This window comes from Podarcis cretensis (genome assembly GCF_951804945.1).
Source record: "Podarcis cretensis genome assembly, chromosome: 1".
Lineage (NCBI taxonomy): Eukaryota > Metazoa > Chordata > Lepidosauria > Squamata > Lacertidae > Podarcis > Podarcis cretensis.
This window is the reverse complement of record NC_137170.1, coordinates 135,551,944-135,696,122: the sequence shown is the minus strand read 5'-3', so window position 1 is coordinate 135,696,122 and position 144,179 is coordinate 135,551,944. Positions and strand designations below refer to the sequence as shown.

The 144,179-nt window shown below is 43.6% G+C and overlaps 1 protein-coding gene and 1 long non-coding RNA gene across 13 annotated transcripts; one reads left to right on the top strand and one right to left on the bottom strand.

Annotated features, from left to right (window-relative positions):
• The first annotated feature begins 28,294 nt into the window (after positions 1 to 28,294).
• COL6A3 (collagen type VI alpha 3 chain) lies at positions 28,295 to 137,353 on the top strand. Of its 12 annotated transcripts, none has more exons than XM_079974945.1 (45): positions 28,295 to 28,430; positions 51,837 to 51,977; positions 54,305 to 54,922; positions 59,741 to 60,343; positions 67,285 to 67,896; positions 75,085 to 75,648; positions 77,413 to 78,018; positions 79,523 to 80,125; positions 81,766 to 82,365; positions 84,185 to 84,787; positions 86,507 to 86,853; positions 89,178 to 89,256; positions 90,319 to 90,464; positions 91,436 to 91,528; positions 92,630 to 92,683; positions 93,542 to 93,613; positions 95,614 to 95,640; positions 95,773 to 95,817; positions 95,935 to 95,988; positions 96,373 to 96,435; positions 97,010 to 97,075; positions 97,198 to 97,251; positions 99,346 to 99,381; positions 101,014 to 101,076; positions 102,010 to 102,072; positions 103,154 to 103,216; positions 104,765 to 104,827; positions 105,150 to 105,200; positions 106,067 to 106,102; positions 106,201 to 106,263; positions 107,351 to 107,413; positions 109,422 to 109,454; positions 109,551 to 109,587; positions 109,694 to 110,364; positions 110,746 to 110,842; positions 112,648 to 113,340; positions 115,218 to 115,311; positions 115,912 to 115,967; positions 119,559 to 119,825; positions 120,445 to 120,528; positions 125,523 to 125,693; positions 125,812 to 125,859; positions 130,765 to 130,848; positions 135,217 to 135,387; positions 136,548 to 137,353. In XM_079974945.1, the coding sequence occupies exons 2-45, from the start codon at positions 51,887 to 51,889 to the stop codon at positions 136,586 to 136,588; spliced, it is 9,048 nt and encodes a 3,015-aa protein (XP_079831071.1). In that variant the 5' UTR covers positions 28,295 to 28,430; positions 51,837 to 51,886; the 3' UTR covers positions 136,589 to 137,353. The 12 variants fall into 12 exon arrangements, with proteins under 12 accessions (XP_079831071.1, XP_079831067.1, XP_079831069.1 ...); XM_079974941.1 differs by having other exon boundaries at positions 125,809 to 125,859; XM_079974943.1 differs by lacking the exon at positions 54,305 to 54,922 and having other exon boundaries at positions 125,809 to 125,859.
• LOC307220654 lies at positions 51,984 to 65,714 on the bottom strand. The gene is made up of 3 exons (XR_013841021.1): positions 65,255 to 65,714; positions 58,612 to 58,743; positions 51,984 to 53,454 (listed from the first exon to the last, which is right to left on the bottom strand). It is a non-coding gene; the product is annotated as an uncharacterized lncRNA (long non-coding RNA).
• Positions 137,354 to 144,179: the final 6,826 nt, after the last annotated feature.

The window sequence follows — 144,179 nt, the reverse complement described above, 5'->3', positions numbered from 1 at the left end:
CAACCGTATGATCAGTCCCCCTTGGATACTTCTTCCTCCTTGCTCCCCACATTCAGTCGCTTGCCATGTTGCTTTTCTCAGTACAGAGCAACACGGCAAAACCCGACCCATTGCCCTCTCTCTCCCTGCAGCCAAAATGGTGCTCCATGCTGGACTTGAGTATGGCAAGTTCCCTCCTTCTGTGCTTCCTATTTCACACCTTAGTCTTCTCTCCAAATCTGTCCCTGCATTTTTTAATAAAAGCATCCTTTAGAAAATTAATATTTGGTGTCACAAATATAGGCATTACACATGCCATACAAACTCTAAGGCCAATATCAGCATTAGTAAGGATAGTGTATGATGCAACACCTCTTACTATATAAACCTACGGCATATTTCTATGATACTTTAATAATAAACCTTTAATATCACTGTTGTATATTAAAGATTTGATGAAATATATACAGGCAGCAACCATTTTAGGCATGATTAATTGATGTGTGTCCACCAACGCATGGTCCTTTTGGCCCCAGAAGTAGGCAGAAGAGGGGCAGAGTGGGGCAGAACAAGGGGAGGCACTCTTTGACACACACAGGGGCAAGAAAAGGAATCCCCATGCGAAAGGGTTGTCACCTGTATATTAAATATTTATTTCCCTTGCGCATAATATACCTGTTGTTTTTGTCCATTGAGTTTTCTTGGCAGGGATACGGGAGTGGCTTGCCAGTTCCTGCTCCAGGTGGATCACGTTTAGTCAAAACTTTCTACTATGACCTGTCAGCCTTGGGTGGCCCTGCATGGCATTGCTCATAGCTTCTCTGAGTTATTCAAGCCCCTTCGCCACGAGAAGGCAGTCCGTATAGTTAAAGCTATGGTTTTCCCAGTAGTGATGTATGGAAGTGAGAGCTGGACCATCAAGAAGGCTGATCACCAAAGAATGGATGCTTTTGAATTATGGTGCTGGAGGAGACTCTTGAGGAGGAGGAGGAGGAGGAGGAGGAGGAGGAGGAGGAGGAGAAGAAGAAGAAGAAGAAGAAGAAGAAGAAGAAGAAGAAGAAGAAGAAGAGTTTAGATTTGATATCCCGCCTTTCACTCCCCTTCAGGAGTCTCAAAGCGGCTAACATTCTCCTTTCCCTTCCTCCCCCACAACAAACACTCTGTGAGGTGAGTGGGGCTGAGAGACTTCAAAGAAGTGTGACTGGCCCAAGGTCACCCAGCAGCTGCATGAGGAGGAGCGGAGACGCGAACCCGGTTCCCCAGATTACGAGACTACTGCTCTTAACCACTACACCACACTGGCTCTCCCATGGACTGCAAGAAGATCAAACCTATCCATTCTGAGGGAAATCAGCCCTGAGTGATCTGTGAGGTGAGTGGGGCTGAGAGACTTCAAAGAAGTGTGACTGGCCCAAGGTCACCCAGCAGCTGCATGAGGAGGAGCGGAGACGCGAACCCGGTTCCCCAGATTACGAGACTACTGCTCTTAACCACTACACCACACTGGATCTTCCATGGACTGCAAGAAGATCAAACCTATCCATTCTGAGGGAAATCAGCCCTGAGTGATCACTGGAAGGACAGATCCTGAAGCTGAGGCTCCAATACTCTGGCCATCTCATGAGAAGAGAAGACTCCCTGGAAAAGACTGATGTTGGGAAATGTTGAGGGCACAAGGAGAAGGGGATGACAGAGGACAAGATGATTGTACAGTGTTCTCAAAGCTACCAACATGAGTTTGACCAAACTGCGGGAGGCAGTGGAAGACAGGAGTGCCTGGCATGCTCTGGTATATATATATATATATGCATGAACACACGCACACAAATTTATCTCCAGCATCTTAGTATCAAATATTTGAATATTTTAATGCTAGCTTATAAAAATGTGTGACTATGCAGGAATTAATTTCCTTTATAGTAGCAAGCCATCTGACCTTAAATCTGTTACACATGTGTGTCTGTGTGAATGTGTGAATGACAAGGAAGGAAGTGGATAAATGGAATCCAAAAATCATATGCCTACTGTATATGATGTTGGATTCCATTTATTCATTCCCCCCCCCCTGTAATTTTATATGATTGTATCATCCCTGCTAATTTCAAACTTCCCCTCTGTTTCCTTATCTTTCTAATTAATTATTAATTTCTTGGAACCTGGCTCTGCTTCCAAGATTTGGCAAATGATATCCTTGCTATAGTATACACAGTGACTGTGTTTGAAGCTTCCTGATATTTGCCTTGCCTGGGGGGGGGGGCAGTCAGAGGGGGGGGGCTTCGTCTGCCTTTCTCCCCATTGTTTCTTCATGGGGCTCCCCATTTCCCACCACTAGTTTCCTAGCTTGGGTTCTCACAGAGAAAACTGCTTGGGCCGAGAGGGGGCAGAGAAGATAGGGCACTATTATTAATTAATTTTACAACTCAGATACATCCCCGTCCTGCCACACCCATGAGTGTGATTGCCTTAAAACATTTTTTTTGTGGAACAACGCAAGGGAAAGCCACACATGGTGTGAAAGCATCATTAAAACCCAGTAACGAAAGAACCCGGAAACTTTGTATTTAAAAGCTAAGCAAGTCATACACTTATGGCTTGTTTAGAAAACATAGTAGTAGTAGTAGTAGTAGTAGACGAGGGGGTTTTTTTAAATATAAAATAATGTTTAAAATTGGGGCTCATCTTATACACAGATAGTGCAGAGGGGGGACGGGCAATTGGTTGCAGCTGTGAGCAGGAGGTTGTCAGCGGTGATTGGGTGGGTGAATAGTGGCTGCTGTGGATTGGCTTCCGCTGCATCAGTTGTGCTTGCACTTACTGGCTGCTTGTGACTATCGGGCAGACGCTTTGTGGCTTTTGTGACGTATGCGATTGGCGATTTGTCAGTCTGGTGAGTGATTTTTGCCAACCTCCCCAAAAGCTCAACAGCTCTGGGCCATCTGCCCCCATTTTCTCAAATTGGAGTCCCCAAAAATACCTCTTGAAAAAAACACCTCTTGACCTCTCTTTGGTGCCATAATTGGCTATTGGGCCCATAATTTGTTTTGACCATTGGGCCATGCAAATCTCTCTCCTCTCTCCGCAAATCTATTGACTGGCTCCCCATCTGCGTCATGAATTCAGTACGGTACTTTCAAGCAGACATACTGTACAGGGAAAGTTCAGAGAGGTCCGTTCCCCTGAGGTTCTTACATCTAAAATATACAACAGAGAGAGGGAAGGGAGAAATTGCCTCCTCTTCCAATGGAGCCTTGCTTAAGCAACAAGATCCCCCTGACTTTAGGCATGTCTCTGCAGCCTTGGCTATCCTTTGGTGCTGACTGATGGATTGCGCCTTGACTCTGCCTCTGTCTTTGAGTACTGGCAGGTCCCCATGGTCCCCTGGTTCTGGCTCACTGGACACCTTCAGAAAGTTAAGGGTTTTGAGGAGAGGAGGTCACCAGGGGGCATCTAATGAGGACTGAGGCATGGATAGGGCAGAACCATGGACAAGGTTGGGATATGTAAGGAAAAGAGTCATAAGAGTGAACAGCATGGGGGTGGTATTTATTTTGTCTCCAGTAGAGTTTAGCTTGAAGCCAAAGAGATGGACATGCTGAACCCCCACAATAGCAGCAGCTCATGTGAAGGAATCTGTGGTCACCATGTCCTGCCAGCATAGGAAGGGAGGGCAGAATAAAATTTCCCAATCTGTTTATGGTGGGGGAAATGTCCTTTGCTTAAAACTTTTCTGTTCTGGGGTGACCCCCTCCAGATTATTCACCGGTGACACACCATTCCAGTAGGAAAAGAGCAGTAGCCAAAATGGGCCCAGCCAGTTATTTATAGTCCCTGGGAGTGTTGCCTGAATTCTTCAGAGAGTCATCCTTGCCATTTGGGATATGGGTGGGTAGTTCTTGAAATGCATGTAATGACGGCAAGGGCACAAATGCACAGTGTTATAATTCGGGTGGGTGGGTGCCACACCTTCAAGTGTTTCCTTTGCTGCATAATGAATTAAATGTTTGACAGCACACTAGCAGGCCTCACAAAATTTGATTTCTCCGTGTTTTATAAGGAAAGCTGAAGTCCTTTTTCCACTGCTTTCGCCATAGTCTGTTGGAAAGGTTGGAAAACAGTAACAGTAACTATGTAAGGCTGCCCCACCTCTTCCTCTTTCAGAACAGGTCGATCTTGCATGTCGGAGTACACCTCAAAAAACAAACCAACACCCTTCATATAAAGTGGTTAACTGGAGCCTGGCTGACTCCACCTAGAATGTTCCCAAAAATCTGGATGTTCATTGTGGGCAATGGTCACATTCCTGTGCGGGAGGCCAGCAGAATGTGCCAGGCCATCTCATTTGCTCCGATGTTCCTTCGTCACCAGACATTAAACTGAGCTCACAATTAATTGGGTTGTGCTGTTTCCTGGTGAAAGGCTCAGGATTCTTCAGCACTATTTTCCCCTGCCCAAGTTATAAGGTATGTGCTTATTCACCTAGTGCTCAGCAAGACCCTCCCATTCTAGCTAAAAACCTTAAAAACCAGGGGTATGTATGTGTTGACCAAAACAAAAAACAAAAAAACACCACTACCACCCCCCATCCATAACTGGGGATGAACTGTCATGTGCAAAAGGAAGCTAGGTGTCAATACTTCAAACAGCAAAACCCAATTATTATTACATTAACATTGAATGACAAACATATCTCAAAGAACTTGGCGCTAAAAATCAAAACCCAAAGTTTATTACAATAATACAATATACGGTAAATTTTGTGGTGATCACATCTGAAATCCCACCACATGCAGCATAAAAATAACACCTATACAATCAATACCAAATAAAAAAAAGGAAAACTGTATTTGTGGTTATTTTTAATCAATATCACTACTTCTAATAGAGAGCTCAGTTAGTGAGTGCTGACAGGTGTGTAGTGGGGAAGCAGAGAAACAAGAGGCAGGCATCCATTTCCTTGGTGAAACCCTGTGGTTTGCAGAAATACACAAAAAACACAAAAAACCCAGCAACTTATTTTAAGAACCATCAGCCTAAGACTGGTTCTGCTTGGTGGCCATAGACATAATCAGAGGAGACCAATTGAAATCAACAAGTTTAATTCATTTTTACTCACTGGCTTCAATGAGTGTACTCTCAGGGCAGTTCAGTAGCGCTTGTTCAGCAGAATCAAAGGAGTGTTCACAAAGTTCAGGGAAGCCTGTTCTGGCAGCGTTGATTCGGGGCCACACTTTCTGCTTTGTGCTATAGGCCCTCTTTGGCTGCAGATAGATCTTGCTCACCACCAGAGAGTGGCACTGTGGTAGCTCCGCAGTAGCGCCTGGTGACAATCAAGTATTCTGCTCTGGTCAGACCTCACCTGGAGTACTGTGTCCAGTTCTGGGCACCACAGTTCAAGAAGGACACTGACAAACTGGAACGTGTCCAGAGGAGGGCAACCAAAATGGTCAAAGGCCTGGAAACGATGCCTTATGAGGAACGGCTAAGGGAGCTGGGCATGTTTAGCCTGGAGAAGAGGAGGTTAAGGGGTGATATGATAGCCATGTTCAAATAGATAAAAGGATGTCACATAGAGGAGGGAGAAAGGTTGTTTTCTGCTGCTCCAGAGAAGCGGACACGGAGCAATGGTTCCAAACTACAAGAAAGAAGATTCCACCTAAACATTAGGAAGAACTTCCTGATAGTAAGAGCTATTCGACAGTGGAATTTGCTGCCAAGGAGTGTGGTGGAGTCTCCTTCTTTGGAGGTCTTTAAGCAGAGGCTTGACAACCATATGTCAGGAGTGCTCTGATGGTGTTTCCTGCTTGGCAGGGGGTTGGACTCGATGGCCCTTGGGGTCTCTTCAAACTCTATGATTCTATGATTCTATGATTCTAAGTCCTGCTGGTGCCAGTGGCCTGACCTTGGATGTTTTCAGGAGACTCAGTGTTTTGCTTTGGTAGAGAAGAACATGTTTGTGATGCAGAGGTTGTGATACAGCACAGCTAGGGTAGCCTTTGTCCATTCTCGTTCATGCTGCCAATGCCAAAGTGGCCTATGCAGCTGTCCTATGTGTGATAGGTAAAGGTAAAGGTACCCCTGCCCGTACGGGCCAGTCTTGACAGACTCTGGGGTTGTGCGCCCATCTCACTTAAGAAGCCAGGGGCCAGCGCTGTCCGGAGACACTTCCGGGTCACGTGGCCAGCGTGACATCGCTGCTCTGGCCAGAGCCAGAGCCGCACACAGAAACGCCGTTTACCTTCCCGCTGGTAAGCGGTCCCTATTTATCTACTTGCACCCGGAGGTGCTTTCGAACTGCTAGGTTGGCAGGCGCTGGGATCGAGCAGCGGGAGCGCACCCCGCCGCAGGGATTCGAACCGCCGACCTTTCGATCGGCAAGCCCTAGGCGCTGAGGCTTTAACCCACAGCGCCACCTGCGTCCCATCCTATGTGTGATAGTCATCCCCAACTCTGGCACTGAAATCTCCCAGCAGGAAAAGGTGTTCGCAGTCTGAGACCACCCTGACAGCCTGGTCTAGTTTCTCCTAGAACTGCTCCTTCACCTGTATGTCAGTGGGAATGTAGACACTCAAGATGCTAACCGGACTGGAGGTGGTTGAGAGAAAGAGAGAAAGCAACCCTCTGGTTAGCAGTTCTACCGCAGGCAGAAGGAAGTTCCTCACTGCAAAGACTACACCACGAATACATAGGTTTTTTTGGATGCCCTCCTTGCCAGAAGAAGGTGTAGTTCTTCTGTTGTAGGCTGCCATTCAAAGCGAGTCTGGTCTCCTGTGAAATGGCAATGTTGAGTGTTTTCAGCTCATGAAAGTCATTGACTTGTGGTAGGTTCGTGGACAAGCCAGCAGACATGGGCCTGGCGTTTCAGTTTGTTAGGCCAGCCTGCCGGGGGAGGGGGGGTTAATTATCTTCTTTGTTGCCTGGTCTGCTTGTCAAGTGATACTCTGAGCTCCAAGTACCCACTGAAGCAGGGGGCAGTGGTGGCTGCACAGCTTAAAACAGGCAGTAACTGACCAATGAGACACGATGATCTCTCCCACTGATGAAGGCAACCCATAACTCTCATGCCTTACACAGGTTGAGCTTATAACTCGTAACTGCTGCCTCCCACATTGTTTTTGCTGCATTTGTTGTTGTTGTTTATTCGTTTAGTCATGTCCAACTCTTCGTGACCCCCTGGACCAGAGCACGCCAGGCACTCCTGTCTTCCACTGCCTCCCGCAGTTTGATCAAACACATGCTGGTAGCTTCAAGAACACTGTCCCACCGTCTCCTCTGTCGTCTCCTTCTCCTTGTGCCCTCCATCTTTCCCAACATCAGGGTCTTTTCCAGGGAGTCTTCTCTTCTCATGAGGTGGCCAAAGTATTGGAGCCTCAGCTTCATGATCTGTCCTTCCAGTGAACACTCAGGGCTGATTTCCTTAAGAATGGAGAGGTTTGATCTTCTTGCAGTCCATGGGACTCTCAAGAGTGGCTATGATCTTAGTTGTTGTTTTTTATGTTGAGCTTTGCTACATTAGCAGCACCAAAATGACCTCTCCAGGGCGCAAGCCTGGGCAGTGTGTATGGAGGTCCTGGGCTGCCCAAACAACACCACACACACACACACACACACACACACACACACACCGCCTTGCTGGTGTCATTAACACATCAATGAAAATCATAAGCAGGGCAAGAGATTCTTTGCCAGTCAGGGGGAGGTTACAGGAGACATGCTGTCACACAGGAAAAATATGCGCTTTAAAAAACAACAACAGTGTTCTGGAGAGGGGGCAAACAGACAGGTTGGGAGGAGTTGCTTGGCAAGGGGTTTCTGGGAAGGAGAAGGAGGAAGCAGGAAGAACTGAAAGGCAGAACCACCTTGGCAGGCAGGGACCAAGGCATGGAGGATGCTGTCGACCAGGTGAAAATATATGCTTATAAACCATATTTCTTAAAGACACAACAGTTTCCGCTGCAGCTTGATTCCTAATGGAGACACGGAACACCCTGGAGCCTGGAACCCCCTGGAATCTTTCAACCTCTCGGTGGAGATTGCAGGTGGTGTGCAACCTTCGTAACAAAATTGTTCAAATCAGTTTATGGTTGGGGTGAGCTGAAGTGAACCATTTTAAGTTAGGCAGAAGATGGTTGTGTTTGAACCTTGTACAAGAAACAAACAAAAGAGTACTGACATGTATGTATGTATGTAGGTATATTATATGTATATGTAGGTATGTAGGTATGTATGTTATATGTGTATGTTATATGTAACATACATACGTATGTATGTGTGTATGTTATGTGTGTATGTTATTACATATATGAAACATAAAGGAAAATGCCATAGCACTTAACTTTATATATATATAAAAATGAAGCTGAAAGTAAAATTTCTCATAATAAGTAAATATGATACAGTGCTGGTTAACTCATTTGATGAAAAATAATAAAAATAAGAATTCCAGAAGGCATTTTAATTGGTTTGATTTTAGTGCTAACTGATTCTGATTTTTATACTGTATCTTTGCAAACCACTTAGAGACTATTGTAGTGAAGTAGTGTATTAATTGTTGTAAAAATGAATGAAAACGTTGCTAGCATAAGACAGACTTGTGTTGAGTTTGACATTCAACTTCAAGTGGCATTCTGAGGCAGCTCTGGTCCACCCCTGGATTCCCAAACCTGTCCAGTGCTAGTTCGATTTACAAACATCACGTAAGGATACGTGGAACAGTCCCTCATCTCTCTCTCTGTTCTTCATACATACATAGGCACAGAATGTCACTAGTTTTATTGAGATGCTTCTTTCTAGTTCCCCTAAAATTCCTCAGATGCTTTGCCTCAGCAGGAATCGCCATATTGACCTTGGATTCCACTTTAGACCCTGTTGAATCTGCTCGCAGATTGGGAGTGGGTGAGATTTGATTCAGTTTACATTTGAATGTGAACCTACAAGAGTCACATTTTATAAAACAACAAAGGCCATCTTTCAAAATTCACACTTCTCCAGATTCTGGAATGCAATTCTCCAACCATTTAATTTGTACTGAAATATTTATACTATGGTAAAGTGTACATAAATATATGTATATTAGGATAATAGAATCATCGAGTTGCAAGGAACCCCGAGGGGTCATTTAGTTCAACCGCTTGCAATGCAGGAATCTCCACCATAGCACCCCTGATAGGTGACCACCCAACCTCTGCTTAAAAACCGCCAGTGAAGGAGCGTCTCCACCGCCATTGTTCTGCCCGGACACTGAGGTCCAGCACCGAGGACCTTCTGGCGATTCCCTGGCTGCGAGAAGCCAAGTTACAGGGAACCAGGCAGAGGGCCTTCTCGGTAGTGACACCCGCCCTGTGGAACGCCCTCCTACCAGATGTCAAAGAGGGGAACAACTACTTGACATTTAGACAACATCTGAAGGCAGCCCTCTTTAGGGAAGCTTTTAATGTTTAACAGACTACTGTATTTTAATACTTTGTTGGAAGCCACCCACATTGGCTGGGGAAACCCAGCCAGATGGGCGGGGTATAAATAATTTATTATTATTATTATTATTATTATTATTATTATTATTATTATTACTGAATATAGCATTATAAAACATTAATAGGGATATTGTATATAAAACTTGTAAATTAGGATAAATCTGCACTAAAATGCTGATGAATTTTCATGAGGACCTTTTTTTAAAAAAGCCCAGTGGGTAAAGCAAGAGATAATTAATCTCAGGCTCATGGGCCAAAAGATTCCTGTATTGGAGGGGGTTGGACTAGATGATCCTCGTGGTCCCTCCCAACTCTACAGTTCTATGATTCTATGTTGGGAAGTGAACTTAAGAATGAAAAAACGAGAAGCCAAGAGGAACCAAAATTGGCAGATGTGTACACATACATACACAGATGGGATGGGGGAGTGGGGGGAGATTGGATGGCATCTTCTGACCTCAGCTTGGACTCCTGCATGTTGAAAGTTCTGATTATGGAAGGGTCTTTGTGCGTAGGCAGGCATGAATTCTCTTTTTTAGTGCAAATTATGGACTGTGCAATAAGATGCACATCCAGACGCATTTACCTAAGCCCCTTCTATTAAAGTTGGTGCCAGCAGCCATGATTCTATGCCCACCTCAGCCTCCATGTGTTAATCTATGCCTGGATGAAGCATCTGCACAGGGATAACGACGTTAATGGAACAACTCCAGGTGGCTTGGAACTATCATATTTGTTTTCCCTTAAGGAAACAAAGATGATCATGATGGAGAGAGTGTCACTCCTGCCCCCACCCAAAATTCTCCGCTTGAAGCAGAGAATTGCAGCTGTAACTAAAAAACTAAAGGAAATTTAATGAAAGGGAATTAAGACAATTGACTAAAGGGTTGCTAAAGAATCACTAAACAAGGATGCAGGGATGGGGAGGTATGGGGAAGTCAAAAGAAAGAAGGGCATGAAATTATAATCTTGAAGTTATATTGGTTTAATTGTTTTGTATGTTTTCGTCTGTGTTTTGATTTTCTTGTTTTTCTTTTGTTTGTTTTGTTCTGTTTTTATTATGTGTTTGAAAAACGAATAAAAATTATTTAAAAAAACAAAAACAAAAACAAAAACAAAAACAAAAAATTCTCCGCTTGGCCTTATCTATTCTCACATACAGAACCTGGCGATTGCAGGCCCTCTTGTTCAGCATGAGCAACAGCTGTGATAATAAAGCCACACGCAGCTGAAGACAGAGGCTAAAAGGGAATAAGGTCATAGAACTGAACTTTGCACATGAGCTGTTTTTCCAGGCTGATTTAGAGGGTTCAGATCAAAGCTATTTTGATGGATGGCGGCATTAAACTTACATTTTCTAAAGCACATGAAGAAAAGAAATGGAAAGGATCCCATTTGAAGAGAATTTGGGTTAGGCTCAGAGATCCTATAGATCATGGGTAGGCAGCCTAAGGCCCAGGGGTAGAATGTGTCCTTTCATTTAAAATGCATCTCTGGGTTATTTGTGGGGCATAGGAATCCGTTCATATTTTTTCCCCCAAAATATAGTCTGGCCCCCCCACCAGGTCTGAGGGACAGTGGACTGCCCCCCTGTTGAAAAAGTTTGCTGGCCCCTGCTATAGATACTCCCTGTCTCACAAGCCAGGGGCCACATCATGGGTTTTCTAAACTGCTTGAACAGGGAGCCAATGCGAGTACAAAAAGCATGCTGCACACAAACTGCGTACATGAAGCCATCACAAACCTCACAACGATGGGGCAAAGGCACGACCATGTCTCCCATTTGTGTTGCCCCTTCACATGAATAATGCTTGAAGAGTGCTAAATACTGGTTATGTTCTGAAATCCAGAAGTGTTAAAACTAGTTCTTAATGCCCGAACCAGGCACCATATTAGAGATTCCGATATGTCTGCCAAGGAGCTTCCAGTAGTTTTCAAACTTTTTAGATGGGGCAACCTTTTCCTCTTGGATTCCCCTACTGAGAAATCCTGATGTGTTGCCAAGGATGCTGTGCTCTGTTCCGAGATGCACGTTCCCCCTTTGCGCATCACCCCAGCCAGGCCAGGTCAGCTTCCCCAAGGGCCACTGTGAACTTGAGGGTTGGCTCTACATCTCTCTTCCGCAGCTGCCCATCACAGGGGGGGTGCTGATATGAGTGCAAACTGTCCTACAGAGAATTGTCTACAGTTCTTATTTCTTAATACAGAATAAACTGTAAGTCTCTCCCCCCCCCCCATTTTAATGTTTCTTGTCAACTGCCTTGGAAGGATTTGTGTCTATCCTGAAAGGTGGGATATAAATAATGGCAATATAATGCTAAATAAATAAAAATCGGAGTGGAACATTATGATGATGTAATGCTATGGGAAATTCTGAACACGTAGTAAGTAGCCTTCTCCGCTTTTGGCACAGGGAATTATTTCCCCACCGGACAGGATGCTTACGTAAAGTGAGATCCTCACACAACACTCAGAGGCTGTAAGGTGGTTTTACTGTCTCTGTGAAAAATAGACTGTAACATACAGATTAATATTTAAAGAAATGATAAAAAATGTTACATTCTTTTAATGGTATTTGTAGTTATATTTGTAACCCAGATAGCAAGGGTTTTGCAGAACCATTTAGAGACAGTCCAATTCAATTCTACTGATGTCATCTCTGGAAATCTTCTGGAGTTCATTAGAAGCAGCTAAATCTATATAGATTCCCTTCTAACAAAATATTCTGTTCAAAAGCATTTTCCATGTGTGATATTGCAGCTCTTATCTCTGAAACCGACAGAAATTGCATAGCTTGAATGCCTTCAAATCTCATGTGGATTCCTCTGAATAAAGAGCATTCCAAGTTATAATGAATACTTAGAGGTGCCAAAACCCAAGACTATTGTTTGTTGGTTTGTTTGTTTGTTTATGTCCTGTCCTTCTCCTAAGAAAAGCATGCAAATGCCCAGACTTCTGACTCAGAAGTTCTTCTCGTTATTCAGTGGTGTACTCTGCACATATCAGAAAGACTCCATTCTGATTACTTTCTGATTAGTATTACTTTATTTTTTCTTAAAAAACAAAACAGGCATTTATCCTGTTGGGAATCACACATCTTGTCCCCTTTCTTGTTAAGGATCCATCTGAAGTTGGTAGGAGAGGACAGAGCACTGGCGGATTAGGGCAAAGGCCTGTCCAGTCCGGTCTCCTTTTCCCCACAATGGCCAGCTCGATGACCTCCACGAAAAGCCCACTGGGACTGGGTGCAGTGGCCTCCTCCAGTGGCTGTTCCCCAGTGGCTGGTATTCTGAGGCATGCAGCCTGTGATCATGGAGGTAGCAGGATACGGCCGTCATGACTACTAGCTTATCCTCCAGGACGTTGACTCATCCTGTTCTAAAGGCATCTAAGTTGGTGGTCAACATCACGCCCTGTAAAAGTGAATTCCATGGGCTGAGTGAAGAAGTGTATCCTCCTAAGAACACACAGGTCATCTGGAATATTGTCGGAAGTGATGTGGTCCAATGTGACTCTATTGTGCTTTTTGGAGCCCCTCCCCAGGGAACCCACTACCCTCCAATATCCTAATTTTGGATCTCCACCACCCTCTGCCCTATTCCCCCCCTCCCTCCTTTCTACATGGGCTGCCAGCTTCCATCCCTAGTGCCACCCTCTCAGGGACAGGAGTGCCCCTGTTTTCCTCTGTGAAATGTTATGCGTCTCTAGACTAGCATTTACAGGGCACCTGAGTAGAAATGTTTCAGCTGGCACACCATTTTTTTTTCCTCTGGAAGGGAATGAGTTGCCCAAAACTGTGAAAGCACTAAGATATAATTCAGGCTTCTTGCAAATCGAAGTGTAGTAAACTGCATCAGAGACACCAGTGTGGAAGGTTTAAGCTATTTTTTAATGGGAAGAACTCCTCGAGCTAAATTGCTATTACTGTTTGCTGAGACCGTATCAAGGAACATCTGAGTGGGCAGCACAGGGGGCATTGTTAGGTTTTCTTAATATTAATGTGGTCAATGGTGCTACTCAGAGAGCTATGTGTGTTTGTAATCTTAGCCTGCATGGCGGCACACCTGTGAGCTATCAACAATTCAGCGCACCTGTGGTATGTTAGCAATTTGCCTAACTAGCAGGGGGAGTTTCCTGCTGCACTGAATGCAGCGATGTGATAGGATAATTGATTATTTTGAATACTGTATTTAAGTTGACCAAATGCTTTGTATCGTATCTTGCTAGCTTACTCTCTTATTTTGTACTCTCTGCTTGACTTGCTAATTGACTAGTATAGTGTTAAAGAATTCGGTTAATGACTGGGGGAGAGTGTAGTGGTGAGAAGGGGTGTTTTGCAGCTGTTTGATTATTACTTAAAATAAGCTAAGCAAAGATATTGTGGGCAAGTTTTTATTCCATCGTCCCAGCTGCTGCGCAAACTTGGTTGGCAAAGAAAAGTCCACCAGGCATGGCCTTCGGGAAGAGGCAGTCTGTGTTTTCTATGGCAAGCACCAGACGTTAGTTTCCCTCTTGTCACCAGGTTCCACAGGCTTCCTGTAGCCATGTGAAGAAATCTAGGGAAGCCTTATCATTTCACGACTCCTTTTTTTTTGAGGGGGGCAAGGGAAAAAAATATTGGGTGGTCATGAAGGTTAAGCCATGAGGGTCGAAAGGCTGCAATGTCTATACTGCATTGACACATGTGGAAATGTAACAGTATAGCTAGTTTGCTACCCTCCAAACTCCTAAAGCTGCTTCTTCTGTTATGAATATGGCTTCTCTGCTTCATAATGAGGCTAACCAACAATTTCTGGGCCATGTCGCCCCTTTAATATTGGGTTCCCGAATGGGACTTATAACCACCAATACCTACTGGGTTTACCAAATTGTTATACCCTGCAGTGCGGTTCTGTCTCTCCTGTGGTTGCTACAGCAGAAAGCAAGTGGTGAAGTTATAGCACAACTGTACCCAAAACCTTTCATTCCGTTTCTCCCTATTAACTTGTGTGCAGTTTGGCCTGGCAGCTTTCAGTGCTCCGCTGACCCCCAGCTGTGATGCTTTAATTATGGCCTTGATCTAAAGAAATGTAATTATTTTGGTCATCTTGTGGGTTTGCTCCCTTTAATTATCATTTGGCCAAAAGATGAATGTGGTGTGTAGGGTTCTACATATACAATTACAAAGGAAGAGCCAAACGTTTTGACCTATAGTTCATCAATCATGAGTAAATGGGGCAAACAGAAATTCAATACAATTTTTATGCAAACCCAGAGCTATGTCTCTTGCAGAAAGTCAGAAGTTTATACACATCTCTACTGGTGTTTCTTTTTGAACTATGGCGAAGGAGACAACTGGAGGTCTAGGGAACATTTGTTGGTGGCCCTCAGTGGCTGCCTTTCCTTGTGATGCTGGCTGTTCTTTCCAGCTCTCAAATGGCAACATTACTGACAATGAAATCTTGTTTTTCTGCTGCTGTTGCTTCTGCCTAGAGCTGGTGAGTGGAGCCAAATTGAGTGGCAAGGGACCTTTTACAGCTAAGGGTCCAGAGGGTGATGCTGGAGACCCCAAAAGTTTTGTGATGAAGGGCAGTAGAATGAATGAATGAATGAATGAATGAATGGATTGTATCTGTTCTGACTTGGACTGCAGTCTTGTATTGTTGTTGTTCTACGTACATAAGAATCATAGAGTTGGAGGGTCATCTAGTTCAACCTCCTGCAATGCAGGAATCTCAGCTAAAGCATCCATGACAGATGGCCGTCCAACTTCTGCTTCAAAATCTCCAAGGAAGGAGAGTCTGCCTCCTTCTGGCAGACTGTTCCACTACTGGACAGCTCTTACTGCCAGAAATTTCTTCCTGATGTTTAGTCAGAATCTCCTTTCTTGTAAGTCTTTGAAGATGTTGGTTTGATCCTGCCCTCCAGAGCAACAAGCTTGCTCCCTCTTCCATATGACAGCCCTTGAGATATTTGAATATGGTTATCATATTCCTTCTCAATCTCCTCCCCGTTGGTGAGGACCAGGTCCAAGATAGATGATCCCTTGATTGGTTCTTCTACCTTCTGGGAAATGAAATTATCAGAGAAGCAATGGAGGTATTTGTTGGACCTTACATTCTTGGCAGAGTTTGCGTTCCAACAGATATCTGGGAAGTTGAAATCCCCCATCAGTAATATATCTTTCCTTTCTGAATGCTGCTGTTATTATATATATTTTTCCCTGGCTGGGACTCAAGGTGGCTTACAGACACAATAAGAATGGCTAAAAACATAGGAGGGAAACAATAATTAAAATACAGCTGAACACTGATTGAATTAAAATCATTTATGTATCTAAACTGTATTTTAAAACATGCAGATTATTACAATACAAACAGCACCGCACCAGTCCTTTCATTAAAAGCCACCAGTTCCCCAAGGCCTGTTGGAACAACAAAGCCTTCATCAGCTAGAAAGACAGCAAGGAGGGAGCCAGTCTAGCTTCTCTAGAGAGAAAGTTCCGATGTCTGGGAGCAGCCACCACCGAGAAGGCCCTCTCCCAAGTTCCCACCAAGTGTGTTTGAGAGGGTGGGGGGACCCAAAGAAGGGCCTCCCACGAAGATCTCAAAGCCCAGGAAGGGGCTCTATGAGGGAATAGAGTCTTTCAGATAGCTTGGATCTAAGCAACATAGGGCTTTATAGGTCATAACCAGCACTTTGAATTATGCCCAGAAAAAGACCAGTAGCCTGTGGAGATGTTGTAACAAGGGAGCCGTCTGCTCCAGTGACAAGCGCTGGTCAACCATCTGGCTGCAGCTCTTTGAGCCAGTTGACATTTATGAACACTTTTCAAAGGCAGCCCCATGTACAGCATGTTACAGTAATTGTTCAGGAGCTGATAACAGCTTTTTATGAGGTTTCTGTGGCTACTTTTGAGTTTGTCCAGCCTGACAACATGAACAGGATTCTTGGAGAAATGCATCAAAACTCTCTCTCTCTCTCTCTCTCTCTCTCTCTCTCTCTCTCTCTCTGTGTGTGTGTGTGTGTGTGTGTGTGTTCAACCCTTCCCAGGTCCAGGTTATCTATCTTGGCAACTGAGTTTATTCACGCTTGTTTGAGAGGGGTCCTTGTTCCAACTAGCAGGAAGTACTAGGGTGTCCCTTGCTGAAAAAGTCCTTTCTGGCTGTTGGACCCCAGTCTCTAACACAGCTTTCCTAGGAAAGGTCTTTGTGCTGTTGTGGAGGTCCAACTATTGCATGATGAAACTGATTACAGTGGTACTTTGCTAATGGGGCCGCCTCCTGCTGCTGCCGCCGCGCAATTTCCGTTCTCATCCTGGGGCAAAGTTCACAACCCGAGGTACTACTTCCAGGTTAGCAGAGTTTGTAACCCAAATTGTTTGTAACCTGAAGTGTTTGTAACCCAAGGTACCACTGTGTTGGGATTCCTTTCTGTGGGAATGTTCAGGGATGCAGGAGAGGATACATTGTCTGATGATATCCTTTTCCAACTTGTGTTAACAAGTTCCACAATTTAGCAGAGTAACATTCCCCTTTTTAAACTTGCAGCGGATGCGTTTGCTCAGGCTCGCTAAAGCCTCTATAATAACTGTTCTGGTATTTTCCTCTTATTCCCTCATAAAAGATAAGACACAACACAGTCTTCTATAAAAGTAAAAAAAAAATTTACTCACATATCATTCTGTTCACAATAGGATCCCAGAAGGCAGACTTAGCTTAGAAAAGTAACATACACTTGGAAATTATTCCATAAGAAGACAGTCCCCTTGTCCTCTCTGGAGGCCAAGACAGCATCTTTGGCTAAGCAGATGTTGCTTCTTTGATGCATGTAGTCAAAGAGGGAGATGGCTGCCCTGCCCTGTGCTTCTGTCGTTACCTGCACAGGTGAGGCCATGCCCACCTCTAATCACATACAGAGGATGTCTGTCCCAGCCCTGAAGGAAACAGGAAGTTTACCTGCTGGCTGGACAAACATTCCTCCGCATGTGTAAACATGTTCACTCTAGGAATGTTGTACTTGACTGCTCTTGTGTTTCACATCCCACACTTTCAGCTTGGCCTTGTTTCTTGCTATGGTGGTTTCTTGGCCACCTCCAACCAGCTTCATTTGTTCTGCTGGATAGAGAAAGAGAAGAGCCAAGAGGAAACTCAGAAGAGCCCGCAAGAAGACAGCCAGCTACATGTGGGATTCAACCGACACCATTCTAGGAACCACACTCTGGGGCTGGGTCACATGGTCCCCTTCTGCGACTCAACCACAGAGCGTATGTGAATGATATAGGAACGATGCTTGAGGTGCCACCCTTTGTGACTGAGTTGGACAGTCCTGCTAGCTCCTCTGTTTGGCATAGCGGTATGGTTGACACTGAAGTATGGGGGTTGTAAAGAAGGAAGTCGGGGGCTGCCCATGGGTTGCATCAGAGGAGCAGGAAATGGGATGCATCCCTCTTTTTTTTTTAATATAATTTTTTATTAATTTCCACAAAAAGAATATATAACACATCACAATTTCAACTTTAACAGATTTTCCAATTTTGGACTTCCCTCAGCCTCTCTGACAATCATCCAAATTTGATTTTTAAGTACACAGTTCTTAAATTCGCTATTGCCTTTCGAAAACCATTTGAGACCTGTTTTTCTTTTTTGCAATATTCCTTTGACTTTTACAGAGCTTCTTTAAATGCCACTAACGTTATTTCTCTGTCACTTATACCTTCCCAATAGTCCACCCACTTTTTCCAGGCCTCGATAAACTTTTGATCTCGTAAATATCTAATCTTCCCTGTCAATTTGTCCAGTTCTGCATAGTCCATCAACTTTGTTCTCCACTCCTCTATTGTTGGAACTTGTTCTTGTTTCCAATTCTGGGCCAGTAATATTCTCGCCGCTGTTACTGCATATTGGAAAAGTTTGCAATCCTTTCTATTTATTTCATTTCCTGTAATTCCTAGAAGAAAAGCCTCTGGTTTCTTAACAAATGTATATTTCAAAATCTTCTTCAGTTCATTATATATCAGTTCCCAGAAGCTCTTCACTTTTTTACATTCCCACCACATATGATAAAAAGTGCCATCCTTTTCTTTGCATTTCCAACATTTCTTACATGTTTTATACATTTTTGCAAGTTTTACCGGTGTAATATACCATCTATACATCATTTTCATTATATTCTCTTTTAACGCTGTACATGCAGTAAATTTCATGTTTTCATTCCATAATTTAATCCAATCATCCATTTGTATATTATATCCAAAATCCCTGGCCCATTTTATCATAACCGATTTAACTTCTTCATCTTTGGTATGCCATTCCAACAAAATTTTATACATTTTAGATAATATCTTAAATTCATTATTTATTATTTCTGTTTGAAATTTCGACTCTTTCTCTGCATACCCGTACTCCTTAAAATCCTTCTTAAACATTTCATTTGTTTGTAGGTAATGCAACCTGTCGTACACATACTCTTTTACCTCTTCATAAGGTTTCATTTTCCATCTCCCCCCTTCCTTGACAATTAACTCTCCATATGTAGCCCAATTTTTCCTCATATTAGTTTTTTTAACACTCATAACCTCTAATGGAGACAACCAGTGTGGAGTTTTTGGCTCGAGTAGGTTTTTATACCTGTCCCAAACTTCTTTCAACGATCTTCGGAAAATGTGGTTCTCAAAGCCTACATAGCCTTTCTTCTTTCCAGACCATAGATATGCGCGCCACCCAAATCTATTATCAAATCCTTCTAAGTCTAGCAACTCTGTATTATCTAGTTTTATCCATTCCTTTAACCAGCAGAGACAAGCTGCTTCATAATATAATTTCAGGTCTGGCAGGGCGAAGCCTCCTCTTTCTTTCGCATCTGTTAGTAACTTAAATTGAATTCTAGGCTTCTTACCCTGCCAAATATACCTTGAAATTGTTCTTTGCCATTCCTTAAAAATAGCCGTCCCTCTGATTACTGGAATTGTTTGAAACAGAAACAGTAGTTTTGGCAGCACGCTCATCTTTATCGCTGACATCCTTCCCCACATTGATAATTTCATTCGTCCCCACACCTCCAGATCTTTCTTTATTCCATTCCACACTGGTATATAATTATTCTGATATAAATCAATACTCTTTGGGGTTAACCAAACACCAAGATATTTCACCTTCTTCACTATTTCTATTCCTATTTGCTGTTGCATTAACTCTATTGTTTCTTGATCCATATTCTTAGCAATTATTTTGGTCTTTCTCTTATTTAATTTAAAACCTGCCACTTGGCCAAATCTCTCCACCTCTTTAAGAATATTTTTGGTACTCTCTAGAGGTTCTTCTACCGTTAAAACCAGATCGTCGGCAAAGGCTTTAACCTTATACTCATTTCGGCCTAATTCTACCCCTTTTATTTCCTTGTTCTCTCTTATAGTATTCAGAAGGACTTCTAGGACCATGATGAATAGCAGTGGCGAAAGTGGACACCCCTGTCGCGTACCTTTGCTTATCCCTATTTCTTCCGTAGTGACATTATTTACAATTAACTTTGCTCTTTGTTCAGTATATATTGCCTCTATTCCATTGAGGAATTCCTTCCCCGTCTCCATATATTCCAAATTTTTTAACATAAAATCCCATGATATATTATCAAAGGCCTTTTCCGCATCCACAAATATTAACATCGCTTGTTTCTCATTCCTGGCAGTCAGATATTCCAAAATATTAATTATATTCCTTACATTATCTTTCATCTGTCTGCCAGGTAGGAAACTTGCTTGATCTTTATGGATAACTTCTTGTAGTATTGTTTTAATTCTCCTCGCTAAAATGCTTGCAAAGATTTTATAATCTGTATTTAACAGTGAAATTGACCTATAATTTTTTACTTGTGTCAAATCCGAATCTTGTTTGGAATAAAGGTAATAAATGCTTCCTTCCATGTTTCAGGGATTTCTTTCTCTTTAAGAATATTATCCATAACTTCTTTCAAAGGTACTGGCATGATGTGTTTCATTTCTTTGTAGTAACGTGCTGTAAATCCATCAGGTCCCGGGGCCTTCCCTCTTTTAAGTTCTTTTATCACTTCTTTTATTTCACTAATTTCTATTGGGGCATTCAGCCTTTCTTTTTTTTTTCTGTCGGGATCTTCTGCACCTTTTTTTCTTTCAAGTATCTTTCTATCTTCCTCATGTTGTTCCTTTCTGTTCTTTTGTACAAATGTCTGTAGAAATCCAAAAATCCTTTTCTGATACCTTTTGGGTTATCTATCTCTTGTCCCTCCACGATGATTTTATTGATAGTGTTCTGTTCCTTCCTCTTTTTGATCTGCCATGCTAGCAGTTTCCCTGACTTGTTAGCCGATTCAAAGTTCCTTTGTCTCATTTTCTTTATATTCCATTCCACTTCTCTGTTAATTATCATTGCAAATTGAGATTGTAGGGCCTTTATATTCTGTTTTGCTTTCACATTATTCGGTTTCTTCACTAGTTTCTGCTCATTGTCCATTATTTGTCTTAATATTTCCTTTTTCCCTTTTTCTCTATTTTTGTTCTTGATTGCATTTTGTTGAATGAAGAATCCTCTCATAACCGCTTTGCTGGCATCCCATACTGTTCTCATTTTTATACCTTTATTGGAGTTGTTTACAAAATAGTCCATCAAATTCTTTTGTGCTTTCTCCACAATTTTCTGGTCATCTAGGAGGTAATCATTCATTCTCCATCTAAAGGTTCTTTCTTCATATCCTTGTAACTCAAATTCTATTGAACTGTGATCTGAAATTGTTCTCGGTTGGATTTCTATTTGTCTGATTCTTGGGGTTAATTCATTTGAGACCCATGTTTGGTCTATTCTTGACATTGATTGATTCGGTTCAGAATAAAATGTAAATTGTTTTTCCAGTGGGTGTCTCAGTCTCCAGATATCCATTAAATTGCAATTTTTTACCATCGTAAAAAACGTCTTTGGTAATTTTCCTTCTTTGCTAGTCCCAACTGCTCTTAGTCTGTCCATTTCCATTGACACCACACCGTTGAAATCCCCCATTATGATGATCTTTTGATCTGCATAATCAAACAGTTTTTCCTCCAAATTTTTTAAAAAATCTGCTTTATTTCCATTAGGTGCATAGATCCCGACAATTATTATTTTTTCCCCTTGCCATTTGATCTGGACTGCAATAATTCTTCCTTCTTCATCTTTGAAAATTTGTTGAGCTTCAATTTTGTTCTTTATGTACAGTACAACCCCTCTCTTCTTACTTTTGTCGGAAGATATAAATTCATTTCCTAGTCTTTTGTTGATTAACATTTTCCTGTGTTTTCTTGCCACAGGTGTTTCTTGCAAACAAATTATATCCAAATTCTTCCTTTTTAAACATTGTTCAATTTTATTCCTTTTCTTCCTATCATTCATCCCATTAATATTCCAATTCAAAATTTTTAATGCCATTGTAGCTCCAAATTAAATATATATTTTTAAATATTTATTTCTCTTCTTCTTCTTCTTCTTCTTCTTCTTCTTCTTCTTCTTCTTCTTCCTGCTCCTCTTCTTCTTCTTCCGATTTTTCCCCATTCTCGTCACCAGCATCCTTTGGGTCTACTCCTCCGATGGCTGCTCCTCCCACAGCTCCTCTTTCTTCTTCCTCCTCTGTTCTTAATTCCTTGTATTTCCTCATAAACTTACTTGTCTCCTCTGGACTTATCAGTCGATGTTTCTTGCTTTTGTAAAAAAAAGAGATTCCTTCGGGAAACTCCCATCTAAATTCAATGTTGTTTCTCTTGAGAATTTGAACAAATGATTTATAGGGGTCTCTTCGTTTCAGCAATCTTATTGGTATGTCTTTAAAGATGATAATGTAGTTCCCATCAATATTCAGTCTTTTTTCTCTATTCTTCTGCAATATCATATTCCTCATGTCTCTGTCTCTGAATGTTATTAAACAATCTCCAGGAAATTTTCGTGTTTTAGCTGATTTTACTCTCATTCTGAATGCATTTTGAATTGTTTTTGCAACCTCATCTGGTTCCATCTCTAACCATTGCGCCAACTCTTTAATCAGTTTCTCTTTGATATTCTCCCCCTGTGTCTCTGGTATGGCTCTCAACCTCAGATTGGTTTCCCTCTGTCTCAATTCATTCATTGCAATCGCATCCAAGACCTCCTCCTGAGTTTTATTCATCTCTAACATACCTGATTTCATTTTGTCTTCCTCTTTTTTCATTTCCTTCATTTCATTTTTAGTTTTCTTCCACCCTTCCTCTAGCTTTTGGGTTCTTTTTGATACCTCTTTAATTTGACCTTTAAGTTCGTTTACTGTTTCATCAATTTTTTTATCCATTTTACCAATTCTACCATCCACCTGTTCTAATTTAGTCTCTAAATTCTTTTCACTTTGTTTAATCTCAGCAAACATTTTCAAAATTTCCGCTTTAAAATCTGACTCTTGTTTTGACCCTTTCCTGTCTGCTGGTGTGCCTTCACCTGTTTTCTTCATTTTTCAATTTAATTATCTTACACTTACAAATATCTAGTATCACAATCAACCATTTAATAATAACAAATCCCAATCCTTAACGCCCTCCCCCAGCCCAGAAGGGCAGAGTCCCAATCAGCTAGAAGTGGATAGAAGTCTTTTAAAGTTAATTCCAAATTACAACAGGGGGTGACACCAGGAAAAAGTTGTTTCAAAATTGGTCTCCACCAAAGGGTGCCACCAGGGGGGCAATAACAAAGATTATATATCTTCTTGCCACCAATTTGGCTAATCCTTAGTCGTCTTCTGCCACCAATTAGGCTATTCCAATAACAGAGATTAGCAAAAACCAAATCCCAAAAATAATTCAGGACAGGAACGTCAAAAATAGAGAGGGAAAAAAAAGTAATCCTTTTGTAAAGAGAAAACAGCTGCAGTTTACTATTATCCAAATATCCCTAGGGATTCTTATCAATTCCAGTCCAGAGATTTTCAAATAAAAATTAGAAGCAAAACTTCCACAGAAATTAGGTGAAGATTAGGCAAAAAATAGAAAGAATTTCAGTAAACATATAAGTTCGTAGTCTATAGTCCCATCACCAAAACAACCGCTAGAAAATCCAGGCAGAGAAGGAAAACAAATTGTAGTTCCCCTGCTGACCACAGGGGTTTTAGTCTCAGATATACGTTTATAGCCTCCAAAATTTTTTTTTAACGTTATTACTTTGGAATTTCCTTTTTACCAAATGATAAAAGTGTGTATAAACTGCCTATTTGCCAACCTTCTTAAAAAAAAAGGGAGAACAGTAAAAATAATCCAGCCAAAATTGCATTCAATGTATCACTTTCAGTTCTCTTAATTCATCCGCAGAAACTTCCGTTAAAAATAGTAACAATGGAGTCCAGAGCTTCGTTGCGCAGATACTCCGAAAGTGAAAAATATGTTAAGCACAGACTCCCCAACTCTATGTTTGTATCTTCAAGGACTTTCCCAGTTCCGATTTTCTTCCCCCCCCCCCTTTTAACTTTCTTGCAAAGCTATTTTTAAAGGAATTTAAAGGAGTTCCGCAGGGGGGGAGAGATCAAAGCTGCTAGCAGCAACTTACTTTCCGTTTCCAGCTCTGCTTACAGTTCTACGTCAAAGCTGATTTCAGAGGCGGCTGACCTCCGTAAATTTTCACTTCTTACTCCGGGTCCTTCCGTAGCCAAATTAATCCTTTCAATTGAACAATTAGGGTCCGAATTTCTTTTATTTTGAGAATTGAGCACTTTCCCTGCAAGCTCGGGGCTTCGCTTTCCGAAGGTAGCAATGGCTTCCCTCAGCCCGCTTCCCTGCCCGCCGTTCTCTTCGCTCCAAAAGGAGTTACCTGATGGCCGGACGATCAGCGTTTCGGCATCCGCGGGAACCAGAACTCCTGGACATCCACCAGCGAGTATTTTCGGGGGCTACTGTGCCCTGTAGCACCCCCTTTTCCCTTCGGAAAGCTCGGGATTCCCCAGACGGAGAAATCCCCGCTTGCGCTGGGTTCGGGCTCAACCGGAAGTGGGATGCATCCCTTTTGATCCTCCTGGACCTGTTGGTGACAGGCAGTGTTTTAGCCCCTGCAGGGCTGACCCAAGACATTTTGGGACCTGAGGTAAATCACAAAATGGCTCCCCCCAGCAGGGAAGGAAGAGTGAATGAAGATCTACGTTGGGAACAAGGGTGGGGGAACTCAAAACAACCTTACCCATCAGTTGAAGTGGGAACCTGAGACCACCATACAGGGAACTGGGCTCACTCTGAATCACGTTGGGTGGGTGCAGAGGCCAGGAGACTCCAGAGGGCAGCCACCACCATTTCCTCCCAACCCTGGTTGAAGGAGTGCTCAACATGCAGGTGTAAGTGATGGTTAGTTGATGGAGGACCCTGTGTGAGAGGCAGGGAAGGGAAGATTGCTCAGGATGGGAGGCTCAGAGATGAAAGCTCCCAGGTGAGAGCTGGGTGGGCTCATCTTTCTCTGTGTGAGACAAACTAAGATCTCCCTGTGAAGGAGAATGACCGCTCCCTGCTTAAAACGGGGGGCGCCCTTTGCGTGGACGCGTGCAGCCCCTAGATCTGGAGCGGCCCCAACAGCATAGGCTTGGCTTTGCCTTCCCCCAGGTGGGATACCTGGAGGTCTCCGCCTACCTCAGTTAGTTGTCTAATCCCACCTGGGGGAAGTGTTGCCAAGGAGACCAGGCCAGGTAGGGGAGGGATTACCTGCCCACACAATAGAGGGAGGATCTTACCTGGAAATCCTCACTTGACTCCAGAGCTTAGTCCATCTTCCTCTTTGCGGCGGCGATACCAGGGTTCCCAGTTAAAGGGGTTTTTGAAGGGAGGCTTTGGCCGTACACCGAAAGGTCGTCATTGCTCTCCCCTGCGGCGGCGTAACGGGGGCGGCTATCTCTGCTTGAACATATGTTCTCCAGAGCCGGCCCATCCCCCCCCCCACACTGGATAACCCTGATGCTCCCCAGGTCCCCGGCTGGGGACTGGGGAGGGAGAACGCCCAATGCCTGAGCCAAGGTCTACCCACATTTGAAATTTAATAAAGTTGTGGCCAATTTAATCCCATAGCACGTTGTCTAGAGTCGTTATTCCACATGACGGGGGGGGGACCGCGCGGGATCTGGGGACTCCGCCTGTACACACAATTATATATTATTCCCCCCCCCTTTCTCCTCGATTCTTTGTTTTTGTTTAGATTAGTTTGTTCTTCTATTGCAATGTATCATGAAAAGTCTTAATAAAATCTTTCTTGAAAAAACCCAAACCCACTCCAAGTCTTGCATTATGTCCCCCAGCTGAATGCATGTGTAGTGGGACCCTGCCAGTTGCAATGCCTACACTCTAGAACAGGTGTGGGAGCTTTCAGCCCCTAAGACACTGCTGAACTGCATCTCTCATCCTCTCTGGCCACTGGCCATCTTACTGGGGCTGATGGAAGTTGCAGCTCAGCAATATCTAGAGGGTCAAAGGTTCCCCATTCCTGTTCCAGGCTGCCCACCCCCCGGGAGAAGCCCTTCTGCCCTCTGCGCTGCATACTTTCTGTTGCTAGCTGACCTGCTTCTTTACAGAGGTCTTTGAAAAGAGCTGAAAAGTACCAATTCTACCACTGTAATATTAGGTGTTGGATTGCACAATGACCATGCATCCCAACCAGACCTATGACCTGGGATTAGGCAGTCCTTTCCTTCTGTAATGCATTAGGTGAGAGCATATCCAGATGAGGCTGAGGCACTGCTTCTCAAGACCAGATGGATGGGAGGGGGGCTCCTCTGGATTACACTCCCTTTGAAGAAGCAGGTACGCAGCTTCTGGATCCATCGGTGTCACTGGCCCAATTTGGTATCTGATACGAACCACAAAATGGTCCTCCCAAACTGATGGAGATAGGTTTGGGATTTAAAATATGTGTGTGTGAAAATATGAGCGTAGTCAGGCTGTGAAGCCCTGTTTAGCAGAGTAAAAACGTTTATGCACGTTTGCGGCTGATTGGAAGCTAGAAATTAGGCAATTGCACCTTTCAGTCTCTGTTTACTTGTGATTTGCTTACTTTTCAGCCCTGAACTGAAGTTTGAGAGACCTAGGTGGCACAGAGTGCCTTCTATCAGCTATGGCTGGTGACCCAGCTGCACCTCTATCTGGGCAGGGATAGCCTAACATCTGTCGTCTCCGCTCTGGTAGCCCCCAGGTTACATTACTGCAAAATGTTATACATGTGGCTGTCTTTGAAGGTGGTGTGGAAACTGCAGCTGGAGCAGAATGTGATGTCCAGGTGGCTGACTTGGACAGAATGGTCTAAGCACATCCCACCAATCCTGGCCTGGCTGCACTGGCTACCCATCAGTTTCTGGGCCCTCTTCAAACTGCTGGTTTGGGCCTTATGCAGATCAGGACCCCAATATCTCAAGGACAGCCTCTCCATGGGAACCGAGTGCACAAAGGTTTCATTTCTGAAAATAAGGTTTCCTTTTTAAACAATAGTTCAATTAATTTGAATCCATTTAAAAGTTTTATGATTCAGCTGCTTCAAAGTTAAATACCTGGGGGCGGGGGAACACTATTTAAAACTCATTGGCCACCTATAATATCTGGGACAAATTAAGACGTGGATACATTCATATTCTGCAATATATTAATCTCAATACAGCAAAAGCAGGACAGCTGCAGCAACACCCTTTTTGCCACTTTAATAACTCAAGCTAAGTGAAGGTTGCAGAACTTCGTTGCAAAAGGGCGTATGTATTAAGACACCTCCAATGTTAATTTAGGGACGCAGGTGGCGCTGTGGGTTAAAGCCTCAGCGCCTAGGACTTGCCGATCGAAAGGTCGGCGGTTCGAATCCCTGCGGCGGGGTGCGCTCCCGCTGCTCGGTCCCAGCGCCTGCCAACCTAGCAGTTCGAAAGCACCTCCAGGTGCAAGTAGATAAATAGGGACCGCTTACCAGCGGGAAGGTAAACGGCGTTTCCGTGTGCGACTCTGGCTCGCCAGAGCAGCGATGTCACGCTGGCCACGTGACCCGGAAGTGTCACCGGACAGCGCTGGCCCCTGGCCTCTTGAGAGAGATGGGCGCACAACCCCAGAGTCTGTCAAGACTGGCCCGTACGGGCAGGGGTACCTTTACCTTTACCTTTAATGTTAATTTGGTCTATTAGGGTAGGCCTGGGGATCGCGCCAAAAGCCAAAACCGTGTTTATTCAAAACCCGTAGGGCTCAGAGGGGGGTGGGATTGCCATGCCCAGGTCATTTCTCCCCGACGCCCGACCCTTTCCCGTCCCCTTTTCATTGTATAAACCTTTAGGCGCGCATGTGAAGCCGAACGCGCGCCTGTGAAATGCGGGCCGGTTGCGGGCTGACTGAATGACGGGGGGCTCTCGAACCGAAGTCAATCCGAAGCAGCAGCCAGGGCCCGTTTTCTGCAGCCCAGCCCCCCCCCCCGGACGGCCCTCTTTCCAGAGCTGCCTTGCTCTCCGTCTGCTTTGCACCGCGCACTGATGCATCTGGGCGCGCAGGCAGAGAGATCTCGCCAGCAACGTTCTGGGAAATATCACGTTGACAGAAAACCAAGGTAACTTCGAGTTCAGGGCTTCTTCTCACTCCGGCGCATTCTCACGTTCTCCTTTTCCCGAGTCTCGAATTCAGAAGGAAGTTGGCGCCCAAACCAAAGTTTGACAGGAGAAAGACGTGCGGGGGGAGCGGCGTTTCCCGCGGATTCTGGGCGCTGCCTGGCGCCGGGTGCGCGGGGCGGCGCGGACGGACCTGGGCCGCCCTCCCGCCCGCCCGCCCGCCCGCCCGCCCGCTGCTCGCCCCTTTGGCCTCGCTGGAGGCGGCGCCGTCCCCGCCGCGTCTCCCGCCCGCCCCGCCAGCCCCTCCGCCGCCGAGCGCCGCCCTCGCGCTGCGCCGCCGAGACGAGAGAGCGAGGCGCGCGGCGCAGGGAAGAGGCGGCCAGAGGGAGAGCTGAGTCCGGCGCGCAACGCGGCCGCTCCGCTCCTGCCAGTCCCGCGTCCAGCTTCCTCGGGGTAAGCGCCCTGGTCGGGCTGCGCGGGCGGGGCTCCGGGCGGCTGGCTTTCGAAGGAGCCGGAGCGCCGGCTGGGGTGGGGTCGGGCGGGCGGGCGGAGGGGCCAGCCAGGCAGCTCCGGGGTCTGCAGGAGAAGCGGGCTGCCCAGTCAGCCCTCCAGGTCGGGCGCCTTCTCTCTTCCAATCTCCCAGTTGCAGGATCAGATTTGCTCGGGGAAATTGCGTCTCGCGGGTGATTTTGCTGTCCGTTGTCAAGGCTGACTTTCTCTGCGTTTGCTGCCTGCTTTGTCTAGGTGTAAGACCTGCATAGGTTGGTTGGTGAGTTAGTTGGTTTGCTTACTTATTTTCTTATTGATGGTACTTATATCCCAGCTTTTATTGCATGGAGCTCCAGGTGGCTTACATGAATCTCACCCCCCCCATTGAATGCCCACAACAACCCTGGGAGGTAGCTTCGGCTGAGAGGCCCAGGGTCATCCTCAGCAAACTTCCCAGCCGAGTGGAGGATTGGAACCTGGAAGATTCGCACCGGGTCTGACCCTCGAACCACTGCTCCACACTGGCTCTCGAATCAGGCTAACTTTATTTGGATTGCAGAAGGAGAGAAGGTGCTGAGGGGGGGGGGGGGAGGAATGTTGGTATTTGCTCAGGAAAAGCCGATTCAAATCAAAATACACGGACAGACAAGTGACTGCTGTTTGATGCAGCTGCCGGGTTCTGCCTGAGTCAGGAGAGGATTCCCTAAGAGGCGGCTCTGCCAGGTTTAGTACCCAAAAGGTCTATCTTACAGAGCAAGTATGCAGCCAAGGTTTGTGGGCAGAAGGACGGAGCCCTTTAGGAAGCATTTATCAGGGCTGGCCTCCACATGGATGCAAAGGAGTCCTGGATGCCCAAAGAGGGCAGAGCCTGGGCATCCCTTCACCAGTGACTCTGCGATGCCAGAGAAGGCACAAACAGTGTATACAGAGCAGAAATGGTGTCTTGTCTGGCTGCCTGAAGCAACAAGAAGGGGGAAAAGTAGAGTTAAGTAAAATGCACCAGGGAACTGTTTGGGTCTCTGTGAAGTGTTCTGGGGCGCAGGAGGGATCTCTAAAGGATTGGCACTTTAGGGGAATTGCCTTTATCTCAGCCTTCAGCCCTAATGAACCATCCCTCCATGGCACTGATCTCACATGGACATGGGTTCAGCATAATCCTCATATTCCATAATGGACTTGGAAGTCTCATCATGGGACAGGGACACACCCTTTGGCTGCTAAAAAGAAGGAGCTAGATGACCCTTGGGGTCCCTTCCAGCTATGATCACACGTCTTCTCTGTTAACTGTGCAAAGACTAAATACAACTCCTCTTCTTTCCTTACAAACTGAGCTCTGGGACCATGTAGCTCTGCAAGTATTAAGAAGAAATCTACCCATCAACACCTAATCATGTTAGTGGGATAATAATCTGCTGACCTTTTGTTCCTCTTAAAGGTTCCTTCAAGCTGGAAATCGTAATTAAGCTAAGTACTTCTCTGGGAATGTTTGCAATGGAACTAAAATGAATTGAAAATGTGAAATTCAAGGCTATGGTCTGTGCCCACTTTACAAAATTATTCCCCTTTAAGGTTGCAATCTTATACATGTACAGTAGCATGAGGGTAGATTCCTCTTTAAACAGTGAGGCTGGAGATTGCACAGTAAATCTGTAAGTGTATGAATGCAGGATTTCCAGCTTAATGTATATTTTGCAAACCTTAATGTATATTTTGCAAAATGAAGGTATCAAAATTTAATGGTGGTGCAAACTTCAGCATGTCAAAACTCTGCCAGATTTGGTGCCAAATACAAGGCCTTGGCAAATAACAAAACTAAGGGCGGCATTCCACCTCATGATGTTACTAATGTTCTGTCTGTGCAAGCACTGCAGCTTGTAAGAAGGAACGATCCCCCTTCTCCCTGTGCACTTTTCTGGAGGTTTGGAGGACATGTGGGTGGGGGGAAAGAAGGGAACGCCCCCTCCTACAAGTGGAAGCTCTTGTGCAAGGCTTCCGCTCCCAGAGCTCATTACATGACTCCCACCCTAAAACGTTGCTCTTGTGTTCAAATGGAACAAGTGTGCTGAGGTACAGAATCTGGATCTCTTGCTTTAAAATGTTAGCAATTTCTTGATATGCAAATTTATCCCACACGTTGTAGTCACACTTCAGTCACAAACCCACAAGGTGACCTTATGAAAGCTTTCATTTCTCTCTGTCAGCCTCCACTCCACAAATATATTATGGGAAGAGTAATATGGCACTGCCTTAACATGACGGTTTATTGAGAAGCACTTTGGACATTGGAAGCGCTCTATAAATGCTGAGTGTGATCATAGCTCCAAATGCACCACAAGCAATGTTCGTTTATTCCTGGTGCCTCTCCTGGAACTATTCCTTGGTTGCAAAGTAAATGAGCACAACATACAGTGTGCAAAATGGAACTTTCAACAAATTAGTTTGCTTGCTTATTTTTGCTTTCTATATTTACCTAATAGTGATGTCACCCCTGGGATCCCAGTTGCCAATGTCACATTTATAGCAGAGAAAATAATGATACTGCAGGAGGAAAATGTGTCTTCGGGTATTGCTGAAGTTTAAAAGTGACAGAGTACTGTCCTAATTAGGAAGCTAGAGAATCACAAAGAACTCTGCTTGTGGGGAGCTCATGTTGCACTCCACCCCCGCCACTCCACTGCTTCCATGAATTGTAGATAATACAAAGCCAACACTATCATGGCCCTGTAGACTGACTGACCTGTCAGTTAAAAGCTACTGCCCCCCCCCTGTGATGAATGCAACATCACCACTGTGAGCATCCAGTTCTGCCATATTTGCAGCTTTTTTTCAGTTGAAAATAAAGAACAAACGCAGCCCAAAGTAGCTGCAGAAAATAGCCTTTATTTCTCTTATATGAATGGATAGCAGTTTACTTTATGTAACTGTGACTGGTTTTATAGAGGCTGCTATGAAGGAAGCATGGAATCTGACCCATATATATATATTTAGTAGCTCAGTGTGTTCCAGAAAAGAAGAGCAGTGGTAATACAGTCAAACTTTGGTTCCCGGATGGCTCCGTTTTGGAATGTTTCGGCTCCCGAAAACCTGGAAGTACGGTAAATGCTCCGGTTTTCGAACGTTTTTCAGAAGCTGAGTGCAGGAAGCTTTTGCAACCAATCGGAAGCCACGCCTTGGTTGTCGAACATTTTGGAAGCCGAACGGGCTTCTAGAACGGATTACGTTTGACAACCAAGGTTTGACTGTAGGCTAATATACAAATGTTGCAAAAGCGTTGCAGAAACATGTGGAAAGGAGGTCACCAATAACTGTGTAACTAACTGCCAAGGGCATGAAAACTAAACTTGGGCTCCTCCTCTGGGAGATTTCTGTTATGACGGACCTCTGAGAAGCCTATGCCGTTTTCTCTGAGTAGCACTCACTGCCTCACCCCAGGGTGAGAAAGATATCCCTGGCCAAACCCTGCTTTCTGCCTATACCTTCAGCTCAATGCTAAATGACTAAGGCAGGAATGGCTCAGATCCCATGCGTTCCAGCGGTTTCACTGGCATTGGGAGAGAAGCTCTGTCAGTTTCTTTCTGGTTCTTTCCCCTGCAGTGATTCATAGGCCCCTTACACGATATGCTTAGCTGCAGGGACCCCTGCGATTCCTCCAGAGGCACTACTCTAACTCTTGGCCATCCTTGCACAGGATCCAGGGAATCCTTCCTTTCCCTGCCTCCCCTCAGGCTTTGCTGATTCATACCTTATTTGTTTGTGGGCTGCAATTTTTTGGTCTGATGTCCTTATCCCACGTCTGGAAATTTCTAAAAATCTTACTGCTGGGATTGATTACTGGCCAAGTTTTAACAACCATTTTTGTTTCTGAGTTACTTTAAAACTACTCTGAGCATTATTATTTTTCCTTTTGTTTGCTTTCTGGGCTCTATAGTGCCGAAATACCAGGCTGTCTATGGTTTAAAATTTGTTCTAAATTAAATAAGCTGACATATATAAATTGGCAATTCGGAGATTTAGGCTTGGCTTGAATTTGTGTTCCCCACTGAGCTTTCCATCTCCTGAATCCTCTGCATGTGCCAGGACATGGAGGCGTGGGGCCCCCCCGGGCCCCCCAGCTATGGAGAGGGGAGTGGGAACCTCTCATGGGGGCTGAAGAGGCTCTTCACCAGTGGACCGGGACACTTGATCCTGTTGAGTTGGTGGGTGGGTTTGTGGAGGCCTGAACAATGTCCTTTCCACCTCATCCCACAAGTGACAGCAGCCACACCTATTATTTGCTTTGCTTTAGTATACTTTCTTGGAATGATTTCTCTGTAGCTTAAGAACAATGAAGAACACATCAGAGGAAAACTTTTACCTGGCTACCTGTTCTCAATATTCCCTTCTGCCCTTATAACATTTTGGGGCTAGTCACTTTTTCACCCTCCATTCTTTCACTCCATTCATCTCATCATATACAGTCATACCTCATGTTACGTCCGCTTCATGTTACGTTCCTTCAGGTTACATCCCGCAGCGACCCGGAAGTACCAGAAAGGGTTACTTCCGGGTTTTGCCACTCGCGCATGTGCAGAAGCGCAATATGAAGTTCACGCGCATGCACATAAACGCAAGATGATGTCACGCACATGCGCAGAAGCAGCAAATTGCAACCCGCGCAAGCGCAGGCATGCCACTGCGGGTTGTGCTCTTTTCATGTTGCAAACAAGCCTCCAGAATGGATCCCGTTCGCAACCAGAGGTACCACTGTACACTGATTTGATGTCTACATGCTTAATGTTAGCATGAAAGGGACCTGCACACCTACAAGTGTATGCATATAGGCTCCTTTCTTCCACACTCACACTGCATCCCATGGTGTGGGGGACAACAACAGAATCTTCCAGTGTGCATATAGGGGGAGCCTCTGCCATACTCTTCAAAGGTGCTGCAGATGCTTTTGACCAGGCTTCCTCAACCTCAGCCCTCCAGATGTTTTGAGACTACAATTCCCATCATCCCTGACCACTGGCCCTGCTATCTAGGGATCATGGGAGTTGTAGGCCAAAAACACCTGGAGGGCCGAGGTTGAGGATGCCTGCTTTTGACTCTTAACTCCCAACATGGCCAGTGGTCAGGGAAGATGGGCGTTGTAATCCAGCCATGTCAGAGCCTACAGGTTGGGGAGCCTGCTGCAGTGTTGCCAACCAACAGAACCGAGAGGGGGGCTATGAGTCAGTTCTCAGTGGCTCCTGCTGATTTCTGTGGCATTAGCAGGGGTCTGTTTAATCCCCATTCCAATGGTGTCCCAGAGGTTAACACATATCAGCTCACAACTGCCATTCATTCTTAGGAGAAAAGGTGAACAATTACAGTGGTGGCCCCACCACCACACTGGGCCCCCCAAGCAGTACCAAAGCATGCTTGCACACTCTGCCCTTAAGGCCCCTCCAGCGTTGTGGGTCAATACTTTCTTCTTCCCCAAACTCCTAGAGCCTGAAGATGCCCTGATAAACCATGCAAAAGATAACAGGGCACTCTTTTGCATAAGTGGGTGGGGCTGGGCATGTGTCTTGGTGGGCAGGGGTTAGATGGTGGGTCAGTAGAATGCAGACTCAAAGGCGCCACAAGTGGGGAATATACAGAACAGTGAACAAAAAAAGGAGGGCAGGCTTTTCTTGTTGTGGTGGACCAATTAAACCTAGGCGGGTTGGCATACATATTTGTTCCCAAAGGCCTTGTTGCCACTTACAATCCATTCTGGATCCATAGAGTCCCATATATTTCTAAAGCTTTGGAGTTTGAAGGGAAGCAGATATACTGCTTTTTTGTTGGATTTATTAGTGGCAAACTTGTGCATGAAATCAGGTCTGGTTCTGGAACCCTTCTGTTTTTCCACAAAACAAATTAATAATATCCTTTGCATAACAAATTCCTGCTCTGAAATTTGCTGCAAGTTTGTTTTGAAAGGGTAATATATTCCCCATGATATTTTGGTTATTGAAGCAATTAAATGCGGGCTAGATTATAGGACTGTCATGTGGACCCACAGCCTGTTGGAAATTCTGATCCAATGCAAGGGAGGTTTCAAGAATGGGGCCACGGGGCTCTGTCTTGGACCTGGTGCTCTACAGTGTTGCCAGTCTGGTGACTGCAGGTACCATGGTACCTGCAAAGTCTTTCTCTGTTGCCCCCAGGATGAACCGTAACCTTCCTTTCCTTTCTTCCTTCCTTCCCAAAAGAAAGTTGCTAGCATCTTTAGAATCTGAGTTATGAGGCAAAACTTGCCAGTTAGCATGCTCCAGTGTTTACCTGAACATCTCTTTGCCATCCTGTGGGTGCCCATGTGCCTGGAAAGGGGAGATGTGTGGCTGCTGCCTGCATGCATGGGAGGGAGGGCTGCTCATGTATGTGTGTTCTGTGAGGAAAGATTGCATGTGAATATGTGGTCTGTAAGAGAGAGAGTTAGAGGAAGAGAGAGAAGTGTCCATGTGAATAAAGTGCACATACAGGAGTGAGTGAGTGAGCGAGCGAGCAAGTGAGAGATGCACATGTGCCTATGGTCAGTATGTATGCACCTACTGTGTGTGAGGGAAGGAGTGGGGCATGGTCCCTTGTACATTTTTCCTGGTGCTGAGCTGTGTTTATGTGAGAAATCAATATGGTGTGATCTTCACAGTCAGGACAGCTGGGCATAGTTGACTTTCCATGGTAAGCCTATGGCTGCCTGAGGTGGCATGGTGTGTGTGTGTGTGTGTGTGTGTGTGTGTGTGTGTGTGTAAGCAGCGGTGACTCTGTGTTCTGTGGTGCCATGCCCTGTCTCCTCCTTGGGAGCCATTTTGTGACTGGTGGCCACACCACTTTCTCAAAATTCAAAATGTGCCCACAGGTCCGAAAAGGTTGGGAAACCCCTCTCTGCAACTTATTTATCAATGACTTTGATGAAGGGGAAACTTGTCAAACTTATAAAAGGCCCAGGAGGGACAGCCAACACCTTGGGAGGCAGAAATAAAACAAATGAATATGGATAGGATGAAAATCAGGGTGCAGATTTACAGCATGAAGTTAAGCAAGGGCAAATGCAAACTTCTGCGTTTAGGCAGAGACACCTCACAGATATAGGATAGGGATGTACGTTCCCTAGTAACATCAATACATGTGGATATGATCTTGCTAACTGAACATAGCAGCAGCGTGATGTGCCTGCAAAAAAAAGGTTTATGTGCTTTTTGGTTCCATTAATAGAAGCATCATTTCCAAGTTGCAGGAAGTAATAGTTCCATTTTATTTGGTACTGGTATCTGAACAATGAGAATGAATTTCAGGAACCAGAAAATTGTCTTGAAAAATACGACTTTCAAGCTGTCTGGTCCCCAAATGGCAACTGTGGCCCTGGTTTAAGGAGTCATTTGGCGCCTAGCTTATATATCTCATTTTCTAACACTGAGTCCTGAAGGGCTGTAACACAGAAGAGGCCAAAGACTTGTCCTCTGCTGCCTCAGAGGGTAGGAATAGATTAAAGGGGTTTAAGTTGTAAGAAATGAACCAAGTTGGAGAAAGGAACCAATTCCTGGGAGGCCCTGTGGTCTCTCCTTCCCCTGGCATCTTCCAGCAGAGACTTGAAGGCTTTCCTGTGTGTCGAAGCAGGAGGTTGCAACTAGGCCTTCTCCAACTCTTTGATTCTAAGAGAACTGTCACAATCTTTGTAGATGGGAGTTGCCACAAAGCTTATGGAGATCACTGAAATAAATTTTAATAATGAACATCAAATCCATTAATTCAGTTAGTACATCACTGAAAGCAGTATCTGAGTTGACTTAGCACTAAGATCCGCAGAAAGGGGCAAAGGAATACATTATAGAGTTGTGCTCTAAAGGAAATGACGCTCCTTTTCTGAAGGGGTCTGACCTCGTTCACAGGCTTTCCTAGGGTCAAGCCCAAAACTGCAGTAGGTGTAACTGCCATGCTTTTCAAGGGGGGGTTTTGCAGAAGTGTGACTGGGCCACAGATCCATGTTCTTTTCCCTATACAAGGGGGCAACTGACCCCGTGATTGTGCAGGAATCTACTTCTGCATCTGCCAATTCCAACAAACTTTCTCCTGGACTGAACGAGCTGTTACCTGGTTTTTTCCCTTCTGATTCAGAAGCCCAGCGTTGGAGTGCCATCATTTTTTCCAGATCCTAATGTTCTGTATTCCACATTAAGATGTTGAGTGGCATGGGTGGAGGGAGGGTGGTTGGTAAAATATGTGGCTGTATACAAAGACTTGTTGAGTTTTTAGGGAGTTTCTTTTTTCCATAAATAATCCCCCCCACCCCTTACTAGCTTACGTTGAAGGCATCAGAGGCAGAAAACAGGCAAAGCCTAGTTATAAATACCATTTACAAACAAATAAATAAAAGTCTTCTTTATGACAGTGCCATTTTTATTTCTTTGACCTTCCTCCTCTCTCCTCGGGTTTATTTGCACTTTCCCCTGGCATGGGCACATAAGCACTGAGAAATGCACTGCAAGAAGCCATATTAGAGCCAGGAAGCGTTGGCCTTTGTGTCTTGAGATGGGAAAGGAACGTGTGAGGTTGCAGAAATGAGTTATTTTTCTTATTATTGTTGAACAGATAAAGCCTTGTTCTCCGGGCTTTGGTTTTTCACAACAGAGGGCTCTAGCTAAATGTACCTTGATGCAGGCCTATGGAGACCACTTGGATAAAACCTCTTTCCTCAGTCTCACCCTCTCTGGAGATCTACGACGATGGACCCCAGTGGCTGACCTGGGCTCTACGCAAAGACTGCAAGAGGGAACATACAAATGAATAATCACCTGAGCCTGAGGTTGAGTTGTGGTAGAAATCCGAAGGGCTGGGCAGCATGTGATCTCTTCAGAGCAAAGAAAAAATCAGCACGAAGTGTGCTATATGTGCAAAGAGCAATTTGAATGTTGCAACATTTTATTCCCCTTTCCCCCTGGGTTATGAGACACAGCTATCAAACTGGATTGATAGGCCAGGGAAGTTGAGCAGGCAGGACTTCCTGCATCAAGCCCGTTACCATATTTTGCACCAGAGGGGACAGTGGGATTTCATTAGCTGTATCCGTCCTGTGGGTAACCCATGATTAATCGGTGGTACTTCACTAGGTCCCATTCACCATAGTGATCTGATATTGGACAGGTCCCAAGCTTGGACCCTCGCACAGCTGTTCTCGGTGATCAGGCAGTTACTGATGGTGGATTTTGTTCCTGCATGGCTCCTCTTGCAGCAGACCTGTGGAAATCTGGATTAGGGTGGTGTCTGCACAATCCTAAATGAATCATGTTTGGACAGGTTGACATAGGTTTTTAATGGATCTTTTTCTGGTTTGTGTTCCACTGTAATCTAAAAGAGTGTGGTGCCTAGAAACTCATAGTTTTAAAGAAAAAGTGTGAAATTTGAGGTCCGCAGTAATTCCATATCCAATCTCAATCATGCTGTGTATGGCGCTGTAAAAGCTATAGGAAAGTATAGGTGTAATACCCTGGGATATCAGCAAATTATTTATTTTGCCTTACTCTTCTGTGCATGAGTATCCTTAGACACTTGCCAGCAGTATATGCCTCAATTCAAAGTAAGTGTTTTATGCAAAAAAGAAACAATGGATCTGTGCGCATGCACACACACACACCAGGCTACATAATTTTGTCAGGGAAACCGATGCACACTTCTTTTTTAACTGAAATTGTTCTACTACTATCTGAGAAACATCTGTCATCTTGATGCATTCAAGAAGCTGTTATGTGGACTGAGGGGTCTGATCCCTTGATGGCCTTGTGCATAATTTAATCAGTATTAATGAACAACTGTAGATGATCCAGATCTCAGTGGACAAACATCCAGGAAATGAGTTACTTCAGGCTGAGGAGATTGCTGGCCAAGGATTTAACCGTCTAAATTGGAAGACTAATGAATCTTGCACACAAACTACTGTATGGAATTGAAAAATTTAAATTTTGGCTCCCCACCCCTTGATTATATCAGCCTATCTAGATCCGTAATTTCCTGGACATATCCGGAATATTGCAGCCGCAAGCAGTGTCCAGGCGGAAATCGGAGAAATGTCCGGGAAAATCTGGCCCTATGGCAGCCCTCTGTAACCACTGAAGGCGGAAGGCTCATCTTCAAATAAAAATAAATGAAATGTATGGAGGAGCATTCATTCATGTGAGCACCACCCACACTCCCAGTGTCAACTGATATGTTCACAGCCCTGGCGCATGGTAACCATCCCAGAGATAACTAGGCCACAGACCTAAAAAAGATCTATGAGGCAGGGGAAAAATAAAACAGCCCGGCAGCTATCTCATGGAAGGTTTTGCTTCATAGGTTTAACTGCAGAATTTCCACCCACATTATTATTTTTCTAAATCAGGGATCAGCAAAATTTTTTCAGCAGGGGGGCGGTCCACTGTCCCTCAGACCTTATGGGGAGCCGGACTGTATTTTGAAGGGGAAAAATGAACGAATTCCTATGCCCCACAAATAACCCAGAGATGCATTTTAAATAAAAGCACACATTCTACTCATGTAAAAACACGCTGATTCCCAGACCATCCACGGATTTACAGAAGGCGACTGGGCCGAATCCGGCCCCCGGGCCTTAGTTTGCCTAACCATGTTCTAAATTCTGAGTCCCCATTCAGAATCAAGCTTTTGTGTTTGAGCATGTTAAATACTAGTTGCACAAACACTGTAGCATCAGGAACAGTTTCTAATGTGTGCAATGGGTGAGTAAACATTTGCATTATAGCCTGAGATTAATATCCCTTCTCAGACCAGAAACTCCTCCAGAAACCTACTCATAGCACTGAATAAACTACTCTTCATGATGAATGGGAAGGAAAGCTATTGCCATCGTTAAGTAAAGGCCCCAAGTAATTTTGTGAACAAATGTGTGACGCTTGCCTAGAAAATCTCCTTGCCTTTAAGAGGCTTCAGGCTTTTAAGTTTCCACTTGTTCCAAGGTTTCTGGGAAGCAAGGTGTTATGTACTGAAGTTCTCACCCTGGGCCAGCAGGGGGATACTTTAGATAGTTTTCACTCAGGTCCCCATATGCAAATAAGGGATTGAAAGTGACGCTCAGTGATTGGATAGTTACAGAAAGTGATTACTATTGCATTCTAGTGGAGTTCTATATAAGCAGGCTGGCTGAACCCTTCAGTTCAGTTCTGTCCTGGCCTGTGAATAAACAAGAGCTGGATCCAGACTGGGGGACAAGTTATGGCTCCAGCAGCAGCAGGAGGAGGGCAGCACCTGCATCAGGCAGCAGAAGTGCAAGAGGCAGCGTCTCATCTGCCGCAAGCAGTGTCCAGGCGGAAATCGGAGAAATGTCCGGGAAAATCTGGCCCTATGGCAGCCCTCTGTAACCACTGAAGGCGGAAGGCTCATCTTCAAATAAAAATAAATGAAATGTATGGAGGAGCATTCATTCATGTGAGCACCACCCACACTCCCAGTGTCAACTGATATGTTCACAGCCCTGGCGCATGGTAACCATCCCAGAGATAACTAGGCCACAGACCTAAAAAAGATCTATGAGGCAGGGGAAAAATAAAACAGCCCGGCAGCTATCTCATGGAAGGTTTTGCTTCATAGGTTTAACTGCAGAATTTCCACCCACATTATTATTTTTCTAAATCAGGGATCAGCAAAATTTTTTCAGCAGGGGGGCGGTCCACTGTCCCTCAGACCTTATGGGGAGCCGGACTGTATTTTGAAGGGGAAAAATGAACGAATTCCTATGCCCCACAAATAACCCAGAGATGCATTTTAAATAAAAGCACACATTCTACTCATGTAAAAACACGCTGATTCCCAGACCATCCACGGATTTACAGAAGGCGACTGGGCCGAATCCGGCCCCCGGGCCTTAGTTTGCCTAACCATGTTCTAAATTCTGAGTCCCCATTCAGAATCAAGCTTTTGTGTTTGAGCATGTTAAATACTAGTTGCACAAACACTGTAGCATCAGGAACAGTTTCTAATGTGTGCAATGGGTGAGTAAACATTTGCATTATAGCCTGAGATTAATATCCCTTCTCAGACCAGAAACTCCTCCAGAAACCTACTCATAGCACTGAATAAACTACTCTTCATGATGAATGGGAAGGAAAGCTATTGCCATCGTTAAGTAAAGGCCCCAAGTAATTTTGTGAACAAATGTGTGACGCTTGCCTAGAAAATCTCCTTGCCTTTAAGAGGCTTCAGGCTTTTAAGTTTCCACTTGTTCCAAGGTTTCTGGGAAGCAAGGTGTTATGTACTGAAGTTCTCACCCTGGGCCAGCAGGGGGATACTTTAGATAGTTTTCACTCAGGTCCCCATATGCAAATAAGGGATTGAAAGTGACGCTCAGTGATTGGATAGTTACAGAAAGTGATTACTATTGCATTCTAGTGGAGTTCTATATAAGCAGGCTGGCTGAACCCTTCAGTTCAGTTCTGTCCTGGCCTGTGAATAAACAAGAGCTGGATCCAGACTGGGGGACAAGTTATGGCTCCAGCAGCAGCAGGAGGAGGGCAGCACCTGCATCAGGCAGCAGAAGTGCAAGAGGCAGCGTCTCATCTGCCACCAGTGGCAGAGCGCATGGAAGTCCGGCCCACTGCGGCTGACTTCGCAAAGTGATGCACTTGGTGCATTCTCATGCCACAGTCCAGGAGAGTGGCGGCAGCATTGCCACCCATTCTTCTCTCTCCGCCAGAGCTGCTGGGCCAGGCACAAGGAAGTGGCAGCTTCCTCATGCGCCGCAGCCTCTCTCCAGTGTGGCAGAGCTGTGCGTGGCACAGCCCAGCTGAGGAAAGGGGTGGCAGTTCTCGACCACTGACTCTCCTCCACTCCACCCCCAGATCAGGTCTGACCTGGGAACTGAGCTTGGGCTGGGCGTGAGCTTGCACGCCTGTTGTTTTTTAATTCAATCCAGAAAATGTGCCCAGGGAGTGGCACATTCCCATATCACCTCAGGGGACAAAACAGGCTGGGCTCCCCCTCTCTAGCATCCTTCTCCTCCTCATATGGCAGAACATTTTTGTGCAGAAGCTTGTGTTGTAACATATCTCCTGTTTCCTCCTCTAGTCACATCCAAGAATTACCCATATGATGCTGACCATTTATCAAAAGAATAAAAATAAAATACTTTGTAATTCAGTCTTTCTTACATCCCATAGTGAAGAACAACATTAAAATACGATAAAACAATATCCCATTTAATATAAGACCAATCGGTATGCATCAGCCAAGGGAGGGACAAATGTTTGGGCAAATAACCATGTTCTCACCTGGTGTTGAAACTCCCTTGGTGTTGGTGCTGGTAACATCTGGAAAATGAGGGCATTCCAAAGTCAGGTTGCCACCACTGAGAATGTCCCCCTAGTGGAATTTCCTGCCACAGAATGTGGTGATGAACGCTGTCTAAGAAGGGTCTTAAATGGGATGAGACAGATTTCTGTAGGATAAGGCTAGTGGTGACTATGAGGAATCAAAGTTAAATGGTACAACCTCCATATATTCAGGTGAAGGTGAAGTGTACTTCTGAATACCAGCAGATGGAAGCCTACAGTGGAAAGGGACTGCTTCATGCCATGTCCCGTAGTTTTCCTGATAGCATCTGACCGACTAATCCAACCACAGTATTCTTTGTCCTTAGCTAACCACTGTCTGCATTGCAGGTTCCACATGTCAGGTTGGTGAAATCGGCTCCCAAGGAGGGTGCAGGCCCAGGGTGTGTGTGTGTGTGTGTGTGTGTGTGTGCGCGCGCGCGCGCACGCTCGCAAAAACCACCTATCAGACTGTGGAGTGTATGATGTATATGCATCTGGTGACAGGCCACTGCTGTTGCAGCAAGATCAAATGTGGAAGAAACTTCCAGTCCTTCTTGAACCATGGCACAAAGGTGTGAATTTCCCCCCGCCCTTCCCCCTCTCCTCACCCTCACTCTGGATGCTGCAAGTACTTGGGCTGCACAAAATGAAGTAATCTCTAATGTTCCTATTGTGGTAAAGTGATTTTTAAGGGGGGGGGGGGCGTGCACTGAAACAGCCCCTTGCCAAGGGCGCAAGGGACCCTGGTTATGCCTCTGGCTTTTTGAAAGCATAATGAGTTTGTGCCTGGTGTAAAAAGGTCAAAGGTTGCAGTAAGGCACCCTGGGACAAAGAAACAATGAACAATTTCAATTGAAAGTATGATCTCTTGCTCTATGATGATCTCTTGCTCTAGTCATAATACCCATGAATATCAGATCTCACTTGCTGGATCATCACCTTGTCGTAGTGAGTGGGCTTGCATGTTCCTATAACTCTTGTGAGTGAAGCCATCGGGAATCTCATACTTCCAGCAGGGTCATTGTAACAGGTATGTTACAATGGCTGTGACGGCAGATGAAGGCTGCAGCAGATAAAAATCTACTGGTCGTTGTGACTACTCATGCCGTTGGAATAGAGCCTTACTGCGAAGAATGCATTGGTCAGTGTGCACTGATCTACACACATAAAACAAATTCACGCACAGGCATCTTCCAAAAACCCATCCCAAACCCAAACCCAAACAAGTCCCATGGTGATCGGCAAATGGTAACGGGGGCAGGATCGTGAAATCTGGAAGCCGCTAGTCATGAACCAGCACATGGGAGGTGGATACAGATTCAGTCGCTCTGACTCAAGGAACAAGGCAGTTGAGCAGCTCAGCAGCTGTATCCATGACTGAGCAGCCCTTTTTAGGATCCACTCTGCTCACCCCGAAAAGGGGGAGAGGCTAGAAAAGGCACCATAAACATAGTCTGCCTCCCTTTCCCCCTGACTAAAGTAAAGGTAAAGGTACCCCTGCCCGTACGGGCCAGTCTTGACAGACTCTGGGGTTGTGCACCCATCTCACTTAAGAGGCCAGGGGCCAGCGCTGTCCGGAGACACTTCCGGGTCACGTGGCCAGCGTGACATCGCTGCTCTGGCCAGAGCCAGAGCCAGAGCCGCACACGGAAACACCGTTTACCTTCCCGCTGGTAAGCGGTCCCTATTTATCTACTTGCACCCGGAGGTGCTTTCGAACTGCTAGGTTGGCAGGCGCTGGGACCGAGCAGCGGGAGCGCACCCCGCCGCAGGGATTCGAACCGCCGACCTTTCGATCGGCAAGCCCTAGGCACTGAGGCTTTAACCCACAGCGCCACCTGCGTCCCTTCCCCCTGACTAGATTACCACAATTGATCTTTGGAACATGGAATATATGGACTTTGTCAGATAACACAGATAATGAGGGTCCTGAATGCAGAACTGCCATCATTGCAAGAGAGTTGTGACATTTTAACATTGATATTGTAGTGCTTCAGGAGACTCAAAGAGCAGGCAAGGGGCAACTGAAGGAAGGAAAAGGAGGCTACACATTCTTCTGGAAAGGTCTATCTGAACACGAACATCAAATACATGGGAGTAGGCTTTGCTACCAAAAACGATCTTGTGAAGCTCCTGTCAGAAGTCCATATCGGCATTAATGAGCGGCTCTCAACCCTTTGAATAAAACTCACCAAAAACCAACAGGCTACTATTATAAACGCTTATAAACACCAACAATTGGAAAACACTTGCCTGCGAGCGCTCCAGTTGGAGAACAGCCTTTACCAAAGGTGTTCTGGGCTTTGAAGACACTCGAACTCAGGATGCAAGGGAGAAACGTGCTAAGAGGAAGGCATGCTTGGCAAATCCACACCGTGATCAACTCCCGCCCAGAAACCAATGACCCCACTGTGGAAGGATGTGTGGATCCAGAATTGGCCTCCACAGTCACTTACGGACTCATGGTTAAAACTGTATTTATGGAAGACAATCTTACTCGGCTACAAGTCATTGCCAAAAAAGAAAGAGAAGAATATCAGATATGGGGGATAAGCCACAGGGGAGTGTGACCGCTTTCATGCCCTTCTTATAGGCTTAATGGAGGCATGTGGCTAGCTACATTGGAGATCGGTCTCTGAATTCAAAGATCTTTTGGTATGATCCAGCAGGATTCTTAATACTTTATTAACTTGGAGGAGCTACTCTGGGAGAAACAGACATGGCTCAAAAAGGCAATGGATTGCATTGAGTGGCATTTTCCCTTCCACAGGAAACTGTCACCTTTGTCACTTAACTAACCCAAGTGTCCAAGCTAGCATGATATTTGCTCTTGGAGGATAGATCAATAGATCATGCTGGGATCATTAGGAAGGGGACTGAACTAAAACTTTCAAACATTGTTTTGCATCATACAATATGGTGTCAACCACGTTTAGAATATTGTGTGAAACTCTGGTCATCCCATTCCAAAAAGGTGTTGTAAAAATTGCAGAAAAGGGAAACCGAAATAATTGCATGGTTGGAGAACTTTCCCTAAGAAGAAAGGCTGGAGCATTTGGGCTGCTTTGAAGCAATAGCAGGACCAATCTGTTTCCCTTTCTCCTACTTGTGAAGCAGCTGGTTCACTATACAAGTAGGAAGGAAGATGCTGGAGTAGGATTATCTGAACCAGCGTCTGAACTGTTGTTGTTGTTTAGTTGTTTAGTTGTGTCCGACTCTTTGTGACCCCATGGACCAGAGCACGCCAGGCACTTCTGTCTTCTACTGCCTCCCACAGTTTGGTCAAACTCATGCTGGTAGCTTCGAGAACTGTTGTTAGAGAACCATTATCTGAACTGTTGTTAGAGAAATTACAAAAGAGGTCAAGGCCATAAAATAATAGCCAAACTGTTCCATCCCTACTAGTTTAACTGTTACATTCATCTAGATGGGATTGTTATAGAGACTGGATTGCTCACTTATAGGATAAGTTGGATGGCCATCTGTCATAGCTGAGATTCCTGCACTGCAGGAGGTTGGATGAGATTACCCTCAGGGTCCCTTCCAACTCTACAATTCTATGGTTCTATGAGATGGCAGCAAACCTGAGGTGTTCAAAAGCCACTTAGTTAATAATATAAAGTGACAAGTACAATGAACACTCTTCTTCTTCTTCTTCTTCTTCTTCTTCTTCTTCTTCTTCTTCTTCGGTGATGACTCATAGCCGAGTAAGATTGTCTTCCATGAATGTGGTCTTAACAGTGTGTCTGCAAGTGACTGTGGAGGCCAATTCTGGATCTGCACATCCTTCCACAGTGGGGCATAGGTTTCCAGGCAGGAGTTGATCACAGTGAGGTTTTGCCAAATATGCCTTCCTTTTAGCTTGTTTCTCCCTTCCATCCTGAGTTTGTGCTTCTTCAAAGTCCATGACACTTTTGGTAAAGGCTATTCTGCAATCGGAGCACTTGCAGGCCAGTGTGTCCCAATTATCCGTGCTTATACTGCATTTTTTAGGTTTGCCTTGAGAGTGTCTTAAACCTCTTTTGTTGTTCACTGGCATTTCACTTTCCATTCTTAAGCTGGGAATAGAGTAGTTGCTTTGGAAGATGATTCTGGAAGATGAGAACATGAATGCAGCCAACCCCTTTAAAGTCACCACAAATCACCCTTTCTGCCCTGTCCCTGTCCGCTGAACTAATAACTCCAATTCCCAGCTCAAATTCTGCCCAAGGCTTTAGTGCTCAAATCATATTGGCACATAAGGCAAAATAGAGGTTGCCGGGCTCAGCAGGTACGTAGGAAGTTCAGACACATTATGAAGCAACTGACCCAACAAACAATGCCCCCCCCGCACTATCCTTTTAAAGAGTGGGTGGGCACAACCATGTGGGTGGCAAGCAGCCGGAGTCCCAAGAATGCATAAGCAAAGCATAGCTCCTTTGGGCGGGCGGGCGGGCGGGCTCTGTGGCCTTTGTTTGCGCTGGTGCTGCCGTTTCTGTGTCCATGGAGCCAGAGCCAGAGTCAAGGCTGGCTCAGCATCAGATTAATTCTCAGTTGCCTCCTAGAAGGGATCAACACCTCCCTAAAAGGAGAAGGTGCCCCAGAGGTGGCTTCCCAGGCGGAGGTGTCAGGCTAGGAAGGCCTGATGTCAAAGAGTGGGACATCCCTCCGACAACCTGCTTGGTCCCGCCCCTGAATCCTGATTGCCACACCCCCCACCAGGTCCCTGGACCCCTCCCCAGTGTTATAAGAATTTAAGGTCTCAAATATATAAATTAAATATTCATAAATTTACAAGGCAAACACATGCATAAGCATGTAAGAAATAGTACAGGAAAATAGTCCTGAAACCATTTTGACTCTCCCAAATTGACCTCACATATCTATCTGCAAGGAGAAAGGAAATGCGAAAACCTCCCCATTGTCTCTATGCTCACAAATCCTGCCTTAAGGGTGCATTTGGATATGAATAAGGACACGGGCTGCTTCTGGTGAACCAGAGCAGCGCACAGAAACGCCATTTACCTTCCCGCTGGAGCGGTACCTATTTATCTACTTGCACTTTGACATGATTTTGAAGTGCTAGGTTGGCAGGAGCAGGGACCGAGCAACGGGAGCTCACCCCTGTCGCGGGGATTCGAACCCTTGGCCAATAAAGCGAGATGAGCACCGCAACCCCAGAGTCGGTCACAACTGGACCTAATGGTCAGGGGTCCCTTTACCTTTACCTTTTAGGGTGAGCCTGTGACCTGGACTCAGGAATTAAGTATTTATCATCACAAAAGAATAGTCAGGCTCTCCAGGTAAATCCATCAACAGGTTTCCTGCCAGACAGGATTCAGTGATGTATGTATGATGTATTGGGGGGTGGCCTTAAGCTTACAGGGTGGCAATTTCAAAGAGTCTATATAAGGGCTTGTACGCCATTGTTCTGGGTTGCTCCTCCCTCCTGCATGTGTTGAGTGAGGACCCTGTCGCAACAGTTTAATAAAGATCAAGCTTACTAGCTGCTTTGCTTCTCAATATTCTCTGGTTGGCCTCTGTTATTTTCTCTTACCGATAGGGAACCCACTTAAGGACTCTGTACGGGCTCTTGGAGACCCCATAAGGGAAAAAAGAGCAGATTTTGTTTACAACACCAGGATCAGAGACTTATTGGGGTGCCATTTCTGCCTCTCCCATCTCTGAGGTCTTCACATTCTTCCTAGAGATCTGACCAGCGCCTCCATGTCGCCTCCAAGGGGCTCATGACATTTCCTCCCTCAAAGAATTCTGGCCAATTCCAGCTAAGAGTTGCTGGAATTATAACTCTGTGGGGGATGAACTACAGTGCCAATTCTTTGAGGAAAAGAATTGTCTACAGTACCTAGACCCAGACAATGAGCAGCAAAACTAAACTGGGCTGAAATGGGAGAGAAGAGCTGGTCTGGGTGCCGTCTGGATCTCCCTTCTCTTCAGATCTCGCCATGACTTCTGCTCCAGCCGAACCTTCCCACCCACAGCTTGCAAAGTGTGCAGCTGCAGTGATGTATGCACAGTGGAGAGCAACTGGGAGGGGGCTTTGGCTGGCTCCTGCCCAGCAATCCCTGTCCTTATGGCCTTTTGCTTTGGAGTAGCCCCCACCATATGGACTGTGACCTGAATGGCAGCATTCCCTCCCTGTGAAACGCCACATCCATCACTTTTCACATCTGAGTTTATTGGCACTGCATCAGCGCATGTTTGTGTAATATATTCTTCAGCTGTGTTCTTGGATCACAAGGAAGAACATCCCCACCCCCCTCAAAACTTTGTTCTTCGGAGGGAACGGACGGCGTTACATGAGTTACAGCTGCATATGCATTCTCCTTCAAAGGAGAAAACTGTGTTCATTGCCATATTTGTATAATTAAAGAGCCAACAGATGAAGTGCTTGGCCTGCGAATACTTTCAAGCGTTTATGGAGGGAAGAGGAAGAATGCCCGCAGAAAAGAGAGCCTGCGGGCCAAGCAGATTCGCCTCTGAACACAAGAAGATCAGGGGTAATTCCTACTCTGCTTGAAAGAGGAAACGGGTGGCAAAAGGAAGCCTTTTACCAATCTGGAGGGCACGAAGTTCTTCAAGCATTTCATTTTCTTTTCCTCCTTGAGTTTTTATTCCTAAATATGTTACACTGGTACCTCAGGTTACATACTCTTCAGGTTACAGACTCTGCTAACCCAGAAATAGTACCTCGGGTTAAGAACTTTGCTTCAGGATGAGAACAGAAATCGCACAGTGGCAGCGCAGCAGTGGCAGCAGGAGGCCCCATTAGCTAAAGTGGTGCTTCAGGTTAAGAACAGTTTCAGGTTAAGAACAGACCTCCGGAACGAATTAAGTACATAACCAGAGGTACCACTGTACTTCTGTTTCCCTATGCAGTCGAACTGCCTCAGTTCCTGTTCCAGACTTTGGGTTGCATCCAACTAAGTTTTGCTCATAATAAACCCATTGAAATCAATGAACCTAGTGATGCCCATTAATGTTGATGGCCTGCTTTGAGTAGGTCTAACCTTGGATAGAATCCTATGTAGTAATATAAATAAATAAATAAATAAATAAATAAGACAGCCCATTGTACCTACCCCAATTGGCCCAGTGGGATTTACTCACAGGTAAATGTATCTTGGATTGCAACCCAAATTGTTTAACCCTCAATCTATGTGCTTATGAAAGCAAGTAGAAAGTCAAGTACTGTATGTGTATATGTCATTTTGATGTATTTTGTGATTTTTGTCTTGGGGACTGCCCTGAGATCTGCAGGTGAAATGTGGCATATAAATTTAATAAATAATAATGATAATAAATTTATTGCCTGTTTCAAGAATGTGAAGATTGCTTTGAGAAAGAATTTGTGTTCTTTTACATGAATTGTGTTTCTGTGAAGCTATAGTTTTATCGTGAGATAAAATATATAGGAACTGAGACTGAATACCATATTTGTGAGGTAGGAGGGGAGGAAAAGAAATAACTACGTTTGCAGAGCAGTTTCTATAATATGTATGAGAGTGAGGAGTTCTTTTAGGGAAATTCAGAATAGAAATGAAATAAAAGGTAAAGGGACCCCTGACCATTAGGTCCAGTCATGGCTGACTCTGGGGTTGCGGCGCTCATCTCGCTTTATTGGCCAAGGGAGCCGGCGTACAGCTTCTGGGTCATGTGGCCAGCATGACTAAGCTGCTTCTGGTGAACCAGAGCTGCGCATGGAAACACTGTTTACCTTCCCGCTGGAGCGGTACCTATTTATCTACTTGCACTTTGACGTGCTTCGAAGTGCTAGGTTGGCAGGAGCAGGGACCGAGCAACGGGAGCTCACCCCTGTCACGGGGATTCGAACCGCCGACCTTCTGATCGGCAAGCCCTAGGCTCTGTGGTTTAACCCACAGCGCCACCCATGTCCCTTAGAAATGAAAATAAAATTGAGCTATTGTTCCTTTACTGAGGTAGTAAATCTATATATGGACTGTAGCACTTCAGACTACAGGCAGAGGCTTATGAAACAGAATGATCTACCCTACGGAAATCCTTCCATAGAAAGAACGAGAGGAGTTCTCATTCCGTATTATTTTGAGCTGCTGGTGTGCACTGGGGAAAACCTTATTTTGTCTGGACATGTGTTATGATAGAGGCACCTCTCATCTGCAGCTTGGAGCAGAATAGCCCAGATGCAATTTGACCAGCTCAGTGAACTAGGTGACAGCAGGACACATCTCCAAAGCACTGTTCGAGACCAATTCTCCTGGGTGCCACAAGTGATCGCACTGAAGCTCCCTTCTTCGCCACTTTCTCCTCACTCTGCAGGCCTGTTCAGGCATGCCAAAGAACATGTGAGGGCAGAATTGGGGGGATGGGGTGCATGATGCACTTCTGGGATTCCTGCCCCTCTGCACTTGCAGTTGTCTGAAGAGATTCTATCTGTGTATGTATAACAAGTTTTCCAGTTACAAGTAGGACTCCAGGCAGCTGGGTGATGGCATGGCACAAAGAGGGCAGCTTGATGTTGGATGTTGTCCCATGGAGGTGATCTGCATTTGTGGGGGTGGTAATCCAGCAACATCTGGGGAAGGGTTTCCCAAACCTGGGTGCCCAGCAGTTGTTGGCCCACAACTCCCACAATCCCTGACCACTGGTCCTGCTAGCTAGGGATGTTGGGAGTTGTAGTCCAACAATAACTGGAGACCCAAGTTTGAGGAAACACTGATCTGGGGACTCCTGATGGAAGAACATCACTTAGATGGACTCCAGCTGTAGTGAGTGGTGGCACCACATAAGGGAAATGATCACAAAGGAGAGGTTGTGCTGGTCCTGGAGTTCCAAGAGGGGAAGAAATGCATCTGGGTTCAAGTTGGTCGCTCACATGCCAAGGAGCCATTCTGGATCTATGCTAACCTACTTTGTTTTCTGGATGGCAACCTATTTTTTATCGGATATACAGTGGGCACATGCAGAGTGCCTGACTGATTTCTTCCTATATAGCTGTTCTAATGATTTTGAGGCCTTATGATTCTGGAGGTTTCTTCCTCATTTCCATCAAACCAGATACATTCTGCAAGAAGTTATTGATGCGATCTGTAGTCGTTAATCTTAGCTGTGCATGTGTTGGACTGTGTGATTTAACTTCTCAGACCAAAAAATTGGAAGGAACCCCAGGGGCACCCGAGTCCAACCTCTGCAAAACAGAAACCAGAACTAAAAGTTTCCTGACAGATGACTATCCAACCTCTGCCCCAAAACCTCCACCAACTTTTGAGGGAGTCCATTCCACTCTTCAGCAGCTGTCACTGACAAGATAGTGCAGAGTTTCAAAATTTTAAGTGATCTGGAACTCTTTTCATTTCCAACTGGTTTGTTTTTGACAGTTGTTTATTTTTTTTACAGAAACATGTTGCTTGTCGTTAATGAGCTCAGACTTCCTTGTCTTTCATGTTGTGTTGCACGTGCTGAGTTAAATTGGCAGAGAAGTTGAGACGCTGAAACACTTTTGGCTAATTGGAATGAGGCATCTCCATCTTCATGGGGCAGGGATAACCCTTTAAACTTCAGGCACAGAATGCTGTTGCAGGAGCGCAACCCTGTTTCAGACCTTGGCATTACACACCTTGTGCCAACATAGCCTGGATGAATCTGGATGATGATCAGTGGGCTGCACTCTTTGGGGCTCAGCCATGTCACCTCTTAAAAGCACAAGGCTCAGAGGAAGAGGAACCTGGGAGAAGGGAGCGCATGAGAGGTTTCCTTGCATCTTACTTTATAAGCTGGGGAGGTAACAGAGCTCTGAGGTGCTATACCTCCCTCCCAAGCACCTCTGGCCAGGAAGGCGGCTCAGCCGATGACTTTCTCTTCCTAGAAGACAGAATCTATTTGTGCCAGTAACAATCGTAGGCTGAGTGGCCCAGCTTCCATTTTTGTTGCATAATTGAAAACAGTTATTAATAGCAAACGCAAAATCATTATGGTATGTTTGCTTGGTTCGTGGAATGAGTGAGTTATGTAGCTTTCCCATTTGAAGTTCTGTAGGAATTTTCCTGACAGCATCTCTGTTTCTTTTCAGATCTAAGAACTGGAGCTTTGAGAAACTAGCCAACCCACCTAAAAAAGAAAATGAGGAAACACCGGCATTTGCCTTTAGCAACCATCTTTTGTCTTTTACTCTCAGGCTACCATAATGCTGATGCCCAGCAGCAAGGAGCTGGTAAGTTGCCATTATCTTTAGGTAACTTGCTTTTTGATGTCTTGAAGTTGGCAGAGAGTGGGGACATGTATTTTGGGCCCTAACAAATATTTGTTCAAATCAGTTGTACCAACTGCAGCTTCATATCCCTGAAACTCTGTTGCATTTCCCATAAACACATTCATTGCAGTGATCCCATGACAGAGCCTGGAGACAGATCTCTGTGAATTAAGTAATTGCCCCTGTATAACCTCTTTTTTCCTTACCTTTGCTTACTGGCAGAAATAGTAGACTGATTTGGATATACCAAGCTTAATTTTCAAAACAAGCCTTAGGCTTGTGAGCTCTCTCTTCCTCCAGCACAGCCACGCAGAGCTCAGAAAATTTTGTCTCTGTTTTAGTTTAGTCACCGCTTGCCATGACAACCTGTAGTTCATTTTAACTATGGTTGGTAGAAACAAGCCAACTTCAAACCATAGTTTATGAACTTCTTTTGTTTTCACTGACTGTGGTTAATCTGAAATGGAAGGGGAAGGAGGAACATGTCATCTTGAGGCTTGCCAAGGTTCACTGTGTTAAACTATGGTTTAAAGTTACATCCAAACATGGCCAATGTCTCTCTTGGTATACATACGTAGCACAGGAAAAATATGGATACTGTTGGCCATGGAAGTCTTCCATCTTCCACCCTCATTCTCATTATTACAATACAAAAGAGTAAACTATTCCCACCCCCTTTCAAAAGTGATCAAAAATTAGTCTGAGACCAGTTTTTTATTGTTCTAATGTGCTAAGTAGTATTACAGAATATCTGAGGGCTATTGCACAGGGGTGATTGTAGTAAGTCTTTATACCATTCTTTTTTCTACCAATTATTGGCATGCAATTCCAGTGAGCTTTTAAAACCCCAGAATTCTTTCCTGCCTTGGATCAAAATTCCAGTTGGAAAATAATGTCCACATTTCCCTGACGCTGCCAGCCTTTGCTGTCCCCCAAAGCCCTCTGTGCCAGATCCCAGTCCACCAGGCACTATCCCTGCTTCCCATTATGCAGAAGGGGCTTTCCCTGGGTGGGCAGGGGGTGGAGAGGCACAATGCTAGCTTTCTGGCAGCAGGGTCACTGCTGCTTACTTGGAGGAGGTGGGAGGGAGGGAGGGAAAGTGCAGAGGTTGGCACAGGTTGGGTGCACTGGCAAATGGACTCCAGTGGTGGACCCACCCTGCGCTGACCTCCCAGCCACTGTCCTTCTCCCTCCCTTGGCAAGCAGCAGGAACCCCGCTGCCAGGAAACCAGTGTTGTGACCCCCACCCGACCCTTCTCCAGTGATTTGTTTTCTGCCATTACTTGCTTGTCATTGCTTACTTGTCAGGTGGCGGTTGGCAGCCGCTTTCCCCCTCATTTCCTCCCTCTGCCCTACTGATTAGTCAAATGCCAAGGCAGAATTCCCAGGTGATTGTGGTAGAGGTAGTTTTCCCAAGGATTCTTGCAGCCTAAGCAACCTGGTGATGGAAGCAGAGGCAGTGTGGGAGGAAAACACAGCTCCTGTTCCCACTGTCACTTCATAGGCATGTAAAGGGGAGAAGCAGGTCTTTGGGTCCTTGGTTTTTTTAAAAAACTGACAGCAGGTTCGCAAGGCACTTCCTAAGTCTTCAGATAAACTCAGGAAAATGGTTCAAATGTTTCACTTTTTTCTGTAAGAAGCATGCAAATAATTTCAAGGACTGACATTTTAAATCAGTACAAAAAAATCTACCCATTACTAGTGTAGTGTGATAATTTTCAGCATTGTGCTAACGTAGCATGTGGGGTGGACTTCTCTATAGCTCTAGTTATTTGCTGATTCAGCCAGTGTTACAATAAGGCAAGTGGAATAACTTCAATTCCCACAAATGCAGCCAACAAAATCAACAGTCAAACTGCCACTGTATTCTTCAGTGACCTATTCAGGAGCTGCTACCATTGGATCAACAGGTTTTGAGTATGACTTATAATCATTGGGAAAGGATGACACATGAACGCATTGGGGTGTTTGCTCGTCCTGCTTAGGTAAGGGAATCCCATATCTAGAGAATATTCCTTTGGAAGAAGTTTCTGTAGCAAGAAACAGCCATAAGTTTACGAGGAATAAAATTATATATTCAGCGTACCATATATTCAACAAGAGCAAGCTGATCTGTTGGAATGAGCTTTCCCCCCCTTCCTCCTGCCCCAGTTTGTTGGGTTTATGGGTTCATAAGGTCTGTACTCCTGCCAATTATGCCAAAGCGGGGTATATGACTATAGAACAAGACTCCCCTCTCCTGGCCTGTGGCCTCTAGAAAATCATAAATCCATGTGTTTTTTTTAAAGATGTGAAAATCGGTGCTGCTGCTGATATAATATTTCTAGTGGATTCTTCTTGGAGCATTGGAAAGGAGCATTTCCAACTTGTTCGGGAGTTTCTGTATGATGTTGTAAAACAATTAGATGTGGGTGGAAACGATTTTCGGTTTGGTCTGGTCCAGTTCAGCGGAAACCCACACACAGAATTCCAGTTAAACACATACCATACTGTACAAGATGTCCTCTCCCATATTTCACACATGCCTTATATGGGGGGAGGAACCAAGACCGGAGAAGGATTAGAGTTTCTAATTCGGAACCATCTTTCTAAAGCTGCTGGAAGCAGGGTGAGCGATGGCACCCCCCAGGTTATTATAGTGTTAACGGATGGACGATCCCAAGATGATGTGGCTCTGCCGTCATCCGTTCTTAAATCCGCCGATGTAAACATGTTTGCCATTGGAGTGCAGGACGCAGTGGAAGGGGAATTAAAGGAAATAGCAAGCGAACCCCTTGATATGCACTTGTTCAACCTAGCGAACTTTACTGCTCTCCACGGCATTGTGGGAGACTTAGTTGCAAGTATTCGCTCATCTATGACTCCAGAAATGGCTGGAGCAAAAGGAGTGATTAAAGACATCACAGGTAACGCTGTTCTGCTGCGATATTGCAATACTTGTACTCAAGGGAGGTGTTGCAATTGGTGCTCTTCCCATCATTTTAGACATTTGGATGTGTGGACCAAGGGCCTTTCCCGGCAACAGCAACCACAGGAATCAAATTAAAAAGATGGGAGGAAGAAATAACAAAATAGTGAAGTTCTGCTGCAGATCTCCCTGCATGCACCCTGCGCGAGGGATTCCGTGCTTGAGTGCTATGCTCAGGGAGTGCCTAACCTCTAATAAATGTATACAGTTATGAGTTATAGAAAGTATTTTAAAATTTTACAGAGTGTCATGTAGATGGGTGGAATGTTGCTTATCTCACTACAGCAAGTGATAAGTAACTCAAGGGAGTGCTGGAAAAAATTCTCAGCACACTGGGGGGCTGTGTTAGCGCAAGATGCCTGGTCCCTCTTCGTTTCAGCTGCTGAGTAACAAAAGCCAGAATTGTCTGGAAAGGCCCTAAGTTGCACATCTGAGGGGTTAAAAACAAAGGCTGCTCAATTGGGCATATTTTTTGCTATAGGCTCTAAAGCAGAATCACATACAAATGAAGTCCAAAGTGCTTCCTTATCCTGTGGTCATTAGTAAAGTACATTTAAATGTGACATAGAAGATTGTTATCGTAATTTTGTGAGGGAGGCTACTGCAGCCGAGATAATGGTGTGTTCAAGAACACCTGAATCACAGTGAATGAAGATCTGTCAAGACTCTTATCAGCACACCTTAGCTTACATTTACTGCAGATACAGAACTAGAACTAAATGAATGTTGCTTGCGAAACTTAAGCTCCCCTCGCCACTCCATAGCTGTCAACGTTTCCCTTTTTTTAAGGGAAATTCCCTTATTCCGAATAGGATTCCTCGCAAGAAAAGGGAAAAGTTGACAGCTGTGCTCCACTGATGTGCCTTCCTAGAGCTACACTTTATGTGAAAAAAGTATCTATGTGCCCAAGGGCTTTCCCAAGATCAGGTGGCCTCCTTCCTGTTCTCAGGTAATATACGGGCTTGAAATGCTGGGCAAAGAGCTCCCTTGTGGTTTTCTTATTTGCAATAGTTTACCCAGGAAGTGGGCCTTGGCAATGGCAGTGAGAGCATGTCGCTGGTCAAGCCCAGTTTCCTTGATGGCCACCTGGAGATTCCCCTTTACCTGTTAATCTTTCCAGGTGCTGTGGCAGCTGCCATCTACCTCTGCCCCCTCCCCATGTCCTTTTCTCCCATCCCTTTTGTAGGACCCCTCCCCTACTGCTCACTACGAGAGGTAGGGGAGGGGCTGTATAAAAGGGATGGGAGAAAAGCACACCTGGCAAGTCTAATCAAGGAAACTCCTATGATGAAAGAGAGAGAAATGGAAGTCAGGCAAAGTGGAAGATTTCCTCTTACTTCATATCTTCCTGTTCCTCATTAAATGGAAGGAAACGGGAGCAAAATGATTTTTTAAAGGGAATCCTGAATGTGAAAAACTATTGAGTTTAATTGATAGAACGATTCTCTCGCATTGTGGACTTCTCAGACCTTTGTTTTTATACCCTGGGATGCATGAAAGGAGAAATGGATGTTTTGAATGTTGCAGGTTGACAGCAATATGCAGGTTATAACACTCATCTTGTCCTGTCTGATTAACTCCATTATGTGCTCCATCATCTGCCATTGCATTGCTGCATGATACACAGGCAAACAGATGTTTCTCTCATTTTTGTGCAAATCTCATGGGGCAATATTCAGATTCATTGAGGTCACTGATGAGCTGGCCATTTAGATATCAGAATGAATTTTTAATGTTTTTAAGTAAAATTTTTAAAAGCATATCAGAAACCTATGGTAACCTTTGTTGCCAGGAACAACTTCCATCACTGGCTTTAAAGGAATTGGAACTGATTCCCAGATTTTGATGTAAAGAATCACCATGCAAAAAAGGTCAATTCAGGGCAATATATCTTCATAACGTCCTTTAGAGAACATGAGCATGCAGGAGGCAGAGAGATGTGAAACACGTATTGTAGGATCTTCCCTTTACCTCTAAGGGTTTAGGATAGTACACATTCATCTCTGGGCCTCTTTGAGAGCCTTCTGCCAGAGTTTAATCTGTTTTGGAACCAATATGGTGGGATCCTCTTATCTGAGCAGAAGCTCTGATTTAGCCCTCACATCACCACAAGATTCTTGGTTCATCTTTATGCAGTGATATATATGAGTTCATGGTCTGGCAGAGCCCAGCGTGGAGAGCTGGCTTGTGAAATATATATTGCAAATGGTATATGAGTTAAACAGTGCTTAAAGGTAACTGTGCACAAGGGTTATTCCAGTTATTCACAGAATGTATATAACTATATACAGTATTATTCAAAAATATTACTATAGTTGCCGGCATCCAAAAGTAATGTTCCTTTTCTAGAAATGGACATATAATTGGCTTAATAAGCTTATATACAGTATATCAAGGCATAACATGATATTTAATCAATTACAAATACTTTTTTACCTGAGATAGAATGTTAAACCCAACAGGTGCTTTTTACAGCCTCCACATATTAAATGTCATGATGATATGTTCCCAAAGTTGTATTAAAGGACAGATTTTGGTCATGCTGGAAATGAATTACTTGACCAGTTCAGAGTTCACTTTTGTTGTTGTCCTGATACATATTTTACTGCATCATGGTTAATGACTAAGTCACTGCTTCCTTTCTAAGCCAACAATCCTTTGCTTAGTTGTGTAACAAAGCATGCTTTAATTTGCCCTCCACCACCAGCCTAATCCTTCATTGTGTACTTCAGTATAATGGTATTTCAGTGGTGACAAATTATCCAGCTGTTATGTATACTTCCTCCCTATTTCTTCAAGATCAGCAGTATTTCGGTTTATGGGACCTTCAGGTCATGTAGTAAATACCAGCACACTAGGTTTTTGTGGCCGACAAAGAGTGTGATACTTAAAATGGCAAAACAGAAAACTTTAAGCATTCCAGAATGTTCAGTATATTTATTCATCACAGGTGTATCCTGTCCCTTCCTCAGGGGGCTGAGGGCTAGAGTTATGGAAGATCAAGTTACAAATGAGGTTGTTCAGGATCAGCTATCGTGACTTGCTTAAAGTTTTGGGCCAAAATCTCAGTGGTCTGAGTCCATCGTTCTCTCCACTGGTAGCATAAACTGTGAGATAGTCACTGTAAAAGAGCAAATGCTGGCCAAATTTGATCTAAATATGCTTTAAAGATAATGTAATACCAGAGTTTGGTGGCTTTTCCTCTAATCATCTTGATGAATTTATATATTCATGAAATACTGTAGTATTCTTGTGTCATCAGTTCAGCCCCAGTTTTGGCCATTTTATAGTGATGCACTAAATTTTGCTGTGAGCAGAGGACGCTTGCCTATTGTGTGAAGCTAAATATGATCCACATTCAGCTGCTTGTGGATAAAAGAACCAGAACAGTCGCTGTTCCAGATCAACAGTTTTACAAGAAAACTCCACATATGGAGACTGACGTGTTAAGGGTCATTTGTTAAGACACAGTGATTTTGGTCAGAATCCCAAACGCTTAGATTAGTTTAGGGCAGTGCAGATTATAGCAAGCCATGGGTGACTTCACCTGACTAATGACTATGGTAATTAATCTGTGATAATTAATGGTAATTATGGTAATTAATCTGTGATCCAGTGCCAGCTTACCTCCCACTGAGATGTTCCACGTAATTATACATTTCTTATATCCAAAACAGCTGATCATTCAGGAAGAATTCTCATATATAAGGTTGGATAATTGTGTTATGACTGGCTTCATCACCTTGTTTTAACATGATTCTGCATTACTTGATTGAATATCCAGTAGACATATGGTACGTGAAGAATAAAAGCAGAAATGTCTTCATTAGAAATGCAATTTTGAACAATATTCCTATAAATCATGTCTACAAGCATATTTATATAGGTTTTCTTTCTACTCCTTAGAGGAAAAAAAGGGATATAAATAAATAAAATAAATAAATAATTTTAGTGTTTATATCATTAGTAAACATGTAGACATACCTTAAATATAAAGAACAAATATATGGTCAATATACTGTGATACTTATTTGACCTTTGAAAACATTGCCTTATATCCTGGTCAATTCTTGATTGGAATTGTTAAACGCATTTGAACATTTTTTTTAAATATACACAATTCCCTTCATTCCAGGATTTCTCTAAGCTCTAAAGTTGTTTTATAATTTATCATTAGATTAACATTTTAACCATTTTACTTGTACTTTAAGGTTTGTAGCCTGTAAAGTTTTCCCTCTTATTGCAAGGATTTCTGCCTACAGAAGGGGACTTATTTGCTCTCTCGTCTCCCTGGTTATTTGTTGGCCAAATGCGCCTGGAAGCACAGCCTGAGAAGGTGCTGTGCATGGGCCAGGTCACAGAAGATAGCAACTATAAAGGCCACATGCCTTAAGCATGAGGGTGATGTTGTATAGCACAACCTCATGTTTCAGTGTGCACAAAGAGGTGGGAGTCATCTGCCCACAAATGCAAAAATAATAAACTATACAATATGTCACTCCCCAACCCTCAAGTAGACCTATGTGAAAATTCTTTCAGGTACAATGTTCTTATGCAATTAATAGATATGATCTGGTCATTCATATTCAATCAGAATGCAGAACTAGCAGGCAATTTGATCTTGGCCACCTTGTGTTTTGTTCCTCCATATTCGTGTTTCTTGCTGGTTTCCGAAGAAACATGTCAGAACAACTTGCATGGAATCACTTTGTTTAATGCTTTCACCTGTTGCATTTCTCTCTCTTTTTTTTTTAAGCACAAGAATCTGCTGACATTATTTTCCTTATTGACGGATCAAACAACATCGGCGCTGGCGCTATCGCAGCCATTCGTGATTTCCTTGCAAATTTTATTGAAAAACTCACAGTTGGAGATGAGCACATACGCATTGGGGTAGTGACGTATAGTGATCAACCCAGAACTGCATTCTTCTTGAACAGCTACACCCAAAAAGCTGACATTTTAAATGCAGTGAAGGCGCTTAGCCTGCCGGGTGGCGAGGAAGCGAATATCGGGGAAGCTCTTGAGCATGTGGTGCAAAACCACTTCACCCGGTCAGGAGGCAGCAGGATAGAGGAGGGTGTCCCCCAGATCTTAGTGCTGATAAGCGGCAGTGAGTCTAGCGATGACCTTAGAGAGGGGATTTTGGCCATAAAGAAAGCGAGTATATTTTCATTTAGCATTGGGGTCGAGAATGCTGACAATGTAGAGCTTCAGCAAATTGCTACTGATGGAAGCTTCGTGTATACTGCCCTGGACACAAGTAACCTTGGCGAACTTCAAGATCTCTTACTGCCAAACATTGTTGGAGTGGCCCAGAGGCTCATTTTGTTAGATGGCCCAACCATGCTTACAGAAGGTATGTATTTTTTTTTATTTTAATGAACCATTGTATTGCATTCAGTTATTTATACTCATTTATGGGAGCTTATAAACAGCCCTCTTAATTGCCTGAGCAGTCAGAGTGCATCAGGGCTTTACATAGGCTCCTGTAGCAAATTCATATAGGATTTTGAAAATATATATCTACATACAGTGGTACCTCAGGTTATGAACTTAACTCGTCCCGGAAGTTCGTTCTCAACCAAAACCATTCTTAACCTGAGGTGCGCTTTCGCTAATGGTGCCTCCTGCTGCTGCCGTGCCACCGGTGCGCAATTTTCATTCTCAACCTGGGGCAAAGTTCTCAACCCGAGGTACTACTTCCGGGTTGGCGGAGTTTGTAAAACGAAGTGTTTGAAACCCAAAGCGTTTGTAACCCGAGGTACCACTGTATATAAAATGCACAAGTGCAGATGGAACAATTGCCGCTGTGGTCAAGTGTGGCTGGGGGATGGGAAAGAGGCAAGATCTCTGAGCCCCACTGCTGACCTACAAGATCTTTGGCACTGGAGAACAGAATCCTTATGGTGCCCCTTCCATGGTAAAACTTGGGTGCATGATGGAAATAACCAACACTGTGCAGTTTTAATGGCACCCTCAGGCCTTACTTTTTAATGTTATTGATTGCTAAAGGGATATTCAAATGAAGTTTACTCTATTTGTAAGAATTAGAAATTCTGCATGGTGGGTGGTGCTGTTGCTTTACTTTAATAATCTCAGTGTCTGAGTCAAACGCTGGGGGGTGGAGACACTCCTTCAGGTCTACTGGGCCGAGGCCATTTAGGGCTTTAAAGGTCAGACCAACACTTTGAATTGTGCTCAGAAACGTACTGGGAGCCAATGTAGGTCTCTCAGGACTGGTGTTATATGGTCTCAGTGGCCACTCTCAGTCACCAGTCTAGCTGCCGCATTCTGGATTAATTGTAGTTTCCGGGTAACCTTCAAAGGTAGCCCCACATAGAGCGCATGGTAGTAGTCCAAGCGGGAGATAACCAGAGCATGTACCACTCTAGCGAGACAGTCCACGGGCAGGTAGGGTCTCAGTCTGCATACCAGATGGAGCTGCCCTGGACACAGAATTGACCTGTGAGTCCAACTGTAAGTCCAAAATGACTCCCAGGCTGTGCACCTGCTCCTTCAGGGGCACAGTTGCTCCATTCAGGACCAGGGAGTCTCCCATGCCCACCCACCCCGTCCCTCCAAAACAGTACTTCTGTCTTGTCAGGATTCAACCTCAATCTGTTAGCCACCATCCATCCTCCAACTGCCTCAAGACAGTCACACTGCCTTCACTGGTTCTGATTTAAAAGAGAGGTAGAGTTGGGTATGATCCAAAGAGGGTCTCTGCACATGGCTCAAAGGCAAAGGGTAGGCTATGACAAGCCAACCACTCTACACCATATACAGTAGAATAATTAATAGAATAATGAATACTTTGTTGCATAGTAGCTCTTTTAGATGTCCCCAGACCTTGTCTTACGAATAATAATAATAATAATAATAATAATAATAATAATTTATTATTTATACCCCGCCCATCTGGCTGGGCCTCACCAGCCACTCTGGGCGGCTTACATAAAAACCAAAAATACAGTAAAATATCACACGTTAAAAACTTCCCTGAACAGGGCTGCCTTAAGATGTCTTCTGAATGTCAGGTAGTTGTTTATCACTTTGACATCTGCTGGAAGGGCGTTCCACAGGGCGGGCGCCACTACCGAGAAGGCCCTCTGCCTGGTTCCCTGTAGCTTTGCTTCTCGCAATGATGGAACCGCCAGAAGGCCCTCGGCGCTGGACCTCAGCGTCCGGGCAGAATGATGGGGGTGGAGACGCTCCTTCAGGTATACTGGACCGAGGCCGTTTAGGGCTTTAAAGGTCAGCACCAACACTTTGAATTGTGCTCGGAAACATACTACGAAGTATTCCTTCCTCATGAAAAATGAATCTTCAGGTGTTTTTCCTAAAATACACATAACCTCACTTTCCTCCAACCCAAGAGCTATCAGTTGTCCCAAGTGCCCAATGACATCTACTGGGGGCAGGCAATTTTGTTGTTCGTGTCTCTGCCCCGGCATTCCTTCCCATCTCACAACCACAAAGTGTTCTTGACAACAGGGTGGCGCAAGTGTTGCTCCTCCTACACCCCCTGCCAAGAAGCGCCAGGCAGACCCTTTCACTGCACTTCTTTCAGCACCTGCCAAAAACAATTTTGTTAAAGCAAGCCTGCTCAGAGCTGGATAGCTCAGCTGGTTAGAGCCTGGTGCTGATAATTCCTGCACTGCAGCGGGTTAGGCTGCATGATCTTCAGGGTCCCTTCCAACAATGCAGACATATTTTACTTATTTTTACTTATTGAATTTATATAATGTGTACATATATTTTAATCTGTCGTTTTTGTTTGTAATGTGTATTTTTAGTCTGTTAATTCTGGAGATGGGAAGGTCTGGGAAAAAAACTGGGAAAATTGGAAAAAAACAGTTTTTTTCCTGGGTTTTTTCCTAAGCCATTTTCCCCCAGAAAAATTGTAAAAAAATCAAAACCCAATTTGATATAGTTTGAATATTCCACACGCTTCCTTGCCCATCCCCCCCCCCAAAAAAGACGGCTTTGGAATTTTTTTTTAAAAAAAAACCTGGGTCCCCCCCATTTTTTCCAGTTTTTTTCCAGGCTTTCCCATCTCTAGATTCCTTAAAAGTGTGGAACAAACATTATGTGGCACTTAGAAAAGTGTCAGTTCTGCAAATCAAAGTGGTCAAGCATATTTGAGATGAGATTTCAGTTGAAAAAAAATGCTGGTTTTGTATATTGATGGACTAGATTATTGTAATTCAAGGATCAATTCATCAGAACTTTCTAGAATAAGTTTTTTAAAGCATAGTTTAGTATAATTTACAATGCATTTGCAACGTAGAGATAATTTCAGATACAAATTGGAATTACAAATTTACCCCCAAAGAATAATTAATCTATTCTGCTTCCGTATAGAATATGATTGAGTCTTTTAGCGAAATTATATAAACCATCAGGCCAAAGCAGAAGAAGCTAGTAATATGCAGTGGAAGTTAAAATCCATAGTTCCATCAGGTGTGGAAAGTCTGCAGGTGTTGAATGAGCTGAAGCTGATTTTTTTAAAAAGGAAAGAAAAAGATCTCCAGTAACAAACTCTGGGCATCCAGAGAAAGATATGGACTGCTAGTACCGTACTCTAGCAACATCCCTTCTGTCTTGTCTGGATTCGGTTTAATCCAGTTTAATTCCTCTGCCTGCCTGAGATTGGACAATGGAAACAAGAGGTAGAGATCAGTGTTGTCTACATGTTGATTGGACTTCAGCCCAGAGTTCCATGATAAGTGGCAAGGAGGAACTTGGGTAGACCATCATGCTGAGATAGCCGCCTTCAGACTCAAGATTTCTTTGTATACGGCACAATTTGTTTTCACACATTTAGGGAACATGCATAGATCCTTCCTAGGCTTTTAAACTGAAAAGTAAACTGACAGAAAGATTATGGTCTCTTTCTCACAAAGATGGTAAACCTAAAGATGGCCCACTTTGGGCTGCAGGTGAGGATTCACATGGCAGAACTTTCCTGCATATACATGGAACATGGGATTCTAACATGATCAGTGTAGAGCATATTCTTTCCATGCAGAAGGTCCCAGATTAAACAACAAAGTAAGCCTAGGAAGGATGCCTGTTTGAAACCATTGCTGTATAGATACTAACTGTATAAGGCATCTTTTTAAGGTTTTGCAGGAATGTGTTTTTCTATTTTGCTGTGTCAAGGAAATTGTTCCTTTGCAAGAATGCCTGAAAACTGAATTTTCTACCTCACAGAAAACTAGTATTACTAAAACAGTGCAAAGGCGCAAATGATTTTCCACTACTTTGGTCCTCTAAGCACACTGGTTATAATCCTGCAAGCTCTTCTATGTGGAACATAGGCTTATATTGCAGTCTTTCTCTGTGTCTGCAGTGAACACTAGTCATAGGACTAATCACCTGAAATTCACAGGTATAATATGTGTTTGCTGTAGATTCACAGTGCAAGTTGCCATTAGGTGCCCTGTAATGGTATTTAATCGGTCCCTGCTCCTACCAACCTAGAAGTTCGAAAGCATGTCAAAGTGCAAGTAGATTAACAAGTACCATTCCAGCGGGGAGGTAAATGGCGTTTCCATGTGATGCTCTTGTTTCGGTGTTCCATTGCACCAGAAGCAGCTTGGTCATGCTGGCCACATGACCCAGAAAAAACTGTCTGCGGACAAACGCCGGCTCCCTCAGCCAGTAAAGCACAACCCCAGAGTCGTTCGCAACTGGGCTTAACTGTCAGACGTCCTTTACCTTTTAATGGTATTTACATACTGTTGGTATTTAATGGTATTTACACAATGTTGTTAGTGAAGACCCTGAGCAAACTTTAAATCCTGAATTGTCACTTGATATTACAACCTTGATCATATCACAGTGAGTACTTCTTCCCTGCTCTAATTAATATTACATTAGGCATAGTGTCACATAACTTGCTAAAACTGTATTTTGAGCTCCTTGTGAACTAGCAGTTTTCTGCTAGTTACCAGTCATTTTCCAGGAATTTGGATTGAAAGCCTTTGTGATAATAAAACTATGGAGGGAAAATAGAGCTGACCCATATGTGGGTAATTAATAAAAGAATCAGCTGAGCACTTAGATTCAAAACATGGGGCTTTACATCTCTCCAGTGGGAGAGAGCCCCCAGCAGCATTAAAAACAGAATAAAGCAGCGGTATAGCATGGAATATAGGTTGTTAAACCCTTTTGCATATCCCATTTAGTGTCAGGCTTCAGAGAAACGCCCCCCCCCCCCCCGGCTGTGATTCAGCAGAACAAAGAAATTAGAGTCCCTTACCTGTTTAAGAGTGTTTAATGATCAGAGCAAAAGAACAACGCAGCCATTCTCTGAATAAAGGTGCTTCACTCCTACTCCCCCTCCCCAAGTTATCTTCATCACTTCCCCCTTCTTGCAACCTGATCTCACAACCACTGAGCCTTCTGCATAGCAACCTTATCAGCTCTCCTTGCCCTTGGAGATAAAGGCTGAACACTTTCTAGTGAAGGGGAGTCCGTTATCTCTCTCTCTTCCTGTTCTGCTTCTCCTAGCTGTTCCCCACTCAGCTCTGCCCAGCTGTTGTTTTCTGAACTATGTCCCTCTGCAAACCAGTTCTCTAAATCTATGCTGCTCCACTGTTCCTGGGCAGCTTCAGGATCCTGGTCAGGAGCGGGAAGAGGGGAAGGTTCCCACCATTCCTCATCAGAGCTGTAATCCTCAGGCTGGTCTCTGACATTTAGTCTGCTTTAAAGCTCTCCCCCCCCCCACCCCCACCCCCGCAATGAATGGACCATGCACTCTTAAGTAAATTTAAGATGTTTTGCTTACTAAATCCAAAGGTCTAGTTCATACATTATTCCATGCAGCAGCAAGGAGAACACTCTTCTGGGCAAAATACGGCATATAGTTTCAAACACGTAGTCTGAACTTGGAGCAAGTTTAGTCATGTCCGTCTTGGTCAGTTATATAGCGAGAAATGAAGTGAGAGAAAGGCAGAGAAGAACCTTCACTTCCTCCGTCACAGAGAAGAGGGGTTGTGACTTATCTTTGTCTAGGAACAGAACTCTCTGGTCTTATACAGTACACTTTTTTTTCTTCCCCAAACATTTTGACCCTTGAACTGGTCTAAAGTGAATTATGGTGAATTTCAAGCCTGAATTCAAGCTACCCTGCCCTGTTGTCCACAGCTCCAGAATTACTACTGACTTAATTAGACTTTGATTAATTATGTCTTTTTGTATATTGTATGGTACTGAACCCCACCCACCCACCCGTAGTATACCCCCCCCATACTAGCTTTCTCCCTATTGAGTGCTGAGTTAATTTTGCTTTGTAGGAGTAGTAAAGTCTTTACCACATTCGTTTTAGGAGACAGATTAATTCCATTTAAAAAATAAGAAGCATGGACATGGAAAGATCAAAGAAATAACTTTTATTTATTTTATTTTTTAAAAAAGTTTCCTGGACTGGATTCTGGCCCTTCTAGTCACTTTCCTATTATAGAATCCAATTGCCCAGTTGAGCCGCGTTAGCAAATCCAGGAGGGAAGAAGTGGTTCAGATGAGCACATGGAAGTTCTGGCTATGAAGCAAATGTGGTGCCAATGGGCTCATGTCCTCATCTCCCTGGTGCTGGGGGGTGGGGGTGGGATCAGGGCTGGTAAAGAAGAAGATGGAGGAGGGCCCGGGAGGGAGCTTGGGGATGGGGCAGTTTACTGGGCCGATGTGTCGAGGCTGGAGGTATATAAATGGAAGTGGTGGTCCATCCTGAGAAGAGCAGGGCTGGGTAGTGAGACTGATATCTTTAGATGGTTGGCAAAGGCAACATAGGTGGTAGATTGTTGGGAGAAGACAGGTTTGTGGGAAGGAAAGGCAGCTCCGTAGCAAAAAGGGAGGAGACCTGCTCCAGAGGCTTATTGCCTTCATGTCTTACCTGCAAGCTTCCTAAAGGCATCAGATTGGCCTCTGCTGGGAACAGGGTGCAGGACTAGTGACCCCCCATTGATCTGACACAACAGAGCTCTTCTTACCATCCTTATTTCACAGTGCAGAGCCCTGAAGTAACTGTGTGACTATTGCAGAGGGATCTTCTGCAGCACTATTAAAACCTTGTGTAAAAATGATCATTTGGATTTAGTACATTTGAATTACAATACAGTTCAGTATAACTCAGCATAAACAAATGTGGGCGTGGGGGTGGGGACGACGACAATAAAGAAAGACACCTTTTGTAAGATGTAGCCCCTAGAAGGTATGTAGTGATAAGGAATTGATTGAACGAGTTAAGTAAGTAATGCTACTGATTATATGTTTGTATATTGTTGCTTGCAGTTGTTGAAGTCAATAGGAGGGACATAGTCTTCCTGATAGATGGCACAGCAGCCTTGGGAGCTGCCCCGTTTAATACAATTCGTGATTTTGTGGCCAAAATCATCCAGAAACTGGAAATTGGACCGGACCTTGTTCAAGTTGCAGTGGCACAATATGCAGAAACTGTAAGACCCGAGTTCTATTTCAATAGCTTCCAGAACAGAAAAGATGTCCTTGCAAGTGTCCGGAAAATAAGGCCAATGGGTGGTGCTGTACTCAACACAGGCTCAGCACTGAGGTATGTGAAAGACAACTTATTCACCAGCGCTGCTGGAAGCAGGATCAATGAAGGCATACCATCAATGCTGGTCCTTATTACTGGTGGAAAGTCCCAAGATGATGTTGCCGAACCAGCACAGGAAGTGAAAAGGAATCGCATATTCATCCTGGCTGTTGGGTCCCGAAAAGCAGATCGTGCAGAACTAGAACGAATTGCCTACGAACCATCCCTAGTATTCAGTCCTTCTGAGTTCCGCACACCTATCCTGGTAAATACTCTCAATGATATTTTGTCACCCCTGAAGACACTGTCCGGATGGATTGAAGTAACACCAAGTGGAAGAGGTAAACACTGTTCTTGTTAAGTTCTAAAATGTATTTGACCTTTGTAAATAATACTGTTTTAAAAGCAGCCTCCCCACCCCGGTTATTCATCCTTAGCAACGCTAATGATAATTTATGATGGGTTTATTCGTCACTTTAGATTTCTCCAGGGTAGGGTCTGTTTGGCAGGCTCGTTTGCTGCAACCAACTCTTGAAACAGGCCTTCTGTCTATCTCTTCTGTCACTTGCATCTCTAGGGAGCTGGTAGAATGCTAAATGCACCCAGGACATGAAAGACTGCACTTATGGGATATAAATCTTTTGCAGTGAACACTTTTAAGAATCCTGAGCAGTGATGAAGATGGCAAAACTAATGCAGAACAATAGTGTTAGTTTTCTAAGGAGCTTTTATAATAATCCTGATTTTTTTCCTAATACGTAGCTCAGTTATTCTAGATTTGCTAAATTTTAAAGCATTATCCTAAATTAAGATGAATATCACGGGAATATCTGTCACTTAACAAGCTTTTTCAAAATGTATGTCTCTTACTAATACAGTCTTGCATGATGCATATAAACAGTGGCATTTTTATTTTAAAATATAAATTAAAAATGTTCTAAATGTTCTTATACTTCAATATGTGTGTATATATATATATATATATTCTCTCTGTCTCCCTCCCTTTGTCTTTCCTCTCCCTCCCCACCCCCTGTTTCATTCCCTGCAGGTATTAGCATATGGGCATAAATTACAATTATCCCTTTCTAATCTTACAATTAGGCTTTCAAACTATTGCCATATTTACACATTTAATAGCTGTGTGGGGTGGAGAACCTCTGACCTCAGGGCCAAATTTGGACTGCTAAGCTTCCAAATTTGGCCCACAAGGCTGTTCCCCCTAAACCAGTGGTTCCCAATTAGCTAAGTTCTGTAGACCCCTTGTTTTTCAAAAAGCCAAGCCATGGACTCATTACTTTGGAAAATACTGATATCTCTTTGTTAGTTTTCCAAATCTTTACTACAGTCATAGACCAGCATAAGCTAAAAGCACCTCCATTAATAAATAAAACATGCTAGATGGGCAATAAGGCAACTGCAGAAGTAGAGGGTGCACATGCTCATTCTCTCAGTTGCAGTAGTTTTTGTTATGTGAATGGTGCCATGGATCCCCTGGGTGGGTTATGTGGACCCCTGGGGTCTGTGGGCTACCAGTTAGGAACCACTGTCCTAAACCAGGCACATCTGGTGTTATATCTGATGTCAGGTGTGAGTTAGATGAAGACACGGCTGCAGAAAGCAGGGCTGAAGTGGACCAGCGCAGTCAGACATGGACATTGTCAGGGCTGGGCACAGGACGCAAGGGGTGGGGTCTCGCGAGAGTGTCCCTGCTCTAGTCATGTGGGGGAATTGAATTCCTTCTACATATGGATCAATCCATTCCTGCTTTTTCAGGTGCTCCATAGACTCATTTGGGGAGGGAACAGAAAGGACCCAATCCATCCCAGGAGGGGATTTAGCAGGTGCCCTGGTGCTTCAACAGAGACATCTGTGGGCCTGTGCACATGTGCTGACACATTTATGACAAGTATAAAAGCCTCTAGGATCTGGCCTTGGTCCAAAGACATTGTCAAGTGAGTGCTGAGGATCAGGCTGTTTTGGATACTTAAAATTGTTCTGAGCTTTCAGATCCAGTTTAAAAATCCATTTACACTGAAGTTCACTGGCAATTTTAAACATGAAAGAGTCCCTGCTTGCATCACCTGTAGACAGAAAACCTAAAATGTAGTTCGGTGTGCTTTGAACCATGTGGGGAGGGGGGGCATCATGACACTTCACTCGTTTCTTCCTTCCATCTCTTCATGGCTGTCCTGTTTCTCTTCTCTCTCACAAGGTGAACATGTGTGTACAGCAAATGTTGTATGCACACATGACAAATTCTGGTATGTTTTTCTGTGATTTCTTACATTATTTTCTGTGCTCTACTGCAGTTCTGTTAAAAAAAAGGGATATCATCTTTCTTTTGGATGGATCAGCCAACGTTGGAAATGCCAACTTCCCATTGGTCCGTGACTTTGTTGTGAGCCTAGTTGGCTCCCTTGATGTTGGAATTGATGATATACGAATCGGCCTAGTGCAATTTAGTGAGAATCCGAAAACAGAATTCTTTTTAAACACTTTTCTAACCAAGGCAGAGGTACTCGATCATCTAAAGCAATTGAGACTCCTTGGGGGATCAATACTGAATACTGGTGCTGCACTAGACTTTGTCCGTGAAAATCATTTCACCGAAGCCGGTGGGAGCAGGATAGATGAAAGCATTCCTCAGGTTCTAGTCTACCTTGCGGCAGGGCGATCTGTTGATTCATTCGAACAGGCTGCCCATTCTTTAGCTCGTGCAGGAGTGCTGACCTTCTGCGTTGGTGTTAAAGATGCTGATTTGACAGAACTTCAGCGGATTGCATACAATCCACAAATGGTATTTCTTAAGGATGAATTCAGTTCTCTGGCAAACGTGCCACAGGAAATGTTTGGTCAAATAACAACATATTATGTTGAAGATTCAGCAGGTAATTTGTTCCTTTCTTCATTCAAAATGGATTTAAGAATGATTTTGTTTTATCTTGCAGGTATGTTTCAAAAGGCATGAAACATTTTGCCACAGCTGTGTCTTAGAGGCACTGCACACATTGTGAAATTCATGTAGGGAACCTGTTTCCATGCATGTAACGAGCATCACGGTTGAAGGCTGCCACATGTGACTGCCGCAGCATCCCTAACATGTTCCTTCCATGTTTGAATTTTCTGAAGAAGCCCTTAGGGCTGTTTCACACATTCTAGATCTATGCGCAGGGTATAAATAGAAATGTGTTTGGCTGATGCGAACCCAAGTGCACTGTTTTGCATAATGATTGCACGTGCACTTATTTTACCATTTGGACATATCTTGAGAAGCTACAGTTGACAAAATAGATACATGAGGAGTGCTCAGTTTTTTCTTTCTATAGCTTTACTTTACTTTTATTTTTTAAAACAAACTATCTCGCTCCTCCTCGCTCTATAATACATGTGAAAAGAAGTGCGTAGCATTTATAACAGTGTCTGAGGGTGCAGCTTCTGTTGTTGTTTTTTATAATAATTTTTTAATGATTTTCCAATTTTACAACAAAATAACATACACACATCAACAAACAAAAACATACAAACAAGTATAATTTCATATCCTCATTTTCGTAAACTTTCTTCCTAAGACTTCCCCATACCTCACCCTCACTGCATCCCTGTTTTACAGTTTTTCAGCAACCCTTTAGTCCAATTAAATTTATAACTTATTATTTCTCAATTTCATCTTAATTCATCAAGCAGTTTCAGCTGTAATTCTGCATCTTCCTTTCCCTTGACATCTTAGCACTCCTCAATTTTATAACAGTTCTTAAGATAAGCTTTAAATTTCTTCCAATCTTCCTCCACCGTCTCTTTCTCTTGGTCACGGATTCTGCCGGTCATTTCTGCCAATCCCGTAAAGTCAATCACTTTCGTCTGCCATTCTTCCAGTGTAGGTAGTTCTTGTGTCTTCCAATACTTTGCTAGAAGAATCCTTGCTGCTGTAGTGGCGTACATAAAAAAAGTCTTATCCTTCCTTGACACCAATTGGCCGACCATGCCCAAAAGAAATGCCTCTGGTTTCTTATGAAAAGTACATTTAAGTACCTTCTTAATTTCATTATAGATCATTTCCCAAAAGGCTTTAATCTTTGGGCAGGTCCACCAAAGGTGAAAGAAGGTACCTTCAGTTTCCAGCATTTGTTATTGGGCAAATGGTAGATCTTCGCAAGCTTGACTGGGGTCATGTACCACCTATAAATCATTTTCATAATATTTTCTCTTAAGGCATTACATGCCGTAAATTTAATACCGGTGGTCCATAGCTGTTCCCAGTCAGCAAACATAATGTCATGACCAATGTCCTGTGCCCATTTAATCATGGCTGATTTAACTGTCTCATCTATTGTATTCCACCTCCACAAATTATACATTCTTGATAAATTCTTAGTATTGGGTTCTAGCAATTCTGTTTCTAGTTTCGATTTCTCCACCTGGAAACCAATTTTCCTGTCTTGTTTAAAGGTCTCCAATATTTGATAATAATGGAGCCAATCTCGTACCTTGGGCTTTAATTTCTCAAAACTCTGTAGTTTAAATTCGCCACTTTCTTGCTCTAAAATTTCATAATATTTTGGCCATTTAGATTCCATATTAAGTTTCTTCACCTCCTTAGCCTCCATTGGTGATATCCACCTAGGAGTTTTATTTTCCAGCAAATCCTTATATCGAATCCAAACATTATGTAATGCTTTCCTTACAATATGGTTTTTAAAGCCTTTGTGAACTTTAACCTTATCATACCATATATATGCATGCCAACCAAATCTATTGTCGAATCCTTCTAAATCCAGAATGTCTGTATTCTCAAGAAGTAGCCAATCTTTCAACCAGCAGAAAGCTGCCGATTCATAGTACAGTCTTAAATCCGGCAGGGCAAACCCCCCTCTTTCTTTTATATCAGTTAATATCTTAAATTTTATTCTGGGCTTTTTGCCCTGCCAGACAAATTTAGATATATCTTTCTGCCACTTCTTGAAACAGTCTAATTTATCCACAATTTGTAATGTCTGAAACAAAAATAACATTCTAGGCAATATATTCATTTTAATAACAGCAATTCGACCTAACAAGGAAAGCTTCAAATTCTAGATCCTTCTTTACCTCTGTCCAACATTTATCATAATTATCTTTAAATAAATTCACATTTTTGGATGTCACATTGATCCCTAAATATTTCACTTTCTTAGCCACCATTAATCCAGTTTCACTTTGGAACCTCTCTCTTTCAACATTTGTTAAATTTTTTTCCAAGACTTTAGTTTTTTGTTTATTCAGCTTAAATCCTGCTACCTGACCAAAAACTTGAATTAGTTCTAAAACTCTTTTTGTACTAGTATCTGGCTCTTGTAAAGTCAGTACTAAATCATCTGCAAATGCCTTCAATTTATATTGTTTAGCTCCGACCTGAACTCCTTTTACCAGCTGGTCCCCCCTAATCATGTTCAACAAAACCTCCAGGACTGATATAAAAAGTAGTGGGGATATTGGGCACCCCTGTCGTGTCCCTTTTTCTATGGATAGTTCATCAGTAATCACATTATTTACAATTAACTTTGCCTTTTGTTCAGAATATATTTGAGGGTGCAGCTTCTGTGCTCTTCGCCCTCATTCCCTCCACTTTCTTTGTTCCGAAGGGGTGGGGAAGATTAACCGTCTGTGCACACAATAAAATAGAAGCCCGATAAACACACAGAAAGTGACTTGCTGTCTCCCAGGCAGAATCCTAGAGTAGTAAAGCTCTCCAGAGGCCTTTAGTCCTATGCGCTGCCGATGTAGGAGATCCACTGCTGGGTGGCCCTCCTCCCCTCTACAGTGGTGCCTCGCAAGACGAAATTAATCCGTTCCGTGAGGCTCTTTGTCTAGCGGTTTTTTCGTCTTGCGAAGCAAGCCCATTGACAGCTTAGCGGATTAGCGCTATTAGCGGTTTAGCGGCTTTTAGCGATCAGCTGTTAAGCGGCTTATCAGCAGATCAGCTGATAAGCGGCTTAGGGCTTAGGAAAGGGGGGGGAAGGGGAAAAAACCCGCAGGAACTCACAAGACATTTTCGTCTTGCGAAGCAAGCCCATAGGGAAATTCGTTTTGCGAAGCGCCTCCAAAACGCAAAACCCTTTCGTCTAGCGGGTTTTCCGTCTTGCGAGGCGTTCGTCTTGCGGGGCACCACTGTATTTCAAAAATGCCTAGCAAAGGGGAGACTACCACCTTCCGGGGCAGTCCATTTCATTTCAAGCAGCTCGTACCATCAGAAAGTGCCACAATCTTCACTTCGCTGGTTATCAGGCCAGCAGCCACTGCCTGAGCCTGTGCCGATAGCCCTGCTCCTCCTCCTTCCTTTTATCCAGCCCCTTAAGGGATGTATGAGGTGCCTGCCACTGGATGGTGGGCTGTGGCCGCCTGAGCCTGTGGGGATAGCCCCATGTGCCCTCCAACTAGAATAGGACAAGGTAGGCAGCTACCTGAACATGCTCCTTCCTTCCCTCCCCAACTTTGTAAGAAGTAAGCCCCAGCCTGGGGCAAAGGAAGCACTCTGGCTGGCAGGCAGCAGTGGCAGCCTAAGCAACAGTACTTGGTTCAAGAACTCCTTGCCAGAAAAAAGCACTGGCTATGATAGGAGGAGGCACACTTCTGTACCATCCGTCTTCTTCAGAGCCTTAAAGACAGAAGCCTCGGATATATTGTAGTACTCCAATAATTTGGCAAGCCACTCTATCTTTGTTGGTACAGTACCACTTTTCCAATTTTTGGAAAATTGGAAGGATCTCAAAAGAGAAGGCAGACAGGGACTGGAAGGTGTTTAAAAGATACTTGTAAAACTATATCAAAAAATCAGAACTCCTATTAGAATAAACAAGTTTCATTTCAAATATTGGAATACTAAATAAGATGAATAACAATGTGTAATAGAAAAAGAAATATGTGTGTGAAAGAAAGTAATAGAAGTAGAAAGAAATTGCAATTGAATAGATTGGAAGTCTAACACAAAGGGTGAGGGGTGGTGGATGGTGATGGGATTTATCTGTGGGATTGAGTGTAGGTATGTTGTAGGTATGTTGTATGTATGTAGGTATGTTGTATGAAATGTATGTTTGCATGTGTATTAATGTTGAATTATTTTAACAATAAAAAGTTATAATAATAATAAAAATTAAAAAAAAGACAGAAGCCTCATGTCTCTACGATGTGATGCTCTCCCTGTGTTGATGACAGAAAGCTGCAAGTACTAAGGTCTGCTTTAGGCATTTCAAAGAAGCTGGAATCATTTCCACTTCCACTTCCTCATTTTTAGGTTCACTGATTGCACATCTCAACAATATAGTCCTCACGATGCATAATACATTAAAAGTACCAATAATTCACTCTCCTGGAAGTTCTAGAGTAATTTCCAGTGATTCCACAATTTGGGGTTTTTAAGGAAAGGTGCTATAGAAAGGCCCAGAGCCTGAATTCTTCCTCTTACATAATCAAGATCGCTCTGATTTATTATCTCCTAGTTTGCAAAATAAATCTGCAATATCTTTTTGTGTATTAAACATTTTCATTTCTCTTAATTCCAGAAGACAAGTTTGATATCTTGTTCTTGATTGATGGCTCAGCCAACCTTATGGGTCAGTTTGTTGCTGTTCGGGACTTTTTGCACCGGTTTATTTCTGACCTGGATGTGGGTCCTGATGCCATACGTGTAGCTGTGGCACAGTTTAGTGATAACGTGCAACTTGAGTTCAACTTTGAAGATATCCCAAACAAGCAAGACATCCTTCAGAAAGTGAAAAGAATGAAGATAAAAACAGGGAGGTTGCTCAACATTGGTGCTGCGTTAGATTACGCCACGAAGGAAATATTTGTGAAGAGTGCTGGAAGCAGGATTGAGGAAGGAGTGCCACAACTACTTATGCTCCTTGCTGCTGGGAGATCAAGCGATAGTGTGGATGTCCCTGCTGATGCTCTGAAACAAATTGGAATTATTCCCTTTGCTATCAAATCCAGGACTGCAGATCGTGGTGAATTAGAAAAGATAGCTTCCGACCCTCAATTTGTGCTAGTTGCTGACTCCCTTTCCAGAATTGGAGACCTACAACCTCAAATAGGCAGACTGCTGAAAGTCATTCTGTCTCAGCCATCAGGTATTCATTTCTGCAGTTTTCGTCTTTTTCTTTGAAGCATGCACAGTCCAACGGGTTACACAAGAAGCTGTAAATAAGAAATTGCTGGCTAGCTGCAATTTGCTCAAAGCATTTAGGAGAGTCTGTTTACTTTGAAAAAGTCTCAAATAGATAATTCTTGATGCATATAAAGTGCAGGGAGTGTTGTGCTTCCTCTTTGCATGTGGGAGACCTCATTCACATCTTTTCCCAGATACAAATGTCATTGAGTGTGCAGCTATAAGGTGCTTCCCATATATAATGAAGTGCAGTAGTGATACTAACAGGCTTTGAGTTGGGGGAAGTTTGAAAACAGACTCCCCAGTTTGGAAATCCAGGCTCTGTCATGAGCCCAGCACCAATCTGTATGATAGATTATATCAGAAAGAACACAAGGCAACTGTTATATTTTACCTGTCAGCATAGTTGTCTCTTGCTTTTTCATGACTGCTTGCTATAGGTAAAGCATTCACCCTGGAAAAAGCTCCTTTCTCTCATTATTAAATGCTGCTTCTCCATCCTATAGCTGCTTATTTCCTTGCAGTACAGTATAGCATAGGGACACGGGTGGCGCTATGGGTTAAACCACAGAGCCTAGGACTTGCTGATCAGAAGGTCGGCGGTTCGAATCCCCGTTGCTTGGTCCCTGCTCCTGCCAACCTAGCAGTTAGAAAGCACGTCAAAGTGCAAGTAGATAAATAGGTATCGCTCCGGCGGGAAGGTAAACAGCATTTCCGTGCACTGCTCTGGTTCGCCAGAAGTGGCTTAGTCATGCTGGTCACATGACCCGGAAGCTGTATGCCAGCTCTCTCAGCCAATAAAGCGAGATGAGCACCGCAACCCCAGAGTTGGCCACGACTGGACCTAATGGTCAGGGGTCCCTTTACCTTTTTACAGTTTAGCATAGCCATTTTCAGCCTGATGTGTGGGAAGGTAAAGCCAGTGGAAACGAGGGGTAATTTAAGTAGGGGCCCATCCACACGTCCTTTTGTGCCGTATATCTAGGGACAGATCTGGGCTCTCCAGGTCCATGAGCATTGTTTTTTCTTTTCTTTTCTTGCACTTTTATCTGGGAAACCTGCATTTTACAGCTGAAACATAGCAAACAGCAATTGGGTTTTCCACAGATGGTCGTTCATTCTGATTCAGTGGTTAAAACATGGGTTTTCTTATGGAAAGTGCCAGGACAAAACAAAAACAAAAACCCCATTTCGACACAGACCTGGAAAGCCCAGAGCTGTGTCTCGAAAGCCTGTAGCAAAGGTATGTGTAGATGAGCCCTTGAGTGTAGAAGAGAGAACTTTCAAGTATTTGCTACTGAGATGACGATGGGAGCAGGAAACAGAGAGAAAATGAAACTTCACAGTGCACAGGAGTCTCTTGGTTTCTGAAGGCTCCCCTGAAGCATTTCAAATCAAGAGTCTCTTCTTTGGGCTCAATCACACCATCTCCTTCTTCAGGAAAACTGAACAGGCACTCTGACTTTCACTGGCTCTCACCAGTAAAGCTACTTAAGCTGGTAATCTTTTTAACCAATTCCTGTGCCTATTTGAGGTTTCACTTCTCTTCATTCCCTGTGCTGGTGCCTTCCCTCATTTCTCCCCCCTCCCCTCAGTTTTCTTTTCACCCTGGGAGCAAAAGCATGCAAAATTTAATAGGCAAATGGGAGCTTACCCTTTTTTCTTTATGTGACAATTGATTGTATTCCTTTTTTCCCCCCTCATAACCCCCACATTTCTTCAACAGCTGAGGAATCTCTGAAGAAGGATGTTGTGTTTCTGATAGACGGTTCGGATGGCATGCGAAGCATTTTCCCAGAGGTGAAGTCCTTTGTGCAAGGTTTGGTCGACTCTTTGGACATTGGTCCCGACAAAGTTCAGGTGGCCGTGGCCCAGTACAGCAGCCGTGTGCAGCCGGAGTTTCTTCTGAATCGCTACCAAGACAAGGCCGAAGTGATCAGGGCCATCCAGAGAGTGTCTGCCATGGGAGGCCCTGCCCCTTATACAGGGGCTGCCCTTAACTACCTGAGGAGCAATGTATTCACCAGCCAGGCTGGAAGCAGGTTGTCTGAAGGGGTCCCACAGATATTGTTCCTGCTGACTGCGGAAAAGTCAAGCGATGATGTCACAAGGCCTGCCTTGGATCTCAAGACGAGGGGTGCAGTGCCGTTTGGCATTGGGATTCAAAATGCAGATGCCACTGAGATGCAGACAATTTCTTTCGATCCTCAGTTTGTGTACCTTGTCCCAGGTGTCGCTCAGCTGGGCTCCTTAAGACAAATACTTTCACAAACGGTGGCTGAGTTGACCGGGCCAAAAATAACCGCTTTGGCCACAGCGCTTCCTAGCCCAGGTGAAAAGAAACTTCTTAACTATTGAACCTGTGTTATAATTATGCTCCGACTACACACAAACACATTGAGGTCATGAAGCAGCCCAAGTTGCTGGAGGCAGCGGGGCGTGTTGAGCCCTGTTCTTCAGCATCTGGTTCAAAATGGGCACAGGAATATTGCAGCAGCACTGATCACATTTGTCAGGGCTTGTTTTGGCTTCCCCTGTGGCTGCTTAAAGAGCACAAAATCTCGCAAAAACATTTTACACAAGAACCGTATCGTGGGGGAAATGCCAGAATTACTGCACACAAAATGGCAGCCCTAAGTCTGGGTACTGTTATCTGCACCCAGAATGGATGGTTACACTACCAGTGGGTAATGTCTCACCTGCAGAAGGCAGGGAACTTCCTGTGTGTATGTTTGTGTGCATTTATAAGGTTCCAGGGGTTACTCTTGGGTTATGTTTTCTGATTGTGTTGCTGGCTACATTATCTTCTATGACCCAGATTTATTGTGCCACAGCCTCGGGCTGATGCAGATAAAAGCGGCAGGTCTGGTGGGCTCCATGAAGGTTTGTGCAGTAGGAGAGAAGCAAAATGGCCATCCTACTGCATGTTGTGCCCACTTCACACCCTGGCAAACTATGGTTTGCACTAGTCGTTAACTTAAATGCTTCCAGATGGGCAACAGACAAACCAGGGCTTAATGCTGCTTTTTCTGTTTTCATTTCACATTAGCTCAGCCCTCCTGTTTCTCAGTTTCAGAGTAGTGATCACCATCCTATGGATTGCCTATTTAGACATCATGCCAGGCTATAATTAACATAAGGCATGATTTGCAAACTTCATACTATAGTTTCTAACAGAGGAATTCAATGTCACACTAATTTGATTGTTGTGTCAGCATTGGCATTTCTGTTTGTCAGTCAAAAAGTTCTCTGCTCTCCTTACCCAGGCCAATTGGGGGGAGGGCATGGGGGCAGGAAATGAAGAGGGAAATCCCATGGTGCAAATAGGACTTTCTGTGCTGTCTCCCACTAGCATACCCAGGGCTTTTCTTCATCCAGAACTCACTGGAACTTAGCTCCAGCCTCTCTCAGGTAGGCGCCATTGCCATTATAAGAGAACAATAGTTTTCCATCACTAAGATTGTGAGCTAAAATTGTCAGGAGAAACACTGATCAACTTTGCCAAGCTCACTTTGTGTAGCTTTTACTGAGTGTAGCTTCAGTGCCATATTGCTGATAAAGTTGTACCTCAGCTCCCAAATGCCTTGGGAGTCAAACGTTCCAGCTCCCAAATGATTGAAAACTGGAACGTTGAAAACCAGTTTTTGAACGTTCTTTTGGAAGCCAAATGTCCAACGTGGCTTCCGATTGGCTGCAGGAGCTTTCTGCAGCCAATCAGAAGCCACGCTTGGGAAGTCGACTGTAATCTAAAATTACTACTATTTGTGCCTTTCAAATGTGTTGCTTGTATAATTTATTTGTACTAGTGTCTTCTAAAGTCTTCCTTTTTCCTGTAGTGGATGAGAGGAGAGATGTTGTGTTCCTTATTGACGGCTCCCAGTTTGCAGCTACTCAATTTCCTTCAGTTGTTGAGTTTATTGAGAGACTGGTAAACAATATGAACGTGGGCTCTGCTTCTACTCGGGTCTCTGTGATTCAGTTCAGCAATGACCCCAGGGTTGAATTTCTGCTGAATGCACATTCCACCAAGGATGAGGTACAAGCTGCAGTGAGAAGACTCAGACCCAAAGGAGGGAGACAAGTCAACCTTGGATCTGCCCTAGAATATGTGTCAAAGAACATATTTACGAAGCCCTCAGGAAGTCGCATAGAAGAGGGCGCACCTCAGTTTTTAATAATTCTCTTTTCCCGACCACCTGATGATGATTTAGAGGATCCTGTAGTCCAAGTCAAGAGTGTTGGTGTGGCACCATTTCCTATTGGATTGAACATGGATTATGAGGAATTGGTCAAAATAGCTCTTAGCCCTCAGTATGTGTTCCAGATATCAACCTATCAGGATCTTCCAAGTCTGGAACAGAAATTGCTGGCCCCTGTTACAACACTAACTTCACAGCAGATACAAAGCCTTATTGGTGAGACAAGTTATACCCCTATAGGTAAGATTGCTGTCTGTTTTTGTTTGTTTAAATCATTTTCTCATCTCCCATTAGATAACCCACCTCTTCCATCTTATAGGGAAACTTCTTACCTGGCCACATGTCACAACAACTGCTGCAGAATTGCACCAGTCTGAAGACTTAGGAGTTTGAAGAGTTTGCAGAATGTTCTGGGGCTCTTGTTACGATAACTAACACGGGGTCACATTAGCTTCTGTTCCTCTTAGGAGTTCACAGAATGATGCTAAAAGTAGGATAGAAGATCTTTGCTTCCCCTCATTCCTGACATCACTATGTAAGGTTCTTAATCTGTATTTGGGTGGGTGAGGGCAGTAGCTAGCTTTCTTTGCTAGCCAGATCTGCCGCATTTTCAGGTAGCGTTTTTTTTAAAGGAGAATAATCAATCTCCTTATGATCAGTTAAAGCATCTGTAATGCCTTGACCAAAAGAATTGGTTTATATGTATGGTGGTGCCTGATGGTGCCCATTGAGTGTTAGCTCACAAAAGCATAAGCTGAATCAGGGCCGTAGTGTCTTCTGTCACATGCTGGGGGGCGGGGGGGGGGCGGGGTGTGCTGCTGCCAGGCGGTGCATTTGTGCACCGGAGCCCGCCGCTTCCACCCCCGAGTCAGGCCTGACCATCAGCCTGATCCAGCAGGCTGTTCATATGTTCTGATGTTCTATCTCAGATGCCAACATAACTTGGGTACTATGCAGTTTCACTTGTTGAGGGAGGGATTTGCTGTTCCTCTTCACATGGCAAAATGACTTGAGCCAACTCCAACAAATGCTCTTGTTCTAGAACATAATATTCAAATGTCATTTGGTGGATATAAGGGTATACGAAGAGCCTTGCTGGATCGAGCCAAAGGCATATCTAGTCTTAGCATTCTGTTCTCACAGTGGCCAACCAAATGCCTGTGGGAAGACCTGAAAGAGGACATAAACCTCTTAAAAATGGTGCCTCTGTATCATGGGTTCAGAGATAAATTTCTGCTTTTGGATATACATACTTAAATAAGGAAAATGTTTAGCTAAACAAATGTAATGATCAAGATATTCTTTTGGTATAGAATGAATATTAATACCCAACAGGAGAGGTTCCTGTTGTCTCACCCCTTAATGCTTGCACACAACTATGTCAGCATACAATGCTAGCTTAATGTTTCTAAACTCCCAAGAGGAATGTGAAATAATTTGTAGTATTGCAGTAGCAGAAATGGAATCCTGCTGCTAGCTGAAACACACTTTCTTGGAAATGAAATCCACTGACATTAATGTTGCCTGCAAGTAGTTGTGGTTAAGACTAGGTGTTTAAAAACTGGAGTCAAGCTTCAGAAGCGTATTTTGTACAGATTTGCATAAACACGTTTTTGAAAATGCTACACATAGAAAAAAGCACCTACAGCTTAGAAAAAGCTAAACTGGTTTACCCGGTGTTTGTAACACTGCCTTTTACAGAGTTCCAACATTGGTCCACCTTCCCCAATATTGTCTATTCTGACTGGCAGTGGCTGTCTATGTTCTCAGCCACTTCTCCCCAAGCTGCTTTTAACTGGAAATGCCAGGAATTGAGCCTGGCATTAGTGTAAGAAGAAAGCCAATGACACTCCTCTTTGCTGCATTTTTCCTTCCTGCAGATATTGACAGTGAAGCAAAGGACATTGTCTTTGTCATCGACACCTCTGACAATGTCAAGCGGGACGATGCTGCTCACATTCGAGATTTTATTATCCAGATTGTCCAGATGTTGGAAATTGCACCAAGCAAAACAAGAGTTGGTGTTGTCCAATTCAGCAATGAAGTATTCCCTGAGTTCAACTTAAAAGAACACAAAACAAGAGGTGCTGTCATAGACAGCCTTCGGCGCTTGCGGTACAGAGGAGGTGCTCCCCTGAACGTTGGGAGAGCCTTGGAGTTTGTTATGAAGAACTACTTTGTTAAATCTGCAGGCAGTAGAAGAGAAGATGGAGTCCCACAGCATTTAGTTCTTTTGCTTGGGGGGAGATCGGAGGATGATGTCAGCAGACCTGCTGCCAAGATGCAGACATCTGGGATTAAAAGCCTGGGTGTAGGATCAGGGAATGCAGACAACGAAGAATTGCGAATAATTACCAATGATCCCCGAACTGTGTTTTTCGTGAGAGAGTTTACTGAGCTCCCATCAATAACGAAAAGGTTTTATGCATCATTTGAGGCACCTCAAGAACCGACACTCTCACCGCCTGACGTTTTCCCTGGTTAGTCTTTCATTTCAAAACAAATATTTTTGAATGCAGTGCTGGGGAAATACTGCATTCTTAGAGGAATTTTAGAGGAAATGAGACCTTTGCGCTGTCATTTCACACACACAAAAGAGACCAAGTAGGCTTGTTCTTTAGCGGAGGAAATGTCCCCTCACCCCTTCCATGGTGATGTGGTGTTTGTGGCTCAAAGTCTCCACAGCGTGTCTTGACTCCAGTGACTGAAGGGAGATGTATTCACCTCTCTCACCGCTCACTGGAATTTGATTTCCTGTTTGATCCAGTCGGGGGCAGGCCTGGGGGCGGGGCCACTGAGGGGGTGGGGCCTGAGACTGACCCCTGGGAGCCTTCACTTAAGTCCACTCCCATGATTTAAAAGCTGGCCTGGCCTTGGACTGACCCCATATAAATTTGAACGTGACTGGCAGAAATCCACGCCCTGTGTGATGAGGGGAGCAGTGCTACTTTGGTATGGGCCATAAGAATAAATTTGATAGTTTCCAGAAGAGGAGCCTTTCATAGTGTAATGATAATGGATTGATTCATATGTTAAATGAGGTATACAAGCTAAAGGCCATTCCAGTGTTTCAGTCTTTGCTCATAATACCAATAATCCTTCACTACCCTTTTGATACTTCATGATACTACTAATGGGGGTGAGAGCAAATGTTCACACCACAAAGCCCTTTCCTATTTTGCTTGATAGAGATACCGAACTTTCATCCTTCAAGCAGAAGGTAATCACCTGAATCAGCTCTTTCTTTCTTTTTTGCTCTCCATGTGATAATTTTATTCTTTTAGAATCCAAAATCTTTAAAAAACATATCTTCATTATCTTGACATCACATTTTAATACAGTGGTGCCTCGCAAGACGAAAATAATCCGTTCCGCGAGTCTCTTCGCCTAGCGGTTTTTTCGTCTTGCGAAGCATCCCTATTAGCGGATTAGCGCTATTAGCGGCTTAGCGGCTATTAGCGGCTATTAGCGGCTTAGCGGCTTAGAAAAAGGGGGGGAAAGGGAAAAAACTCGCAAGACTCGCAAGACGTTTTCGTCTTGCGAAGCAAGCCCATAGGGAAATTCGTCTTGCAAAGCGCCTCGAAAAACCGAAAACCCTTTCGTCTAGCGGGTTTTTCGTCTTGCGAGGCATTCGTTTTGCGGGGCACCACTGTAATAGGATACAAAATAAAATCATCTACAAAATTATCACATGGGGGCACAGGAGCCTACCTTAAAAACCCCAACATTGAAAATGGGGTATAGGGGTGGGATGTTACGGTTGTTAGATGCATCAGTATCTTTAGCTGTCAACTTTTCCCTTTTCTTGCGGGGAATCCTATTCGGAATAAGGGAATTTCCCTGAAAAAAAAGGGAAACGTTGACAGCTATGATCAGTATATATACTGGATTTGGTTTTCGCTTATCCTACGTGGGTACTTGCTACCCAACTTCATTTCTTCCTCCCATAAGCACTGGCAAAGGGATGAGTTGCCATTCACGGAACTTTGGGCAACAATAGTAGTCTAGTGAGAGGAAATAATGTGTCTTCACTTGTTATTGTTCAATTCCATCCCTCTAAAATTTTAAGTAAGATTTAAGCACCTGCTTATTTTCAAGTTTGTGTTCACAACCATCAATTCTAGACACTTTCTGTTCTTTACAAAGTAATGTGGAGAGGTATCCATAATGCATTTATCTATATTTTATGGATTCTGCTGGTGACCCTTATGCAGATGACGCAGCTCTCTTGCCATGCTGATTGGGGCAGGGGGTCTTCAGCCTGTTTCACACTCCCCCCCACCCATTTACATCTTTCAGATGGCAAAAAACAAGCAGACGTTGTCTTTTTGCTGGATGGCTCCATCAACTTTGGGAAAGACAATTTCCAAGAAGTGATTAACTTTATATATGGCATCATTGACGCTATTTATGAAGAAGGCGATTCCATTAATGTTGCCTTAGTGCAGTACAACTCAGATGTGAGCGATGAATTCTTCCTGAAGGATTTCTCCAAGAAAGATGATATCTTAACTGCTGTTGAGAAAGTAACATACAAAGGAGGCAGAGTTGCTGATACTGGAGCAGCCATCAGGCATGTCCAAGCAAAACACTTTGTGAAGGAGGCTGGCAGCAGGGCAGATCAGAAGGTCCCTCAGATTGCATTTATTATAACAGGAGGCAAAGCGGAAGACGATGCGCAGACAGCTTCCTTAGCACTGGCACGGTCAGGTGTCAAGGTGTTTGCAGTTGGAGTGAAAAACATTGACCTTGGGGAAGTTACCAAACTCTCCAGTGACGGCACCACAGCTTTCCGGGCAGCAACGGCCCAGGAACTCTCGGAGTTGAATGAGGCTGTGCTGGTTACCTTGAGTGATACCATGAAAGAGCAGCTGTGCAGACCAGTGGGGGAAGTCTCAAAAGGTAATGGCTGCCATTTTAAATACACTTGGGTTGTTTCCATTGCTTTTTTCTTGTCCACTTTCCATCTTGACGCTCTGCATTGGTGTAATTATGGTATACAACTGTGCTTTTACTTCTTTCTCTCCTTTGATACTGCATTTTTTAAAAGTACAGTAGCTTCTTCCATAGAATGGTTGACTTCCTTACACTCTACGATAAAAGGTAAAGGTAAAGGGACCCTTGATCATTAGGTCCAGTCGTGACCGACTCTGGGGTTGCGGCGCTCATCTCACTTTCTTGGCCGAGGGAGCTGGCGTACAGCTTCTGGGTCATGTGGCCAGCATGACTAAGCTGCTTCTGGCGAACCAGAGCAGCGCATGGAAATGCAGTTTACCTTCCTGCCAGAGCGGTACCTATTTATCTACTTGCACTTTGAGGTGCTTTCGAACTGCTAGGTTGGCAGGAGCAGGGACTGAGCAACGGCAGCTCACCCCGTCATGGGGATTCGAACCGCCGACCTTCTGATCGGCAGGTCCTAGGCTCTGTGGTTTAACCCACAGCGCCACCTGCTAGAACCTACTTTATTTACGATAGAACCTACTTTATTTTCAACACTTACCAATTTAAAAAGCATGTCGCTGCTGAAGGCATGTGGGAATGCACCACTAGTGGTCTCTTAGGTGGGATATAGTCTGAGTCAGGCCAGTGAATGACTCAAGGCCCCAAATTCCAGTTTCTTGAAAGACCTTGAACCTTGAGGAGAGTTAGGGATCTGGCTGGTCCTGAATGAAAATAGTAAAGCTTGGATTTTGTATAGTGCTTCTTATGCCTTACCGCCCTGTTGCAACCTTACATGATTATTACAACCCTAAAGGCAGGGTGGGGAATGAAAGAGAGAGACAGGGAGAAGGTTGCCTAAAGCTACCCAGTGAGTTAATGGCAGAGATAAAATTCAAACCATGCATGAGGCAAAGCTAAGATTTGAAATGCTCCCTCAGCTGCATTAAGATGAGCAGATGAAGTTCTGCTTATAGCTCTCACAGCCACGGTGGTCCCCTCACCGCGAGAAGCGAAGTTACAGGGGACCAGGCAGAAGGCCTTCTTGGTAGTGGCGTCCACCCTGTGGAATGCCCTCCCGTCAGATGTCAAGGAGATAAACAACTCTCTGACTTTTAGAAGACATCTGAAGGCAGTCCTGTATCAGGAAGCTTTTAATGTGTGATGCTCTGTTGTGTTTTTGTATATTGCGCTGGAAGCCACCCCCTCCTCCTCTTCCTCCTCCTTCTTCAACATGGAGGCCCCTTTGGCTATCAGGGTTTATGGCCCTCTTTTCCTCTGTAAGTACTGGAAGCGCATTACTGGACCATTGTGGGGCGGAAATTTAAAAAGTAATCTAAATAACACCAAGTGTGGCACCTGTCCCAGGGGGTATCCAATATGTTAGGGGTGGAAGTTTAGCCGTGGTGCAAGTTTGGGGAAAAGGGAGAAGCAGAGTCAAAAGCTTAGGTAAGGAACATCTTTACTGAAAGCTTATCTGCACTGTAGTTTAATAATTATAGATATTGTTGTTATCAATTTACCCATGAATAACAGAAAGAAAGCACCATGTCTAGGACATTGGGTTATGAGTACTTGCTACACAAATCCCTTTTTCTGTATGGAAGAATCCTATACACATTTGTGTAGGATGTATGTTCCCCTACGCGGTGTAACATGCCATTCTGCTTTTGTCTACTCAAGATTGTGATCTGGATGTTATACTCGGATTTGATGTATCAGATGTTGGACCAGGGCAAAGCATATTTGCTTCGCAGAAGGTGCTGGAGTCAAAGGTCAATCACATTCTGAACACGATTACTCAGATGCAGAAAATTAGCTGCACTGCCAGCCAGGCACCTCGGGTGCGGGTGGCTCTCCTGGCGCAGACTCGCTCTGGAGTTGTGGAAGCATTTGACTTTTCTGAGTACCAGCCGGAGTTGTTTGAGAAGTTCCAAGCTTTGCACAATGGTGGTCCATATGTCCTAACTGCAGAGACCCTCAAATCTTACCAGAACAAATTCAGAGCATCTCCTGCTGGAACCGTGAAGGTAAGTTTGGACTCCATTCTCTCTCTTTTTGGAGGGGAGGGGATGGACTCTGGATCTGTGCTGCTTTTCAGTTTTATAACCAGCACATAGCCTGGAAGGCTGAGTAGCCATAATACTGGAACTGCTTGACATGCTCTGGCAAAAAAATCTCCCAACTGTTTCATTAAACTCTTGCAAAAATATTATTTAACAGCTGCAAGCAAATTAAGTCCCACCCCCATTATTTTAAATCTAGATTAGTGGATTATGATCCTAACTCTTGCTGCAGCCAAATATTGTTTTATAGGCACAAAGCAACAAGTTGCTATTTGAAAGAATTAGTAAAATCTTATGTGCTTTATTACCACAGCACTATCCACTATTAGCTGGGAAATTTAGATAAAATCTGATTTACCAAATAAATGCTTAAATGTGAAGATTAAAAAACCCCAAATGTATTCCTTTATAGCATTGATCTTGACTGATTTATATGAATTAGATATGATCTATGAATTGGCGTCTGAATTTAAAGTGTGTTGGGAAGAATGGTAGGGTTAGGGCTTCAGTTCATGCTGCAAAATGTCTTGAACTAGCACTTAATAAGTTTTGTTTGCCTGTATGAAGTTATAGATGTAATTTTGGTGGAGATAGCTAACTTGCATTGCCCTGTAAGCCGCTCTTCTGCCCTAAGCAGCCTTGTTCATTTCAAACCTTGCCCTATCTTGCCCAGACCTCTGGAGACAGTCACAGTACATATGCCATGACTGGTAAAAGGTAAAGACCCCTGGAAGGTTAAGTCCAGTCCAAGGCTGCTATGGGGTGTGGTGCTCATCTTGCTTCAGGCCGAGGGAGCTGGTGTTTGTCCGCATTCAGCTTTTGGGGTCATGACTAGCATGACTAAACTGCTTCTAGCGCAATGGGACACTGTGACGGAAACCAGAATGCATGTTTAATTTCCCGCCACAGTGGTACCTATTTATCTACTTGCACTGGTATGCTTTTAAACTGCTAGGTTGGCAGAAACTGGGACAGAGCAATGGGAGCTCATTCCATTGTGCGGATTTGAACCATCGGCCTTCCAACTGGCAAGCCCAAGAGGCTAAGTGGTTTATTTATTTATTTATTTATTTATAAGATATTTATTTTGGTTTTATATAATACAATCAAACAAAACAAAAAAGAAATACAATAAAAAACAACATAATCCAACAAAGCTAAAAAGCACAATAAAAAAACATATGACAGAAAAAATAAGAAAGAACAGAAAGTAAAGAAAAGTTAGTTTTTGAATTCTTATCTTTATAACCCGCTTTCCTGACTTCCTCACATCTCCCTTTCCTGCATTCCCCTTTACACAATCAAATTTAGCAGCTCCTTACCCTCTTTCAAATCTTAATCAATATTATACATTTCAACCTATCATGTCTTCGATTTTCCTTTTCTTTTTTAAATACATTTTTACATGTTCTTTATAGCTTAATCCCTTATATCATTATTTAATTTCGACGTGATATTACTCTGGCCTTTACACCCTTTTCTTTTAAAACATTCTTGCATTTTTCTTTTTACCATGTCACTAATGCCTTGTTATCTTTATATCCAACATCATTTTAACATTCAAACATTTTACAATGTTTTTGTAAGTATTCTTTGAACTTCTTCCATTCCTCTTCCACCGACTCTTCTCCCAGGTCTCGGATTCTGCCAGTCATTTCTGCCAATTCCATATAGTCCATCACTTGCATCCTCCATTCTTCCAGGGTGGGCAAATCTTGTGTCTCAAGAGGCTAAGTGGTTTAAACCACATCGCCACCCGTGTCCCTCTTCCATGACTGGAGGAGCTATCAAGTCTCCTTGCTGCTCCCAACTTCTACATCATCCTGCTCTCATCCAAGGCAAAGAGTGTGGAGGACAGTTGGCCTTGTGCCACAGGGCATATCCAGAAGAAATCCTTGGACAGCTCATGAACCACAGGCCATTTCCTGAATGTCATTCTGAAAACTGACCAGGGCACCTTGGGGAGAACTACATGGCCCAAGGTTGCCCATGGCAGAGGGACGTGCACAGAAGTGCCTCCCTTCCCTGAGAACGGGTTCCATTTTAGCTGTGCAGAATTCTTGTAATGCAGAGAATAGCATCAGCACCCAGCCATAAGGAGGATTCATCTGAAAGCAGAATGGTTGTTACATTTCTCATGGCAGACCTTTTATTATGTGAACTGCCCTGAGATCTTATGATGAAGGACGGTTTATAAATCTAATAATAAAATAAATTACATTAGAGTGGTGTTTTTTCATATAAATGTGTTTCACAACTGATGTATAATAACTTATTTCCTTCCTTAGGTTGTAATACACTTAACTGATGGCATTGATGGTGCTAGAGGGCAGCTAGCAGCTGCATCTGATGATCTGAAGAGAGAAGGTATTATCAACAATATATTTTGGAATATATTATATTTTGGAATATATTATCAACAATATATTTTGGAAAGTTGCATGTCTCTTTGCCTTGTAAGCAAATTCTGCATGAGGGAGATGGTTTTTGTCTGTGTTTGAATGCAAATTGAAGCCATTTTTAATCAAGATGGTGGACTAAACATTTCTGTGTGGATTTTAGCCAAATTTTATATCTCATAAGCAAATTTTGCACAATGGTTCCTGAGAGGGAAGAGCAGAATTTTGTCTGCATTCGGATACAACTGGACACCATTTTGAACGAAGATGGAAGACTGACATTTTAAAACTACCCTGATTTGTTCTCTTTTGCCATTCTTTAACCACTGCGACACAAGAAAGAGTTAATTACTAGCTTGTGATACCATTTGGCATAGCAAGGGCTGTCCCAGACAATTACAAAAAAGGGAGAAAGAGCCTGGGGTTTCTTGCTCAGTGCTACATTTGCACTGTTCCCAGTCTAGTGGAGCCAGAGGAATACCATATTCCTAGAGAATGAATGAACCAAGGAGCCGTTTGAGAAGCTGTGTTGCTGTACCATCTTTTTAATTCAAGGAAGATTTGTGTGGCAGCTTCGAGGAAGGGGCTCTCACCATCCTCCATTACTGGGATTTTTTAGAAAAAAAGAAATGGTTCACAAAATGTTGAGCTGTGGGAGGAGTAGCCTGTGGTTGTCTCTTTCCAATTTTTAAAGGGCTCCTTAACTTCTAGGCCTGGCTGGTTCAACAGAGACCAATCAGTGTCTGAATAGCAAGAACAATAATACAGCAGGGAAATGTTTTCCAAAATCTGATGGTGTGGATTTCTGAAATGCCTGAGATGGCACCAGTAATTCGGTGCAACTTGGTTCTAAGACAGAATAAGCACTGAGAGCAGAGTGTTTGGATCAAATGAAAGAAGGGCATTAGCTGCCATCATCAGTATATTGCTGGAGAACAAGGCTGGCACTTTGCAGAGCTATACAGAATAAGCTGTTTAGAGTTGGTGAACAATTGCTTATGACTGATGGCTTTTTCTTACAATTCTCCAGGTGTCAAGGCTCTCATTTTTGTTGGCTTGGAGCGAGCAGCAAATTTTGACGAAGTGATGAAGCTGGAATTTGGGCGTGGTTTCACTTATAATCGACCTCTCCGAGTGAATCTGCAGGATATAGACTTTGAACTGGCAGAGCAACTAGTAAATAACTAAGATCTGTAATTTGCCTGGGTAGCTTTAGATGTATACTTTTATGGTCTTAGGTTTGAACACCTGTTACACACCTGTGGTTTCTTCTTTGCAGAAATGCACTCTTTTTGTGCCTAACTCTATGAGGTGACATTTCAGCTAGCAACTTTCTGTGTCTCTTAGCTGCTACGTCAAACTAGTTCTCCTATGTAATTGTCCATTGGACTCTAATACTTGGTTACCAAGATGTCATTTTCAGACTTGTTTGCATGCTGTGGTCCCAACCGCACCTGCATTTAAAGCACTCAGCTCCCCCAGTGAATCATGGAACTGCAGTTTGCGAATAGCGCTTTGTGTTTGGTGTTCCCAGGATTCTTTGGGGAAAAGGCCTGTGGTTTAAATGATTTCCCCAAATATTATGAATTCAAGGTTTGTTTACTATTACATTGTTCCTTGACATCCTTCTGCCTATTTCAGCACAGTTGCTTTCTAGAAAATGTTTTCACAGAAGTACACACATTCTCCAAGCTGTAGGTCCAGGTCAGCTGAGTATTGTCCTCATTGCTGCTTTTAGCATCTTTTCTGCTTTTTTCAGCTATTTTAAATTTAGTTGCCAGTTTTTAAAACATTAGTTTCTAAACTCTCCAAAAGAAATTGAGACAATTCATACATTAATTTCCCTCTTTCATGTTAGTGGACTTGCCTTCATTGTGAGATATTGTAAGGAGCCTCTTTTGACTTTTTTTTTTAAAGGACTTTGGTTTGTAGGACAGTTGGGTACACATTAGCATATGCAAATTTTATGTACATCTGTGTCATGGGCCTGTGCCTCAACTCCTTTCATTCTCTAGCAACACACCCTAATATACTGCAAACATGGCCACTGAGGAGAAGGAATTTACGTGTAGCTCATGTGTTTTTTTTAAAAAAATGAGTTGATCTGTGTTCTGATTTACTAATGGCAATACTTACTTTCCTTACAGGACAACATTGCAGAAAAGGCATGCTGTGGTGTCCCATGCAAATGTTCAGGACAGAGGGGAGACAGAGGTCTGCCAGGATCTATTGGACCAAAGGTGAGATGTTTCAGCCTCATTGGAATTTCAGCCAATGGAAATTCAGCAACCAATTTTCTGGTTTTTGACCAGGATGCAAAGTACTACATAACTAGTTCCACACTTCCAAGGGGATATCAGCCCCATGACTAATAGCAGCATGGTTCTGAAACTGGGCACTATCAGTGATATGGCATTGATGGAGGCAAGGTGGTTCTTCGGTTCAAAGGGGAAGAGGCCAAAATTTCACTAGAAAAATTGCCCAGACCCCTGGCACACCGAAAGTAGCTCTTTGGCTGACAGCTTTTATTTCACAATGATCTATGTATTGCCAATGCTATTTTTCTACAAAAAGAGGTGCTGGGACTCACCCTGAACACCTCCCTTGTTCTCTTAGAATGGCAATGAGAGGGGCCAGAACTGAATTATGGCAAATTCTGTATATTGTACTCATGTAGCCTTGTTTGGAAAGAATTGTGCAGATAATCGGTTCAGTGCTGTCCATTAAAATTTGCCAGATTCTGAATTGAAATTTCATTTCAACTGATGTGAAATTTCATTTCAGCATTGTTACCTAGGTTGATAAAAAGCAAAGTTTCTACTTTTGGCTCAGAACTTGACCATGCTGGGGACTGTGTTCGTAGTCCCAGGGTTATATTTCTGAGCTTGGCAGTGCTTGATGATGTATTGACAAGTTGAATGTGAATAGGCAAAGACTTCTGCTATGTTGGTCAAATTCTGAACATCTCATTGAGTTGTAATGCAAAGAATAATGAATAATTTAACACTGTTCACATTAGAGAAACAGGAATAGAACTTCAGGTGGCAGAGATAAGCTAAATACCATCTGCTTCTGTTATTATCTGACTGCAAGCCTCTAATGCCATAAAAAGAAGATACCATTGCTATTCATGAAAGATTGTAAAATTTGATATACATACAGAATTATTTACTTCTATAAATAGTAAAATAGAAACCTTCTATTTGTAGAAACCCAGAAAGATTTTGAATTGAGATTAAGGGGAGGAATACAGGATATTAGAAGAGAGAGCCCGAGTGTATGTACTGTATATATAGATGGAAATACAAACCATGTGTGTTGTGTCTTTGTGTGTTTTAAAGGGATCTTCAGGGGAAAATGGCTACAGAGGTTATCCTGGAGATGAAGGCGGACCAGTGAGTAAACTTTTTGAAATAGAAACTCTTTCATGTGCCCTGAGAAATTAGTTGGTTTCTAAGGTGCTACTGGACAGTTTTTTTATTTTTTATTTTTCGACTGAGAAATTTTGTGTATGTTGTGCCTTTGCTGCTGTTTTAACTGATTGTAGTCTAGTAACGATTTACTGTAATGGTTGAGAGTGATTTTCTGTTTGATTGTTATTTGCTGATTTTGAGGTTTCTTAATTGTAACATATTTCAAATCAATTATTTAGTTGATTTGAGCTGTTTATTTTTATAGTAATCTGCTTCATTATGACTACCTTGCACTGGATCAGATTGTTATAGGATGTGTGATCTTTGTTCTATATTTTGTTATTTCTGTGGCTTGTAAACTGCCCTGTGCTCAGCTATGTAAAAAGGTGGTATGCAAATTAAAAATGAAATTATAGAATGAAAAAGAAAATGAAGGGGGAAAGTGACTTTAACCTTAAGGGTGTCTGCCCTTCCCCTCATCTTCTTGCCGTGTGGCTGGAAGGAAGAGGTTGCAGACATAAGTTACAAAGAGCTAAGCAATGGTAGTTAGTACTGTGGGCTGATCAGCACAGGCCAGATGACTGGTTTTTCTCATCTGCCATTTAAAATGGGGGGGCGGGGGGCGGCAAATCCCATTTATAGTTTTATTAAAGTATGATGGAATTTCTATGTGAGTCTTTAAGGAGAGGTGTCACTAGAGATCCACCAGGTGTTAATTGCAGAAGTGCTTAAATAAGCAGCTTTCTAGGTAAGGTACAATAGCCAAGATAATACCCAGTCCATCTATGACTGAATGGACATAAATGCAAATTGTTGAATTATTCCTTTCTTTCTTCACAGGGTGACCGTGGGCCTCCGGGTATAAATGGAACTCAAGGATTCCAAGGTTGTCCTGGTGAAAGAGGAACTAAGGTATTAAAAGCAACAACCACAAATAGTACAGAATAAAGCAGATGAACATCTGTCCATAGGTTCCAGCCCTGTTCACTCCAGCTGAAGATCAAGTATTGGTATTTTGCAGCAGATCCGTGAGTACCCATATTTATCATGTGATAAATATTGGGTATTTTCAGCACATTGCTTCGTCTTCTTTCCCCTAAGCTCAGAAAATGAATGACAGTGATGGATGCTGCAAGTCTCGTCCCACTTTCCTGGGGAAGAAGCCCCACTGAATTCAGTTGAACTTCTGAACAGATATCTGTAGGATTATCCAGGGAGGCTTCACTCATATACCCACTTACCTGAGAGTAGCCCCGTTGAGCTCAGTGGCCACATGTCAGGGTGGATGGGGCCAGAGGCAGCAGAAGGCAGAGCAGGGGATACAACCTTTCCGCAGTAAGTTAGTTTCAAGCTAATTCATTTATCTGCATGTAGACACCAGGCCATTGCAAAACAGGTTTAGCAGAATGGAGGGAACCCAAAGTGACATCAACTCAGACCCAAGTAAGCTACAGGCAAGCTTTGCACAATAGAATGCATTCCACCCCGTGCAAAGGGAAGAAGTTTCTTCACATACAAAACCGCTCTCACCCACCTACGTCCTCTGTCCAGGCAAGTGAGAGGCACTGTCACAGTACAAGGGCACAGTGCAGCCAGGGAGAAGCACCTGAGAAGCAGAGCAGAGTCCATGAGAGGCTGTGGCCTGGGGGAGGGCAGGTGCTCTCCAGAGAGTTCTGGCAGCCAGAGAAAGAGGCCTGGAGAGGCACATTTGACCTCTGTCCCTGGCATGGACCTGAAGGGTCCACATTCATGGTCTAGAATGTCTGTCTTATTTTCTAGAGCAGAGTTTCCCAAACTTGGCCCTCCAGCTGTTTTGGAACTACAATTTCCAGCATCCCTGACCACTGGTCCTGCTGGTTAGGGATGATGGGAGTTACGGTGGTCTAAACCACTGAGCCTCTTGGGCTTGCTGATCAGAAGATTGATGGTTCAAATGCACATGATGGGGTGAGCTCCCTTTGCTCTATCCCAGCTTCTGCCAACCTAGCAGTTCGAAAGCACACCAGTGCAAGTAGATAAATAGGTACCACTGCAGCAGGAAGGTAAACAGCATTTCTGTGCGCTCTGGTTTCCATCACAGTGTCCCATTGCACCAGAAGCGGTTTAGTCATGCTGGCCACATGACCTGGAAAGCTGTCTGTGGACAAACGCCGGCTCCCTCGGCCTGAAAGCAACCCCATAGTCACCTTTGACTGGACTTAACCGTCTAGGGGTCCTTTACCTTTACCTTTTACAGTCCAACAACAGCTGAGAACCCAAGTTTGGGAAACCCTGTTGTAGATACTTGTTTTGAGCAAAGGGTCTAAGGAGAGTTGGAAAGTGGGTGGGCAGAAGGGAGAGCGATTCAGATGTGGGAAAAGAAAGGCATTTATTTGAGCAGTTTTATCCTTTCGAGCTACAACAACTCTTGCAACTCTTCTGATTATTCTAGTTTGTGCACTCTGGTCCCATGCTCATGAGCCCTCCGAGGGGCTGGAATCTTCATTGTGTCCTTAAGAATTTACAGAAAGGGTAGAAAATACAAAGTTCTTCTTGATGCTGCAATACCCACTGGGCTTTGTGGCTTTCTGCACAATTCATGCCCAGCCCCTCCAACACATTCCTATCAAAGTCTACTGAGACCTCAGTAGAACTCACTCTGGGGTAAATGCGCATCAGATTTCAGCCTTTAAATTTCATTTTATTTTTTTAAGTTGGGGGCACCTTGAGCCACAACATTCTTGTATCAAGCAGTTTTTAGAGCAGGTCAACTCTTACTGAAGTCAGTGGGAAAGCTGATGGAACTCAGATGATCTGCGGATTCGAACTGTGGTGGCCCCTTGATTATCATTTGATTTATTTCTCTAATTTGGGTTTCTGAGGAACAAGGTTTTACTTACATGAATAACCTTCCTTTTCTCGTATCTCTCTAGGGAGGTCGTGGATTTCAAGGGGAAAAGGTATGTTAACCATTTAGAAATATCAGAAGGAAAAAATGTGTACCATGTATTGTCTCCTACAAACAATGCATTGTCACCTTTGTGTAAATTTGGTGGTTTGCCCTGTAATAACTGCTTTGTTCCCTTCTGCAGGGTGAATTGGGTGAGGCTGGCCTCGATGGAATAGATGGGGAAGAAGTAAGTTGCCTGGGAAACATTTGGTCATTTAAAGGAAACTTTTCTGGTTTGGAAAATATTTGTTTTATGTAACAAACTTTCATTAATAGATGTGAATAATGTGATTGCTTTTGCCAGGGAGACAGAGGCCATCCCGGTTCTCCTGGGGACAGGGGAGGCCCCGGTAGACGGGTAAGTTTTATATTATCTATTACAGTACTCAAAACACACTAGGGCAAATGTGAACCCAGAGCTGTTGCCGGCACCCAAACAACCAAAGCAAAATGCTTGCAACCTCAAGACCTCCGCGGGTCCAACACAGGCACCAACACATCTGATTCTACATCAGAAAAGACACGCGCGGCCTAAGGCGGGGTCCTCTTGTTTGGTACTAAAGAGGCCCTGACATAGATGCAAGAATGCAGTCCATTTTCCATTTCATTAGTGTTTTCTTTGTGGGAAATCAACAATCGTCAGACAACATACTTAAAGCTGCAAGCGACACACTGACTGCAGAAAGCCATAGCTGTGTTGGGTGCCTTTCAGCTGGGTTATGATGTGGATATACCTTTGCAGGGTGCCAAAGGAGTCAAAGGAGAAAGAGGAGAGCGTGGCGACCGTGGATTGCGAGGAGATTCGGTAAATATGCTGAACATTTTTCAAGGGTTTTTATTTCAGACTTTAGACTGTGGCAACTGTCATGGAGCAGTTTCTCTGCGAAGCAGAAGGCTCTTGATATCCAGTGGTGTGCATCACTAAAACACGCACACAATTTTGGTTCTTCCCCATCTCTGGCATACTGTATACAAGCAACCCCTAATGTGTACATGGTTCCTGGGAGTGGGCCACAAGCTGTCCCAATTTATTTAGGTTTCTCTGCTGACCAGCTCTCTGGAACGGGAACATCTGGGGTACTGGATGCACCTTACTGCAGCGTAACATGCAGATGCAGCTACCTCTTCTGAGGTGACTGAAATTTGGGCTCCTAGAGCCCAACCCTCAAAGCAATCGAGGCATCCACCTTTGCTAGTTGAATCCCTTCCAGTGGGCTGAGGCAGGGGAAATATATATATAGCATAACAATCTGAGATCTCAAGACATGTTAATTTTGCAGCACCTGCTTCAAAACACAAATCATGGCTACTCAGAAAGTTACTAAAGCAAATGCTACCTCACTAATGACTTGTTCACTTTTCGCTGCTGCTGCTTCCAGGGCACACCAGGACCTGATGTCACTCAGCCAGGAGCTAAAGGCCAAAAGGGTGAACTTGGACAAACGGTAAAGCTTATTTCATTGGATTGTCATTGCAAGAAAAACTGATAATTCAAAGAAAATGTTGTTATATTGATTACTCTTTGCCTATAAAGCAATAAACAGACTCTGTGCTTTGTCTGTCCCAGGGAGAAGCTGGAAGAGATGGACCAGCAGGTACCCCAGGAGGACCTGGAAGAAACGTGAGTGCTGTTCTTTTCCCCTACTGTTTAGTTTGCTTCTGGCTAATGGTTCCTAGTGTGAAATGGAAGGAAACAGCTTTGCTACACTCCATCAACAATGCATCAGGACAGAGAACTGAGCTGTTATTTGTAATATTTTTCATACTGTCCTTCATCAAGATTTGCTTCTTGAAAACAATTTGGAGGGGGTGCAGGTTGGTGCAGCACCCCAGTGTGGGTTCTTTCTTATTTATTTATGTAGGTGCATTTAGAGCCCACCTTTCTTCCATCATGAAGTTCAAGCTGACATTCAGCGGGGTTCCCAGGTGGTCTCCTATGACTGGCTCCACACTTGCTTAGCTTCAGTAACATCTGAATTGTGCGCCTTCCAGCCAAGCTCATGCTACTGTTAGAAATCAGTGTGTTGGGATTATAGTATTTGTTTACTTACAAAACCAATGAGAGAAACTAGGGGAAACAGCCAGGTGAGCCATTTCCCTGCTCTCCCCTGCATGCTCTCCTGCTCCCATGGGAGTATCATCAGGGATGGATTCCCTGCATTCAGTCGCCTTGAGCTGGTTGCTGCCTGAGACAATTCAGCGGATTTCATGCCAGCTTTGGAGCGAGGACATATTGGGAGGAACATGTGGCAAATGTGGACTGACGCACCTTCATCCAAAGATCTGGATATAACACTTTCAGTCGCAATGGGCCCCAGATCTGAGGCTTGGCAGGAGGCCACATTACCGTGATGAAGGAGGCATGGCCCTGCCTGTTATAGGGAATGGTTTTACCACAAGAACGCCAGCTTCATTGGGTGGGAGACATATTGCCTGGTGTTATGAAGCAGGGTATTCCTAAGGGATCTGGGTGAGGGCAGTGAGAATGTGGGTGCTGTCTGGGGGGAAGCCATGTCATGGGCATCACTGGGGAAGAAACATTGAAGGAAAGGAGGGCCAGAAGCTGGACCAGAGGAGGTGTCGGAAAGTGAAATTATAGATAATGATGGTAAAAATCCATCCAAAATGTATAAACTGTTGTTAGAATGGAATTTGAAGGATGAGGAAGTTAAATCGGTAATGATTCGTTGGGCCAGAGATGTGGGTTATAATATACAATTTGAGGACTGGGAAAAATTATGGAAGGAGGGTTTAAAATTCACTGCTTGTATGACGTTAAAAGAGAATGTGATGAAAATGTTCTATAGATGGTATATGACACCGGCAAAAATAACCAAAATATATAAGACATGCAATAAGTGTTGGAAATGTAAAGATAAAGAAGGTACTTTTTATCACATGTGGTGGGAATGTAAGAAAATGAAAGACTTCTGGGAAAAGATATATAATGAACTGAAGAAGATTCTAAAATATACATTCACAAAGAAACCAGAAGTCTTTCTGTTAGGAATAGTAGGAAATGAGATAAAAAGAAAAGACTGTAAATTTTTCCAATATGCAGTAACAGCAGCAAGAGTGTTACTGGCCCAGAAATGGAAACAACAAGAAATACCAACTGTGGAATAATGGAGAATGAAACTGTTAGATTACGCAGAGCTAGATAAATTGACAGGGAAGATTAGATACTTAAGAGACCAAAAGTTCATCGAGGACTGGGGGAAATTTGTGGAATATCTGGAATATATAAGTGAGGGACAGATGACACTTAAAGGATTTAAAGAAGCACTGTGAAAAAGTAAGAAGTATTGTCTAAAGGGAATAGGAAAAAAGAGATAAACAATGTCAATATAAATCTGAGAAATGCGTAATTAAAATTATAACTATGGATGATTTACGGAACAGCTGAGGGAAGTCCAAAAAGGAAATAAGTTGTGAAAAACGATGTGAAATTAATATATTTTGTTTTGTTTTGATGTTAATTAATAAAAATTTATATGCAGAGGAGGTGTAGGATAAGGCTTGTTTAGCGAAAACAGCTACTGCGATCTTCCACATGCCTTCCCACAAAGGAAGTTCAGAATAAGTGGCCTGTTTCCTATCAGGGAACCATGAAAGAAGACTGCAAAGCAGAGGCAGTGACAAAAATAGAACAGAGGTTGTTGCTAGAGATAGATTCACATTACTGTTTGTGGCTGTGCTTTTTATCGATTTGCAGGGAGAACAGGGCAGAAGAGGACCTCCAGGGATCAAAGTAAGTGCTAACAATCTACATGCAAAATATAATACTTCTACACCATTCTTTCTTTCTTTTTTTAAGATCCATGATTGGGAATATGGGTTGCAGGACAGGAGAAGTCATATCAGATTTGAAGAATGCAAATGAGAATTCCTGCAATTCTGATATTAAATATAAATTTGTGAGGTGACTTTGCATTTAGGATAATTTGTTTTAGAAACATTTGCCCTAGAAGCAGCTGAACCATTTATGGATTATTATTATTTTTTAGCTAATCATGTACACTGCTCATTTATACAAGGCAATTGTTATGATGTTTGCAGACATGAATATGCTTCACAGGTGGCTCATGTCTGGAAAAAAAAAATATTGTGAACCTATTAGTAATAAGACCTGAAATTCAGTGAGGTTTACATGGTGAGGTTTACAAGGCATGCACAGCACATTTCGTTCAGGTGTGCACCCATGGAATTTTTATTTATTTAAAGATGTACATTTGATGAATGCATATTCATACTCAGTCCTAAAGAACATTATTTTTATTCATCCAACAAAACAAAAGAAACTGAAGCTTAACTAAACTTACTTTTTAAAATTGACAACTAAACTTTACTTACACAACTTAAAAATGATACACAAAATACCAAATTTATATGGTAGTATTAACCAGACATGCAGAAATATATGGTCAATTTTCATGATCTTTATCTTTAACCAGATAATGAACTGATCCAAACTGAGCAAAACAGATCAAATTTTCTTCATCTTCCTGGCCTAGAGAAGGATTCCCTCCCACCTCCCTTACTGCTGCCACGGGAGCCAGTCACCCCAGGGATGCTTCCAGAGACTGATGTGGGCAGAAGCCATTCCAGCCATTTTATTCTGCCTGCATCTCTCTCTGCATTCCTCATTCCCCATTCTGCCTTTGTTTCTCCCTCCCCACTGCTTCCCTGAGAATTGTGGCAGTTGAGGGAGCTAGGTTGCTGCACTCTATGCTCTCCTCCTCATCACGATTCCTGGTTTTCTGAAACATTAGGGTGTCCCTGGCTGGCTATACCTGCCACACCCCATGCACACATGTCTGGTGTCGCCCCCCCCCCATTTTATCCTTGCAGCAACCCTACAAGGTAGCTCAGATGAAGCTAAGCAGTCATGACTGGTCCACAGCCACCCAGTCTGGTTCATGGAAATAAACCTTTGAGGAAAATGAAGCTTTCCATGTAGATACTGGACAACATTTAGGAAAGTTACATTTCATCTTTTAAATGCTAGACTCTAGCCCAGAACCCTGTTCCCAGCAGTGGGCGGTGCAGATATTTCTGAGAAGCCCACAAAGAGGCAACATGGAGGCAAGAGATGCCCAGTCCTGCTGTTTGAACGTAGAAACTCCATGGATTTGCCTAATCTACTTTAGGAATACAGACTCTCATTAAAAAGGAAGCAGAATTTACAGGGTTGGCCATGTATGCGTGGTTTGAGGAGCAAAGGCAGAGGACAGCAGAAAAGTCTTCACACCCTGTTCAGTACCTCACCTAGGGTTAGTCAATTCCACATGTTGTGAAGAAGTGCTTATTTCTTTTTGTCTGTCCTTAATCTACAGCCCACTAGTTTCATTACACTGGCTACTCAATTACTCTTATATTTTAGGGAAACAGAGGCCCAGCAGGTACACCAGGATCTGTGGGAGAACCAGGTCCAAGAGGACCACAGGTGAGAAGATTCTGTGGCTTATTTCTGGCATTTCTGGTGACGTTCCAGGGCAGGGCCCTGCTAGTCTGTTGCACAGCAGAGAACAGAAAGGAGACTTGTGGCACCTTGAAGACTAATGTGGCTTGAGCCCTTGTGGGCTGCAGCTGAAGCACTTTCCCAGGTTAAGCAGTAAACAGTGGGAGCCCAAAAGCCAGGAAATGTCACAGCTCAAATATATGCCCGGTAAGGTAAATCTGTCCATTCATAACAGTAGTAAGTAACTGGTGCTTCTCTCTTCCCCCTGCAAAGTACCAACAGAGGATGCTGTGAACTTTATCTTTCTACATAATTCCTGGGATGTGAATTGAAAACGTACCAACAGTGGAATTGCACTGAGACCATCATTGGATCGCTAAATAGTTAATGTTGTATATTTAGCCTACTGCATGGGATACTGGTTCAATTCAAGTCCAGTGCAGACCAGAGCCGTAGCTGGGTGATCTTGCAGAACCATCCAGATTGCACCCCCCAGCCACAAACAAATTAGCTTTTCTTTCCACCTCTCCTCCACCCTTCCTCCACCTATTCAATTCCTCACACACTTCACCTTGTAACGAATTCTTTCACAGAAAATCTGTTATTTAATTTTTTTAATATATTTTTAGCTGATTTTGCCTTTCTTACCACTCCCTAGCTACGGCCCTGGTGCAGACCATTATATATTTACTGAAGAAATGTCTGCACAGAGCTTCTATATATTATTTTGTGGTGTCAAGACATGGGAAAGTAAGTTTTTGTCATTTCCTGAGATTTATTTATATCAGGGAAGAAATAGTGCCATGACCTCAAAAGTTGAACCCAGGCCTTAAGTTACTGCTCCTTTGTGTTTCGGCAAAATTCCATTTTTGTATTGAATGCTTTTTATCTCAGCTATTTGCTTTTGCTTATGTACAGGGAGCGCCTGGCACCATTGGAACTCCAGGTCTTCGAGGAGAGCAAGGACTGCCTGGTCCAAGGGTAAAATTATTTTATTCTTCTTAGAATCGTAGAATTGTAGATTTGGGAGGAACCCTTCAGGGTCATCTAGTCCAACCATCCATGACAGGTGGCCATCCAACCTCTACTTAAAAACCCCCAAGGAAGGAGAGTCCACCACTGACCAAGTCCACCACTGACCATTTCACTGCCAACAGTTCTTAGGGCCAGAATGTTTTCCCTGATGTTTAGCTGGAATCTCATTTCTTGTAACCTGAATCCATTGGTTTGAGTCCTACCTTCCAGAGCAGGAGAAAACAAGCTGGCTCCACCTTCCATGTGACAGCCCTTAAGATATTTGAAGATGGCTATCCTATCTCCTCTCAGTCTCCTCTTTTCCAGGCTAAACATACCCAACTGCTTCTTTCCGTTCCTCATAAGGTTTGGGTTCAAGACCTTTCACCATCTTGGTTGCCCTCCTCTGCACACATTCCAGCTTGTCAAGATCCTTCACAAATTGTAACTTCTTAAATGCTCCTTGTTTCTGTTAATCTGAAAAGTTTCATTCAAAAATCCGTCCAGCAGAATTTTCCCTGTCGGGGAAAAAGGCGGAGTAGAAATAAATAGATACTGTAATAATAATGAAGCTGCTGTGATGTTATTGAGTAGCATTCACAGAAATTCATTGTAGCAGTTCCTCCCACAAATTCTTCCAATGTTACCGAAAACTGGAATTGAAAATAAAGTTGCAAAATTACCAAATATGAGTGCAGCATTTTAAAAGTTTGAAATTTAGGTTTTAAAGGAACTGCACTTACTTGCCCAAATTCATCTGGGGATTATATGAGTGCAGAATCCGGCTCTCATGGCTGCCTTATGTCCAGCATTGCTCAGGAATTCTAAGAAACCAAAAAATCAGTTGAGTTTTGAAGTCAGTGGTTAGAATCAGTGCAGTTTTGAAAGGCTCAGTCTACCATCTTGATTCCAAATGCTGCCCAAGTGTATCTGAACATAGATTAAATCCTGCCCCTTGAGCTTCCATAAGAATTTCTGTTCATGCTGTTCCTGTTGTTATGTTTGCGCTATTGCTCTGTTGCCAATCTCCAGACCTTGGTCTCCATAGGGCGGTGGAGGCCCACCGGGAGTTGCTGGGGAGCGTGGCCGGCTGGGTCCTCTTGGGAAAAAGGTAAGTGACAAAATTACAGAGAACGGCTGGAGATGGGGGACACTAATGTTGGTGTTAAGATGTGAATGATTTTCTAGGGTTCCTGTTATGAAGGGGAGTCAGCCCCATTCTTCTGTGATGGCATGCATTTTAACAATATCACTTTGAAAGTCATAAATATAAGAGGTCAGCTCTAGTGACGTTGCCAAAATGTGTGAATGCCTAGTTTGAAATGTGAAGTTGCTTCGTGCTCGGAAGCAGTACAGAACAAGCATGATTATTTCTCTCAAAGTTCTTCTGTAGCTCAAAATTAAAAATGAGATTCTGCACATATGCAGAGTGCAAATGCTGCAACTCCTACTGAAAATGTGTCAAATGCTTTGAATGCTGATGTATCCAGAAGGGATTTTTTCTGTCTCAGGTTTAACTATCAACATAGGCGGGGGCGGGGGGAGCTTACAGAACCTGAATTAAAGCCTCTCCTTAATGTGGTTGGTTGGGCAATGAAGATAGGTGCCATTTTAAGCCAATTTAATATAGTGCAGCAAATATTAAAGGCACAATCTTAGGGTCTCTGGAAGGGAAATCCCCAGAGATTCTCATCTCTGCTGGCTGAGTATGAGGTCTGCCCATGGATGCCTCCTTGCTGCAGCTGTGGAAAACTCTCCATTTGTTCCTCCTCTGTCGTCGATACAGCACCTGCGTTAGGAGGGGAAAGGGGATGATCCACTGTCAGAGCCCTCCTCCCCCCAGAATGGAGATAAAGTTCCCTGACCCTGAAGCTCACATACTTCGGGGGGGGGGGGGATTTACGGTTACAGAAAGGAAAGAGAAATGTTGCCCCCCTTCTACCCTCCAGTGTAAGCCCTGCAAGAATTTGAATTTGGTGGTTCCTCCATCTCGAGGCTTCCTTCCCTTCTCTCTTTGGGTTGCTGTGCCCAGACGTAGGAAGAGAAAGAGAGAAATAATAATAAAGCTTTGCATTTAGATGGCACTAAACACAAATAATAATAATAATAATTTCAGTATTTATACCCCGCCCATCTGGCTGGGTTTCCCCAGCCACTCTGGGCAGCTCCCAACAGAATATTAAACAGAATAAAACATCAAGCACTGAAAACTTCCCTAAACAGGGCTGCCTTCAGATGTTTTCTAAAAGTCAGATAGTTGTTTATTTCCTTGACATCTGATGGGAGGGCATTCCACAGGGTGGGTGCCACCACCGAGAAGGCCCTTTGCCTGGTTCCCTGTAACTTGGCTTCTCACAGTGAGTGACCCTCCAGAAGGCCGTCGGAGCTGAACGAGGAAGGTGGAGACGCTTCTTCAAGTGTTGAGAGCCCTTTATTTACATTATCTTGTTCCAATGTTTACAACCCTCCTGCATGTGAGATTAGTATTGTTACCCCCATATTTCAGATGGGAGTGCTTAAGCAGAGGAGGCAGATTTCCTAAGGTCACCTCATGAGCCTATTGCAGAAGCGATTCCAACCAGGGATTCATATCCGAGCCCCTTAAGTGCTGTGTTATACTAGCTTGCATCCTAAGTTAAATTTATTATTTTTAACACAGGGCGAACCTGGCAATCCTGGTCCAAAGGGTCCCAATGGTCCCACTGGGCCCCGAGGAGAGACGGTAAGTGTGGCTCCGTGGAGGCTGGAAGCATTGCTGAACACCATTTCCCCATTGAGAAACGAACAGCCAGTCCCCACAGGCTCGCTTCTGAGAAGCTGAAGAGCTTGATCCCTGCAGCGAGGCCAGCGCTGGCAGCTCACAATCCACTTCACAGAGCCTCCGTTTCAACTCTCCCAATCCTCTCTTTCAAAGAGCTCTCTTTGAACACATTAACCTTGGCCTTCTGACATGTCTAATTTTGAGGATCACATACACTGGCTGAAGAGGCTCTAAGCTCCAGGATGTGTTGCGCATTCATGTTCTGCACCTTTATGTCTTGTAGGGAGATGATGGGCGAGATGGAGTTGGCAGGGCAGGAGCTAAAGGCAGAAAGGTATGTACAGTCCCATAATTCAAAAGCATCCATTCTTTGGCGATCAGCCTTCTTGATGGTCCAGCTCTCACTTCCATACATCACTACTGGGAAAACCATAGCTTTAACTATACGGACCTTTGTTGGCAAGGTGATGTCTCTGCTTTTTAAGATGCTGTCTAGGTGGCCACACACAAATCTTTGGGCAGGGATTTGCCTGTTTTCACCTGTGAAACCTGCAATGTTTCAAGTATACTGCAAGTACTCTACAAGAATACACCCTGGTGGTATTGTATGAATCATAATAAAAAAAATTCTTGATAATGTTAGTCTTCACAGCGGTTGTGCTTAATTAGCAAAAATGATTTTATAAACAGGATGCCTGAGAAATAAAATGGATGATAAAAGCCAAGACTAACAAGTTCAAACAATGTACGAAGTTATCTGAAGTATGCATATACAGAACTAGACTCCAGTGAAACTATTATTACTTAGAAAAGAAATCCTAGAGTCATTGTAAGCAGTACATGGCAGTGGGAAGGGGTTCCTTGGGACAATTCCACACCAGCCAATTACTTCCCATTTACAGCATCTCAAGCATTCATGGGGGTGAGGAGCATCCAGGCAACATCAGTCTTATGTTGCATGAATTCCCCCCCCCATGTTAATTTGCCCTTACAGGGGGTTGGGAACACAATTTCAAAGCAGAATTGATGGAGGTGGTTTGTTTCTGCTGAGTGGCGTGGCATGGCATGCCTGTTGGGTGCCTCCTCAGGTCTGGTATGGCACAGCTGGGAACATCTGAGCCCTTTTATTTCTGGGAACAGACAAGGGAAGGTCGCTGCCTTTCCTTCATTGAACCCACAATCTGTTTCTTATTTCCACAGGGAGAGCCAGGTTTCCCAGGATATCCAGGAATAAGGGTACTTAGAAAAATTTTAATTATGTTCCTTATGCTAAAATACAGTAGCTCATGAGTGATATGTGCCAGAGAGATAATGCTTTGCTCTGTTTTAAACAGGGTGCGCCTGGAGATAATGGTGGCGTTGGAGATCCTGGCCCCAAAGGAAGCAGAGGTCTCAGGGTAATGTAGCTCCCTGTGTTTGATAGTGGAAGATTAAAATGGGAGCCTGCTTGGTTCATGTTCTTCTACAAATCATTTTCTTTATTCCCAGTTTCATCCTGTTGCAGCTACTTGCATAGTTGTATTCGGTGCCTTTTTGGGGTAAAAAAAGAAGTCCCAGTACTCATATATTCATAAAAGTGCTGTAGGTGCCAGCACAAAATCGGTCTCAGACCGTCAAAATGATCAGTTACAAGGCAAAGATCAGCTTCCACTTCCAGTTTACTAGAGAAGAGATCTCTAATAAACTCTGATTGGGCCAACTGCAGCCAAACACATCATAGAGTTAGACTCAAATGTGGCATGCTTGTCAAAGGTGCTTTCTGTTCACAGTAGTGCTGTTTTACAGCTCATGCTAGAGCATAAATCTAAATAAGTGACCACGTACTTGTGCAAAAACTTGTGCAAGCTGTATTCAAAGCTACCTGGTATTGCACTGCAGAAACATTTGCAAGTACTACTGGCTGTTTGTTTTTCACACACTATTTATGGATCCAACCTATTCTGCACAAACACACAGGAGTCTGCATAGTGTACATGAACAAAAATGTTATTTAAACCATTTATATGCTTTTTTTTTTTTGCCAACTGGTCCTCAAGGCAGCTTACAACACTTGCTTAAAATAAAGATTATTTCAGCATATGTAAGTCCAAATCATCAGGTAATAAAAGAGCCCCTACAACAGTTAACTAGTATAAACTTCCAAATGAAATTAAATGCTCTCAAATGTTTGGGTAACTTGTTGGAGAGCGGATTTCTGTTGAACATCTGGGGGGGGGGGTTGAGGAATTCCAGAACCCTCACAGCCTGCTCCCTCTCTCTCAGCAAGTGATGGGAGGTCAGGGCAGCCCCACAGACCAGGGCAGGGCAGAAATAATGGAGAGGGGAGGGTCTGCAGGTAGGCCAGGTAGAATCATGCTGGCTCTGTTTGCATTAATTCGAACCTCTCCAGGTAAACAACCCATAGCAGATGCGATTAACTTAAAAGGGCAGATGTGTGGGATTTGGATCAATCACGTTTACTCTTGCTTGCTTTTTCCTGTTTAGGGAAGTGCAGGAGCACCTGGCGTACGAGGCCAAAAGGGAGAGAATGGATATCCCGGGCCAGAGGTAAGTTTGCAATACACACATTACTGGTCTGACCTGTTGATTTTGCTGAAGAGTCTAGAATACTTTTACATTTCTTTCTATACTGAGCTTACTATTAAACTCACATACCATATTTCATCTCTGTTAATCTAATAGAATGATCCCGAGTTATCTTGAATAAACCTTTATTTCTTGTATATCTTTATTTTTATACCCCGCCTTTTCCCCTGACGGGACTCAAGGCAGCTTACAGATAAAATTAAGAACCGCTAAAAACAGGAAAAACTCTGCAATTGTGTGTGAGAGATTAAGGAATTATAAAGAATAAATTGTTATTGATCTGAACATTTCTAGCTTGCTTGTATTGCTTGAAAGTCTTATTTTTATTTATTTTACTGTTTATTAAATTTGTATACTGCCCTATACCTGAAAGTCTCAGTGTGGTTCACAGGATAAAATCACAACATAAAAACATACGTGCAAAGTTTAAAGAAAGTTCCAAGAAGAAATGATAATACAGTGAGGGAACTGGCTCTTGCCAGCTGATGTGAACATCACTCCTATGACCCTTACAACTGAATATTAATTCATACATCTTTTAGTAAAACAATAGCTGAAGATGTTAATCAATGCTTTTCTAATCTGAAATGAGACTGGAAGATGCAGAATAATCTAAAAATTAAACACCCAAATTGACAATTTTAAGCTATCAGTTTCAAAACTTGGACCGTTAAAGTTTGAACTCCAATTCTGAATTCTGAGGCAGAGGTTTCTGTTTCCGTGTGCATTTCTGGCTTTGCTTGTGATATTTCTGGGCTTGAGTCACCCACCCTCATGCCAGCCACACTTGTGCCATTTTGATAAGCGATTATTATATAAACTATCCAACTCCTGCTTGGTAATAATGAAAAAAGCAGTGAACAGCAGCAAAGAACCCCCTCTCAGTTCACTGGAATATAAGAAGAGCCCTGCTGGGTGAGATCAAAGCCCATAAATTATTTCCTTCTCCACCAGAGGCGCCAACTTCTGCAGGAGAAGGGGGCCATCATGGGGTGCATGATGTGACCCACACGGCATCAGGGTGTGGGTGGAGCCAAACGCAGTGGCTCCTCCTCCTCCAGGAGCTACTTTCCTGCTCCTTCCCCTCTGTGGCCACTGAAGCCTCACTCAGCTCCATGCTTGGCCTCTTCCTCCTTGAACATTTTCCTTTGAACCAACCTCCTCCCTGAAAATATGGGGGGGAGGCCAAAAGGGTTTGGCGCCTCAGAGATGGAAGCCCTGTTTTCCACCCTCCACCATCTTGAGTAATGAAGAGAGCTCCGGAATTATTTCCCCCTTAATTTCCCTGGTTTCTTCCCCCTCCTGTCAGGATCTAGGCTTAGTTTCCCCCAAGGTAACCCTCCTGTGACATTTTGGACCTCCTGGTCAGAACAGCCTCTGAAACCAGAGGCATCTGTTTTACAAAAAGAGTGGAAGAATTACGGCACTCCTTGCAGCGCCAACCTTATGCCTGCGGGATTTGGGGACAGCATAGAATGTGCCAAGGACTTGACTGAGGCTTGATGGTATAACCCAATCAGTAGAAAGGCAGGTGAAGCACCCTTCTAAACATTTCATGGATAAGGCCCTCAGAATAGTGGTACTCAGATTTTTCGCTAAGAACATCTCCCGATGAAACTTTGGCTTGAATTCAAGGCACACAGTTATTTGGAAGAATGCACACAAAACACACACACACACACACACACACACACTTTATATATTTTTTATTAATTTTCAAATATAAAAGTGATGCAGAATTCTGCAAAATACAATGTCAACAAACAGGATCTGATGACAATAAATTGTAATTTGCTTCCTTCCTATTCCATTCCCTGGCAAGACTCTTCTGACTCCCCCCTCACACACACACCCTTTGCCCTCCTCCCTGACTACTCAGTTGACTGAAATCTGTCAAGCTCCTATCAGACAAGCACTCTGAAACCCAAGTCTTGCAATTACAGTTGCATTTTAAAATCCTTTCTTTCAGGGACTCAAGGGTGACAGAGGAGAAGCAAGAGACGTAAGTCATCTTCTCATACCATAATTTTTTGTGCTGGTACCAAACTTCTTGTATTTCTTCTTTTTTTCACCCTTTGCCTTTCCTTTTCCTTTAAAGCAATGCACACTTGTACGCAACATCAAAGATAAATGCCGTAAGTCCATTTCTTTTGCTTCTAATGCTTAGTTTGATTTGGAGGAGATTATGAAGTCGTTGACTTTCTTTCTTTCTTTTTCTTTCTTTCTTTCTGTTATTCACAGCCTGCTGTTATGGTAAGTCTATATTAGATTCCTCAGTTTCTGGCACCAGAAATGGATGCAAGCTGTGGCTTCAAAGGAATGGACTGGTTTGTAGTTGCAGAATATGTCCCTTGCTATTTTGGAAGCAAATGTGTTTGATCATATTCCTTTCTTGTTTAATGTATCCACTACCTGCAGGTCCTAGGGAATGTCCAGTTTACCCCACAGAACTGGCATTTGCTATAGATACCGCCACTGGGGGAAGTGCAGACATTTTCAACAGAACGAAGCAAGCAGTGTTGACAATTGTTAACAACCTCACAATTGCTGAAAGCAACTGTCCCAGGGGTGCCCGGGTTGCGTTAGTTACCTATAACAGCGAAGTCACCACTGAGATCCGTTTTGCTGACTCCCGGAGGAAAGGAAATCTCATCAAACAGATTCAAGAGCTCCAAATGCCGCAGACATCAAAACAGCGAAGCTTAGAAACGGTCATGTCTTTTGTGGCCAGGAATACCTTCAAACGTGCCCGCAGTGGGTTCCTCATGCGGAAAGTGGCTGTTTTCTTCAGCAATGGGCCAACAAGAGCATCTGCACAACTTAACGAAGCTGTCATGAAATTATATGATGCGGGAGTTGTGCCTGTGTTCCTTACCTCCAGAGAGGACAGACAACTCATAAATGCACTGCAGGTTTGCATCCCTTCAACTTTTCTTCTCCTCCAGGGGTATTTTGTGGGATTAAGCCACAGCCATTCTCCAGGGACTGTGGCCATCAGGCATATTGCCCTCTTTTAAAGCCTTGCAGTTTTTTTAAAAAAAGAAGTGGCATATGTATTAAAGCATTTATAAATATGAAAAAGAAACGCTTTTCATTTTTATGCACTGTAAAAAAGCATGATGAAACTGACTGCCTGATTTCTAGCTCTCAGCCACCATCTCCTGTGTAGTCTGAAGGCAGGTCTAAAAAGCATAAGCTGCTCAAAGTTTTCAGAAGTCAACCGAATCTTCTGTTTGGCCTCAGCTATTCACCAATCAATGTTTGATGCCTGTTTTCTTTTTTGTCTAAACCAGATCAACAATACTGGTGGGCAAGCCATCGTATTTTCTGGCAACAGGGATCTACTGAACCAAATTATTAGGAGAGTAATAACGTGCCACGTTTGTCTAGGTAAGGTTCTTGGGTTTCTTTCCTATATAATGTACTTTACAAGGACAGTACAGTTTGCAGCCATTACTAGGAATTTGCTTTAGCCGCACTGTACAGACAATACGATCTTCTGCCAGCTAGGCAGGGCCTCTTGTCAGGAAAGGCTTTAAACCTTTGTCCCTTGTCTGCCACACGGCAGAGCCATTCAAGAACCTGCCACCTTCAAATTTACTTTTGCTACTGAAGTGTAGGTACCTTTACATTGTAGGCCAGGGTCAGGGCTCTGTGCCAGTGCAGAACCATCCATTGTACATTTGAGCAGCTGCTGGACCCCTAAAACCCAGGCCTTGTGAGGTGCCAAACCCGTTTGTCTTAGTGAGGTGCAAATATACAGTATATGCTTATGAGAAGGGTCCACAGGATCTGCTTGGGAGTTGTTGTTTTCCTGGAGGTCTACCAGTTGAAGCCAGGTACAGAACCGTAGCTCAGCCAGGCAGAAACAGGCTATTAATTAAAGTAAAGGGTGCTCCTGAGCATATGGTCAGCCAAGAATTCATAGTCAGATCCAAAATCCACACCTGGTTTACCACACCCCTCAAAGTGTTCTATTCCAGCAACACAATTTAGGGAAGTGGGGCAGCGGAGCTTTTTTGTGTTGCTGTTGTTAAACAAAGTGGGAATCAGAAACCCTTCTGGATCTACTGTGAATAGAGATCTTTCAGTAGATCTCAATCTGCCCACCCCTAATATGAAAGTGTTTTTCAGTTGGAAATGTCCACATCACACATTGTTTGTTGCACAATGCACTAATTTTACAGTGATTTTATTCTGAATATTGTATCTAACTGAAAGAGCACTTTCTGTTTGCAAAGACCCTTATTGTGGCAACGTGCTAAGTTGTTTTCAGGTTTATGGGCCATTAAATTAGTGCCATACAGATAAAGGTAAAAAGCCCTATCTTGCCCAAACCTCTGGAGGCAGTCACAGTACATATGCCATGACTGATAAAAGGTAAAGGACCCCTGGATGGTTAAGTCCAGTCAAATTTATCTATGGGGTTGCAGCGCTCATCTCCACTTTCAGGCTGAAGAAGGTGCCGTTTCTCCACAGACAGCTTTCCGGATTATGTGGCCAGCATGACTAAACCACTTCTGGCACAACAGATGGATGCCAGAGCGCACAGAAATCCTGTTTACCTTCCCACCACAGTGGTACCTATTTATCTACTTGCGCTGGTGTGCTTTCAAACTGCTAGGTTGGCAGGAGCTGGGACAGAACAACGGGAATTCACCCCATTGCAAGAATTCGAACTGCCAGCCTTATAATTGGCAAGCCCAAGAGGCTCAGTGGTTTAGACCACAGCTCCACCTGCGTCCCATGCAGAAGAACCATTGGTGGTCCTGGCATCTTTCTGCTCACAGCAGTGCTGTTCAAGTGCCTTCATTCTACCCTGTGATACTTAGCCCCTGCAGGGGTCCTGCAGTTATAAACTGAAGTCTAAAAACTGGCTTCACTTAGCCAGTGCAGCAATGCCATGACTTCATGGACAGCTGTCCAATTCACTGGTAGTAATTGCAGCATTTTGCTGGGGAGAGAATCAACGGACCTGTAACATCTTCATCTTTTGCCCAAACTGTACACTCATTTTGAGGGAATTTTAAAACCATTTGCTTTCTTTGAAATTCTCAAAATTATTTGGAAGCTACCAGAAGTTGTGATTCTGATGCAATATGCCAATTCAGGTTCCTACACCCTCTTGTCACTGTGACGTTGAAGGATGTTGATTTCAGATATTTGAGTTAACTGTGATATGTTTATTCCTTTAGATGTATGTGATCCTGATTCTAGCTGTGGTCCCACAAGACCTTTTACCAGAGACAGGCGGGCTGCTCCTACAGATGTTGACATTGATATAGCATTCATTCTAGACAGCTCTGAAAGCACCACCCATCTGCAGTTCAGAGAGATGAAGAACTACATTTCGTATGTAGTAAGCCAGCTGGAAACAAGCTCTGACCCCAAGGTATCTCAGCACCATGCCAGGGTGGCCGTCATCCAACATGCTCCCTATGAGTTTGAATCAAACTCAAGTACATCTCCTGTCCAGGTGGAGTTGTCACTGACAGATTATGGATCCAAAGACAAGCTGATGGATTTCATTAGCAACCAAATGGCACAGCTGTATGGCACACGGGCTATGGCGAGTGCAATTGAATATACGACAAAACACATATTTGAGAGTGCGCCAAACCCTAGAGATCTCAAAGTCATAGTCTTGATGATGACTGGAGAGATTAAAAGCAAAGAACTCGAACACCTTCAGAGAGTTATTGTAGAAGCTAAATGCAAAGGATACTTCTTTGTCATTTTGGGCATTGGCAGGAAAGTGAACATCAAGAGCATCTACAGTTTGGCAAGTGAGCCCAATGATGTCTTCTTCAAATATGTCGATAAGCCCTCTGAGCTCCATGAAGAGGTTTTGCTGCGCTTTGGGAACCTCTTGCCATCTTTTATTAGCAGTAAGTATATGCAGTGGCACAGCAGTGGGAAATTTGATGCTGACCATGAAATGTGCAAGGGGAGGTGGGGGGTGAAGTGTGCATTGCCCCCCCATGGACATTTGAGCCAGGTGAAAAGGGCACTGATGCTCTGATGCCAAGTACTTCAGACTCGGGGCAGTATACTTCATTTGTGGAAGAAGAAGAAGAAGAAGAAGAAGAAGAAGAAGAAGAAGAAGAAGAAGAAGAAGAAGAAGATGGTGATGTACTTGTTTAGTTAATGTCACACCTTTCCCTCAGTGCAGGACCTAAGACAGCCCATGACATGCATTAAAAACAGATACAGCATGCGTACACACACACACACACACACACACACACACCCCAATCAGGTATAAATATTTTTAAAGGTTACCTTCTTAAAAGTGACACTGAACCAAAACAAGTTGAAACCATTTAAAAACATTGAAGAAGAAAATATGCAACGCCCACCATTCAAAGACCCGGTCGCAACAGCCAGTTAGTTCCAGAGTCTGGGAGCAGCCACCAAGAAGGCCCTCTTGTGCCTGTGGGGAGGGTGGGGCCAAGAGAGAGGCTGCCCCCGAAAATCTCCAAAGCCAGGCAGGCTCATATTGTGAGAGACAGTCCTTCAGAAAGCCTGGACCCCAACTGGGCTTTATAGGTCATAAATAGGATATGAAGCAGCTCCCACGCAGCTCTAGTAAACCCTCTCCTCAGAGTCGCTGCCGCTCTCCCACAAAAGTGCCAACTCAGCTGTGCCCCATCAACTGCCGTTCCTGCAGCTTCCTAGCCACTGATCTTTCACCAAGTGCACATTTGCTCTCCAAGGGGGCTGGAAGAGAGTTATATGCACGGCCCTGAGGAGGCATGGGGTCAAGAGGTGGAGGGCCTCAGCAGCAATGCAAGGTCCCCTCTGAGTTGCAGCACACATGGCAGAGCAGCATCAAGCACACAGTTGGGGGTGGGGCGATACTGGCCCCAAAGGACCTCCTCTATACCAAGCTCTCTACAGCTTAGCGTGCTTTAAGACAGATTTCAAAACATGCCATTGGCAGGCATGTAGCTGTACCAGAAAACTCATACCTTGCATGAATATTATGTGACGTTTTTCTCATGCTGCTGAGAAACAGTGGTAGTATTCAGGCTTGGCTGCCATATAATCCAGGCTACACAGGGACTACTGATTTTAAGACCCCAAACAGATGGGTCTGCTGAACTAAATGCATAAAAGATCATATATAAAGTTTTCCCACAAAAAACTGGATACTGTGATTCTAAAATCCAAGAGACATGTGCATTTCTCTTAAGGGATTCCTCAATTTCTGTTCTAGACTCTAGTAATTACTGGTAAAGTTGAAATCATAAACACTTTTTGTGGAAAGTCATCTTGTGTCTATTTAGGATCACAGCTTTATAGTCCTCCTTTCAGTTGTCAACAATTTCCAGCTTTCTGTTGCAGACCTAAAACTCTTTGAACCCTAATTTGGTAAAATCTCTTGTTTCTTCCCCTTTTTTAGGTCAACCGATAAGATATTTAAGTCTAAAGCATAGTCTCCCCCATTATAGCTAAAGAAAAACTTCTTTTAGTTGCTGGCAGAATTAGTCTCCACATATTTTGCTTATATCGTAATTAGAAGCAGCAGAATGGAGAGCTGTGTTTTATTACTTGCAAGACTGAAACCATTTTTCATTGGGAAGAAAGGAAGAAGAGATTATGCAAATTACTATTTTTCCTTGTATATAATAAATGCTAAGTATTAAAATGCTTAGATATGGCCCCTATCATACTTACTAGACTACTTTTATTATGGTTTAAATTGAAATAGTATGTTTGGCCAGGGAGAATGGCTTTGTTCAAATTCTGCTTGTATTTTTAGGTGAAAATGCCTTTTACCTGTCTCCAGACATCAGGAAACAATGTGATTGGTTTCAAGGTGATCAGCCAGTCAAAAAATTTGGCCAGAAAGAAGTGTAAGTCTAATGAGTTTTTAGTATTCTGAATAGAAGGAAAAGACAGATGATTGAACAGTCGCAGCTTATTCCCAAAATCAGATGAAATATATGTTTTTTGTCAGCAGTATGCATGTTTTCTGTTTCTGACAAATACACTTTTAAGATGAATTAATTCTCTTTCCTGTATAAGAGTGTGAGGCACACAGTGAGAAAAGGAACGTTTTATATGTTTCACTTTTCAAGGTTTTAGCTCCAGTACCTCTCGTTTGGGAGATTTTTGCTGGCTTGTTTGGAAGAGATAAGCCTGCATGCCAGTCTGCAAAGCTAACATTGAGATCTACTGAAGGCAAGGAATTAGACTTATCTTGACAATGGGTGTAGAAAAGATAATGAACAAGGGATCCAGATTCTAAAAGTTGATATTGGAAGGTGCCTCAAACTGACAAATTCCATGTAGCAATCTAGTTAGTCTATTCCTCTGGGAAGTACATTGGATCATAGCAACATCATTAAATTTAAGATTAAATGGATCAGGAAACTTTATAAGAACTGTAAAGCACTTTGCTCATGGGGGGAAATATACACATATCCATAACTAATTTTTGTTTCTTCAATTAGAAACATTCCAAATAATGTTACCTCCACACCTACTACTACAAAAGAAAAACTGGAAGGTATGTACAAATGCCTTAAGCATATTTTATCCTTAGGATATTTTATCCTTACATGTTGCATTTTGGCGGCAGTTAAGGACCACCGCTTTTCTTTGGTAAAGGACAAACTACACATTGTATACAAATGCACAAATGTGTTTGGCTTTTTGAAAAAAGGAAAGGAAAAGGAGCTGCAGGAGGCTGCAGTCTTGAGTGGAGGAGCCACAAATGCAAGTGATACATATTTGTTCTGTAGAGCAGTGTTTCCCAAACTTGGGTCTACAACTGCTTTTGGACTACAGTTCCCATCATTCCTGACCACTGGTCTTGCTAGCTAGGGATGATGGGAGTTGTAGTCCAAAAACAGCAGTTGGGAACAGAAAAACAGATGCTGTGGGAAAGTTCTCTCTGCAGCTCCTCCAGTCACCATTACAGTCAAGCAATGCAACTGTTCAATAAAGAGACAAAACAGAAACCATTGAGTTGTATCTAACACTACTGTCTTGTTCGCACAAGGTCTTCTGCTTGGGCAGCAGAACTTTACCTTGCTCTCCTCTGCCTGCACAGCCTGCAAATTCTAGGAGTTCCCCCAACCCTCAAGAGCACACTGGAGGGCCATGGAGAGGGGAGAGGGAGGGGAAGTTTTGTTATGCAAGTGGTAGTCTTTGCACAAATGGAAGAAGTCTGGTGAATGCAAGCCACTGGAGTTTTGTCACAGGCACCTGTAGTTAAAGCGTAGTTTGCTGCTAGGTTAGCTTAGTTTTAATTTAAGCCTCTTCCCATATACTCCAACCAAAAATCTGACCTTTCATTGAAATTCTGTGCTCCCAGAAGATTGGTCTGCACTAAAACAAAAATTAAATGATCAGAACATTTTGCCCTGATGGAATTCTTCTGACGAAATTCCATGTGATGTTTGTGTAAATAAATCACTCATTGAGCTGAGTGACATCCATGATGCAGTTAAGGACATTGAATTTCTTAGCTATATGCTGGGTTGGTTTTATGCCCATTGTTTTCCACTGTATTACACTTTTCTCAGAGCCAAGTCAGCCCATTTCAGTCATCTGACTGGGAACATTGTCATTTGGACCAAATAAGCCAATACCACTTCCAAAGCACATTGTCTCCGTGTGTTGCAATGCATATTGTAAAAAATTCATACCATATGCTGTTAGCAGGAGAGCTCCCAAATCATTATTGTCCACATAAACAGATTAATGAAAGTCAAGTGGCACGTATATGTTAAATTGTTAGAAAGAATAATCTTGGTAGAGGAAGATAAATAACTTCGTCTTCCATCCATATACACAATGCGGATAGATTTAAATATTTTGTGTAGATTTTAATGTGTGTGTGTGTGTGTGTGTGTGTGTGTGTGAAATAAATAAATATTTTGTGAAGATTGATTAAAAATTCAGTCCCATACTCATATTAATGCTGTTGCATTAATATGTGTTCCTCTACCAAATGCTTCTTTCTAGTAATTTAAACATGCATGTGTCCTCTGACTTTTATTAACTTGTTTCCATGGACCATAACAAATCAGGAGATCTCTTGTTCTCTACGGGTTGTTTTTCAGCCTGAAGACTAATAAAATAAAATCCAAAACCCCCACTATACAGTAGACTTTCATTTTTTTAAAAAAAGGCATGGAGCAGTAAGATCATTATAATACAGTGGATCATTCAAACAAGTTCATTAGAATAAATTTCACTAACAAGTGAAGATAGAGAGGAATCATTTCAAAACTACTGTCTTCAACAGGGATCTCACCAGTCCCACCACAAGTCTTTTATCAGTGGGATGTTTCACATTCTGCAGACTTCCTAAGCAAGCAAGCAGGCAGGCAAGCAAAATTAATGTCTACAACATTGGTACAAAACTAGAACCTAAGTTGTACAAACAGCAGATGAGCTAGTATGATAGCCTGCTTCTAGGCTGCATCAGTGTTGACTGGAATTCTCCTGCATAATTCCTGCCCATACAAAACCAGAGTATCAGGGAGAAGTGGTCTAGCCAAGCCCTCTCTTTGACATGCTGGTTTTCTTGAGGTGGTTAATGTGATAGAGCTCAGACACAGGTTGGGCCCTCAGCTGTTCTTTATGAGTACTGGGCCTAAATAGACAGAAAAGCCCCAAATACCCACTTACAGAAATAATAATAATAATAATAATAATAATAATAATAATAATAATAATAATTTATTATTTGTACCCCGCTCATCTGGCTGGGTTTCCCCAGCCACTCTGGGAAGCTTCCAACAAAGTATTAAAATACAGTGGTCTGTTAAACATTAAAAGCTTCCCTAAAGAGGGCTGCCTTCAGATGTCTTCTAAATGTCAGGTATTTGTTTATCTTTTTGACATCTGATGGGAGGGCGTTCCACAGGGCAGGCGCCACTACCGAGAAGGCCCTCTGCCTGGTTCCCTGTAGCTTTGCTTCTCACAATGAGGGAACTGCCAGAAGGCCTTCGGTGCTGGACCTCAGCGTCCGGGCAAAACGATGGGGGTGGAGACGCTCCTTCGGGTATACTGGGGCCGTTTAGGGCTTTAAAGGTCAACACCAACACTTTGAATATCCCCAGTTGGGACACTACATATGTTAAACACAGCTTTCCACACTTTTCATGTTGGTGACACACTTTTTAGACATGCATCATTTCACAGCACATTAATTCAATTTGACTAGCAAAATGGAGGTTAAATTAATCCCTTTCCAGCCCCGGGAGGAGTGTGGGGAGAGATCATGTGACACGCCTACACACTGCAGCTGACACACTAACATATCGTGACACACAATTTGGAAAGCTCTGTGTTCCACTGCTGAACAGCTCTGACTGTCAAAATTTTTCCAAATGTTTAGTTGGAATCTCCCTTCTTGTAACTTGAAGTCATGGGTTCAAGTTTTACCTTCCAGAGCAGGAGAAAACAAGCATGCTCCCTCCTCCATGTGACAGCCCTTGAGATATTTGAAGATGGCTATCCTATCTCCTCCCAGTCTCCTCTTTTCCACGCTAAACACACCCAGCTCCTTCAAGCGCTCCTCATAAAACCTGGCTTCCAGACCCTTGATCCTCTTGGTTGCCCTCCTCTGCACACATTCCAGCTTGTCAACATCCTTCTTAAATTGTGGTGTCCAGAACTAGAGACAGCATTCCAGGTGTGGTCTGACCAAGGCAGAAGAGAGTGGGACTATTGCTTCCCTTGATCTGGACACTAGATTTTCACTGGCCTGTTTTTAAAGGGCTGCCCCTCTTACGGGTTTCTAACTAGATTTTTTGGCTTCTGCAAACATTGCCCAAGTCTGCTGAGGCCACCCTTGATGTGTTAGAATGGTGCCATTTTCACTACATGAGTATTGGTAGTTGTCTTTGAACACTGGAAATAGACAATTGGAAATAATTGACCATCCAGGTTAAGCGCCAGCTCTTAAGTGGCAGTTGGAGTTGTTTTGAAATTAAATCAGCCAAACAAAGGGAATGCTATATTTGGGGTGCACTTATTTGAGGTCTCTTGGGTTTTTATGGATGATCTCTTTCTCTATTATTTTAAAAATGCAGTCTACTTGCTTTCTTCTTTGAAGCCTTATGCCAGCTTCTGTTTTTGACAGTGGTTAAGCACGCAGGTGAAGTCCAAATAACTGATATCACAGAAAACAGCGCTAAACTGCACTGGGTGAACCCTGAACCTCAACATGTCTTTGTCTATGACATCACAATCACCTCCGCACATGACCACTCTCTAGTCCTGAAGCTCAATTTGACTGGCACTGAACGGGTCATTGGAGGCCTCAGGAGTGGGCAGAAATACAATGTCTTTGTGACTGGCTACCACAATGCGCAGGCCAAAGCAACCTACAGAGGAACATTTAGCACAAGTAAGTTTGCCTTGTTTCTTGGGATTGAATTCACTCGCTTTCAGATGTTAGAAATATTAAGAACAGGGAGGAAATTAACATTGCATTAATAATGTTGACTCATGCTCAGAAAATGCACAAAAAATGGCATTCTAGAAGCTGAAAATGTTGATGAATGGCTGTGAATTTTTTCTTTGTAAAGGCTTGAGTTTTCCAAAAGCGAGTGAACTGGATCTGATTATTTCTAGCACTTCAGGGGAACAATTGTCTCCTGAAGAGAACCAGATTGGAAAATATTGACTGGGGAGGGGGAGGGGTTTAGCAGCTGGAGAAATTCATCTATATAGTCAGTTAATCAAACATCTGTTACTAATGTCCCCAGTGGAAACCAATACTCATTTCAAAATATTGTGCTTCATGTTGAATGATGTCCCAACTGTTATTTACCAAACTTAATTCAGTGGTTTGTAAAAAGAGATCTCTTCTTCCGCCGTTAAAAAATGACACCTCTAGTTCCCAGCTAGAGATTTCTGTGGGTGACTTTGATATAAATGAAAATGTACACAAGGTGTTGCTTAGGAGGTTACTATGAGGTACTCCACCCCTCACATCCCGCAATTTCTTTGCTTTCCCTTTGCAGAGAGTATGCCGTTGCCCAAGCTACCTGCAGCAGCTGTAGCCAATCTGATGGTGAACACTGACCCATTGGAAGGACCGGAAACAGGTGAGGCCAGGGCTCCTGAGATATCGAAGTGGTGTCCCGTGTTCAGCTGGGCTCCCTGACAGATTTTTCTTTTAAAGTAAGGGGCACTTAGGTGGCATGTTTTCTGAAATAAGGACAAATAATTTCTGTAAAGAGGATGCACATAAAAGATGCACATAATGTTTCAAAGCACCTTGATGTTCCCAAATAAGAGGCAAAGATTTAAATTAAAGGGAGTCCATTAACATATGGAGCACCCGGCATTCATAATCATATGCCAGGGAGAGCCAACAAGTAGTGTCATTATAACTGATGCTCAGTGATGCTCCACCGACCAAGCCAAGAATGTAGAACGTATTAATTTTGTAAAGAGGAGGGGGGAAGTGAGCTTTGCAGAAAAGCAGTACATTCAGCAGGTGTTTCAGATGTTCAAAGAAAAGCCAGCAGGGTGCTCGACTGATTCAGTGTAATATGGAAAGCAATGACATGGGCATTTCTTTAGTTGCGAGATGCATGGCCTTCAAATGAATGTGGCTCTGCCGCTTTGAACATTGCACTGAAAACACAAAGAAAAGGGGAGCCTGCTGATGGAGTAGTCGCTTGAGAGAAAAATACCTGCAATTTGAATATCCATAGTTTCTGTCATACTAGTGACTGAAACGCACTGTCTGCATGCCTAGAAAAATCACCCAGGAAGAAATGCCAGCAGTTTCAATGTGCACAGTTCATTTCATCCCAGCACTGTGCTGAAATTCTTCTGAGGGGAAATGTGTCCCATTAGCCCCTCCTTCAGCATTGCATGACTTAATGCTTAATAATGCAATCCTAGTCTTGTCAGCTTAGAAGTATGGCCCACTGAATTCAGTGGCACTTACTTCTGAGTAGACATGTTTAGACTTGCATCCTTAGAAGGGCAGCACACTCTGTATCAGAGAATGGATCCCCAGATCCCAGGCCACACAAAATTGTGGGTTTTATTCTTTCACAGGTACTGTATTGAACAAAGGTGTATTTTTTATGTTATCAGCTATCTGCTGGCTAATTTGGATAAAAGGGAAAATACTAGGTAAAATTTTTTTAAAAAAAAATCCCTAGATGCCTAGATCGAGGTTTGGGGCAAGTACTCTTTGGTGAGACAGCTCCAGCTGACATTTAAAACGGCAAAACACACAGCAAAGCCAAGAGTGGAAATATAGACTGTTAGATCTCTAACATATCCTGTTCTAAGTTACTTCCAAAGTTGCCCACTTCCCCTTAGCATAGAAAGGGACCAAATGTTTGGGAAGTTAAAAAGGTCAGATTCATGCGCTTTTGCATACAGCAGCAAGAAAAAACCAGCAGTCTAACTTAGGTTCCAAAATGGTAAATTCTAAATTATTCTAAATTATTTGTATAGAAACACAAAGATGGCTTGCTTAAGCCACACAGTCTAAGCCTGGAGCATCCAGCTTAGACCTCCTTTCTGGGAGGGTTGGCATGATGCAATGGGAGAGCAGAGGGGCAGGACAGATTACTGTATGTTCTTAACCTCTTCATGCATTGTTTGGAGCTTAGCACGTTGGTTGTCTGAGGCTGGCTATCCCACATTATCTACATGCCTTGAAAGAAGTTTCCCTCTAAACTCTGACCATCTAATTAACTGAGTAATAAGCAAGCCTCATGGGGTTGGGAAAAATCCAAAAGAAACACCAGATTGCCATGGCTTCTCTTCCTTGAGCAGGCAGTGGCTAAGCTTCCCATGTCATGGCCATCATGGAGCCAACAATAAAAAATCTCCAAGGGATATTGAAAATATTTATTTTCCTGTGGCTCACTGGAAAGTATTCAATTATGAAAGTTTGTGTCACATTGTAAGTCCTTGTGCTTGTCTGTTTGCCTTGTCTCAACGCATTAATGGTTTATTATCATTTATAAACCATTAATGAACAATTAACATAGCTTGTACTCAGTGATTAACAATTATGTGGATGAATAACATTTTTTATAAATGTGTAATTGTTGTGTGTGTGAATGCCAATAGTCTGTTGATATTTCTGTTTTAATAAGTATAATATAATGCAATTCTCACATAATTATTGGACTGAAACATCTGTTAGAACTTTTGCTGCCTGTTATATGTTAGGTATATAATCTCATTTGCCTACTCATATTTATTTTCTCAAAAGCAAGATAGAAATAATTGATGGCAAATCTGCTTGTTTTTCTAAATGTGATGGTAGAGATTATCATGTTGACACCAGCTCATTATGCATTGGCCATTTGTAACAATAGACATCACTTGTGCCACATAATTGTTTCAAATTCAAAGCCATAATTGTTTCAAATTCAAAGCCATATAGTTCATAGCTTGGGCCAGGGTTTCCCAGACTTGAGTCTCCAGCTGCTTTTGGATTACAATTCCCATCACTGCTGACCATTGGTCTTGCTAGCTAGGGATGATGGGAGTTGTAGTCCAAAACAGCTAGAGACCTAAGTTTGGGAAACTGTGGATTAGGCAGTCCAATTTACATTATTTTGTCTGTTGCACATTAAGCAGTTCTTGCCTCAGCTGTCTTATACAAGTTCCTAATTTCCGTGGTCAGTTTTCTTAGATTCAGAACTGAGTGCTTGGTGTTAAATTTTTTGAAGACTACAAGCTGCTATGAAGAACACCTGTAAAAAGAAATTCAGTAGCTTTTCTTCTCATGCACATTGAGTGCTGCATATAACTGTCTTCAAACAAGGTGGCCTGTGTTGAATATGCTGTTCCATATACCTGAACAAAACAAAAAAGGCACCTCTGGAATTCTTAATTGTTTTTGAGAGAGCTGGGCCCAAATAAGTTACTTTGCTGAAAGCCTGTTTCCTGGATGTTCTGTGGTGAAGCTGAGGTTGTATGTTGCTTGTTCTGTTGTTGAAGTCGAGCGCTCCAGGGTGTGGTCCTTGATTCATCTCTTCTGTGTTTTTTCATCTCCCTTCACTTGCACCATTCTATGTTATGCTCACCTTCAGTTTATGTGTATAACTGCACTTGGTCCTTTTTTGTCACCAATTTCCATCTTGTATGACACACTTAGCAGAGCACTGAGCAGATTCTTGGAAGGCACTTGTCCTTGTCTGGATGTTTTAACTTTTTATTAACTTTTTTGTTTTTGTAAGAGAGCCACAGGACACCTAACACAGGTCTATGAGCCACAGTAACACCTCACAAAGTGTGTAATAAAAGCTGCAAGCATAGGAAGGATAATGCAGAAGAATATCAGGAATTATCAATTCCTTCAGAGACTGCTTTCACACGTGAAGCTCTCTTCTTCTCCTTAGCTGTGGTGGAAATTTGATGGAATAGCAGAGTGCTTCTTTCTGTCTTGCTTCCACCTACAGTTACCAATAGTGCAAGAGTGCTGTCATTATTGTCAGGTACAAAAATGCTCATGAGCTTGGATACCTACTGCAAGGTATCTAAGGTAGACTCTCGATACGTTGAGTCCTTGTGCCCATTACAGGGGTAGTGCAATTGTTTTTTACATATTAAAATAGTGGTATTTTACTGTGGTATTAAGAGGAGGCTCCTATGCTGGTCACCAGCATATACAGCAGAATATTGTCTGAGCTTAAAGATGAGAGCAACATGGGTGTGCAGAGTTAAAAAGAGATGGCCCACGAATGAGCATAAACAGCAGTAATCATGCCAGCAAGCCACAATTTTAATAATAATAATAATAATAATAATAATAATAATAATAATAATGTACGCCAGCCACTCTGAGTGGTATAGTGGTTGGCAACAAACAAAAGAGAGCAGATTTCCACTCCAAGGAGTTTGCAGTCTCAAGTTTAGCACAGGAGAGCATAAGGAGAGGGAAGGGAAGCCATGACTCACAGTAAAGGCAATGAGGTTCATGGAATGAAAAACCTCAAGCCCAAATGGGTGGCCTATAATATATTGGCTCCTACTGAAGTGCCCAACTTTACCCTTTCTCCCCGTGCTCATAAGTGTCCTTGTCCAAACGGCCCCAGCCTGGCTCAAAGCCTCCTTCTGCTCCCTGCTCTTCGCTTCCCATGTTGTCATGTGCCAAGGAGAGCCTGGCAGCATTAGATGCCCCAAGCTGGAGAATGTAGTCATGGAGGTTGGAATATACTTCAGGGTTTGATTCTGTCTCAAAAGAAAGCACGGTTATAGCAGGAAATACGTTCCTTCCTAATGTGTGAATCTATCCTCAACTGGTCAGTTGTGCTGTGGTGCTGTGTCCACTAGCTGACAGGCAAAGCTGGTGTGTCTGCTGGCTCCGGAAGCTGCTTAAGAACCCACTTCCTTGTCTTAGACTTCCAAGCTTCAAGCATGCCAGCTCCCTCAAGGTGAGGATTTTGCCTCCAGACAGCCAACTCACCTCACTGCGCCTGGACTGAGGACGTATATATCAGCTGGGTGGGAAGCAGGCTAGAGGCTGAATGGGAAGCCAAGTTTCTCAGTTGTGTGTACCCTTTAGCCGATGGGAAAAACCATATTTATTGTAGCCATGGTCTGCACCTGGGATACAGGTGCTCATGGGTGGACAACTTGGAACAATGTTGTCTTTGTAATTTGGGGAACCACCCATGAACGTCACTTGGGTTGTAACATTTGACCATTGCACCATTCTTGCATTTCTCCACTATGCTTTTTTGATGCCTCTGACTACTACACTGCACTGGATGTGGCTAAAGACTTGCGGAGGCATGTACGAGCCTATCAGCTTTTACAGCAAATCCATGCCAGAAAATAAAATTAAAGCAGAATAAAACATTGAGCTGCATGCACTGGCTGCTTGGCATGTTTGTGATTTTACTAGGAATGGGCACAACATTATTATTTCCCAGGTTGTTTCTGTAAAGGAAGGCATTAGGAGATGGATAATAGTTCAGATCAAGCTCCCTTTCATTTGTGCTGTTGAAAACTGCTTCTCCCCCGCCCCCTCTTGCTTCCTGTGCTTTTTTGCAGCTTTTAACCTTTTCAGAATCATTTAACATTTGCACATTTTGAAATTCAAATTTGACAGATCCTTGCTTGCTGGACCTTGACATGGGCACGCAGTGCAAGGAGTATCAGGTTAAGTGGTTCTTTGACTTCAAAAACAAGATCTGCACCCAGGTTTGGTATGGTGGGTGTGGCGGTAACGCCAATAGATTTGAGACAGAAGCTGACTGCATTAGCAGATGCTTGAAGCCATGTAAGTACCCACAGAGGGTTAACCCATTTTGCACTTTTAAACATTGTCAAGCAACGTTTCAGAGCGGAAGGGGATAAAAGTTTAAAAACAAATTCCACACACTTTTTCTCTACAGCAGATGAAAGATTCATGCAGCTGCCTGTCCTTGAGAAAAGTCCCTTATCAGGTAAAATCAGGAATGGAGAGGATTATGCGTTTAGTTATGTGTCATTATACTGGATGCATCTTTTGGATGCTTTGCCCAATATAACCCATGCGCCTCTTGCTGCTTTCCTGCCTTGCTGTCAATGCCCCATACTTCTCCGTCTCCATCTGCATGCCTCCCATCAGACCTAGAAAAGCAATGTTGGTGTAAATATATTGCACTTTCTTCTGTCTCCTGCATCCAGAGGGCAGTCTCATTAACTGGGACGGAGTCGCCTCATTGTCTGGTGGGCAGCGCCAGCTTTGACTCCACCAGGAGAGGGGCTTCTCTAACAGGATGGAATGAGGGAAGCCCCTTCCCCTATCTCTGCTAGCCACCCATCCTGTGGATGTGGTGAGATTTTGCACTCAGCTGAGCACCTCTAGTATGCTGGCACATCAGAACCTTTGGCTTTGCACCTGGATTGTGGACCTAGGAATCTAGTCATGGTTGGTCAGCTTCTCCTCCTTCAGCTTCAAGATCTGTTTTTTGGAAGGGGAGCTGTAAGCAGTTTTCAGAGAGATGAAGGATAAAAACTAAAACAAAAGGGAGCAGAAGAAGACTGTCACATCCAGCCTCTTTGGATCTCAGGGCCTAGACCAGTCTTACGCAGCCTGTTGCCTTCCAGATGTTGTTGGACAACCATCACCTTGACTATTGGCCATGCCAGCTGGGTCTGCAGGGATTCCAACAACATCTGGAGGGCACCAGGTTGGGAGAGTTGGCCCACAACCAAGGGGCTTCAAGAACTAGGAAGGCGCTTCCAAGTCATCTTGCTCAGACACTTGCCAGTCTGCATCCTCCAAGGGAGGGGGAAAGGCAGCAAAGAGGACGCCAAACCGAGTCATGCTTTTCAAAAACATGCTCTAGTATTGTGATTTGTGCCCACCTTCCCATACCTGATGCCCTTTGCAACTAACAGCATTAAGACCACAAAACACAATGAAACAGAGTATTATTATTTTTTAAAAGGAAAGAAAAAGATCAGAAATAAAAAATAGCAGCTCCCTGAAAACTAAAAATGGGCAAAATATAACAGTGCAATAGAGCAGAGAGCCAACAAATCATTCAGCTGGAACCCTGCTGGGTGAAGCCTTGGCCTGTTGGCAGAAGGACCATCAGAAGTGGAGCTGCACTTTGTAATCCTCTCTGCAGCCCCTGACAGGCAGAGGAGAGTCTCTCGAAGATCTTAATACTTGCCTAAGCCGTTCTGCCACTTGCCCTAATTTTGCAATGCATGGGTGTTTCTGTCAGATCCACCCAAGGAGATGCCACTGGGTATGAGAGAGAAAAATTTTCTTACTGTAAATTTTCATTTTCCAAGTGTGTCCAGAGGGAAGGCTACTTGACTTCTCACCTTGAGAGCATTTTGGTTTGAGTCTCACTCTTGTCCTTGTCCACCTCTTTTGTGTTTATCCACATGCATTTTTGTGCTTTGCCGTTAGATAAATATTTTTATTTCCATGTTGAGTCGTGTCATAGGAGTCAAGGGACATCTTCTTTTCCAGTTCAGGTTTGGGGAGTCAGGGAGCCCCTCCCTTTGGTAGAGTCAGAAATTGACCTCAGCTTCTCACCAGGAGGTGGTGCTGACCTGGAAGGTGAGACACCCCCCCCCTGCAGGAGACACAAGAATCAGAATTTAAAATAAGAATATGTCCCTTTCTCTGGTGAGCATGTAAACTTCACCACTCATGCTGTATTGTCCTCAGTATTACTAACATAGTCACTTGTGTGTTTCTACTTTTGTACAAACAACGTGTCCACGTCCTTTTCATCATGGCCTTCTGCTCCAGTGGTCTCCCTTGAGATAGGAGGCCCCTTCTTTAAGCAGAGGCTTGACAACCATATGTCAGGAGTGCTCTGATGGTGTTTGCTGCTTGGCAGGGGGTTGGACTCGATGGCCCTTGTGGTCTCTTCCAACTCTATGATTCTATGATTCTATGATTCCCGACAAAGCACTGCTGAGACCACCGTGAGAAACCCTGGAGGGTATGGCATGAATGGGTGTTAGGCAGGCTTCAGATTGGGAACACCAGGCTCAAAGAAAACCCCAAAGCGCCACATCTTCTTTTGCTGGGTGTAGACTATTGTTCCACGCACAAAGGCAACATGCACATCCCTAGAGTATCCCATAAGAGATGCCTCTCTGTGATTTCTCAGAAATCTCCAACGAAAAGGCTTCTACAGCCCTCTTTCCAGCCAATCCTATGCATGCAGATGGAAGAGTAAGATTTTTCCCAGCTAAGTGTGTAAAGATTTATAGCCTGACTCTGTTTCATTGCTGTGCTTCTTTTATATTCATCAGTTAACCAACATCTATCTTGTCATTTTTACCCATGGCTCCTTGGCCAATTCTCAGCAAATATAGTGCTTAATGCTTCCTTCCTGTTTAAATATTTAAAAAGTGTGGCAATATCTTGGGGTGGCATATCCTGTTGGGCAGGCTGCAGTGGTGGTGAGACAGCGCTGAACTGAGCTGCACCATCAGGTTACCCCCCTTTTTTTTATTCCTGAAGAAGAGGACTGGTAAAAAGGGGTCTTCCCCCGTCACTCTTTGCCTGGCCCCGCATGTGCTACTGACATGACCCAGTGCCAGCCAGAGGGTGAGGCTTTCTCTCTCCCATCCCAAGGAGTGCTGAAGCTGAGCCATAAGCTCCAGCTGTCTCCCCCCCCCCCTCGACCATCAGCTTCAGATTCCTAACTCATCCATTGCACCCCTTCCACTTCTGTTGGGAAGGCAGAGGGGCCCTCGGTTGGGGCTTGGCCACACTTAGCTGTTGCCCTGCTCTTTCCAGGCAGAGGTTCATACTTTAATGCTTGGTTTCTGAGTGTGTGCCACTCCCTCCACCCTCCACAAAAGCCGCTCTTTAAAGCTGAATTAGAACAAATGTCAGTTCCGGTTTTCATTGATGTTTGCTCCAGTTGAGCTTTAAAGAACAGGTTTCCACAACTAAAGCTCCAGAGGAGGGGAAAGGGTGCTGGGACATGGAGCTTTAAATTGTGGCCCATGCTTGGAAAAAGCGAAAGAAATCAAAGTGTGCATAAGCCCTTCCTCACATCACATAATAGAAATCCTGGAATTTTCTGAAATAAATTTTGTGATGGATTGCAAGTGAAAGAAAGAGCTGAGTAGTTGACTATTGAGCAAGCATAGCAGCAGTAACAAGGGGCAGAAGAAAGGTCTTTCAAAGGCGCCAAGGCAGAGACAGCACGGGAAGGAGCAGGGTCAGTCCATCTTCCCTTGCCCATAGCCTCTAAAAATACATAGCTTGGTTTCTGAGTTTATTGAACAATCTCAATAGGTATTCCTTTGGTTTTTACGCCATAGGTTTCCCCAGCATTAGTTAAGAGTTTGTTTTGAAATGAGAGCAGCAGCATCTATGTTACAGAGATCTAGATTTCAACGGTTTGGATCATCTTACAAGATGAGGATGATCTGCTAATTTTACTTTTTGGCTCTTGACTTCAAGCCCTGTTGAATGCTTTGGATAAAGAACACTGCTTCTGAGCCAACTTTAATTTTGGTTTCATATTTATTAATACTATTTGTAGCCCACCCTTCATGTCAGTGGATCCCAGGGTGGAGTAAAAAATACATAAAGTCATACAAAACAAAATACTAAGCCATAAAAACTATTTTAAATGGTAGGAGCAGCTAAAACAGCAGAGGAGTCTAATGTATCAGCAGCAAATTACAGTGGTACCTTGGTTCTCAAACTTAATCCATTCCGGAAGTCCATTCCAAAACCAAAGCATTCCAGAACCAAGACATGCCTTCCCATAGAAAGTAATGCAAAATGGATTAATCCGTTCCAGACTTTTAAAGACAACCCCTAAAACAGCATTTTATCATGAATTTTACTATCTAACGAGACCATTGATCTGTAAAATGAAAGCAATAAGCAATGTACTGCAGTCACAATCAATCAGTAGCTGAACTGGGTTCCACACAGTCACAAAAACAAAAAAAGCCACAAAAATGCAAAATAAATAGCAAAAACAGACAGACCTAAGCATAGCACTCAAAATGGAAATGTGGCACTCAAGTGTAACACTCAAAATGGAGCACATTCGGCTTCTGAAAAAAGTTTGCAAACCGGAACACTTCCGGGTTTGCCGTGTTTGGGTTCCAAGTTCTTTGAGTACCAAGGTGTTTGAGAACCAAGGTACACTGTAATTCACTAAGGCTGCAGTCCAAAGGAGGTAGGGCAGATGTGACAGTACAGGAACACTCAGGTCCATTTTATGACTTTTTAAAAAAAATCCCTTCCATTTGAAACTGACAGTTGGGGACAGGGATGGAATCAGGGCAAGAATTTTAGACCAGCTCCTGCATAGTCTGTGAGCTTATTGGACCCTCTCTCATGAGATTGCAGCCTAAGTGTTGGAAATGCAAACAAGTCATTACTTGATGCCAAAAAAAAATTTTAAGTGTGGCAATAAGAGATTGATTAATAGTGAGAACATTAATTTCAAAATAACTGAAATGTACAAAACGCCACACTGCAAGTTAAGTGGCCACTCTTGGAACCATTCTTGTGTAGGTAGATTAGATAATAGATAGATAGATTAGATAGATAGATAGATAGATAGATAGATAGATAGATAGACAGATAGATAGATGTGGAGAATGTAAAGAAAGTTCACTTCATTTGTTAAACTCTGTGAAACACACTGAGAAGCGTAAACCACGGTTTTCTAGCCAGCTGAAGGGCTGAACACACCAAGAACATTTTGTAAAGACTCCATTGAGTCCTTTTTCTGACAAATATAAATTGTTCCCTGCACACTGACTCCACTCAGTGCTCAGCTGAATTGCACTCCATTTTCAGCCTCACTCCTAGGCTCCCCAACCCATAGTAAAATAACTGGTCTCGACATTTACAGGACAGAAAGTGCACAAGAAGAAGTTACGGAGGAAATTACCCAGAAGGAAATTGGAAAGCAGAGCAAAAAAGGTAGCAAGAGCAGGTATGAGAAAAAGAAACCAGAAGTTAACTGGATTGAGGAAAGTATATGTACTGAACGCGGGTCTAAGCCACTGAGCCTCTTGGGCTTGCTGATCAGAAGGCCGGTGGTTTGAATCCCCGTGACGGGGTGAGCTCTCGTTGCTCGGTCCCTGCTCCTGCCAACCTAGCAGTGTGAAAGCATGAAGTGCAAGTAGATAAATAGGTACCACTCTGGCAGGAAGGTAAACGGTGTTTCCGTGCGCTGCTCTGGTTTCACCAGAAGCGGCTTAGTCATGCTGGCCACATGACCCAGAAAAACTCTGTGGACAAACGCCGGCTCCCTCGGCCCGTAAAGCGAGATGAGCGCCGCAACCCCAGAGTCGTCTGTGACTGGACTTAACTGTCAGGGGTCCTTTACCTTTTCTTATATGTATTGAAAAGAAACCAGGGGAAGAAATAAAGCAAAAAGACAAAGGGAAAAATTGCCTCCGGGTCAGAGCCCCTGCTTTGCATGCAGGTTCAGTCCCTGTGCACCCAGCACTCAGGCAGGGGAAAGAGCTGTGTGAGAAAGCCTGGAGAGACCCGGCAAGTCAAGATAGGAGGGTCCACGGGTCTGAGGCACCTTTGTGTGGTCAGAAATCATCCCTCAGAACAGACCAGAGTTCAGAAACCATGACTTACATGAGAAAATAGAAAACAACGCAAGGCAAAATTTTGCCCTGGAGCAGGAAGGTATGGGATCAATAGATGCAGATTCTTTAGTTTGTCTGTGGAGAGAAGTGTTCAAGCATCTCCCATGGAAGTGGGTCCCAGTGGAATCCCAAGGATTCCCAAGTAAAACTCCCATAGTGCCAGTGAAATTTTGCTTCATTAAGAGCAGTAGGTTCTTCTGGATTTAATACTTGGCTAAGTCAATTATTTGTTCACTATAAAGAATAAAGTAAAGAGAATGAAACTAGTTTTATCATCGCTGAGCAATCCAGAATTTTAAAGATGCAAAATAGGGATGGATTGCAACTCAGTGGCTGTTCCAGAATCACCATCAGAAAATAGATGCTCTGACAGTTTCCTAAGTTCCTCGAGAAAACTAATACTTGATCAAGCATCAAAAGCATCTCAAGAAGCTTAGATTCAGTAGCAATGGCCTGCTCTTTTTCTAGCAGTTGCTTCCTGCATTTTAGAAGAGACACATGCCAAAATTCCACACAAGCTACAGTATGTTTTCACCCAGGGACTTGGTACTCAGGTCAATATTTCATCCCAGGGAGAATAAGCCCACAATTGGCAGATGCTTGTCACTTTGGTCAACACAAACACCACACCCACTGCTGGACTGCACACATTTCATGCATCAAATGCGCAAGAATGGATTAAAGGTACATTTTGTCTATTTTCATATCAGCACCATACTTTCTAAATGTCAGTTCAAGCTCTGGAAAGCATTTATTAACATGATGCAACTGTTTTAAAGTATATAAACACATGGTGAATCTGTTGCCTAAAAGTATGTTTCCAATCTGTGGAAAAATTGCTTCATTTAGAATATCTGATTTCACTCCATCCATCCATCACTTTACTGGATAGCTCCGTGTGTGTGTGTGTGTGTGTGTGTGTGTGTGTGAGAGAGAGAGAGAGAGAGAGAGAGAGAGAGAGAGAGAGAGAGGTGGATGAGAAACAAATGCACGCCATTCCTGGTTCCTTGTAGATCCCAAGGCAGAATTCTCAGAAGATGCCATTCATTCATTCATTCATTCATTCATTCATTCATTCAAAGCATATGATCTTGTCCTCATCCAAAGGGCTCTCTCTGCATCTGGCTTACCAACATCTGCAGGAAGGCAGTCCATGCCCTTAAGCTGACAGTGCAAAATACATGATGCACAAGGGGAAATGGGTGGATTAGGAGGGGAAAGTAAGATCAGGCACCAGTTATTAGAACACTGTTACACAGGGCTGTATCCAGTGTAGCTCCTATGGAATAAATGGGCATTGGACGAACTTAGATCCATTAGATTCATTGGCTTTACTTGGAGTGACCTACAACCCACAGGTCTACCTATGCAGATTCTGGCTTCCTCAGAGAAGATGGGCTCCTGGCAAGCCTTCCTCTCAGATCAAACCTGGGAGCAGGGCAGCTGTCCCTGTCCCGGCCAAGCAGGCAGATCTCTTCTTGCCACAAGCCTCTTCCCTCAGGCAGCTGACTTGAGGGCTGTTGGAATCACCGCAGGAGGGTGATCCATAGAGTTGGTCCGTGGTAGTTCTGGCTGTGTTGACCTCTGAGCTGGATATCTCTCTAGGGACTATTTTCTTCCCTTCCTTTACAGTCTTCAGGGTAAATCAGAGATGCATCATATTCATTAATACACCCTACTGAAATGTGACACATGTGGTATTGAACCATGGTCAGTGTCTCATTTAAACCAGACCCTCCACCACCATGCATGTTGTGTGAGAAAAGCAAGGCAGCTCCTGGCTGGCCTTTGGGTCCCTGGAGTGCTCTCTCACTGTGCAGGTACAGGTCAGATAGTAGAGTTGAAAGGAGACATTTGCACCATTCAGTTATTCTTGCTAACCTGGGATCCAGTTTACGTTGGGCTTTGGAGCATATTTAAATGTGCATAATTGAGATGAAAGCAATGTCATGTAAGACATGTCCCCTCTAGGGTTTTATGGGGAAGAGGTCTTGTTTGAAATCAACCCTGTATCAAAAACCTATTGCATCACAGAGAAGGGTCCATCTAGCCTGCTCTTTATCCTGTGATAAGTTACTGACATGGAGACCATGTTCCCATTGCAAGACCTGAAAGTAGTGCAGGCATCTCCCCACTTACGTGGAATCGATTTGCGCACAACCGTGTATATGCCAGAAAAGAAAGAAATAATTCTCACCTGAAATGGCAGGCGAGAGCTGGAAAGACCTTGTGGCTCATGAGGAGACCCCCCCCCCCCCCAAGATCCTGAAGAGGACATCAGTGAGCCAAAAGTCCAGAAAAAAATAGACTCCAGGGGCTCTGGAATGGTGCATGGGGTCTCTCGCTATCATAGATTTCTGGACTTGGGCTATAAAATCCTGTGTGCTTCTGTTTGTGGCGGACATTTCCAAAATCATACACTGAATCTGTTGTGCTTATGTGCTAACTCCTCATTATCTGAATGATAACTGAAGGAGTCAGGTCTGCATAGATTTTTCATTCTGTTCAAGAGACAAGAGCTAGCAACACTGAATTCTCTTTCACTGTTGTGGCTACTGGTATAATCAGGTGCAAATGCCTCCATGCTTGCAGATGCCCCACACATTACAACCCTCCCACAACATCTGGAAGATTGGAGGCAGTAAAAATGGGGCATCAGTACATGTTATAAGGGTGGCATTAATGTGGTGCTGGGATAAATGTGGTGTTTTATTTCAATTATTAATTGTGACCAAACACGGCTCAGCTTTTTGTTCACCCAGCAGAATAACACTTTATATTCCCAACATATGGAAACTACTTTGAGGGTTTTTTTCTTATTTAACAATCAGATGGTTTTAAGAGCCAGTCTGGTGTAGTGGCTAAGAGCAGTGGACTCGTAATCTGGTGAACTGGGTTCGCTTCCCCATTCCTCCACATGCAGCTGCTGGGTGACCTTGGGCCAGCCACACTTCTCTGAAGTCTCTCAGCCCCACTCACCTCACAGGTGTTTGTTGTGGGGGAGGAAGGGAAAGGAGAATGTTAGCCGTTTAGAGACTCCTTCGGGTAGTGATAAAGCAGGATATCAAATCCAAACTACTACTACTACTACTATTCTTCTTCTTCTTCTTCTTCTTCTTCTTCTTCTTCTTCTTCTTCTTCTTCTTCTTCTTCTTCTTCTTCTTCTTCTTCAAATGTTATCAGATAAATAATTAATAAACCTCATTCACCTGGAAGTTCAGTGTGTGCACACTTACTTTGTAAGACTGCCCGAAAAGCAGGACTTTGGAATAGTTTAGATCCTTTCTCCCCTTGCTCCCTTCTAACAAGAGGTTCTCAATATATTGTATCATCATTTAAAGCTAGGTCAGTGGTGCAGTATTGGAAGACATGATCCCCTCTTCCTAAATCAGTTGTGTTCCAGGCATCCCATTACTTCTGCATTCCTTGTTCCTGTGGCAGATAGGGGTTCTTGGTCATCCCTTTGTTGCCGACATGGTCTTCTGTTGTCGCTTCATCTTGCATGCCATACATATTGGAGATGGATAAAATTTCCCATGTCCCATGTTTGTCCCTGTCCCTTCAGCATGCACATCAGCAGAGGGGATGCTTCATCTTCTTGTTCTGCTGAGTATCTGTGAACACGCAAAGTAGAAGATACTCACAGGAAGCATGGACTGGCCAATTCATTGATTATTTATTTGTCTACTGATTTCCAGCCACAGATATCTGTCAATTGCAAAAAGAGGAAGGGACCTGCAGGAACTTTATCCTCAAGTGGTATTTTGATATAAAAACCAAAAGTTGTGCTAGATTCTGGTATGGTGGCTGTGGTGGAAATGAAAACAGATTTGACACACAGAAAGACTGTGAAAAAGTCTGCATTTCAGGTAAGGGATGACCTCTACTTTTGCTGCTTGCCTTTATTTGAAAAGAGTAAACAACGAATGGGGATCTTCCATTAAACTGTTGACACTAGAAGAGCACCTAAACAATTGGGTCAAATTCTCACCCTAGCCTGGTGCTGCCATGTTGACTTTCATCGACAGATCCCATTGAAGTTGCACTGACATATTAAAAACAGTAGCACAACTATTTCTAGTTAGGATTGTTTGCCTGCTATGCCAAACCAAAACAACAACGACTGTGCAGATGTAAATGTGCCTACTGAGTATAACTTTGTTTCCATGGTTTATTTTAAAAACTGATGACATAGCCCTAGCAAAAGCTATAAAGGAAAAAGCAGTAGAGCATCATTCAAATATGGTAAGGGAAGGAGGATGAAATCATCATTTGCTGGCTTCTGCTTTCTTGCAGGCCACTGTATGTCCTAATTGGGCTAACCTGGGAATGGACGGATCCAGTACCAAATGGAGATGGCATTAAATCCGCCCTGTCCTGTATCCAGGCAGATTTTAAAATGAAGTATCTATTAAAATCTGCCTGGAAACTCACACCTTAAAAAAAGAAGCAGCACTTTGGGGGCAGTTTATTCCTCTCAACTGTTCAGAGTTGGTCCCGCAGACTCCCACAGCCTGCAGCTCAGCCCACAGGGCTCTGACAGCAACATGCTAGGAGTGCAATAGCCATCGGAACAATGGGACTGGATAACATTCTGTTGCTATCAGAGAGAATTGTATGGGGAAAGCATAACTGCCCCCAGTGTTTACTTTGAAAAGTTGATTTTTAAAAAAGAAAAGAAACCTTTTTAGAACAGGCAGCCCACTGATCACCTCATAAATGAATCTGCTCGACTGCAGATTCTGAAGTGGACTAATAAAGTGGTCCCGGTCATGATCTGCCTGGGTCAAATTAGGTGAGTCTCCTTTAGAATTTGAGTTTGGCATATTTCTTCTCCCATCCCTTGTTCCCATTCACTCTTGCCTGCTCCATTTTTTAGTGATCGCTTTCTAAGGTCTCCACAACCAGAGAGTAATAGGTGGTCCACCAGGATGCTGGAGTTTACTTTTTGTTATCTGCTCTCATTTTCTCATTGAAACTTTGTCTTTTTGTGATGTGAAATCATAATAAGCTGTTCTTGCTTTTTCAGCTCCTGTCAATCCTGGTGTTGTAACAACAATAGGGACTTAAATCACGGCGAAACATCAACACATACCTCTAAGAGAACCAGGAGTCAGCCATTGCCAATATACCCCATAAAAGCTAAGGGTATAGACTACCTTGCACTGTGTTATTTCTGCTTTACGTTCGAAGCAAAGCTTCAAAAAAGTGTTTTGCTACACAACTTTATCAATATGGTGCTAAACTGTTCATGGACTGAATGCTAAATATGTCTGGGATATACTCTATAATTTCAACTTTATGTAATATTTACCCACCACAGATCTTAGTTGTTTGAACAAATTACAGTTTCCTTTGGATCCCAGTATCCTGCCTGTTTTAGGCAAGGTAAAGACTAGAAAATAATGTGGGAAGAAAATCACTGCAGCTGTTATGTACTTGCTTCTTTCGTTTCCATAACTGAGCATAACTTTAGATTGAAAGCCTTATGCAGAAGGAGTAGCCAGTTCTGAAACACAAGCAGTCCAACTTTTCATTCTGTTTTACTCTTGCTGGATTATACTAATTCTTTTTCATGCATATGTGATCAAAGAAAAAAAATGCGAATTTCTTAGTACAGATGCACTGCTGGGACCAACGACTGAGTTAAAGAATTTTTAAAACATGGTGTAGAATGTTTGTTTTTTTTTTTTTTGGCAATCCTCAATGTTGTGTGTTCTATTGAAAAAAAGTATTTTTTGGCAGGGGGTGGGAATTTTATTTTTATTATGATTTTGTTTTTAGGAAATCTATACAAAAGAACTTTTAAATAAAGTTTAATTGTGGTTTTGAGAATTTTTGAGTTTGATAGTGTTTTGTGTTTTCTCTTATTATTCAATAAAAGCAACATACTACAAAGATGAAGGGCAGATGGGGCTCGTCCACCTGGGAAGGAAAGCTCTGATCCTGAACCTCCGCTGCAAATTACAATACATGCACACTTTGATTAAAGAACAAAAGATCCCATAACTATTCTAAAAGCCTACAGAAGCAGGTTTTGGGACTCGGGTGGCACTGTGGGTTAAACCACTGAGCCTAGGGCTTGCTGATCAGAAGGTTGGCGGTTCGAATCCCCACGACGGGGTGAGCTCCCATTGCTCGGTCCCTTCTCCTGCCAACCTAGCAGTTCGAAAGCACATCAAAGTGCAAGTAGATCAATAGGTACCACTCCGGCGGGAAGGTAAACAGCGTTTCCGTGCACTGCTCTGGTTCACCAGAAGCGGCTTAGTCATGCTGGCCACATGACCCGGAAGCTGTACGCCAGCTCCCTCGGCCAATAAAGCGAGATGAGCGCCGCAACCCCAGAGTCGGCCACGACTGGACCTAATGGTCAGGGGTCCCTTTACCTTTACCTTACAGAAGCAGGAGCATCACCCAGAAATGGGGAGGGGGGGAGTATGCCTGTCCTTAAAGTGAAGCAGACATGCAGTCCTAGGGAGCTAAGTGGGTTAAGTGCTGTACTGTTGGAGCCTTGAAGGCTAAGGAACCTTTGCATCTAATTTTTTTATACACTTTGCCAAGGCTGCCAGTGGATAGGGGAGGGGGCTGAGAAATGAGTGATTCTCAAAATTTCTATAGTTACTTCTGGAATTTCCTGCCTAATTCTCACCTTTGGTCATCCTGTTCCTGTTTGTTTAACAAACGGTGAAAGACTTGTGATAGGGAGCAATGACCTGAACCAGCCATCTCTGCCTTTGCTTGTCTTTTACCTTTGCATGGGTGGATCCCATTCAGAGGTTGAGTATTCTGTACTAGACAACTAAATTTGCATGGGTTAATCTTTTAGGTCAGATGTGGGTGAACTCAGCATATGCCCAAATGCCTTTTAGCAGGGGGCTGGGATTTGGCTGGTCCCATAGTCACCAAAGCTAATCATGGAGGGTCTTATGTCATATTAAGAGTTATGTCAATCTTATACTTCAGCCATGATCTACAGAGATAAACCATATCATAAATTCAGATTCACACACCCCTCCTTACAACACTGAGGTTGCAGGTTCGATCCCTGTATGGGACAGCTGCATATTCCTGCACTGCAGGAGATGAGATGATCCCGTCCAGCTGCATGACCTCCCATCATTCCTGGATGTGGGTCGAGGATGAAGGATGTCTGAGTCCAGCAACATCTGGATTGCACTTGATCAGAAAAGTTGCCCTGCATCAACCCTGTATCCCCTCCTTGGGTTGGAAAAGAAGATTCCTACAGTTTTCAAGAGCTGTACTGGCTTGAATCTTACATAAACTTCACTTTTCAGGAGAGATACTGGTGATGCTTTAAATGACAGGGATGTTTTCCATACACAGCAAAGTAAGAAAAATGTGTTGTTGCTTGCCTTGGGCCAGCGGAACCGAGCAAATAAATGTGAAAAGAAATGCATCTTTAGAACAGTATTAATTACCCATCTTTAATTCCCACCCTAAAATCATACGAAGTGGCCTTGCGAATATTGCTCCACCCATGATTTCTGCTTGGCTTGTGTCTTTCTCCTCTGCACTGCTGCTCAATATGTGCATCTCCTTTCCCTTCATGCATTTCTCGCCCACCCCTCATATTACTCCAACCAGGGGAGGGAGAGGAAGTGGGGCCTCTTTCCCCACACACACTTCTGATGTCAGTGCCAGGAAAAGGAGCAGGGAGGCTGGGAACAGGCACAGTGTGAGGGTGGACCATTCAGCGGGACTTTGGCAGTGCAGAGAGGGAGACAAATGTACAGGAAGTAGAAGAGGAGAGGAAGCATGCCTTGCCTGAAGCCCACTCTTCCTCCCCACAGGCACATGACAACAGCACAATGACTCGGCTGATATATTTATTCACATACTTCATACACCATGCAAAGAAAACAAACTTAAGTAGAGCCTTTGGCTCTTCTTTAGTCTGTTGTAAACAAAAATTGCCCTTTTCCCTTATCGGTCCCTGCTCCTGCCAACCTAGCAGTTTGAAAGCACATCAAAGTGCAAGTAGATCAATAGGTACCACTCCGGCGGGAAGGTCCAAGAGCCCATATAGAGTCCTTAGATAGGTTCCCTATTGGTAGGAGAGAATAACAGAGGCCAACCAGAGAATATTGAGAAGCAAAGCAGGTAGTAAGCCTGATCTTTTTTGATCTGTTGCAACAGGGTGCTGCCCTCACACGCAGGAGAGAGGAGGGACCCAGAAAAATGGCATGCAAGGCCTTATAAAGACTTTTGAAATTGCCACCCTGGAGATCAAGACCACCCCCAGAAACATCATACATACACCACAGAAGGGGTGTAACCTAAGACCACCCCTCAGATACATCATACATACATCACAGAAAAGGCAGTCTTAAAACAGAAATTTTAATGTTGTTTTTCTCCTGCCGTTGTTTATCTCCCGTATGGCAGGTTACTTGATTGGATTGCCTGGGGAGCCTGGCTAGTCTTTTGTAGTGATGAATACTTAGTTCCTGGGCCAGGTCACAGGCTCACACCCTATTCATATCTTAAATGTGCCCTTAAGACAGGATTTGTGAGGAAAGAGACGATGGGAGGTTTCCCACTTTGACCTTGCAGAGAAAATATTTGCTCAGTTTAGGAATCAAAATGGTTCCAGGTTGGTCTTCCTGTGCTGATCTATGTACGCTCTTGGTTGGTACACTTATGAACATTACCATATATCTAAGACCATAAAATACCTATCACAAGTCCAGCATTCTGATCTCACCATGGCAACCAGATGCCCACAAGCAGGACTCACTTGAGTGCAGCAACACTCTTGCCACTTGTGGTTCCCCCACAAATCTAACCCATTCTAATGCATCAGAGAAAGTGGACTTCATGGATCTAAAATTTAATTAGAATGCAGTGGTACTTCGGGTTAAGATCTTAATTCGTTCTGGAGGTCCGTTCTTAACCTGAAACTGTTCTTAACCTGAAGCACCACTTTAGCTAATGGGGCCTCCTGATGCTGCTGCACCACCGCTGCACGATTTCTGTTCTCATCCTGAAGCAAAGTTCTTAACCCGAAGTACTATTTCTGGGTTAGCGGAATCTGTAACCTGAAGCGTCTGTAACCTGAAGCGTCTGTAACCCGAGGTACCACTGTAGTCTTTAAGATGCAATGGGAGTCTTTGTTGAGAACAGAATCTCCACCCCGAGGGATACAAAGGCTTGTAACTCATGCAGCTTTTGTATCTGTTTTTCATAAAAGCTCTTGGACAAGAGCAGTGGGATTATGCTCATCCAAAACGTTTCACATGTTGCAAAAACCACATTAGCAAGAGACCTTTCAAGCACATAAAATATAGGATAACAAAGGAATTTAACTGTTGAAGGGGAGAATTTAAAAGTGTATCCTGTACAGAGACTGACTTTATCCTTACTTGGACATGTCTAGAAGAGCACGAGGTTTCTCCCTTGGCTTCAGTCTTCCCCGTGTGACGCAGTGTAACACTGAATCGGAAAACATCACTCAGGTCTGATTTAAACCAGCATCAGAGAAACAAAATGGCCTGGATTAACCCCAGTGTGGCTTGGCGCCACCAAAATGTTCATTTCCTACACTGCCCTGGAGCACCCCTGCCATAGCATTGTGGGAAATAGAAATAGCATCCACACCAAGCCACAGGCCATGCCTTGGAGTGTTGCTGCCGTGCGCCACCACTGCTTGCCAGCAAGGCAGCCCCCCAAGGTTCATGGAGATTGGAAAGAGCCACCAATGGCCATGCTGCCAAGTGTCCCCCTCAAACCTGTTGCTTCAGGGGAGCTGTGTGGGCCTGCTCCCTCCAAGGTACAAGGACCCTTTCCCAAATGTTCAGTTTTCCTGTTGATGACGACAATGCCCTAAGTCTCTCATCTTGCTACTTGGGGGGAAAGAAAAACGTGCAGCCACACTCCACCCAGTTGCTCAGTAAAGAAGCAAACTGAGCCTTGCCTTCCAGTATTCTGGATAGTGACTGACACACACACAAATCTTTTTTTTTTTTTAATGTTAATACATAACACAAATGACAAGCTTCCTACATTTAGGTCTAAGCTAACAGCAACATGCACCATTAGTTAGCATTCCTTACCTCAACATTTTAGGCTGTGAGCTTGTCTCATCCTGCTGGGCAGAACTCACCTTCCTTCCTTCCTTCCTTCCTTCCTTCCTTCCTTCCTTCCTTCCTTCCTTCCTTTCTTTCTTTCTTTCTTTCTTTCTTTCTTTCTTTCTTTCTCCTCCTGCCATTTTATTGACATTGGGCCACTGCTCAGAGATGTTGGGCAGTGTTGGCAGTGCCCTTCTGGCATTGCAAAGGAGAAGGATCAGGTTGCTCTCTAGACTTGGAAGCCAGACTAATTAACTGGATATCTATTTGGAATCAGCTCTGAGATTATTGTCAGCAGAGAGTAAAGTACTGATTTGTTTGTTAAATGCCCTTTTCATTGTGCTTTTTTTTAAAAAAAAAAAAATCAATTGTCAGATGTCAGTCCAGTGGCATATCACTGGTCTGCCCACCAGTGGACTTAAGGGGCCAAGTTATACTTAGAGCAGCATCTGGAACTGCAACAACACAACCAATGGGCTTTACTGCCAAAAGGAGAATCAGCACGTCTCTCCTTTCCGGTGCTACAGCTCAAAGTTGAAGCAATTTGCCAACCTCCCTTAGAAGATGACAGGGCAGCAGTTCTCAAACGGAATACTTTCTGAATAAACATTTATTTGTGCCACACCAATTTTTTTATAAATAAGAAATACACTGGAAAACAAAACAACTCCCAGCAGTATTTAATTTTGAAAAGATTCATATTCTGCAAATAAAAATATTATTCTGATACTGTACTATACCATACTATTCTACACTGAAATGTGCAAATGTTTCTTTGATTGCCCTTGAATCTTCCTGCCACACTTGCCATCATCTCCTGCCATGTCAGTGTAACATGCCACACCCTTTGAGGACCGCTGACTCAGGGGATCTGTGGGTCTGAAAACCTACTCAGCTCACATGCAGTGCTCAGCCATACGAGGGTCCCCAGAGAAATTGCAGCTACTGTGCTTCTTCTCCTGGTCCTGCTGCCACCATAAGCTGAGCCATGGTTTAGCTCAGAGTTACACGTGGGAGTCCGCTACTCCTCATCCTCTCTTTTCTGCACCTTGGAAAATCAGCACGTGGCTTCAGAAATGTTGGTACCGCTTGGGGCTGGAGGCAGATTGTGGGACATGCCTGGGCCAAGCCTGATGTGACTCCAGTGGAAGCAGAATTAACAGCGCACACTTTCTCACATTGCTGCTTGCAGATATGGCTATGCTCTCATGCAGTGTGAGACTGCTGTGTAGGAAAGTGGGTGTAATGGACCATTTCCCCACAACTACCATAGGCCAGTTGGCTTGTTGTTTGGCCATCACATTCCCCCAATCCCCCAGCTGAACAGCCAAGCCAGGAACAATGGAGGGAGCTCAACCACAACAGCAGCCCCTGTGCAATGGTCTGCTAGGCCTGAGTGCTGCATCCTGGCTCCTTCATGCGCATGGGCCATACAGGTCATACGCTAAGTGAAACACATGGGCCATACAGGCCATACACTAAGTGAAAGACTCCTGTTGTCATTGGCAGTGGAAACACAGATTCCAGCAACCAGCCAAAAAATTTATAGAGATGCAAAAATCCAGGTCATTGGCCTAAAGGTCAATAAAGCTTGACCCAAACCATGTTCTCTGGTCAGCAGGCAGCCCGGTTCATACTTGTTTCTTGGAAGCCCCCAGATAAGAAGGGCAGCTCAGGAAACAGACCAGAATCCCTCCAAGTTGGCCCTCCAATCTGCGGTTGCCAGGGCTTGGGTAGGAACTCTGTACCAGCACAAGGGGGTGGGGAATGATCTGCTGTTTCCTGCCCCCCACAGATGTTGCTGAACTACAACTCCCAACACACTGGCCTCCTTTGTGGGGACTGATTAGAATTGCAGTTCAGCAACTTCTGGCAGGCCAAAGGTTTCCCAAAGGTTTTACACACACACACACACACACACACACACACACACACACACACACACCTTATTTTGGAAAATGAGTGTATACTGCCAGGGGCTGGTTTGGGGCTTTGCACAGTCTCTTCCTCCTCTGTGACATGGTCCCATTTCAGACAGGGTTTTCTTTGCTTTCTCTTAGTTGAGTGCAATGCTTTGATAGCTTCCCATGTGCTGAAAGTGGGAACACATCCCCCGTGATAAGCAGCTGCTAAGCCTCCATTTTCGTTCTGCTGCCCTGCAAGGTATCAGGACTTGCAGCTCAGTTTTCTTGGGCCTTTTAAGGAAGCAGGTGACGTTGCTGGAGAACGTTCAACAGCTGCGTTCCAGTGCATACATGGAAACAATTGTCATTCAGTTGGAAGAGCATCTGCCAGCGTGGCTGGAGACAGAGGACCAAAAATAACTCACTGCAGTTTGCCAGAGCCCCTCTGCAGGCAGAAGCAGCCCAGCTTTGTCTGCCGCTTGCTAGGGATTTCTTTAAAGGACAAACAGTCACTCTAATCTGAGGGATCTCCAGTCTTCTGTCTTATTGTGCCTCCACCAGTTCTGAATGGAAACACCTAGTTTGAAGAAACTTCCTCTGTGAAGAGCTCAGGACCTGAATCCTGCTCTTTGTTAGCGATGTTGAATCTATTCTAGACAAACTTCAACA

Coding starts and splice junctions, on each gene's coding strand:
- COL6A3 (XM_079974941.1), top strand. CDS start 51,887: ATGAGGAAACACCGGCATTTGCCTTTAGCAACCATCTTTTGTCTTTTA. Junction 119,826..120,444: donor CAGAGGAACATTTAGCACAA/GTAAGTTTGCCT, acceptor TTCCCTTTGCAG/AGAGTATGCCGTTGCCCAAG. Junction 120,529..125,522: donor ATTGGAAGGACCGGAAACAG/GTGAGGCCAGGG, acceptor CAAATTTGACAG/ATCCTTGCTTGCTGGACCTT.